At 36.9% G+C, this 134,953-nt stretch overlaps 7 protein-coding genes across 9 annotated transcripts; 6 read left to right on the top strand and 1 right to left on the bottom strand.

Annotated features, from left to right (window-relative positions):
• Positions 1-7,661: 7,661 nt before the first annotated feature.
• On the top strand, positions 7,662-10,598 carry fhl5 (four and a half LIM domains 5). Its single transcript, XM_041061446.1, has 6 exons — positions 7,662-7,768; positions 7,954-8,134; positions 8,409-8,583; positions 9,488-9,657; positions 9,828-10,014; positions 10,192-10,598. The coding sequence occupies exons 2-6, from the start codon at positions 7,973-7,975 to the stop codon at positions 10,341-10,343; spliced, it is 846 nt and encodes a 281-aa protein (XP_040917380.1). The 5' UTR covers positions 7,662-7,768; positions 7,954-7,972; the 3' UTR covers positions 10,344-10,598.
• A 1,285-nt stretch (positions 10,599-11,883) lies between these two features.
• On the top strand, positions 11,884-17,266 carry si:ch211-266g18.9 (transforming growth factor-beta receptor-associated protein 1). The gene is made up of 11 exons (XM_041061285.1): positions 11,884-12,775; positions 12,970-13,164; positions 13,357-13,511; positions 14,243-14,325; positions 14,479-14,826; positions 15,153-15,210; positions 15,294-15,437; positions 15,618-15,752; positions 15,838-15,982; positions 16,065-16,486; positions 16,595-17,266. Exons 1-11 carry the CDS (start codon positions 12,079-12,081, stop codon positions 16,733-16,735), a joined length of 2,523 nt encoding a protein of 840 aa, XP_040917219.1. The 5' UTR covers positions 11,884-12,078; the 3' UTR covers positions 16,736-17,266.
• Positions 17,267-35,505: 18,239 nt separating this feature from the next.
• Positions 35,506-40,750, top strand: col10a1a (collagen, type X, alpha 1a). The gene is made up of 3 exons (XM_041061154.1): positions 35,506-35,599; positions 35,958-36,102; positions 38,247-40,750. The coding sequence occupies exons 2-3, from the start codon at positions 35,973-35,975 to the stop codon at positions 40,079-40,081; spliced, it is 1,965 nt and encodes a 654-aa protein (XP_040917088.1). The 5' UTR covers positions 35,506-35,599; positions 35,958-35,972; the 3' UTR covers positions 40,082-40,750.
• A 2,677-nt stretch (positions 40,751-43,427) lies between these two features.
• marcksb (myristoylated alanine-rich protein kinase C substrate b) lies at positions 43,428-46,145 on the bottom strand. Its single transcript, XM_041060842.1, has 2 exons — positions 45,795-46,145; positions 43,428-44,755 (listed from the first exon to the last, which is right to left on the bottom strand). The coding sequence occupies exons 1-2, from the start codon at positions 45,888-45,890 to the stop codon at positions 44,153-44,155; spliced, it is 699 nt and encodes a 232-aa protein (XP_040916776.1). The 5' UTR covers positions 45,891-46,145; the 3' UTR covers positions 43,428-44,152.
• Positions 46,146-49,285: 3,140 nt separating this feature from the next.
• Positions 49,286-68,690, top strand: fyna (FYN proto-oncogene, Src family tyrosine kinase a). 2 transcript variants are annotated; one of them, XM_041060501.1, is made up of 12 exons: positions 49,286-49,426; positions 56,683-56,939; positions 60,893-60,989; positions 61,476-61,574; positions 61,815-61,918; positions 62,325-62,474; positions 62,605-62,769; positions 63,810-63,989; positions 64,388-64,464; positions 65,031-65,184; positions 66,348-66,479; positions 67,065-68,690. In XM_041060501.1, the coding sequence occupies exons 2-12, from the start codon at positions 56,693-56,695 to the stop codon at positions 67,271-67,273; spliced, it is 1,614 nt and encodes a 537-aa protein (XP_040916435.1). In that variant the 5' UTR covers positions 49,286-49,426; positions 56,683-56,692; the 3' UTR covers positions 67,274-68,690. The 2 variants fall into 2 exon arrangements, with proteins under 2 accessions (XP_040916435.1, XP_040916436.1); XM_041060502.1 differs by lacking the exons at positions 49,286-49,426; positions 56,683-56,939 and adding an exon at positions 58,646-58,903.
• A 603-nt stretch (positions 68,691-69,293) lies between these two features.
• LOC121197329 (E3 ubiquitin ligase TRAF3IP2-like) lies at positions 69,294-73,388 on the top strand. Of its 2 annotated transcripts, XM_041060892.1 has the most exons (10): positions 69,294-69,374; positions 69,626-70,047; positions 70,135-70,268; positions 70,931-71,078; positions 71,327-71,523; positions 72,172-72,260; positions 72,374-72,442; positions 72,708-72,812; positions 72,900-72,974; positions 73,079-73,388. In XM_041060892.1, the coding sequence occupies exons 2-10, from the start codon at positions 69,659-69,661 to the stop codon at positions 73,247-73,249; spliced, it is 1,377 nt and encodes a 458-aa protein (XP_040916826.1). In that variant the 5' UTR covers positions 69,294-69,374; positions 69,626-69,658; the 3' UTR covers positions 73,250-73,388. The 2 variants fall into 2 exon arrangements, with proteins under 2 accessions (XP_040916826.1, XP_040916827.1); XM_041060893.1 differs by lacking the exons at positions 69,294-69,374; positions 69,626-70,047; positions 70,931-71,078 and having other exon boundaries at positions 70,157-70,268.
• Positions 73,389-74,486: 1,098 nt separating this feature from the next.
• Positions 74,487-134,497, top strand: si:ch211-266g18.10 (titin). Its single transcript, XM_041061283.1, has 46 exons — positions 74,487-74,928; positions 76,769-76,972; positions 77,062-77,145; positions 77,234-77,338; positions 77,430-77,585; positions 77,791-77,934; positions 78,085-78,228; positions 78,588-78,731; positions 78,867-78,986; positions 79,145-79,264; positions 79,362-79,406; positions 79,541-79,588; positions 79,668-79,694; positions 84,712-84,771; positions 84,924-85,064; positions 85,384-86,333; positions 86,373-86,766; positions 87,481-88,506; positions 88,710-88,805; positions 89,132-89,224; positions 89,534-89,572; positions 89,837-89,902; positions 90,080-90,127; positions 90,394-90,438; positions 90,729-90,767; positions 90,898-90,943; positions 91,016-91,086; positions 91,190-91,237; positions 91,345-91,389; positions 91,479-91,520; positions 91,606-91,674; positions 91,842-91,889; positions 92,125-92,175; positions 128,671-128,703; positions 128,795-128,842; positions 128,939-129,001; positions 129,210-129,254; positions 129,409-129,459; positions 130,168-130,215; positions 130,460-130,501; positions 131,025-131,072; positions 131,326-131,370; positions 131,509-131,550; positions 131,654-131,698; positions 131,780-131,815; positions 131,952-134,497. The coding sequence occupies exons 1-46, from the start codon at positions 74,919-74,921 to the stop codon at positions 132,035-132,037; spliced, it is 5,400 nt and encodes a 1,799-aa protein (XP_040917217.1). The 5' UTR covers positions 74,487-74,918; the 3' UTR covers positions 132,038-134,497.
• Positions 134,498-134,953: the final 456 nt, after the last annotated feature.

Genomic DNA, 134,953 nt, shown 5'->3' with positions numbered 1-134,953 from the left:
AGCCATTGTTCTGCAGTCTGAAACTCCCACACAACTTATTATGTTGCATTCTGATTTGATCTTCAAAAGTCTGTAATTTTGGACTGAATACAGTGACAGGAAATAGCACATGAAAAGAACACATAACTGACTCCTTTCTTAAAGCTATTTTTCTGTGTGTACTGTACTCTTATCCCACAATTTGACCTTAAATATTAACACTGATATTTCAGGCATTTTCAGCAGATGTTACCATGTGGTTAAACTGAGTGTGAATTAGACCAGATCAGACCAGGTGAGGTCTGCCCACACATTTGGGATCTGTCTTTGAATCATCACACCACAGGGTTGTTTGGGTAGTAGGCGGTTGCATGCAAAAGATATTCTTTTGGGAAATTTTTTTGTTTTGTTTACAGTCCTGTTTACAGCACTACACCACTCAAGATCACACTACACAAAGACAGCTTTTCATCTGTAGATACCACACCGCTTATAAATGTAGTCAAAACAGCTATTCCACTGAATAATGCATCTCAACAGCACTCAGCAGCTATTGACATGATGGTTAAGTTTCTACAGAAGTACTGTGCAAAACCATGTCAACATTTTATGCAAGATAAGCCAGTGGCTTCTTGGTCAAAATACTCAAACATGTGTCAGGTTATTATCATTTTGATATTACTTCGCTGTCAAAGGGACCATTGATGTAAATTATGATGAATTCAATTATTTTTCTTATGGAGTATGGTTCTAAATGCCATAACACAACCTGTATATAGATCTTGTTGTAAAGTGAATCATCATCTGGATCAAACAAGCCCACTAACATAGATCATTCCTATATGTGAACCCGAGAGAGAGCCTGCAGTGTTTGCATTTATGGGTAAAAGAAACAGTGTGTTGTATATATTTTTAATGTTGAAATCTCTTTATAACATGAAAGTGGTGTCAGGCAGTGAATGTGATTTCGCTGTACCTTTGTAAGTGATGCTTGTACTTCAAGAGACTGTGAACTGAAACGAAAGGGAGAGAGACACTTGAAAAGGATAAGCAGCGTCAGAGACACTGGTTTTAGTGTTGTAAGGTAGACAATTTCGTCAAGGGAGGCAATTTTACACTGAAGAATTTTTTTTTTTTTTTTTTTTATTAGGCGTTAATCCTGTTGGCATGACCCAATTGAGAAAGTCGTGCCAAAATGCAGCAGAGACATAGCACTTTTATTCGTGTGGAGTTGTGTGACTCACTGTACTGGTGGCTGTCTTAGATGGAGCTATTGTGAGTTCAGAAAATGTCATCCAAGACCTTGGCCTGTCCCACAGATTAACTATGAAACTGCCACCCATGGTTTCATATTGTACAGTCCAATCTCATGTATGAAAACAAAGGTTTCTTGTCCAATGTGGTTGGTGACTTTAAGGAACTTAATTGTTTTTCTGTGTGTCGTCTGTCTCTTTCAACCTCTCTTTCTTTCTCTCTCTTTTTTTGCACAAAAACAAACATGAGCAGCTGTGGCTTCTCTGTCCCCCTGTCTGAGTCTGTGAGTGTGTCACAGCACCAGAGAGTTAATCAGGATGTCTCTGGATACTGTCTGACCTGGCACTGATATTGCTGGAGTCTTTAAAAACACTGTATACTGAGTGGGATGAAATCTTCCCATGTGGTTGAGCCTGAAGATTTCTCCAGAAAAGCTCATTTTCTGCCAGTTCACTGAAATGATCAGTGAGTCAATCAGTACAAGTTTGTTTTTTTTTTGCCAAATCAATGTATTTTGCCAAATGTTGTGTTTTAACTGTAGATGTCTGATAGTGTCAAAGAAAATAAAGATATGGATAAATGAGTAAACACAAATGGAGCATGCATCTCTATTTTTGGTGAAGAGACAGCTGGTGATGTATTTGAAGGTAGTAGTTTGAAAAAATCTTACCCTGAAACTGTTTCTTCCCAAAAAAAAACAAAAACAAAAACAACCCCCCCTCCAAAAAAACGATTCTGTTGTTGGTCACTTTTAAAGTAATAATTTGACATTTTGGAAAATACACTTATTTGCTTTCTTGCCAAGAGTTAGATGAGAAGACTAATACCACTGTCATGCTGGCAGAGGCCAGTTAACTTAATTTAGCATAATGACTGAAAGCATGGGGGAAACAATGGCCTATATCTAATTTGTTTAAACTGTACAAAAACCAAAGTGCAGAAATGTTAATTCACTGTTTTACAGGGAACTCAACAAATGAGATATAATGGGTTAAACAAATGAGATATAATGTGTTAATTTGTAGGCTTTTGAGGTGCTGGTAAGTGTATTTTGTTATCTTTGGACAGAGGCGGGCTAGCTGCCTCCCCCTGTTTCCAGTCTTCATTTTAACCAAGCTGCTGGCTGTAGCTACATATTTACTGTACAAACATGGAAGTTGTATTCATATTTTCATGTAACTCCTGGCAAGAAAGAGCTGATAAGCATATTTTCCAGATTGTCAGTAAAGTATTCCTTTATGTTGAAACATTTCACTCATTTTACATGGATCGTGTCTGTATATATAAAAGTTTGTTGGTCTTAACACAGTTTTCAGAATGCCATCTAATAGAGTGTTTTTGCATCTATATCAAAACCAATTTCCACACTTGATGCCCACACTGGTCTACAGTGCCATGTAATGCAGACGGAGGTATAAATAGCAATCCAAAAGCCTTGATAAGTGATTGATGAGAGCGAGGAGAGCATGTTGTGGTGGTTACGCCTCGATCCCCTGTCTGTTGTTAGTTACCCCATATCCTCACTGGCACTCTGGTATTTTCAGTCGTCTCCTCCACCACGCAGAGATGACACATCTTTGTCAACGGCCTCTGCTTAACGCCGCAGGTCAAAGTCTGTGATAAGTGTGTGTGTTGCCCAGATCAGCGGCACAAATAATCCATCGATGTCAGTTGGGGATTAATGTGAAAGTTCAGGTGGATGTAGGGGGGGTAGTCCTTCCAGTCTGCAGAGCTCAAGACAGTGTCACAGAGGAGGTCATTGTCCTTCGCACTGTCCTGGTCAAGTAAATTACAGAACATTATACTGTAGATTGCATCTGTTGTTCTGACAAGATGTTTGACATTTTGGGAAATGTGCTTGTCCACTTTCTTGCGAAGAGTTACATGAGAAGATCGTACCATTCTCATGCATGTGCAGTGAAGATATAGATAGATCCAGCAGCATTATTTATCTTAGCACATCTAAAAGACAGGGAACAGGGTAAGCTGTTATTCTGGCTGTTCAGCAATTAACTTGTTTAACACAATTTCTTTGTCAGGGACCACTAACATTTTGACTGGTGGTCTGACAGCATACTTGGGCAAATATTTTTTTTACACTTCAGTTTTTGTAAGGATTAAACAAAATAGGTCTTATCTGATAATTATCAGGCAGCTGTTTTCAGCAAAAGAAAGAAAGCTTGGATAAACCCACTGTGCATCACCTGCCCAGGAGATAAACATGGTGGAGCATTTAACAGCTAAACAGACAGATACAGGAACCCTAAAGAGTTGGTAGAGACCAAAGACAGAGCCAAAAGATAGTGAACATTGGACTTAGATTTGCCAGCTGGCCAGGAACACAACTCTAAATGAATGATAATGCTCTGCAGTTGCTGGACATGTAAATAAGCAACTGTTTGCTATCAAGTTTGTTACGTCGACTCAAAAGGTGATGATATGTCAGTGTTGTGTTCACAGCTTGTTTCTGCTGCCCCCAAGGGGCCAAAGTATCCGTTTCTGAATGTTTGGCATGAAGCGGATTCTTATATAAAAAATGTGACAACATTGCTAGTAAGAAACATTTTTACTATTTATCTTCTCTGTCATTTAAATCCCACACCATGTTATGATGATTCCTACACATATTGATGACTGCTGGGGCTTTTTGAATCATCTGAAAATCTGGAGCATTTTCAGTAAACTTAAGTCTGTTTATTTGTGCTGCAGAACTGGTGTAATGGAAAGTGTTTCTGAACAAGGCACTGAGGAGGAAGTTATTATTCCTGGACAGTGTTCTTGGGAGCTGGAGAAAAAAGGAAGTCTTCTTTTGGGGCTCTGAAGCTGTATGAGTTTTACAGAAGACTGTGATTTTTCCTGTCACAGGTAGGATAATGTTTGAATTTTTTTGCTTTTGAATGCGATCTATGTTTGGCTGGCGGTGAACAAGTGATCGTTATCTGACTGATCTGAGACATCTTACAAATTCTAGCTGTAATGTCTGTATTTAGGTCATACATTGAAGTATATTTTGCTGGCGCCAAAAGGTAATCAGCAGCTTAATCTACACAGTTGATCCAAATATCACAGAATCTGTGGGCTGGGAAGAGGCAAGGGATCGAAGAGAAGAACATTTTAATGGTTTGTACATTCCAAGGAGTAGACAACTTTCTCTCCTCTTTAGCAGTGGAGATCATATGTCTGGATCTGTGACAGACCTTGTCACCCACTCATACCATGACTCACTTTTGTGAGAACTGGGGGAGGGTGGGGGCAGAGTTAGTGGGGGCATTACCCGAACGCTCACAGGGCCTCCCTGAAGGGGTGTAAGGTTTTGCGAGATTGTGGACTTAGTAGATTGTATCTCCTCTCCCCCCAGCAACCCCCTGTGTGGCTATCCTGTTCAGTCGAAAACGCTGCGTTGAAAGCGAGCTTCTGCATGTCGCAGAAGAGAGCAGAGGCCTGCTCAAAGGGCCAGGTTTGTGTGAGTCCTCTCATTAACTACTAGAGCCGCCCCTCATCTCAGCCTAATGGATCCCACTTATGCTGTCATCACCATGCCAACCAGTTGTCAACTCTGGTGCGCCGAGGCTTTTGTGCTTCAGAGAAATGCAACTGTGTTGTGTTGATCTGTCTCAGTCTATAACGAGTCACCACCTCAAAGGAGCCACCAAAGTAAATGCTTCTCTTCTTCTCTGAGATCATTTGATTAAGAGGGCAAAAAAAAAACAGCCACTGACACCTTATTGTAAAGCCTGAATACATTAAGATAAGAGGACACCCGAGTCCAGGTCAAATAAAGGCCTATTTATTGTGGCTGGACAGGCCGCATACGAAATCTGTTGGCAGCTGCTCACTAGTTGACTTCAGAGGATTAAGCAGGCAAAAGGAATATGCAAGATCAGCAAGCTTTTGCTCTGCAGCGTTGGCGCTGTCTGGTGTAGAAGTTAATAATCCAAGAGACAAAGACCAGCACCTGTTATTTATCAGATACAAATCAGAGCAGCTATGATAAAATTACAAACACGCAAGCATGAATGCAGATTATGCTGACAATATAAACACAATATACTATAATCTCTGCTTTAATATTCAGCGAACAACGCAGCCTGTTGACATGCAATTTTTTTCATATCATGCCAGCACACTGGAAGGGATGAGAGTTTTTGTTTGCTGGTGAATATGGGTCACCTCCACCCTGGCTTGATGTCACATGATGACAGACATACTGTGCAGCAATGCAACAAAGATTAGAAGCTTTTAGGAGGCAATGACTATATTTGTCCTACAGTTGGTTCTGGGTTTATTTAAGGTCTGCATCGCTTTGTGATTTGCAGCCGCTGATCTGGACACCAGCAGGAAGCAAGGATACAAAACACTGGCAATTTAATCCAGAGCATCAGATAACTCTGTGTAATCCGGCGGATCCACCTACTTAGAAATAAAAAGAACCTGAAGCATGGCATGGCTTCAAATCAAAAACCTTTTCTACACCTGAGCTGCTGACACGATTTGGTTATTCTGTGTTGAAAGGCTTACATAACATGCATCTTGTAGGTCAAAAATAGCATAGCCTTCCATTATTCCTCAGAGGTTTGTAGATACCACCTACATACATGGCAGAACCATGTTCCATCATCATCTGCTGATCCAAAAACGGATTGCTATATTTATTACTAGAGTGTAATTCTAGATATGTTTTGTTTTTGTTTTTGTTTTTTTAACAATGAGGGGTACTGTAGCGAATGTAGAGAGAAGACAGAGGGGAAGAGTGTCATGACTAGCCCCTAAGGGGGCTGTTCTCTGAACTCTTTTGGTTATGTTTTGAACTCTATTTTGGACTCTCGGACTCTTAAGTTTTGTTCACTGTTCTTGTTTTGTTTTGAAATGTGTATCTTGTCTTGTTCTACTTCCTGTCTTTGTCTTGTTTCCCTCCTTTTGTGATTGTCTGCCCCGCCCTAATTGGTTTCACCTGTTGCCCATTGCCTTGTGTATTTAAGTCTCATTATTTCCCTGTGTCCTGGTTGGTTCGTCTGTGTCCATGCCTGAGTCTGTGTCCATGCTTGAGTGTGTATCTGAGTCTGTGTCTTCCCTGTGTTTGTTCCCATACCTGTGCCTTGCTTTTTTTCCCACCTCAAGGACTTACCTTGGTTTCCTTTGTTTGCACATAAGAACGTTTTGTATTTTCGTTTGGTTTTGTTTCTGAGTATTTTTCTCCTGCGTGGATGATTTTTGGTTGCTTGCGTTTTGTTCTCTGGTCCTGGACACATCCAGTGATTTTTGGTTCGTTAAAAGATTTTAAGTTACTCCTAGCCTGTCTTGGGGGTTATTGTTTTTGGGTCCTGGCCTGATTCCTAGTCTCAGCATAAGAGTTGCAGAGTTGAGAGAGCTGCATTCCTATTTGCCTCATCCCTGTCACTGACCTTCCTGTGTGTGCATACGAGGGATTAGGCCTGTGGGCTGGGCTGGTGGTCTTCCCAGGCTATTTTTATGAAGATGTCCGCCCCCCTGATCCTTTTGGAAAAATGATCTGAGCGCATGTTCCAAGAATCAAATGTAATTAGTCCACTGTCAGTCAAAGATGCAGAAGAATCTGGATTATTATCCAGGTGGAAAATGGGGATTTGTACTGAGACACATTTTTGACACTACAACTGCGCATTCACTTAGTGTGGCTGACTGAGCCGAAAATACACACAGACAAACATTAAGCACTTGAATTATATGTTGTATTGTGACTATATGTTCATGGCACTATAGCTAGGAGCTTCTATTCCGTAGCATCACACTAAGAGCGGGTTTTAAGTGAAGTTACTCAAGAGTATTGCCATCAGCAAGATGGTCACCACCAAGCTGTCATTTCTCCTCCTCCTTTATTTTGCCGTGGATGGATTGAACATCCACGGACCCGCAGCTTCCCCTTTCTGAAGTGCTGCCAAGGAGCTCTCAATAGCCACAGAGAGGTCCTGGCAATATAGTTCAGTACCTGGCAACCACAAAGCTGCTGGCACCTACCTCTCATAAGCCATCTGCAACTGCTTGTGTGTGTAGCAGGCACTGACAAAGGCCACAAGTGCGTCCAGACACGTCACAGCATCCAAATGGCCAACCATCTCTGCTGTGGCACCAATATCCAAACTGATATGTGAAAATGAAAAGATTTTGCATCTTGAAGCTTAAATCTAATCTTTTACTGATGTGTATTTATCTGAAGTTGATCACACGTCACATAGATTCTAGTCATAGTCATAAAATTGCATTTCTTTTTGCCTTTCCACATTTTAGAGATAAAGCAACAATGATTTCATCAGTTCAAAGGCTTAGTGATCTGTGCACCATCAGCTCCCTTAAAAGGTGCAGAATGATGCAGTGGAGCATGTCCATTCTCCCCAGAGATTACCGCTAATAAGAGGGCCAGTATTTATAGAAGATCCCCCCCAGTGGATACCCCTAATCCTGCCTTACTCCTTTTCATCCCTGACCTATCCCTGTGCCTGGACCGTTCTCCCTCTGCAGCCCCCAGCTTCAGCCTCATCCTCGCCCCATATCAGCTGAGGTAAAGACTTCTTTAATACAACACTGCTTTTTTTCAGATTCTTTTTAAAGAAGAGGAAAAAATTGCTTGGCCCCTTTACTTGGTTGATGAGAGGAGTAAGAGATTGCTTATTATAGGGCATTTTCCATCTCTCCTATTCTTCTTTATTGTCCAATTTTCCTGCTCCTGCTCTCTTTGACCTGCAGCTAAAAAAAGCAAACAACAATGTCCGCCAGCGAACGTTTTGACTGCCATTACTGCAAAGACTCCCTGCTGGGGAAGAAGTACATAATGAAAGAGGACACGCAGTACTGCACTAAGTGCTATGAGAACCTGTTCGCTAACTGCTGTGAGGGATGCTCTTTACCAATTGGCTGTAACTGCAAGGTAAGGAAGCACCAGTGTTGTCTTGAGAGCAATGGCTTTGATGTCAACCAATGTGTAAGATAAGAATCTATGTTGTGTTTATCCAAAGGTGAGAAACAGTTGATGTATATATGTATATATAATCACAGCTGATTAACGCTGACCATATAAAACACCAACTTGTTATTGCCACTGTTGTTATTCCCACGTGCCTCTAACCATGGATGTGCTAAATAAATATTTTACCTTGCATAAGATCCACAAGCGCATTAAATGATGTATTAATTACCTACAGGACCTGTCCTACAAGGATCGCCACTGGCACGAGCAGTGCTTCAAGTGTGCCAAGTGTAGCCGCTCTCTGGCGGAAAAGGCCTTTGCCGCCAAGGATGATTTGCTGCTCTGCACTGAATGCCATGCCCATGATTATTCCTCCAAGTGTACCACGTGCAAGAAAACCATTATGCCAGGTACATTATGATACACTGTCACATTTACTTTGACCACAACAAATGTAATTATAACCTTTTATAAAAATGCATCATTGAGATTGAAAGTTCATTCTTGACCTTGGAAGTGTTAGTTTGCAAAACTATCGCACCACACAGTCCATTTAGTAGCTGTCCTGGACCTTTCAGTCATTCATCCTGCTGCTGTTTCCGATTCAAGACTGAAATTTCAAACTTTCCAAAATGGACATTTACAATTGTAAAACTCCATAGCATCTTGGTAAATGGTATCTTGGTATGTGATATTCATATATGTCAATGTATGTATGATTGTGCGTCATATCACACAATCCTTCTCAGCAGATGCCGTTTGTCCAGTCATGGAGTATTAGATTTGCGCTTCTTGCCCGTGTCGGCCTTGAGATTTAATGAGTTGATTTTGAATGTCAACAAATCCATGACAAATGGGCAAACTCCATCTGCTGGGGATGATATGATAGAAAGCTCCAGAACAGCTACTAAACAGACCTTGTGGTTAGATTGTTTTGCCGGCTACAAACATGGATGAGAAGAGATGCTCAGAATAAATAGAAACTTGAACATCTGCAAGTCTGATCATGTGATACAATCGAAAGCCATTAAATGGACCTTGGTGAGAATGTTTCATGGTATCATAGTTTTGTCACATCTATTGTTATATGTGCTGAAATGTAAAAATGAAAAGCATAAAGCTCATATATTTGAATATAAATACAGAAAACACTACACAGCAATGCAGTTTCCTCCACTCCCAAAATTCTTTCCAAGATTATTAAGATTGCATTGTCCCCTCCCTACAGATAAAGCAGGGCTATTTTGGGCCACAGTGTGCTTCTGTCATGGAGGTACCATATGCTGACTAAGCTGCTCTCGTCCCCTGTGCCAGGTTCCCGCAAAATGGAATACAAGGGGAACAGCTGGCATGAGACCTGCTTCCTGTGCCACCGCTGCCAGCAGCCAATAGGAACCAAATCCTTCATCCCCAAAGACACTGGCTACTTCTGTGTGCCCTGCTTCGAGAAGCAGTTTGCCTACCAGTGCTGTGCTTGTAAGAAGGTAGGGTTACAGCTGAGTGTTTTATCTGTATTGACTGCTGCAGTCATTCCCCCTGACTCTGGCAATTTAATGTCACTCACACTGTGACTGTATAGTAAAAAGATGCATAGTGAGATGAATATTGTTGTGTGCCTCTTTGTGTTTGTATGTGTGTTGTTGGTTACCTTTAGGCCATCACAACAGGTGGAGTGACCTACCAAGACAAGCCCTGGCACCGCGAGTGCTTCATATGCATCAGTTGTAGAAAGCAGCTGTCGGGTCAGCGCTTCACCTCCAGGGAAGACTACCCCTACTGCCTCGAATGCTTCAGCAACCTGTATGCCAAGAAGTGTGTGGGCTGCACCAAGCCCATCACCAGTGAGTCACTGGCTGTGCTCATGTTTTCATTCACTTACACACTGCTGATGCAGAACTCCCGCTCATATTTAATGCCTTTATTTGCATCTGTGTGGGAACCGTCAGATAAACAAGGTGACGATCTGGTATTAACCTGCACATTGTGTAAATACATGAATCTGTGTTTGATGTGCGCAGGTTTGGCAGGGGCAAAGTACATCTCTTTTGAGGAGCGCCAGTGGCACAGCGAGTGTTTCACCTGCGTGCAGTGCTCCATGTCGCTGGTGGGGCGCGGCTTCCTCACCCAGCGCGACAACATCTTGTGCACTGACTGTGGCAGGGAGAAGTGACCTTTTCCTTGAAGGGTCAAACCTTAATCCAAATAACAACGGGGGTTTGTATTCTGAAGCAAATACTGTAGATTCATGAATATTTCTTCTTAGCATGTCTGATGCATTAACAGACTCTGAATGTCAAACGCTTATTTTGGTATAATAAAACACCATTAGTTCTCTCACACTGCCCACACACACACACACACACACACACACACACACACACACACACACACACACACACACACACACACACACACACACACACACTGCACACTCAAAAACTGTGATGTTTCCAGAAAGATGAAAAGATGTATCTGGGTGCCATATGTGCCAGTGTGGATGAATGTTGTCTTTGTTTCTTTTTTCCTCACACACTTTTACTTTTGTCAAGGATTAAATGGTGTTGCAAACATATTAACATATTACTGATGGTGATTGCTCAATTAATGGATTAGTCAACAGAAAACAGAAAATGTATTCTATTTTCGTAATTCATTAATGGCTAAAATATTTGTTGTTTCCAGCTCATCAGGAGACAGGATTTGAGACTTTTCTTTATCTTGAATAACAACAAACTAAATATCTTTGGGTTTTGGACCACTGATCAGATAAAAAGAGCAATATCTTATGAAGATTATTTGAAAGAAATCAGCAGATTGTTGATGAAAGTTGCAGCCCTAAAACATCTTTCCCTAAAATAAAGGTCTGACTTTCATTATCCATATATTTCTGCTCTATGATCAGTGTGCATTACATGTATTACTGCTTAGTGCCGATTACATTAACAGTGTTCTAGATGAAAAAAATCTTCACACTGAGGAAACAAAAAACATGCATGATTTATGCTTCTGTCATGTGAAATACTTTACATACTAAAGGTTGTTCCAATAAAGACCTGTCTATGTACATCAAACTGAGGCGGATACTGTTTTAACGCCTGCTCTTGTTTATCCTAAAGTCTTACTTGCTTCAATGATGCCATCCGGAGGAGGAGTGTGCATATGTCCCTTTAACTGAAATTCCTTAGGGAGGACAAAAGACACAAAGTTCAGAGTGACAAATATAACTGTGATGGTAGGTTTAAAATACAGATCTCTTTACGACCACATTGTCCCCTGTCAGTCACCCTTTAGACAATCATTGCTAAAAAACAAACCTCTGCTGTGTGTCTGTTGCCTCTTGACCTCATCACACCCAGCTCATGCACACTGTAAACAGACTGAGAGCGACCATATATGGTTTGATCAGCAGATCAGTCGCTCGTCTACTTGTCCATTATCCGCTGACCAAAGCCACCACTTTGGTCCTTGCACAGGCCAAGAATACAAGTGACCGTAACTGTGGGTACCTCAAAATATCTGTCTTCTTCGCCATACCTAATGTTTTGATACTTGTAAAAGTTGGTTTTCTTGGTGAGGCAGCTGGATGAGTTGTGTAAGTGTCCTCACATGGCAGGATGAGCGGCGTAAAATGCTGACACAGATTTCCTGTCAGGATACAGTCACATGGGGAGGTGAAACTACTTTACACTTCACAAAGTTGTAGAGGAATCAAAGAGGAAGGGGGAACAGCAGAGAGGTAGGGACATCTTATTTTATGTATTTCACTGAAGAAGAGCTATGTCTTTGATTTAGGCAGATACATACTGTAAAGGACTTTTCACTGAAAGACCTCTCTGCTTGCTGCTGAGCTATTTACTTGAGTAACTCTTGAGGCGAGTTGCACAACTAGAGTCCAACATTAATTAATGTCTGCGATGGCTTTTAAAGCTTTCACACAAAGACATGTCTATGAAAAGCAAGAAGCCCCAAAAGAAAAGGACAAATCCAGCATCCAGTGCCTTGAGTGCTATGATCGAAATGTGTACATAGGGACCAAACATGCAACAGTCCAGCACCTCATCTTACCAAGCAGCACAAATGGAGATCTGAGTCCTGACCAGAGCAAAACTAGAGAAGGTAGGGCACGAAAACTAGGCTCTAGCAACCCAGTAGCCCAACTGAGGGCAGTCCCACTTTTCAACCATCTGCTGGTCCTGTGGGACCGGAGCGTTACTGCCCTCAACATGTTCTCCTTAGAGCCTGTTCCTGCTCTGAAGAAAATCCAGCATGTGTCTTTGCTTGAGGTGTGTGACTCATTGCTCACAGCTCAGGCAGAATGTGTGGAGATGGTGACTTCCTCCAGTCGCAGGAAGGTGATCCGGATCCACGTGGTGGGAGTGGACAGGTGGGAGGTTGTAAAGGAAGTCCCCCTGCTCCAGGATCCTGTGGCCTTGGCAGTAGATGGCACCAGTCTGTGTGTAGCTACCTGCGACAGGTATCTCCTCTGTGATATAGAGACTGGGAGAAGCGAGGAGCTTTTCCCTCACAATCACAGCAGGCAACGTGTCATTGTTACCTCAGTGGGACAAGGGGAATTCCTCCTGAATGGACCTGAATCTTTGGGTGAGAACTGCCAAAATGTTTATGGTACATGTTGTTGTACAGGCTGTTAAGCACAGACATTTCCACGTGTCATTACATGCTTCCTTTTCACAGCAGCTATATAATTAATCATCTCATATCACTCCCCCATATATTCATCTCGCCAGGGGATATTTAGTTTGCCAAGGAATCATATCTCCATCCTCATCCCTCAGGCATGTTTGTGATGAAGACAGGGATATGCCAGCGCCCTCCCCTGCAGTGGCCTCTGGAGGTACTGGCAGCTGGAGTATGTTTCCCTTACATCCTAACCCTGCAGCCCCAAGTGTTGTCTGTCTACAGCATGTTAGATCAGCAATGCAAACAGACTGTGAGTCTCCACGGTGCGAAGGGTCTGCTCACCACGTCAGGTAAACCAGGCAATGTCAATTCATGACCTGACCCTGGCAGATTGTAGACCGAGCGCCTCCCAATTTGTGGTTTTGTTTCAAAAGATGTGGCCATGTCTGTCTCAGTTTGCACTGATTCATTCAATCATTCTTACACCTACTGTTCCTACACACTGAGTGTTTCCAAAAAAGCAAAAACAAATCTCCCCTCAGATGGTGTGCTAGTGTTCACAGAGAGAGACATTTTCAGCCTGCGTCTGGTGGCAATCGAAGAACAGATCCAGGCACTTGTAGGACATGAGAGGGTCGAGGAGGCATTATTGCTGCTGGATGGAGTTCAAAGCCATCGTCCACTTGACTCATACAAGGTGAAATGCAATTTGTAAAAATATAGTATGATGCAAACATGTTCCCGCTTTGAAATGTTTGTCTCTGACAAATATGTTCTCATTCTCAAAGGTTACAAAACTAGATTTTAGGGAATAATTACATAACAATTATAATTATTTGCTAATTTGGTTTAAAAGATGGAAAACAGAATTTAAAATTTGCAGAAAACAGAATTAACATGACTGGCGAAGAGTCTACAGCCATGCTTTAATACTCTCTGTCTACTGATTTATATACTACTGATGTGTGGATAACATGCATGCATTAGAATGTCAGCTGGCATTGCACTGTCGTGTCTGAGTTTCATATTTTATCCCTGTAGAACAGATTGTTCCAGGATGTTGAGGCGTAGACTGACTACATTGTTGTGAGCTGCTACTGTAGGTGTATTCCAGTTGAATGAATGCAACTGAGGGCAGCAGATGGCGTCTGAGATTTAGTGTAATCTCAGGTTACAGGTCAGAGGTGAGCATGTTAGAATTAACATGCTGATGAGTCATTTGTCTCTTTTTTTATTATTTGTCAGGATTTGTGCTTTTTGAATGTCCTGAAGTGTAAAATATTTCCCTCAAAATTTAAGGATAGACACACAGCCTTCTGCCTCAATGATTTCAGCTCACATACTGGCACACTGACTATGGGTCGGCATCATGAATGTCTGGTTTTAAGAGAGTTTTGTTTTATTTATTTATTTATCTATTACTGACAGGAGCTGCAGAAGGCCATCACTTGCCTGGCTGGATTTGCTCATTTTTACCAGGAGGGTTTTTCCGAGGCCAGAGATCTATTCATGTGAGTAAAACCCCCTGACACGATACTTCACTTTCAAAACGCTCAAAATAAATCACAGCAAACTGTGCCCTGATAGTACGTGGATTTATTTTTTTCTGCTGAAATGTACACTGAAGTCTAACACAAATCAATACTCATTACCCACTTGAACAGTAAAGGTGAGTTGGACCCCAGAGAAATCATCCTCCTCTACCCTAACATGCAGTCGTGTCTAAGCGAGGACTTTCAGTCCCAGCTTGATCAAGTGAACAAGGGCAGGGATCTCCAGGTGCTCTGGCAAGAGGACAGCAACACATTTCATCATTACCTTGCCTTCCTGGGAGATTTTCTCAGAGCAGTCAGGGGGACTGAGCAAGACTTGAAGTGCAGTACAGAGGTAGACTGCGCCCTCCTGAGGCTGTATGCAGAACTGGGAGACTCTGAAAATCTGCACCAGCTTGTGACATTTCCTAATGAGTGCAGGCTGGATCGTTGTGTCCCTGTTCTGGAGCAACACAACAGGTGAAATATATGTTCGTTTGTTACATAGATGACTTGCAGTCACACTTGAAAATCAAGATATTTTGCTGAGAGCACAAATTTAATAATGAATTGAGCATGAATTAGGCAACTGGAATTAGTTGCAGATACTTGAAGACAAATATCTACTTAGACAAAGGGTGAGGTGAAATGTCTTTAAGTATCTAGTACCAAGTCCAGCTGACCTTGATTCAACTCTTCACAAATATGATCATTATTTTTAAAGAACTGTCTCAAATAATTCAGTGTTTGTTATGTTTGTTGTGTTAGCTACAGTTTCTGATGAATCACTTGCTGTTTGCTTTCAGATTTTTTGCGCTAGGTTCCCTCTATCAAAGCCACGGGAAGACAATTGATGCAATTAAGGTATTATTCCCCAAATCTTCACACTTTTTTATACTAACCACATGTAGAAATGTTGTGTGTTTTAGCCTGTTTTATTCTTCCAGACTTGGGTGAAGATTGCAGATGGCTCCAACAAAGACCCCTCTTGCTCAGATGCATATGGGCACATCGTGTGGACTCTCAGTCAGCTGAAAAACCGAGATACTGTGTGGAAATTTGCAGACTGGACTCTGCAAAGAAGCCAAGAGGTGCCTTTGTCGTTTTTCATGCTCTCAACTTGACTGCAGAGGGCAGAGTTGGACAGTACAATTATGTGTTACAGATATAAACACACTGCAAAATGCCACCATATTAACTAAAGTGCCTTAATTATGGGGCAATTACTGTTGATTAAATCACCAACAACAGTTTTCGTTTATTTGAAAAAGATAGGTGTGCAGATTTTCACCAAGCGTCCACCAGATGATCGACTGGAGACCCAAGACGTCCTGGTTCTCTTGGAGAAGTACTCGCTGGCTTTGGTTTTGTATCTTGAGTTCTTAATCCATGATTTGAGCAGTGAGGTGGGTACAGCAGCAGCTACCTAATCTAATAGCCCGGCTCCATTATTAAATACACTCAGACATGATTGGTGTAATCTGCCCTAAGGAGGAGAGACATCACAGCCGTCTGGCTTTGGCATATGTTACCGAGACGCTGCGAGAGGAAGAGGAAGCAGATTTGAGACCAACCAGAGGGAAGTTGCAACAGCTGCTATGGGAATCCAAATTCTATGATGTCTCTACTCTCTATGGTGAGTGGGTGCCTCATAAGAACTTAAATTGTTATAGAATCATCCACAGCACAGTAAAGGTCTTGTTTTTTTCTTGCTGCAGAGAGGGTTAAGTCAACAACCCTGCACATCGAGAAAGCCATTCTCCTCGGTAGGACTGGGGAACACTCCCAGGCTCTGCAGGTGCTTGTTCACCAAGAGCAAGACCTCCAGGCTGCAGAGGCTTACTGCTGCAGGGCTGCCCAGGGCCAGGACACTCAGTTCATGCAGGCCCTGCTGCTCACCTTGCTCCAAATCTACCTGAGCTCTGAAGATCTCACCAGCACTGCAGTGGATCTGCTCAACAACAACCCTCAGGTCTTTGCAGTGGAGAAGGTCATCCAGGTCCTTCCTGACTCCTGGTCTGTTCAACTTGTCTCCCAGTTCTTAGTTGGATCCGTCAGGGAGGCCTTTCACCGGAGGCGGATGGCGAGAGTGCAGAAGGCGCTGGCCCAGGCTGAGCTCATGCAGCACAAGGTCATTTGGGTGAGTTTAATAACATATTTCACATTTTTTACTGCAGTGAACTTTGATTGTATTCTTCTCTCTTTTTTTTTCTAAACCCTGTATGTCCTTTGAATCTCTTCTCTGCAGATGCAGGCCTCAAAAACAAAGCTGAGACTGGACAAGGAGCAGAAGTGTAAGGTTTGTCAGCAACACTTTACAGAGCCACAGTTTGCCTGTAACCTGCATGGCGAGCTGATGCACACCAGCTGCACCAGCTTTTCAGCATAGTAAAGACACTAATAGGCCAGTCTGTTGCCTGTTCATGCACATAATGTCTCTGCACTCCTGAGAATCCCATTCATTTCTAGCTGGATAAGTGTCTGCTTCTCACCTGATAATTTATCTAGATTAGACTGTGTCATCTGCACAAACTCTCTACAAGGACTCAATTCATGGACCTTGGACTAGACACGTTCCCTAATTAGAAAAAAGAAAATACATTGTGTAAATAACTGGTTTCAAAATGCAAAAGAGCAAGAGGTGCACTTTTTCAGGGCGGCGTGTCTGAGCCTTTTCCTAGAGGCGCTGTAGACAGCAACAGCTATAAAGTGAATTGTGGAGGACATATATTCACTGATCAGACAGTAGTGTTTTACATAGAAACCACCTGTGGTCACCCTGATGACCAGAGGGAATTTGACCATCCTCCACTGCTGTATATATGCATCCCCACCATCATGGTTTCCACTGACTGTGTATATTTGTCTGCAGAGAGCTGGAAATAGAAAGTCAACATGCTGCACGTGAGAGACTTTTTTTTTTTTTAATTCAGGCTGTGCATTAATTTATATTTATGACCCAAAGAAAAAAAAAATCACAATTACAGGTTAAAAAATGAAAAGCAAACAGGTTGAGGAAGTGCAGAGTCTCGGGTCATTTCTGTTATAAACTAATTTTACAAGCAACCAAATGACATGCCTGTTCTTTGAATGGAATATGAAATCAGAGGCAGTTATTACCAGCACCATCCCTATATCATTAGGGATCATCACAGACATGCATTCCAAATAATATCACACAAACTCCAGTTTGTCCACATGTTCAGTATGGAAATCTTGTAAATAAACTTAAACACATATCATTAAGTCGGACAACACCAGACTCAAGATGCATTTGCCTATTTCTGTTAGAATTTAGTCATTAAGGCTAACCATAACTACAAGTATGTCTTTATCCTGATGCATTTTGGGACAGAAGTTAAGGAGACGCCTAAGGGGGCTGGAACAGTGACTTGGCTGGACTGCTTGTAAGTTTTTGGCCCAGGGTGAGTGACTAATTGCAATGTAGCTAAATAGTGAATTATGAGCATGTTGGAAGGGATTATGTCTTTATGATGCCCATGCCAAGATTTCTTCCATTTTTCCCTCCTAATGAGCTTTTTGTGGGAGTTTCTGATTGTTCACACTGAGGGTCGAAGGCGGTTTAGAGTTCTGTTCATTTAATGTTTCAAAGTGTGGGTGTTATGAAGCCTTTGGAGAGTGTAACTAAGATTAAGGGCGACAAGAAGGCTACACTTGATATTTCTCACTTTGAGTGTATAAATTTAGCCTCTGAGTCATGTAAATAAACCGAATCATATCCAAAAAAACCTCAAGAAAACCATATTCCTAGCTTTTTTTTCTTTTGATGTGGTTGCAGGAAAATTGCTGTGTCCACTCCTCCATATCAGCTCCTTGTAATTTTGATCATCCAGGCATTTAATTTCTATTGAGTCATTGTAAGCACTCCTGGATAAACAGCTGAAAGGTATCAGTGCAAAGGAAAACATAAAGCATCAACTCCTTTTTTTACTTGTATTGAGATGTGAAGGGAGCCTCTCAGGGTTTATATGGGCTGACTGTGAGGGCTGCTTCTCCATGACTGGCTGAGCTTCAGGCCGTGCCTGATGACCAGTGACCACTGGGTGGACCTGGGGGCTGAGATTATGTCCACTCCTTCCCTCTCTTGGACATTCTCAGGGAACATTAATGTTGTTTTGAACACTTGAGGTTATGCTGCGCCTCAAAAATGTTTTTCTCATCTTTGATGTTGACCAACAGCCGTTAGTAACCAAAAAGGTAAAAATAAGCAGACACAAGCACAAATATACCTTATTCCACCTAAACGAAGACAGAAAAACCTTTGGTGCATTTAAATGATTTTTGTTTTTTTCACTTTACTTTTTGCTTCTATGCATGTAATAAGTTGAAAACAGCAGCTCCTGTTTATGTAACACCCTTTGCAATCTGGAGCTCAGTGCCTGAGTAGGCTCGGACTTTGGCTCACTACAGGGTGCCCTGAGGGGCTCTCGGGTACTGGCCAGATGGCCATTTTACGCATGAGGGGAATGGATTGGATGCAAAAATCAACAGTTATGGAGGAAAGTGTGGTGGGTATCCAGACATTGGTCTCCCATTATAAATATCCATGCTGCCACAGAGTCAGTACCAGGAGAGGAAAACAAGAACATTTTCTTCTTGTGCTTTTCTAAATTTAAAGAAAAAATGTCTGCTGTCTGGGCTGTAATTGTTTACATGTTAACATAGTTGGAGTGTGAAGGAAGTAGCTGTGAGCTGCACAGGGCCTTTTTGCTGATACAGTATGATATTTTTTGGGGTCCCATTTGAACAGCTCAAAAACATATTTAGCAGTCCTGTGGTTCCTGATTTAATGAGAAGTGCTTGTAATTGTGATTTGAGGTATGATACAGAAAATGATGCATTACTTCTGTTCAAGGTCTCAGGGACCAAAGCTGTAAATATTGTTTAATACAACTGATTTTTGTATGTTCCATATCTGTGAGTTTTATAATAGTTTGTTTATAAGAAGTCTGGACCTTTGTGTTGGGCAAATTGACCTTAAATAAGATAACTGGGAATGCACATTTCTTTGCATTTGCATTTCTTTCTTTTTGGTAAACAAATTCACTATATATTTCTACACAGATATCCCATATAACAAAAAAAGAAATATTTCTTTATTTAGTGTAATAATTGTGCTTTCATTATTGTATTTTTGTCAAATGTCAGTTCATGGCAAAGGAGAGGGGTACCACCTGAGTTGTAAGAGAACCAGAAGAAGATAAAGAGAGGCTTTAAGAATTAAAATATCATAAAGTCATATGAAAATATATTTTCCACTCTTTGGCAACAACTCTAAAAAAGACCATGGAGGAAATACTGCCTCAGGATTACGCAAAAGGCAGCAGGTACCTCACTAAATAAAGCCTATGGGAAAAATGAATACACAATGCTTCTCTGTGCATCGTGCATCATATTTATAGTCAAAACCACAAATTACTGTATCATGTCCCTTATGACGCATTTTTCAGTCTTTTAGTGGTTGGCGAAAGACAAGGAGAATCTTAATTTGCATCCCTTTTGGTAGCAATAATGGTAAGGTAGCAGAAAACCTAAACGATTGAACTTTAATTCCCACTTTCCCCACCAATACTAATTCTGTAGATATAACAGAACAAGTATGGGAATAAATGGCCAAAGAGGATGATCAAAACGTGTCTTTTTTTAACTCCTAAGGCAACGCTCTCATTTTCATGACTTGCTACCTTGGGGTTTGGCAGAATGCCACTGTGAGAAATGTGTAGGGTGGCCCACTGGAGACACGGAGGGTAGAGACAGTGACCACAGACACCCACCCTGCCCTGCTCCACGGAAGCATGGGTTATATACATCATACTGTACAGCACAGAGAGTCAAACCATGTCTACAGGGCTAATATTGTTCACTGTTCATGTCTTTCAGTGCTCAGAACAGTTTCTTTGACTGGATATTTTAAGGGAGATTTAATATGTTTTAATCTTGTGCATAACTGGCACTCTCAGAATGAATACCATTACTGCAGAAATAAATTTATTTGCCTCCAGATAATTATTTTCCCTGAAAAGTAAATTATATTATTGCAAATATGAAGTAAAGTGCTTAGGGGGTGATATCCTCCTGAGACCCAGCAATTCATTTTTGTCCTCTGTGGGGGACACGAGTCTGAGACCCCTAGGTCAAAGTATAATTTATAGAATCTATCTCAATCATACTGTCCTTTTAAGTGGACATGCTGGGCTTTCTTGTGATGCCTCAGTTGTGGAGTTGTGGCCAACACAGCAAATGCACTGTCTTTTCAAAGTGGCAGGAATTCCAACGTCTACATTTTATGGCAACGAGAAAGATAAGTCATTGATTTTTTGCAGATATCATGTTTCTGTTGCTAAAAAACATTTTTTTCTATAACATCAAAGTTTTGACTTCAATTTAGTGAGATTTTTTTAAAGGCACAATAATTTTAACCCATTCAAAACACATTTTTGGTTTAATGTCCTTTGTAGTGGACATCAGGACTCACTAACCCCAAATTTTAATACATTAGGGAGCAGAGGGCTAAGTGAGGCAGAATTGCTAAGAATTGTGGAGGGAGATTGTGTAGAAAGGGAAATGAAAGCAGTTTTATTTCACTGTTCACACTGTTGATCAAACACACACACAGAGGCACAGTTCACAATCACTTAAAAGCTTGATTTGGCAAACTACTTACCCTGTTGATTTACATATATCTGCTAAAAATTGATTAAAATTATATGTCTCCTTTTTTTTCACTTAAGTTTCAGAATTCATCAGAATTGGAAGCCCTCTGACTACTTCCAAACAGTACATCGATGAGAGGTTATCTGAGTATTCAGACATTCTTGGGCGTTCTGCTAAGTTTAAATTCTTGGCTTTGGCACCATGTTTAACTACCTCAGTTAGTTAGACTGAATAGTTTAAATTAATTTTGTTACATAAACAAAAAACATGTTCTCTCCTTTGGGATTACATTGTAGCCCTGATTTGCTAGCTGGCATCTTTCATCTTTGCACACAGACCAACTGACAAGTTGCGATAGTAAAGGTCTGACCGAAATGTGCTGATTTCCTCCTTCATTTAAAATGATATCCATAAAAATAGTTCAAGATTCAAGTGGTCAAATATGTATTGTTCATGTAACTGTTTTTACCTACTTTAATGTTCATGAAATGAACATAATTTTTAAAGGAAATCCATACAAAAAGGATTTCATTAGATGCAGAGTGCACAGGCCTTGGCTGGGGGCGTGGCTGGAAAACCCTGAGTGAAAGGGATGTTCATTGTAAATGGTAGCGGTGCAGAGTGCACAGGCCTTGGCTGGGGGGTGTGGCTACAAAACCAGACCTCTGTCAGGGTTTTGCTTTTATACACACTTCCTCATCAGGTGGCCATTAGGCCAGGCCCCAAAACCCGCCAACCCACCTTTTTTTTAAAGAAATGAAACAGAAGGTTCAGGGGGTGGAGGCAGGTTAAAATAAATAAATAAAAAAGTAAAACATAATGTTCAGCCTGCCTTCCCACCCCAAATAATTTTCATACAGACCCTCAGGAGACTCTCAAACCTTCCGTTTTTCAATAAACATGCCAGAAATCTTACAGAAATATCAAATACAGAAACTTCACTTCTTTCTGAAGTCCAGAGTCAGCCATAAATAGATGTATTCCTAAACAACTTAAGTGGCACTAGCGTAACGATCTGTACTGTATGCAGCTAATGACTCAATTTTGGATGAAGGATGAGGGCTCATTTTTGGAAAGTGTAAGGTTTTTTGGCAGCCTCATGTGTTTACAGTCCTCTTTTCTAAGAGTGGATTTCAGGTGGAGCGTTAAGTGTTCGACCCAAGGGGTCTAGTTGTGGTTGTCCACCTGCTTTTTTTTTTTTTTTAAACTTGAGGCTTGTGCCACTTTTCCAGGTCTGGCAGCTTTCATCTCTCAACCATTTGGGTTTCTGGAAACACAAACAGACCTGCTGAGAAAACTACAAGTTGGGCGGAACTGCTATCTGGCAGTCTACTCACTTCATTGTTACACACCCTTTAGTGAAAATAAACTTCATTATCTATATGGTGATCAGTTTTTAGTGGCACAGTGTCCAAGCAAATAAATTAGATCAAATCACTTTTCTTTTAGGAAATAATTTCATATAACTAAACACATAATCAACAAATCCTATTAACAAGTAGACATAATTTAGATTTCTTCTCTTGTTCATCTTAATTCAGACCAACCTGTTGTTGATTTTCAAAGAGGTCTGTTGAGCAAGATGCAGGTGATGAATATAGTCCCACAAAATGAGCTTCATGGTCTGTCCCGTGTGAAACCAACATAATTAAAGCTCTGACAACAGAAGGGACGTGTGCTCTGCATCCTGATTTCTGAGCTCTATCTGTGAGACTGCGCCTCATGTGGTGTTTGACATCACTGATTAAAGAGCATGTGCCGCATTAAGTTACTGTTACTGTACCCTGGGAAAGTTGAGAACATTGGACCACGCATAATTAGACATTTAGCGCCAATCCTCCCCACAGATGAACACACCCTTCACCACAACAGATAGGCCAAGGAGTTAAAAATACCCCCTGATATCCACCACTGGAGTCTAAAACGCCCTCCCTCTGCTATCTAGGTCTGAACTCACTGTAACCCGCACAATAAATGCCCCGGAGGAGAATGAAATCCAATACTAACCCCAAAAGGCCCCATTCAATCCTCGAGCTAAAGCAACTGCAGCAGAAATCTCAAGTAATCTGTATTTTAGAACAGAAAAAGTCCCATGAACTATCATAAACTTATATATAGCAATCAAAGTTCCAATCAGAGCTCAGACAAATTAGAGGTATATTGTGTTTTAGCATAGAATTACAATTCTATTTCTACAGATCGAATATCTGTGGAAGCATTGAATGCAGGATGTTTCAAGGCTTTCATTAAGTCTCTCATGAACCCTAGCTACCACAGGGCTCAGAAGAATGGAACGATTCTCAGCTGACGTGAATCTGCACAGCATCTCTGCATTTTGTGGTTTCATGCACCAACACATACCCATACTTGAGAGTATTTCAGGAGAGCCTGAGCATCACTTTGTGTCTAAAAAAAATGCTAAATAAAATGCCCAAGGAGTACAGGATGTTCTCTAGCCAAAATGTACAAATGAAAAATTTACGTTTGTTTTAAATCAATTTGTGTGACATTTTCCTCCACTTCTACTCGTTTTATCCGTTAGCGCGGTCCCAGTCATGGAAAGCAATTACTGTAAGTGCATTTACTTAAGTACTACACTTAAAGAGCAAGCATGTGAGTTTTAGACATCTTAGTCTTTACAGATCTTTGGGAGTACTACGGCATATGTGAAAAAGCTGTATAAAAGCTTTGGTAGCTCCAGAGAAAGAAATACAAAGTCTGGTAAAAATTTCATTAAAATTTTACCTAAAAAAACCCAATACCATGACCTTATAAAAACTGTTGAACTGCACACTAAAGATTAAACCAGTGATTCTTTGTCTTTCTCGTCTATGACAACTTACAAAAGAAGAAAAGGCGTAAGGATTAGGTAGGGACCTTCTCCCTCACCTTATGTTTCTGTGGTGTTTCCCGTTCCTAGTGTGTGTTGTTTGTCTTTGTTTGTATGTTCTGTTTGTGTGTATCTTATCTTGTTCTAAACAGTGTGGGGACATCATGTTTTCCCGCCAACTCACCTTCACACCTGCTGTGAATCCTGTCAGAACTCAGCCTTCTTCCTGCGACGATTCATGATCGGTATTTCTCTCTACTCTTCAACAGTTCAACAGTTGCTGAGAATATTGCTCTGCCAGTAGTTCTTGTAACTTCTTGCTTTGTTTTCCCATACTCTGTTCATCTCCCTTACCCTGGAACCTGCTTTCCCCTCCAGCTCACTGAACTAACTCATTTGCACACTATGGCAATAAAGTCTTGGACTTTGATTTGAGTATCTGTGTTCTTAATTCTGCATTTGTTGGGATTAGCCAAGGCCTCTTTCCCTTCTCATTGTGTTTCTGCACTGTTCCCCTTCCGGTTGTGTGTTGTTTGTCTTGTTATATCTGTTCTCCCTGTTTGTTTGTGTGTGTGTGTGTGTGTTGGTTTGGACAGTGTGGGGACGTTACCTTTCCCGCCACTTCACCTGCACACCTGTTGGAAATCTACTCATCACCCCACCCACTTCCTTCTGCATTTAAAGACTGGTGCTTCAGTTCACTCTTGTTGCCCGTTTGTCTGTCATCCACCATCAGTGGGGGTTTTTGGCACGGGGCAGCATCACATGGGGGCACAACCACGTGAAAAAAAAAATCATCTGTGCCGCTAAGCGGTTTTCTATTATCTATCATATTACTGTGTGGGGAATTGGTAAATTGGCGCTCCCTGCAGCTGCAGGCGCCCTTGCTTGCTGAGAAGGTGCCACCTAGGGAGTAATTCAATGTAGAACCGCCACTGTCCACCATTGTAGAAAAGTTGGCTGACCTAGGTCTAGTAGAAAGTTTACCTTAGTGCGAATCTCAGTCTATGTGTACAGCATCCACCTGCTGGTGTCAACATCGCAGCCTCTGGTTTCCTGGCAAAGTACAACCCACGCTTGTCTCTCTCCACATGGTTACAACAGTATCTAGGTCCAGTTTAGTTAACAACTTGCTGCCTCATAACAAAAGGGTGTACTTGAGGCCTGTGGTAAAGCTTCAGATTTCAAGAATTGTTACAAGATAGAGGTTTCCTCTCTAAATTTATCAGATGGTTTCATTTAACAGTTCAACAGTTAAAGCTCAAAAATTGAGAAGATCTGAAAAGTCCAATAAATGAATATAAACTATTTTGTTGCAAAATGAGAACTTTTTCATACTCTAAGTACATTTAACAGATTCTAAGTACATTTAACAGATAATGCCTCTCAAGTGAGGATTTGAATGCAGGACATTTTGACAATGTTGTACTCGTATCATGTTAAAAGATCTGAATACTTCTTCCATCGCTGCTTGGTTCAGTCTGTGCTATCTATGATGGATGAATTGCTGACTGATGTTTAGTCAGCTTTCAGCACATGCTCAAACCCTGTGGGTCCAGATACAACAATAAATCAAAGAGCAGTCATCATTGTGGTGACAGCACAGTGAATCACAGCTTCCTAAATAAAGCTCTCTAGCTTTCCATTGTCTAAACACCAAAACCAACTCAGAGCTCTATAACATAACATTGTGTATGCTTAACATGTTGCTTAATGAAGCAACAAAACCATGGCAACAGCCACTATTATATGTATGAGTAAGCCAGATTTAGCTTGTTCTTAAAGCCTCTGAAAACCTGGGGGAAGTACATTTGTTCCAATCCTGAGGCAAAAAAAGTGCTTTAGATATTGTCATATCTTTTTGAATCTTTCTCTTTGTGCACAGTGAAACTTTAGAGAATGTTACAGCAATAAAATACAACACTGGATTGGTATAAATATCTTTGTCTGTGTTCTATCATATAAAATTCCCTATTACAGCGGATGACTTTGTCTAAATCATTTTGCTGCATAGTTTTGCACAGTGTGCAAGATTTGTTGGAGGGTAAAGTATAAATCACTAACTTGGGTTTGGAGGGGTGTTCATGAATTCAAAAAGACATGGTCCACATTCAAATCAAAAGCTACAGGTGCATGACAGATATAATGATTAATTATCCGTGATGGTTGTGTCTGAAAAATTACCTTCCAGCTGTCTGTTCTGAGAATGTGTTTGACAAACTGTGTGTGTCTGTGCACCTCAGTGTGGTTGCACATACCAGCCCTCAGGTGATTACTGACATTTAGACTTTATTGCTGCATTTCATCACAGAGCAGAAATCTTAAATCATCTGGAGGAGCTCACCTCAGCTCTCCTGCTCTCTGTACAGACTGGAGAAGCACCCTGATTTCGACAAGCTGAAGCTTATGATAAGCTCTCGGTTTTGCAGTTGATGTCAAACTAGGACAGACTGACAGACTGGAGAGACTGGGCAGCTTTTAACTCCCCAAAAAAAGCTCCCCAGCTTATAATGTCAGGTTTTGGCACATTTCCGACCTTTAATTTGGAAAGGGTGTTTCACAGTCACGAAACCTTAGAGAGATAATAGTGGGTAAAAGTATAGCTTACAGTAGCTGCATGTGTACAGGCGTGGAATATAATTAGTTTAATTTCAATGAAGCAAACCACTTGTCTGTGAGGTATAGGTGGGATCAAACTCTGCAATCAACCGAGGGGCTTCACATTGTGTGTATAAAGTGAAAGTGAAGACCTTTGAAATAAGAGTCCAAACATGAAACTAATCTCATTTAGGTTTTAAATCTCTTATTTCAGATCTGTTAGGAGAACACCAAATGTATGCAATTTACGCAGGCTTAACAACAGAGCAACAGGAGGAGGAGAACGATTGTCTGTCATTAAAAATGCAATGGAATACCTGACTTCAAACATTTTGCATCTGTGTGAAAACCCACATAAACCATGACCTTAAGTTTGGGACACTAAGATGAAAGCAACACATACTGTAGACAACACCTCTCTCCACATGGTTTGTCTCATTTTATTAAGAACAAAAACTTATGCCATCAAAATAATTTGAAAGATGCTATGATCAGGTTAAAAAAAACAAAAAAACAAAATCACATAATGGCTTTCAGAAAATAAGGGAATGAGTGCATCTTTATATTGTAAAACAAATCATTAGTTGAAATAGAAACAGATGGCTTTGAACAAAACATTTTTTTTAAATGGCTGCCACAACCAAAGCGGTCACAGCCTCCTGGAAATGGCTGGTTTGGCTCACTGAATGAGATGAACAGCAGCTCAGTCTGTAAGCGAGGCCTTTTTTCCATCTTTGATTAAACGTCTGTCCCTTTACTAGAGAAAGCTGCTGCCATTTAAATGCTACAACAGGAGTTTCCAGACATGGTCTCAGTCCACCTGTCTGTCTGGCATAGGACGGGATTCAAGCAGCAGCTACAACCACAGTTTTATTCAACCACGAACTGTTGCAAACTGACCAGAATGTGACTAGACCAATGTAAACACTGTAGCAGAAAAGGTGCACCAGTATTAGGACTGTAATTCTCTCTTCCTTTACCGCAGGACCTCAAACTTCCACATTTGGAGATTTTGTTTAAAATACAGAACTGTAAATAGCTGAGAAAAATACCAATTGGAACCTCTTCAAAGTCTCATACAGTATGTGTGCCATTCAGCAGAATTAGGAGTTCACCTTGTGCCATCCAGACTTGACTGTCCAGCTCTAGCTCCAGAGGGGAAGACATATACTTACGGGCTTTAGATGAGCCTTAAAGGCAAAGCCCATAACCTTTGAAAAATGATATTTACAGTAGCTGCATTATCCAAGAAAAAAAAAAGAGATTTGGTACAGAAATTATAGAAAAGATTAACAGAAGCTCTTTGTCGGGAAAGAAGGTCAGAGACCCAAAATAGTCATCAGGCCTGTCCTAGAAAGATCCTCCAGCAAGCTGTCATTGTAGTTAAACCTATACATGCTGCAATTGAGGGAGAGATCTCTGGGAAGTGACATTATAATTATTATGTTAGAGGGAAGGGAAAGTTTTACATGTGGATCAGGCTGGTTAACAGGTCTACAGCCGTGGTCACTTAAGACAGCTGCAGTGTGCCGAAATTACAGAGCACAATGACACTCTTTCTGTGTTTAAGACCACTTGGCTCGGCTCTGGACGAGACGAGCCCTCACAGTAAAACAGGCTCTCCACAGAAAAACTGTTGGCTCATCAAAATAACAAACTCTTTGTTCTGCTTTGCAACATTGGCCCAACAGACCACCTGGAAGCATTTATTATTTCTGTCATTATTTGTTGATCAGCTCTAAGAGAAATGTGAACCCTGAATTTTGCACACAGGAAAAAAAAGGCCCCAACTGGTATATTTATGAAGTTGTGTGAAAAAAAAAAAATTATCTAGACCCCCCAAGAAGCTGCTCTGATTTTCATTTATAAAATTACATTTCCATAGCTTTAATCTATGTAATGCAGCTCACTAACATACATCATTTAACAAAATCCCGCCAGGATTCAGGCCATTAGACGCCTCAGACCTAACCTTTCCACAAAAAGCCTTTTATTAACAAGTGCATGTAAAAAGCTAGACAAATACAAGTGTGCACATTTCTTCTACATCATCCTGAACACCGGCATTACCTATTCAAAAAGGGAAGGGGGTTAACGGCTCATTTCATATAAATGCAGGTCTAATAGCTCCTTTGAAGATGTATTCAACCATGACTTTTCTTTGTGAGGGAAAAAAAAAGTTTTAATCACTTGTAATTTCAAAGCATCTTGCAGAACTACAAACATAAAACTGTCTGTTACATTTCAGACTAAATGTCCACCAAACACGACACAGTCAAATTTAGCCTGTGAGCTTTTTTACACTTTGACTTCAGATTTGTTTTGTCTGAACGTCAGGGACAGTCTCGGATGACCTGTGGTTAGACGTGTTTAATGCTGTATGGTTTCCTTTATGGTGGGTGTTCAAAAGATACAGTGAAGTCAAGAAATACCCTGGATTTGACAGACAGCTTTCCATTTCCACAATCACATGCCATGTGAGGCTCTGGACAAACTCACAGCCCGAATGTTTTTGGATTTGGGATCCACCTTTGGCGCGTCTCTTCAAAATATCCTGCAAATATGAAGTCTGGTCCCCAAAACCCCTTAAACAAACAGAATGAGGAGCCAGCTGCCAGGATGCAAACCATATGGAATGAAACTTCAGTTTGTGTGTTCTTGTCCTGATTTATTCTGGGATGTTTCCGTGTCTGTGGATTACCAATAACAAACTCCAAAACATCTGTACCGTGCCACTTGTTTGAATGATTGTGGGCTTTTTTTTCTTAATACTCTCAGATTGCTGGCCAATAGAATGCTTTGGTGTTTGTTTTGTGGCAAGACTTCTGTTGACTTCATGGTCACATTTGAGTTCAATTGACAAACCAACTGCATATTTGCCATTCTTACAATACTTTCATTTCGTAGAGATTAGTTAGCGACTTGTCATTTATTTTATTGATGTTTCAGTTACACTTACACCAAAGTGGCTTTGATTTTTCTCTAGGTTCAAACATAAAAACTAGACCTGAAAGCAGGTATACTAGGGTTCAAACACTCAATGCAACTTGGTGCCAAAGGTGCACTGACTCAGGGCCAACTGGTGGGATGAGGCCATCACTGAATAGGGTTTAAATAGATGGCTTAATATGTGTCTGTTTGTATGCTTGGGCAGGTTGAGTCACCCTCTTGCAGTGCACACTGCAAAGATCTGCTGCAGACAAGGGTCATGGACTCACACACTAGGACACATGTATGCACACATGAGCACAGATGGCGCAATACTCATTCCTGCCAGTGGTTTGACATTATTCCACTTACGAGCCAAAAACACAAACCTACACACAAGTAAATAGAGATGTAAACAATGGAGGTTCCAAACTTTTAGGAAAAATTAACAAACATTTTATGAGGAAGGAAAGGCATTCAACACAGACTCTAAGGATCTACACTGCATTTTGGTTCCTTGTTCACTGATTTGTTATTCGCTGTAGCAAGAAACTCCTGAACTTCACAGGAGGTCAATGAACCTGTAAATATTTTTCAATTCATTTTCTGGACACAAGATGTCTTCTGCTTCACTGAAAAGTGAAGCCTTATAGTGTCAAACTCTGCACATTCATCATTCTTTGCACTGTCAAACATCCAAGTGAAATAACAGTAATAAAAACACATTTGAGCTATTAATATGTTATTTCTAGAGAGCGGACAGGATGATTCTGTTTGTGTATATTATATAATGTGGAATGATTCCCATTTAGTCACAGTTGAGCTACTGTTTCTGGCTCTGGTCGGAGTATCAGCCCACACAGTGTCCATCAGCCAGCAAAACAAACCTCTAAACCACACTGGATCGAGCCTTGACCCCGGCATTGTTTTGAACACACTGTATGTTAAACTCCAGTTAACTTCCTGCGGTCGTGTCTTTATATACGAACAGCACAAGCAGAGATATGTGAATTGTGTGGGTACTAACTAACAGTTTAGCTCCAACACTTATTTTGAGACAGACATTGGCTGGAACCAAATATAGTGTACAGAAACAACACTTGTCTTGTCTCTCCACAAGCCATTATGGTGCAGCGCTAACGATCTGCTCCAGCAAGTGAAGTGACATTGTGTTGTTTAAACATTGTTTTTTGGTTGTCACTCTGCATTTCAGGCACAGAGAGTGTCATTTCTCCCCCACATGCACACATTCCAACTGCAGTATGCGCTCAAGTCAAATGTAATTATGAACTGACAAGTCAAATATAAATCCACCTCAGCTCTGATGCAGTTTACTTTGCAGTAAGAGGGCTGAGTGTTTTCATCCTCCTCTTTTTCACAAAGACTTCTTCACACACACTGACAGGTTGGGTTTTTTTTGGCATTTGTTATGAAATGGCTGACACAGCCTGATACAGACAGTGAAACCTCAAAGTTTTGCAGGTTTCATGTAGCAGATTAGTCATTATCCTTAAATACAGAACTCCACCACCTACACTTAAGCGCCAAAAATCCCATTAAAGTGGTTTTATTTAACTTTGATATCACTAAATGATCCCACAATAAGTAGATACTTCGAGCAGTCTGTCTGCTGTTTGACTGGGAATTTTTGTGAAGAAAGCAAGATGATCCAGATAGTAGTGGAAAGTTAAGATATAATGACTACCAAGCAATGATTGTTTTCTTGCTATATGACAAAATAAGAAAAAAAACATTTATATGTTATTCTGAATTCTGACCTTTTTACCTTTGTACATTGTGTGCACAAGTGCTGTTCTGCAGCACCTCGTAAACTGTCTGGCTGAGCACTTCTTGTTAAATTAGTTTCTGGCTGCTGCAACTCTGAAACTACGATTTCCTCGGCTAAACAAAGACCTAGAAAGCCGCCTAAAACCAGCAGCTGAGTCAGACCTTTCCAGAAATAAACTTAGAGCAAATTGAACTATGAAAGCAGAAACAATCAAATCAGATAAAGTGGCACTAGACTGGTTGACTGGCAGTAAGCAAGTTCTCGCTTCCAGGAGTGTGTCTGACACCGGCTTCATCCAGCAGACTGGTGATAACATCACAAGCAGCACATGAGCTCAAAGTTCCAACTATTTCCAACTTATCAACTTAATTACACAGTAAATTTCATGTGTTTACACAATACAACACCCTAAAGTAAAAATTTGAACATTTTACTGGTGTCTGGCTGTTTTTTGTTTGTTTGTTTTTTGAAGCTCAGGAGAGCTTGCATGTCAACACACGGCTCCGCATTCATATAGCTACAAAAATTCACACCTGAGAGTTGTTGAAGGACATCCAGCTGTTACTTTCTCATCCATCCCCCCACTTTCCTGCCTTTCTGGGGTTTCAAAGTGGTGACCTCCCAAACATCAGCCCTCGTCTCCCTAAGGCTACCATCACCACCACTACCATTTTTCAGTTACTTTTACACTTCCGGCTCCATTTGGGTCCATGTTTGCTTTCAGGACCCTGTAATTTCCCCACAATCACTCACAAGGGCCCCAGTTAAGTCTGCCATTCATAAAGTTTAAAGTAGCTCTTAGTGGTCCTTGGAGTTTATTGAAACATTAAATTTGTATCCCAGCCGTGATGGTGTATCTTTAGCCGTTGCTTAACTCACGTGCTTGGTTGGGTCCCCTTAAATCAACCGCCAATTATGTTCTCCTCTTGGGTGTGGGTTGAGCCTCAGTCAGCATGGAAAAGAAACCAGAAACATCAATTCCTGGACAGTGGAGTGAACAAAAACAGACAAAATTCGAAAACCTTTCTTCAAACACTGTTATCATTGTAGAGTACAAGCACAAACATCACTAACATTGCCAGTAAAACTGTCCAGCAGTACTCTCTGGGGAATTCAGTGAAATCTACAGTCTGTTGTTAGATACGGATGAAGGCCTGAACAAGGAACAGGACCTCAGAATGTCAGCTTATGTCCTCTGCAGGAAGGTCAGATGAAGAAATTTTGCCCCGTCACAGATTCCCATGCTTGTTTTTGTCTTACCTATCAGTGTTATTCTATGGAAGATGACAAAAGTTTGCGCCAAAATGTTCTTCATCTATTGCTAACAAGCATAAAACAAAATCTGAAATCGACACGAATCACTGTCCTGAAACAAGAGGCTGAGCAGCTTTCACGTGCTCTCAGTGACTTTGGGTGTGTCACACTCATAATTAGCCATTTTCTTACTTTTCTAAATACAGTAAAACCATTTTATGTCATGTATCAAGAGCATAAAGTGACATGAAACTGAAAGCATGTGTGTATTTTACAGCAAGGGGTTCTCGACAATATAAGAGCAAAGCGACGTCACCACCGTCAGTTTGAAGGCTGTTAACCTAATTCCTAATGGTTATTACAATGAGGCCTGCCGACCACATCAAGCATCTGCGGTACTGTAATGAGCAGAGCAGAGGGAGCCCTGCCGTGCACATTCACAGCCTTCAATTCTGCCACTATAAGCACAAGGACACAAAGTCCTTCTCAAATGAGTGCAGTGGCGTGTTTAGAAAATAAAAAATATGCTGCAAGGTTATAAACAACAACCAAATTACACTGTTAATTCAAGTCTTCCTCAAGCCAAAGTACACTCTGGTTCCAAGGCTCAGCATGAATGTTTCATCCTCTTTACAGACTCACATGCGGATGCAGGTTGTTGTTAGTTTTTTTATGCATAAAAAGATGAATCATTGTTCTCAGAACATTGGACTAAAAATGGAGGACCTCTTTTGCAGTGGTTTCTCCATGTTTGAAAAACATAAATAAACTGAAATTATCTGAACCTATAAACATATAAAATTCTAACTCCACCCTCTCTTGCTCTGTCATTTCATCTAAATCGGACTAAAGCTGGAATGGCTGGGCCTCCTCTTGGGGCACAAGCATAAAGACATTTTAAAATAATACAGTATAACTAAAAAATATATAAAGTGGTGGCACCAAGAACAATGTGGTGTGGTGTTCACCAGTAATTCAATCAAAACATGAATCTTCAGCTGCTGAACGTTTGGATAAACATGATTTTGCTCAGCTGATAAAGGGAGGGCAAACATATGCAATCGAAATGAAAAATATGACCTGCATATATGATTTTGGCTCTAATGTGATCCCTCTCCTGCTTGAGTCACATGTGTCACGTGCACACGTAATGTGACAGTTCTCCATCATCGCACCGCCTCAGGTAGTCAGTCTATACCTTTGCTGTAAGTCGTCACTCATGTCTTGCTTATGAGCAAAATTCCAAACATTTGGAAATGAAGATCACAAATTACATTATGTTTTATTTGACAGGAAGAGCAAACTTAAACAATGCTTGCCAAACATGATTAAGTGCTGTAAGCCAGAGAAGGTAGCACTTTGGAAAATTGCAGATAATTTGGTCTAATTTAAAAAAAAAAAAAAAAAAAAAAAAAAGGTTCAAACAAGCTCCATGCTGTAGAATCTTTAATTATACCCCCGGTGTAAGATGCCTGTCACAGTCACGTGTGGTATAGACGCCTCATATAGAAACTTCAACCTCAATCATACAACTTGTCACCATCATTTCTGCAAATATACATGTTGTCAGCAGTATGCGCAGTATACACATCATAAGAACACAGGGAGAACATGTACCATAAACGGTCCCATGCTGAGAAAGCTTTTGGGATGGAATATAGAATACCCTACACATCGTTTATGGCTGCTTGTGTGTTTGAGAACATGTGATTATTTGGGTGTATGCATTTCCTATGTGGCCGTCCTGAAATTGACAAATTACAGTTGGAGGATCTCAAAGTAAGCAAGGCAAGGTGGAGGGTGAGGGTGAGGGAGGATAATACTGGAGGATAGAGCTGATTGAGGAAATACAACATCAAGACAGAAACCAGCTGTAATTGTAGGAATAGGTCTGAACCCTCTGATGATGCATATACACTGAGGGGGCCAAAAATAACAAGTGACCACAGGGGCATGGCCCCTTCTCCACTTCAGCAGCATCTCTCTCCATGGAGCAGTGCTGTACAACAGTAAAACCTGCCCTCTGGTGTCCAACAATGAATAGTGCACATAAAGGCTGTCGCACACTGGACTGCATTCACAGGGCTTTGCAGAAACAAGCCCAAATGTCTTTTCCAGTGGCTCCTTATATAGTTTTATTAGCTGTTTTGAGGGCGAAACACTTACAAAAATACACAAACTTAAAAAAAAGTATTCATCCTGAAATAGAGACTAAAATCAAGGCCACTTTGTCCTCTATCAGCCACAATGACAAGCTGACCAAATAACACCCAGGAAATGTACACAACTAAATATGTGAAAAACTAAATATGTCAATCCCTTAAAAGATTGCATTACTTTAGGGATAAATATAATTATTTGCTTTTAATCTAAGACAACTAAGACATCTAAAATCTCCCATACCTTTTCATCCACAGTACTGTGGACAAGCTTTCCCCATTTCCCTTGTTTACCTTATCATGGCAGGCATGAAGGTGCCCAGACGGTCAAGAAAGGTAAGGGTGAGTCTGCACCAGCCTGGCTGGACATGATGTAAATTTGGAGTCTGGTGCTGTACATCTTCAATGCAAGCTTTGTGAAGCAGCACAGGTACCACTACAAATCTGGAGTTGTTTTTTTTTTTTTTTTTTATAGATTTGTTTTAACTATTTTCTGACATTTCCATATTTATTCAGGGGGTCTTATAAACATCCATGAATATAAACATGTCCTGAGCACAAAAAGTTTAAATGTTACAGAAAAACTGTGAATATAAGCGTAACAAGGCTATAAATGAAAAGGTGCCATGGGTTTATTCCTCTTGTTTGTGTATTTATTCATTTATTTATTTTTTTGCTTCGAACATGATCATTTTCTAGTTCAGAAGAAGACTGAAATAAGTGATAATCATGTGTCTGGATATTCAAGACATGGAGGCACCCTGATGTGTCATGCCCGCTTTGGGCAGATCTGTCTGCTAATTACAGCCTAGCACTGAGGAGGGAGGTACTTGCGTGGTGGGGGCTCCTTTTTTTTTCTTCTTTTTTTTTAATGATGCGAGGGGTAGATATGGTATAAATACCCACATCATTGTACTGGAAGGCAGCATATCCTCAGTTGTGCTCCTACCCTAAGGATATACAGCAGCACCAGGAGCTCACTGGTGCTGAGGAGATTGTTTTTCCCCCCTTTGGATGCCGGTATGTGTGTTTTCTCTTCCTCTCTAAACAGCTCTATCTCTGGAGGACTGTAGTCAACATCTTGGCTTTGTCTAGGCCAACAGTGGTTCCTGTGGCAGGCTAGGGAAGAAAGGCAGATTTTGGCTCACTTAGAGCTACCTGGGTGATATTCAGAGAGTCCTTAGGGATCCAGGATGCTCTGACTGAATCAAAAACTAAGTTATTCTATCTTTCTGTTACTGTGAAAATGTATAACTTGTACACTTAGCTGAGAAGGTTTCAAGCTTTGGAAAGTAACTCAAAAATGAGAGAAAACTAAACACTGATAAATTGAACCTTGAGCTCGGTTGTGCTGACTGCCTCTTTGTTTCCCCTGCAGGTTTGACCTTGCAAGATGGACATACGAGTAGCCAGCATCCTCCTCCTCATGGTGACCTTGACAGCGGCCCATGGGGAGCGGTATGTGGTAAAGAAGGTGATGAAGGCCGCCCCTCAGTACCAGCCCTACTCTGTGAAGAGCCACGGTATGAAAACGCAACCACCTGCCCTCTATACAGTCCATTTTTGACAACACTCACATTTCTACTTTTTAAGTTAAATTCGTCTTTACAAACAAAACTTCTAAAACTCAGACCTTCTCTCCCTAAAACCTTATTTTTTCTTGAGCAACATTTCGTGACAATCTTGCCTTACCATTGAAACTTCAGCGAGGGAATATGCATCTTTGTTGTGGCCAATATGGGCAGCATAAGTAGCCAGACAGATGCTAGCCACAGACAGCTGCACTTTACTTTGAAAACCCAACTCCACCTTGCTCTGAAACCATCTCATGCTTTGATTGGCTGCAATAGTGTGCATGCTTATCCAATCACACAGTCCATTTCGATCTGGGGTTTGAATAAAAGCACTTATTTACTCAGTGCAGAGCTTTGCAGTTTTCTTCTGCTGGAAGTCCTAGGATTTGAAAAACACATCTAATATCAGGATTTCTTTAACTACTGTTGTACTTCTGACTGAGGTTTTTATTTGTCCTCTTATTCAGCAGAGGCAATCACAGCAGCAACATTTTTAATGAAATGGTTTTTAGACATTTTTCATTTTGTTATCATGTGGGTTAACACAGTGGACACTGTTTACATACTTTTTGCAAATGTCTTTTTAAAAGACAGAATATTCAGTATTTGTTTCTTACTGTTCGTAAAGTGCTGCTGGTTTAGACAACTGAAACAGAATATTTTAAGGAGTATAATATTATCAGACTACTCTTGTATTCTATGCATTGTTTTTACTAAATCTGGCATTTATATTTTTTCCCATTTCAGTCACTTTAGTCGTAAATCTTGCCGGTTTGCTTGCTTTCAGAAACCAATGCTCGACAGTTTTCTTCTAATATAAATTCACTTTTTTTAAAAGCTTCTGTATGCAAAACAAGAAAAATATGCATATTTAATACATTCAGTCCTGCAAAAATTGATTTATTACTTTTAAAAAATGTTAATTACAGTGTGGTCTTGAGTGTGGGCTGAAATGGATTATAAAAAAAAGAAATGTTGCTTTTGTGTGAAACAACATACTGCTATTTTTATTTAGGAAAGTAGCTGTTAGTGAATTATTTTTAGTTTGACACTGACAATTACAGTCCAGTCACCCAGCAGCGTGGTTTGTTTGGGTGTGCCTGCTCAACACAGAAGTAGAAACATCTGTTTGGCTTTATCCAAACTCGGCTCCAGTTAGCCAAGGAGTGAGCCTTTTACACTCAAACACATGTGACCACATTAAGGCAACAAATTTTTTTAAAAAAAAAGAAAAAGACTTATTTAGACTTACTGTTTCACGACACAAGCTCTCTTAAAGGTCTTTGATGGAAAAACATTTTAATTTTATTCATAGGTTTCCTATATAGTAATTAAATAAATGCCAGGAATAATATTAATAATAATATTTAATGTAAATTTATTTCTTTAAAAATGCAGAGGCAAATTTATACATTTCTTATGAAGGATTTACATGTTCAAGATTAGAAGACTTTTCATAAAAATTGCTCCTTTGAATCAGCTGCATGTAGTCATACCTCAAAAGCACAAAATTGGTTCACCCACCTCTAACCAGGAGTCAAATATCTTTGAATTACGACCAGTCAGTAAATTATTTTGTATTGGAACCGACATTTTTGACTTTATGTCACAACATACCAGAGCACTAAATGAGATTATTGTTCATTAGAGCATCTCTTATCTTTGATTATTGAACAACCAGTAAGATACAGCCAGAACTCGCTGCTACTCACATGAACTCAGGCCTGAGAGCCTTGTGCTTTTTGTCACTTGAATTGAATATAGTTAGAGGTACAAGAGATACTAGAGCCAGTATTCTGAGATATCAGTGTGAAAATTATGCTCAGGCTGTATGTTCACATTTCCATCATAATGTAATAACAAACTAACCAACAGGTTTTGAAAAGTACAGTACAGCTGATCCTAGTTGTAACTCTTAGTTGTTTTAATTTCAGCACAGCATCACACACATTACAGTGAAACTTATAATGGCAATGATATGCAACACAACTTTGTGTCAATTTTTACCTGTTATTTTTGTGGGGTTTTGTTGTTGTTGTTTGTTTGTTTGTGTTTGGTAGGACTGATGATGCTCAATCTTTAACTCTTCACAGTGGTGTCAGTGGCAGGTGAGCCTGGTCCTCCAGGTGAGCCAGGCCCTGAGGGACCTGCTGGCCCTCCTGGCCCCGCTGGTGAAAGTGCTGAAGGTGAGCCTGGACCCCAAGGACCTCCTGGACCTCCTGGAGCTCCTGGCCGCTCCATTGCTGGCAAGCCTGGCTCCCCAGGTGGACCTGGCAAACCTGGCAGCCCTGGAGAAGATGGTGAGAAAGGAGACACTGGAGCCCCTGGCCCTCAGGGACCTAGGGGTGCCCCAGGATCTCCTGGAAGCCCTGGACCTGCTGGCCTCTCTGCAACTGGCAAGCCTGGACCCTCAGGTCTTCCTGGAGCAATGGGACCAAGAGGAGAGCCTGGTCTGAAAGGACACCCAGGTGTACCTGGACTGCCAGGTCCTAAGGGTGATAGAGGGGTGGGAGGTCCTGGACCTCAGGGTGAGACAGGACCTGAAGGACCTACGGGCCCACCAGGAGAACCAGGTACACCTGGAGTTGGAAAACCAGGAAAATCAGGTGCACCCGGAGAGCCAGGAAAGTCAGGTAGCCCAGGCAGGGATGGTGCCCCTGGTCCAATGGGACCACAGGGACCTAAGGGACACACTGGTGCCCCAGGTGTAGGTGTTCCAGGTAAACCAGGTGAGAATGGTGCCCCAGGCCTGCCTGGCCCAGTCGGCCCTAAAGGCCACCAGGGACCTGCTGGGGCCACTGGTGCCCCTGGAGTCCCTGGATATGGAAAGCCAGGTGCAAATGGAGAGAAGGGAGAGAGAGGAGCTACAGGTGCCACAGGTGCCCCAGGTGCTAAGGGTGAGCAAGGTCCAACAGGATATACTGGTGCTACTGGTGCAACTGGCTCCACTGGTCCTGCTGGACCTCAGGGTGCAAGAGGTTTCCCAGGTGAACCTGGTGCTGGTGGTCCTAAAGGTGACACAGGTCCAACTGGAGCTCAGGGACCTAAGGGAAACAAGGGAGATCAGGGTCCTCAGGGTTTCCCAGGTAAGCAAGGTTACCCAGGCGCAGCTGGTCCTCCTGGATCCAGAGGAGCCACTGGACCCACAGGTGACAAAGGTGATGTAGGTGCCCCAGGTACCCCAGGTGCCCCAGGTATTCCAGGCCCTGCTGGACCCAAAGGTCTTCCTGGCCGTGCAGGTGAACCCGGTTCCTCTGGTGCTGATGGTGCTCCAGGTCCAAGAGGACCCTCTGGGGCTCAAGGTCCTGCTGGTGCTCCTGGCCTTAAGGGACACCCAGGTCTCCCTGGTGCTCCTGGCCCTGCTGGTTTGGCTGCTAAGGGTATTCCCGGACCTCAGGGACCCCCTGGGGCACCTGGTGAGCCTGGTGCTGATGGAGAGACTGGCCCAGCTGGCCCTCCTGGTCCCCCAGGTCCTCCTGGTGAGGTTGTGTTTGAGAAGGGCAAGGGAATTGGTGAGGTTATGGTCAAGTCCCCCATGTCGGCTTTCACTGCATCTCTGGCCACCCCCTACCCTGCTGCCGGCAGCCCCATTAAGTTTGACCAGATAGTGTACAATGCTGAGAATCACTATGATCCTGAGACCGGCATTTTCACTTGCCAGATTCCCGGAGTTTACTATTTTGCCTACAGCATCCATGTTAATGGAGCTCATGCCCTGGTTGCTCTATACAAGAACGGCCAGCCTGTTATGTTCACTTATGATGAGTACAACAAGGGCTTCCTGGACCAGATGTCCGGCAGCGCTGTCCTCTTGCTCGACGAGCAGGACACAGTCTACGTCCAGATCCCCGATGATGAGGCCAATGGTGTCTTTGCTGCCGAGAATGTCCACTGCTCTTTCTCTGGGTTCCTCATTGCTTCAACGTGATACGTTGATACAGTAGTTCCCAAAAGCCAACCAACTAAATTTGCAATCTATTTCTCAAACTAAAGTAAACTCCCTGTTCATTTTTCCTCAGCCAAACAGACAGGCAGTTCACCCTTCTTTGAGGAATAGTAGCATCTCGACTTGAAAACTACAAGAAATAGGTGCTTAGAAGAAGGAAAACTAATTTATGAAAACAGGTGATCAGGGATGGGGGAAGCAATCCACAAAGTTATCAGTGAGCTTTTGTAATGGAGACAGCATGTGAAATTGAGGTGTTATAACTGTGTTGTGTCCTGACTTTTTCTTTTCCACTCTGTTCCTTTTATACTGACTTCAACTGGTGACTCTTAATTTAGTGTTGTCTGTTTTTTTTTTTTTCTGTTTGTTTTTTTGTTTGTTTGTTTTTGTACAACCTTGTTTTTGTTTGGGTGACCAATAATCTTATTAAAAGTACACAAATACTTTCTGTGCAACATGTTGTAACTGTTGTCCTTGTATGTGACTTGAATATTGTGAAATGGTAATGGTCAAATTGACCGTTATAATGAAATAAGTCACCAGAATACTGTCATACAAACACCAACTGTTTACCAGCAACATTGTTATATCCCTGAACATGCATTATGTCATGTAAAGCATAATGACCAAAATAAAAGATGTCTTAACAAATGTTTTGTGTCAGGAGCACTTTTTAAATGAAAACCAAATGACATTTGAACATTAACAATTAATTTGTTTTGCTATAGACCAATTACAATTACAGGGATACAAAAATGTAATTACTCCATTCTGCAAAAACACTTTGTTGCTGCAAAAATATAAAAGGTAAATAAATAAGATAATCATAGATTACAAAGGGATGCTGGCACATTACCCTCAGACACACATGGATAGACCATAGTATTCCCCTTTAGTAAGCTGATAAGAATAATATCATATAATAATATAACACTTTGATGTTATACTATTTAACACATTGTTATGAGTCCATGTCAGTGGTAGAAGAATTCAGTTTCTTTTTACTGAAGTAAAAAAAAAAAAAAAAAAGGCGGGGGGGGGGGGGTTGGGGGCGTAATCCTTGCTGATTTTGGGTGAGAGGCCTTATATCATTATAAATCATTATGTTATTGCATTTTAAAGCATTTTATTGCTCTGCATGCATTTTTTCTATGACATCAAGGCATCATGTTTTAGAAGTTCTGCAAAATAACTAGTGACAAATACTTGTCATGGAGTAATAAGTACATTCTCCCAGAAATGTTGTGGAGCAAAAGTATAGAGTAGCACACTGTGGTACCTGTTAGAGGGCCCTGGGGCAAAACAATTGCTGTTGGAAATGCACATTTAATTAAAGTACCGGAGTAAATGTATTTAGACATTTTACAGCACTAGTCCCTGTATAGAAGCTCAGATGGACAAGGATCATAAAATATGAATCTTTTCCCCACATGAGGGCTACTGGTCGTCTGCTTGGCAGCCAAAGTTTACAAAAGCTACTCCACCATGCAAGTCTGAATATGGGCGTCCTGAAAATAGTTGTAGCGTGTGGGATGAGGGACAGGGATGGTCTTCTGGTGGGGCAGTAGCTGTTTGATCTTCCCTGGGAGAGAGAGAGATGGTGGTTAGGTGAGGGGCCCAAGGGACAGAACAGAGAGGAAGCTGGTTTAAGGAAACCATTGGGGATTGCCATCTGAGGGGACTGCCATTTGGGCAAGGTCTGTGGTTTGTGCATGAGGTGGGACAGACAGGAACACAGACGGAGAGCTGCTTCTGGTCAACTCCACAAGCCACACTCCAAAATTATGTGCTGCACTTTTAGGAATATTTCACCTTGACAAATTTTAGTTTTTCAGAAGAACCACTTGTCTTTATTTATTTCTATGCATCTGTGATCTTGTCTATCCATCTATCCAAAAAGAAGTAAACAATGGAACTGAGAAAGGAACTGGCATGAAGACACCCTGAGGAGGACTGAATTAGTGTGTGGAATGATGGGATACGTCATGACTGTGAGCTGCATTTGAGCCACACTGGGGGCCAGAATGGGAAGCAAATCCCTCAACAACCTGACCAAGATGGATGTGCAGACCATGAAGCAGAAATAGAAATATTATGTGTAAAACACACCCTTCTTGCGGTGGCCAAAGCTGCAGTACACAGGGTTAAACTGGGTACAAAGGAAATAGATGGGTTGAAATGAGCAGGGGCACGGCTGTGGGCAGCTAAAAACACCCAAGTCTGCTGCAATCTCTGCTACTCTTAAAAAGATGCTGGTGTTTTTATGGATTTTGGGGTTTTGTAGAAGGAATCCCAACATGTTGGTGGTGAGCACAGGCCTTAGTTAGGTGGGTGCTGCAGCTGTTCGCTGTAGATACTAAAACTCTAGACAGCATAAAAAATGTTTGTTTCAAACACTGTCATTTATGGTGCAAAACCAGCAGCTCTGTGATTGAATCAGACACAACTAACCCTGATTCCCATCACATAATTATGCTGTGGTTGCTCACCAAGTCATTTCCTAAAAATACTGTAGGAAGGCAAGTACATCTCACTTTGTTTCACTGCAAATTAGGCTGGTTTAGAGAAAAAATGTGCTACCCATAATCATGTACATTTTAGGATGTGCTAAAGGCCTGAAATAGGTAATTCACGTTATTTTGCTACCGCTGCTCAAATCTGATCGTTTAAGATGTAATTGAAGGGTTTTTTTTTTGTGAAAATGTAATCACTCTTGCACTGCATACGCCTTTTTCCTTTGTTCTTTCTCCTTTGCATTTTCACCATTTAGCTAATGCAGTCTAAATAATTACACAGCCTGCTAAAGGCTTTCACACCAAGTTTCTACTAATTATATTTATAGTGTGGGAGATCATAGCATCTTCATTTTAAAAGTTTTGAGGCAACTCATTAAAGGTTTTCAACACTGCTCCTTTACACATCCAATTTTCTTTTCCTCTACTGCACCACATGAGGGTGCTGTAATGCAAAGAATCCTTTGGTGTGTGTATTCGTCTAGTGGCTGATCTTAGCCACAAAACAACAGCTTGAAGCCTCACACCTACCCAAGCTACAGAAATTAATGTGAGGAATGTTTGCTATTTGCTAAACACTATAAATAAATGAGCTCAGAGTGCTAATTCACACTTCATTCCTTTTATTCTTCAGTGCTCACAGAAAACAAACTGAGCACCTAAATACCACATTCAATACTGAATAAGGTGAAGCTTCATTCCATACAAAAAGATACACAAAGATTGCACCCCTAACCCTGTCACTTGTGTGCTTCCTGGAGTAGATTTTCAGTGGTGTTGTAGTCATCACAGCTTGATTCAAAATTTGCTTAAAACATCTCCCAATTTTATTCAATCTTACAAATGGTGAAAAACAAGAAAACTTCATTTACAATGGGTAATCTGTTAAAAACTTCAGTCATTTAGGTACATCTCAGTCATAAAACCAGTAATATCAAAGTCTATACAACGTGCATTACTACAGAGTTTTGAAATGGTGGAATCTAATGGAAAGTGATGAGCATCTATTGTTTTGACAGTTAACTAAATCTAGTTCATTCAAGGAATGGTTGTGTCCACAGGAGCATTGAGCTTAAAGAGTTGTAAACAACTGTGCACTGCAAAGACAACATTTAAGACTTGGTTTAGGACCTTCCCTTTAAATATCACAATGTGTCAAATCTTGCAGACACAGCTTTAGCTGCTACATCCAATTGCCCAGCACCAAATACTTCGATTAAATATGTCAAATTCAGCAACGTGTCAACACAGTCATGGTTTCATGTAGAAAAACATTCACACTCACATTCGCACTTTCACACTCACCCACGTCACAAATGCAAGCACCAATGAGCAGTGAGGAAGCAGCACACTCGCCAGCACACCTCCTGTCCACCACTGCCACGGACATTGCAGTCATTATGGATGAGATGGTTGCAGAATAGTAAACAAACACCAACAAAAAAAATAAACAAAAAAAATCCCTGGTTTTAGACAAGTCCTCGCATTCCTTCAGACGGGCTCCATCGTCTCCTTCATTCCGGTGTCTTGTTCAGCAGGATTACTCAGCAGCGGCGGCCGTGGCCTCTGGACTGGCTGCCGTTTCTGGTTCAGTGGGTGAAGCTTCAGCCGGTTTCTCCTCCTCTCCTCCTCCTGCTGCTGCTGCTGCTGCTTCCTCTGCCTTCACTTCTTCCTCAGCCTTTGGCTCCTCAGCTGTAGGCTCCTTGGTTGCCTCCTTGGCTTCCTCCTCAGCTGGCTTGGTCTCTTCAGTAGCTCCCTCCTCTGCTGCCGCCTTCTCTCCTTCAGCTGGTTCTGCTGCAGCAGCTGCCGCTGCTCCTTCCTCTGCTGCCTCCTCAGATTCCTTCTTGGTCTTCTTGAAAGAGAAGCCGCTGAGCTTGAAGGAGGGTTTCTTGAAGGAGAAGCGCTTTTTCTTCTGCTTTCCATCCTCACTGGTGGATGGAGTGCCTTCCTCCGGCTTGGCAGACGCTTCTCCGTTTGTGGCTGCAGGCTCCTTCTCTCCATTGGCCTCAGCACCCTCTACTTTCTCTCCTTCTTCTTTTGGCGCCTCCTCAGTAGGAGTGCTGCCGTTGGCCTGAACATCAGCCTTGTTGGCCTCTTCTGCAGCTGGAGAGGCATCCCCATTGGTCTTGGCATGGCCATTCTCCTGGGAGGAAACAAAACAAATTTCATTCCCAAACAAGCACATTACCATGCCATTTAAGTAAAAAGGAGTTACACTCTGTTCGTTGCTTGTAACCTTGCATTTGAGGCCCAACACCAGCCTGTATATATATGGACGTGTGAATGCAAGAATACCACCTGCAAAATCTGGCGTGGACATATTAAATCAAATTCACCATCTAGTGGTAACCAATAGGAAAATAGCCCTAAAACTGCAGCAACATCTGTTACCAGGAGAGTGACGACAGATCTGTGGCTCTCAGCAGTAGGCTATTCGGTTAGACCGCAGTACCGCCGGGAACCAGCAGGTGGCGTTCAATGTGGAGACGGTGGAAACAACATAGGAATTTTGGGATTTTTTCCCCCTTCTTTTCATGCCCCATGTAGTCAACCAATGTGTTTTATTTAAAGTCGAAAATACTTCTCTCATTCCATTCTCTGCGCTTTTTATAACCGATTGCCTTTGTGGGTTGCGTGTGTACAAAAACGTGGCTTCTTTCTTGAACCTGGCAACAAAGGCGTGGTATCGTTTTTTTTAAAATGGCCATGCCACAGCGAGAGCGGCCACAAACCCCCGCTGCACACATTTCAAGCAAGTGAATTAAAAAAAAAAAAAAAACAGCCGCAATGGTTAGAGAGCTGAAGCCCCAGAGCGGCTGTGAAGGGTTTATCATAAATTTAAAATGCTATTTCAGTCATCCCGTCATAAACATTCAGCAGATTACATATGCAGCTGAATCTCCTAAATGTTGAAAAGATATTTTTTTTAAAAAATAGAATTAAAAGTATTTCAATTGTGTAATAAAGGAGTTTGAAATAATGTAGCGTTGCAGAAGAGATAATATAGTAACAAAGCACTCGCCGGTGAAAATGGATACATGTGGCCACTTTCCCTGAACGCCGGTGAGCATGGGGATGCGCTACAGGGAACATGGAGCACGCCATTGACGCAACACATTGCTAAATTGGGAGAAATTTTCCGCGTGAGCAATTAAGATTTTAATAATTCAAACACAATTTACCTGTCCGTTTGTCTTGGCTGCAACGGCCGCACCTTCTGCTGGCTTTTCCACCGCAGCCTCCTCTTTTCCAGCGGTTTTGGAGATTTGTGCTCCCATGCTTTCGGTCCAACAAAGGAACCCAACCGATCAAATGAATGAACAAAGACCGCAAGCTTCCTCCCAAAATTTCAAGTCAAACGCCGACACCTCCTTCTGCAAGCGAAGCCGAGGAATCAGCCCGAAACCGAAGTGACCGCAAAGGGACGTGTGAGAACTTGCAAAAAAAAATGTGGCGAAGATGCAGAAGAAACGCGAATTCTTTCAATTTTTTCTCGAGCAGAGTTTGTAAATGGAGAAATTGGCCCCGCCGCAAATGAGATGCGGAGTACAACGCCCAAGTCCACTGATGAATGGGCACTGGGGCTATGACGACAAAGCCACCCCGTCTCCACCAATCACAAGTCCGAAATCCAACGGCTCGGGGGGGTCATGGAGTGGGGGGCCATGGACAATGGGAGAGACACAACAACATGGCCAACAACTTGTTTTATATCGGCGTTACAATGCAAAAAAGTTGATCTTTTAAAAACTAAAATCAACACCTGAGATTTAATAGAGCTTTAAAACGTCCTGTAGATTTAATTGGATCAACTGATTCTACTGAGGTAAACAACATGTTTAGAGATATGCTACAAAAATGGCCTGCATTTGTTTTTACAGACGTTCAGTTTATATAGTTTTAGTATTTACTTTGTACTGGCAAAATATTTTGGCCACTCTTTCATTTTTAAATACAGTAAGTGCCATCTACAAGTCCAATAAAACTGTCCTTTTTTTGTAATTGTATGTATCCACAACAATATACAATAATATAGCCTACAACATTAATACATTGTAGTACCAAAACAAAAGCATGTTTTGGGCAGCTGAGCTGACAAAGCAGAGCTCAGCTGGTCTCATCATCATGCACCCTCCTGACATATGCCCTGCTCAGTAAACAGACGTCCCCCTTAACTATAAGCCCCTGTGCCCACAACTTCCCTCGTCCCTCTTCTTGCATAATAGCGTCTTGTCAGCTCGTTGCAGCTGGAGCATCCCAGTGACCCAGATATAACGAGAGTTTATGGTCCTCTGCTGCTGCTGCCTTCTCCAGCAGCCTGCAGTGCTCTGACTCCACCACCAGCCACAAGTCTCCTCTCTCTGCCATCACTTCATGACCCACATCTCCATGGTTACTGGTCCAAAATGGCCCCGAGGACGAGGCCGCACGTCGAGGGCTTGGAGATCATGACTCCTGGTTATGGAGAAGTAGGGTGAGAGTGGGTCTAACGCTAAGAGGCGCAGACAGCAGTTTGAGGATTAGGGTGACTTCTTTCACCCACCCTCTCTTCATCAGGCTAACTAGGCCACGCACATTGTTGTGATATTCTGATTACATGCAAAGCTGTAATTATTATGTTGAGCTTCCATGAATAAGTAAACTGGAGGACAAAGCCAGAGCCAGCAGGGCATCAAGTGTTTTTAAAAAGCACCCAGACATTTAGACGTAAAGATTTCACCTGTCAGGAATTACTATGCTATGTGTGCCAGTATCCTAGGTGGAGAGTGTGTGTGTGTGTGTGTGTGTGTGTGTGTGTGCGCGCGCATGTATGAGAAAGGATTGTGAACTAATGCTTTAACTTATAAAAAATCATTACAATATGCTAAATATTTTAAGTAAACCTCTCACTGTAAATTATGTAAAATTGAACCCTTCCATGATTCCATCCAGAAAAAATGCAATTGATGTTTTTAAAACTTTCTTTATTATTGTTTTTTCAACTGACCTGATGTTCATTTATGGTAAATGTCCATCTCTACCAAATGGTAAAGATGTCAGTTTAGAGTAAAGCTACACTTTTGATGACCTGTACATATTGTATTTTTAATTATACATACCTTTTTATGGACAAGAGCAAATAAAATAAGAAATAAGAGATTTTACATATCAAATAAACATGAAACATGAGAGTTTGCAGCTTTTTTCTCTCTGACATTAATGTAAAATTAATAGAACTGATCGTTGTTGCCGTCCTGTTCTGACATGCTACAAGTCACGGATTGGCTGTATTAGGTATCAGAGGGGGTTGCCCATTAATAGTAGGGTTGGTAGTTGGATTCCTGACTCCCCCTCTCCACATGTCTAAGTGTTCTTGAGCAAGTCACTGAACTCCAAATCTCCTCCAGCATCTGTGTATGTGAAATATATAAATCTTTTTACACAAAAGCATCTGCCAAATGAATGTTACGTATAAACGAAATGATTCTTATCATACTGCATCTGGCTGACAGTGAATTTCAGTCTTTGAGTAGCTTCTTGTGGGCTGATCAGTATTAACACCTGCAAAACTGGAGGAATGTTAAGTCAGGTCAGCATCATGTTTCATAAATACATTCATGAGTAGGTCTTGTGAAGTATCAAAAAGAAACATATTCTAATCTGGGTGAGGGGTTTTTGTCCTTGCACCCAAAATTCTCTTCAGGAGGTTAAATTTTGCTGATGTTTTCTTCTTTCAGTTGCTTTGTAAGCTTCCAGTCAGAGTAGTTAACACCTGAATATTAACTGAAACGTGGAAAAACTAATTTCAGCCTAGAGTGGGACTTCACTTATTCATGTCTCACAGAAGGCAAAGTGTGTATAGAGATTTTAATTCTAACTAAAAAGCCTCAGCGGGAGATTTCACTTAGCAGGGAAATCACCTGCTGCTGATTTGAGCTTGAACCAAAATGTACACACTCTCACCTGAATGAGAAATTGTTGAATACAGCTGAACAAAACAAAGACTGGAGCCAAAGATTTGTGAACATTTTATTAAGGCTTTAATTGAAATTTTAGGCCTAGTTAATGGTGCTGTGCATGTAGGAGGGTGCTGTGCATGTAGGAGGGGACTAAAAGCAACCGTGTTTATCATTCACGTTTTTAAAAAAAAGTGCAACGACAAGGCAAAGTGAGCTCTAATCGACTTGAACAAAAACAGACGCTTTGCCCACCTTGCCCTGTTTTTCAGTCGCTCCAAAGACCAGAAGGTGTCCTACTACACATTGTAATTTCTGGTTGGCGGTAAATGGTGTCAATCATACCTCTTGGTCGATGTGGATCCGCATCAGACGTACGCAATAACATCTGCGTCAAGACAGGCACGGATAAACCGGAAAAGAAAACGGTTTTGCGGGTAAATAAAAGTCATTATCTTTGAAAATATGCACCAGAGCGTGTGTATTATAGTCGTACTAATGTAGTTTTAGTGGCATTGCTATCTTAAATGAAGGTTAAGGTACGTTAAATTAACTTTGGTGCAATATACATGCTCGTCATCTTTGTTTTTATTTACCCCGATGCGCCAAAAATCAGCGTTGAGAAACAGGCGTTCTATTGTGAAAGGATCAAGCGGAAGTGTTGGTTGTTGTTAGTGCGAGCTTGCCACCAGGCGCCATCGTCATCATCTGTACGCACGGCGGCGACAGGAGTTCTTGAATCGGCAGGGACGGGTCTCCCACCGCTGTTCCGTCTCAATGCGAGGAGAAAAACATTGACAGAAAGTAGAAACACACCAGCGAATTTCCCCACGAAGGTCTCTCTGGAAACTCCGATGGATTAATCTGATTTTTCTGCGGTAAGTCCCCCCGTTTTGTTACCCCGCTGTGTTGAATTTCAATTGGTGCACCCGCCTTGTCCCCTATATTGCGCTGTGGACTGCGAGATGAATTCATCTCGGGAGAGCCGAGGAGATAAATAACACAGTGTAGGTCGCTGCATTTAAGCCCGTATTCTCTCTACATATTATGCACATGTAGCTTCGTCTGTTTGACGGATAACTTCGGCCTCAGATGGGAAGGGAAGCACGGAGAGAGTGGCAATGGTCTCGTAATTGTGGATGATGTTTTGCAGTGCTGTGATTCTGGAGAGGGGGCTCTTGTGTTGCAGCAGCAGGGATGGACGCGCTGCAGAACAGAGCTGACCACTGAGGCCATGCACACACATAGTAAACGCCACGACGGCCTGCAGACAGCCTGCTATTGATTTACCCCTCCAAAAGAATTGTCATATGCTTCGAGCTAATTCCATTGCCACGCTGTTAAATATCAAATTAAAGCTGTCCTAATCGGGTTATCTGATGTGTCTGGAGGTGCAGCCATCCATCTTGTTGGCAAACACAGGGGACGATATGTGTTTGTGTGTGTAGCTGGGAGCTAACCTTCAGTTCTATACATGTGCAATAAGTTACGCAGTAGTTGTGTGTTGGTTTGCAGATATGCACACAGCAGCCTGCAGCTCTGACTACTCAGCCTGCTCCATGGACGACTACACAATTATTGTGCGTGATATGGATCAAATTTGAATGAAAGGACATGCATAGTATGGTTCATGGACCCTGTATGTTTCCCGTCTGGCTCTGTGTCCATACAGTCGCACTTATTTATCAGACGTACAGGCACATAACCTACTACTAGTGAATTCAGGGTCTGAGGTTCCCATGAAACATGTCAGGGTGTAATGTTTAGCTCAGTAAGGGTTTCATTTATTGCTTAAGACAAAAATGTGTTGATTTGCATGATATGTAGTAGGTCTTTGCTTTGTTTGTGTCAGTCAACAAATGTCACACAGAAAGCTAGGGCTGTAATTTTAATTTACAGTTCCAGCGATTGGTTGATCAAATGACTAGTCAACTGACAGAAAATGAATTGGCAGAAACTTATTGTTAATTGTTTAAAGTCATTTTTGAATCAAAAATGCCAAACTCCTTGAATGTGATGATTTTCCTTGTCTTAGTGGTATTGTAGACTCAATATCTTTGGTTTTTGGACTGTTTGTCAAACAATAAGACATTTGAGGACATCACCTTGGGATCTGGGGAACTGTGATGGGCTTGTTTCGTTATTTTCTGCTGTTTTATAGACTGAACGATTAATAACAAAAGGAATCATTAAGTCGCAGCCCTATTTTCATAATGGATTACTCAGCCAATTATTTTTACTAATTGACTAAACCTTTGGTCCATATCATCCCAGAGTCCAAGTTGACACATTAAGATGTTTTGTAGAAACCACACATATTCAGTTTATGATACAAACCGGAGAAAAGCAGCAAATGATGATGATGATTTTTGGCATTTTTTCTTAAAAATGACTTCAACAATTCTTAAAATAGTTGACATTTGGTCATCTGTCAAAAGACTAATCCATACAACACTTGTATGCCATGTGGCTTGTGCCTCAGTTTTCACTTTCCATCAGCCCAAGCGTTATTCACTTCCAGCAGAAACCTTCCAACCTGCATTGCTGTGGGCCCACGACATCATTATTTCCAGTGGATTCTCACATTGACCGTTGCCCTCCACTGGCACAAGATTTGGAAAGAATCATTTAAACCCCCCCAGTGGGGAGAGACAGGCACACACAGCGAGAATCTGCTCCTGTTTCTATAGGAAAAAAAAAACAAAGAAAAAAAAAGAAGAAGTTAGTTCAGGTTTCTCTAATTTGCCCTTTTGTCCCATTTGGAAATTGTCCATGTACGAGGCACAAATCTCGCTGACTGAATGGATGTTTACAATGGGCTCAGTGATTTTAACAACATGACTCAACATACTCAACTGTGAACATTGTGACACCAAAGCACAGTAAGGCTTAAACCCACACATACGTACTGTATGAAGCTCAGCTGTGGGTTTTATAACGAGCTGTGTTCATTCAGTACGTGAAGAATGCTTTGAAAGCCTTAACACTGCATTTCATTGTGCAGATAATCTTGTAGCCGAGTGAAATGTGGCCTTTGTCTTGTTGTTGATACACTGAATGAACTCAGTTGTCCAACACAAGCAAATATTGTAACAATTCAGAGAATGGCAGCCGTAAGGAGGAGATTGTCAGAGCTTTACCAAATCTAGTAAACACGGCAGTGAGCTTTATTTGCACTGAAATGGCGCACAATTGAAAACAATCCTCGCTGGGTCATTTCTTTGATAACGTACAACAAGTCTCATTTTGTAGTTGAATAAGGTCATTGCAAGTGTGACTTCAGTGGGATGGCTGTGGGTGGTTTGACCTTGTATTGTGGCATGTCAATGATCTGAGTGTAAAGGGACCCCACACTTCAAATTAAACAGGCCTGCCTTGTCTGGAATTGCAAAATGATTGTATTCTGCAGTGATTTGTAAATGCATTCAGGTTAGATAATGAAGAATTTTCTTGACGTAATAACCAGTTGAGCACAGTCTCACAGTTTATTAGTCAAATTTCAGTGGCTCAAAGCTGCCATTTTCAGTTTTTTAACTTCACCAATAAAGAGCAGAAGTAATATCATGTTAGGTGGTTACCGGTTAGATACTGTGTCCCCATTAGAGCAGATACAATTAGCCTATTAATAGTTTTTATAATAGTAGTCAGTTGATGGAAAATTAAACAGCAACTCGTTTCATTCTCTGGTTTCGGCTATTTGAGTGTGAGGATTTTCTGTTTTTCTTTGTCATTTCTAAAAGTAAACTAAATATTTTTGGATTTTGGACTGATGTTCAGATAAAACAAGACATTTAAAGAAACCACCCTGCCCTCTAGCAGACGATGAATTGACCAGTCTTGGAAAATACAGCAAGTGGCAGATTAATAAATAAGGAAAATTAACATTAGTTTCAGCCCTTGGTTTTTACTGTAGTATAATAAGAAAGATCAACTTTATTAACGATTTAAGAAGAACGATTTAAAGGAATGCATCAGAATAAATGGATTACTGTTGATCAATGAACTGATTATTATTATTATCAGGTTGCTTCAGCTCTACAATGAATTAAAACCAATGCTTTAAAATGATTTCACATACATCCAGATAACTTTTTTAAAAATCTGTAACACAACATTAGGCGGCACATATGTCTGTTTCTCAGGCCTAGCGGACTGTCTCCTGTTTAATCCATCAGTTACACTGTGTGACCCTGACATGTCTGTCCTTTTAATTTAGTATATTGATCTCGCAGCTTCGCTATAAATGGCTGAGTATCTCATTATGGCTCCCAGCTCTGTGTGTGTGCACGCGTGTGTGTGTTCGTATAGAGGATTAACACTTATGCCCATACAGCGTCAATATAAAGGCCTTCATTTCAGTAAATTAATTTCAAGTTGAAACTAATGTAGTAGCATGAACCCTGTCCTGTTACTTTTTGTTCAGATAGTATTGGCTCATCCGCCTCTCTTCATTCTTCACTTCCTGATGTGAATGAATCCTGCAGCAGCTTTGACAAATAGTATTCAACAGATTTGACCAGACATCAAAGTCAAATCTCAGACTCGCATCTTGAACCAATCAAAACGACGAGTTTTAATGTGACAGCTCTGCCCGTCTATGTTTGTGTGTGAAAGTCAAGTCCACCCACTCTTTTCCCCTCGTCTCCGCCTTGTGATATTAACTGTTACAACACATCATGTAGCTACGATCCCGTCCCCATTGGACCTTCCTTATCACGCCAGCGTGGTCCTCTCATCAGAGGCAAGCTGCTCATTTGGGTCTGAAAATAGCGTGATGAGCGTTTCTCACAGGCTGAGGTGGTCATGCGATACCCATGCGGAAAGGAACAAGCCCTGTGGCTGCGATGCCATCATGTGCTTTTGTTTGTGGGGAAAGTTGTGCCACAGGTTAGGAGGGACAAAGCAGGACAGCATGTGTCTCTGCGTACGTGTCTGAAATGATGAAATGCAGGGAGAACACCCACCTCAAATCATGATGTTGCAGGGCCTTGTCTTGACATTTTGACATGATCTATAGTGTTGAATCATGCATGTAATTGAATAACAGAGAATAATTGACCCCTGGATATAAAAGCCAGTGATGAATACTTGTGAAGCACATTATATTTTATATATTACATTATATTGAAAATGTGATAAAGCCGCCTGTTGCTGTCAAATGCACTTGCATTGAATTCAAAACACTTTTTGATCTACAAAGATGGCGGATTTTTATTGCACCTGTGCAGCAACATCGGTCCCAACACAACCTGCGCACAGACGTGATTCATATGCAAATATTTACTAAGCAAACACTGTGCCAAAAAAAAACAATACCACAAAAGGTATATATGTATATAAACAATACAAGATGGCCTAGATTCTGTGCAGCAGATACATAAAGATGTGTCAAAGCTATGGCAGTCCCTGGCCTTTTTCCTTACAGACCACGAAGATTTTTATAATCCCCACAGGCAGCAGGACGACATGAGATCTCCCCTCATTTACTCAGATTCCTTCAGGAGCTCAGCTGGAGCTATTTCAATCACTGCAGTTAAAGAGAAAATCCACAATCTATACCTGACGTGTCAGTTTAGTTCATATTTCCAAGCGTGTGTTATTCTCCACCACAATTGTCAAAGATTTTAATATGTCACTAACACAGTTTTCATGAAGCAAGAGGTTGGGCTGGACTCAGTGTCTTTGGACTGTTTGTTTTTTTGGTTTTTTTTTTAAGCTTGTGTAGCATAGCTGCTATAAAGGAGGGTGCTCTAAATCCCAGAAGATGAGAGATGTACATATAAATATTAAGAAAGATTATTTAATATCTGAAGGATTACCAGAGGAGCAGCAGTCCTCCTCCTCCTCCTCCTCCTTGTGTTTCAGTCTGTGGTCTCAGCTTTGGTTGGGGCTTACACTGTAGTGCTACTGCTGGGCTTGTTTCTTCTCGGTATTTTATGGGGTTTTATTGGCAGTAATGAATCACAGTGTTCTCCTTCTTACTGCAGTGGCTCCTTTCTTCTAGTTAGCTTGGTGTGGAGCAAATACTGTATAGGGCCGGAGAAACTGAAAAGGCTGTGCACAGGAGGTGAATTCTGTACTTGGTGTGTGTGTATTCCATCATTTAGATTCATTAAACCCTCCAATGCACCTGTGGGTTTCAGGTAACACATTCACGACTTTTACTTGTACTCTGCATTGCAAAGTTGGATTATTTTAGTCTGTTGAAGGCAGAGAAATATCTCAAAGACAACAGAGATAAGATAATGGCAACATAAAGCAGATGTTTACATTTGAAATCAGTGCAGTTGCTATAAATGATACTCAGATAGTCTGCTTTGTGTTTTCTTTTTCCACTACTTTGCTTATGGTACTTTTAAAGATGGTAAATTCCAAATCCAGCATCAAGTCCACAAACGAAGCCATTGTAAAGAATCATGAAATTTCCTGCTTTATTTTTTGTCATTTCTTTAGCCACAATTGACATTAGCAAAGGAGCAGACTGGTGTCACAACATTAATATTGGCCAGAGCAACTGTGCAGATCTCCTATAAACCAAAATTGTGGTGTTTTTAAATTAGTTAGATACAAGATCTTTGTCTTTGACCTAATGCCATACTTAACTTTGTCTATACTGTGTTGCTGTACTCGCCGGGAGCAACAAGTGACACATCTGTTTACACTTTTTTTTTTCCTGATGTTGGCCTTTTCTTGCTTGTAAATGTAAAACAGGCCTGAAGGAATTCAGTCATATACTGTGTAGCTTTCCTTGTAACCATTAAGCTACAGCGTCCTTCAAAACATGCCTCTGACTCCAGCTCATTTTGGGCTGCAAACTAGTTTCTTGCGAAAGGATTTCAAAAACATGGCATGATCATTTTCAGATATTTCCACGGTTTGCTTCAGAGTTACCTTGAAGCTACCATTTTTGCTCTAAAAATGACTTAAAGATGAATTGATGATCAAAATATTTAATGTTGTATGGATTTACTAATTGTTGCAGCTTCATCTTTAGGTGTGTGATGTTGCTGGTTATTTTTATATATTACAAATTGGTTATATCCTTAACCTAATGTTTTTGTCCATCTCATTTGCAAACACATTTCTCATAAGATGGTCATTCTTCTTGTTGCATTAATTACTCTTGACAGAAAAGAGGCACCACCTGTGAGTCAACCAACTGTGCTGTTATTGTGGATCTAACTAAGTCTTTAGCTGGGGTCAAGAGCGGTGCTATCCGTGCGATAGTTTCTTCCTCTCTTCCTCCGTCTGCTGCAGCACTGGCGTTTGCCCCGAGCACCATTCCTCTCCATACACAGCGGCTGTAAACAAGTGTGTTTCCAATTAGCCGTTTCCGAAGTCAGCTGGCCGCTAATGCTGATGAAAGACGATGGTGCTGTCAACGGTCTCTTCCCAGCCGTGTTGTGCCGGCTTCATGAGGTTCCAGGGCTTAAATGGGGGGGAGCACGGTGAGCCGAAATGCGCATTAGTTTAACTGGGTTTTTAACGATGGTAAGGCTCTTCTTAATTGGCAAAGCAGACTGCCTCACTCATTACAGAAACTGGTTTAGCTTTGCTTTAGTGAGGCCAAATTCTCCATCAGTGCCCTCTCATGAGACTCAGTGTAAAGCCAAAGAGCAGTGTGCTGTTAAGGGTTTCTCTGTGCATTTTAACTCTGTGCTGTGAATCTATAGCTGGGTGTGTGGCCCCTTGGAAGGAAAAATAAAAATAAAGTGCATGCCAGCTTGTAAATGCAATTGCTGGGTGTAAAATGTGGTCATGCAGTGAGATGGAAAAGTAAACCATGATAAGTAGTGCTGTTAAATTCGTTTGTGGCAAGTTAAGCTGGATATTCTCAGCACAAAGTATCTCACGTCAACATCAGTATGTACACATATTTACGTAAGTGATCACATTAGCCATACTCTACAGCTCTGTGACATTATGTTCTTCTCTTTAATTAGTAATGGAGTTGAAAGTATCGTGTTTAATTTCAGCCTAATTGAAAGATTTTTCAGAAGGCTCTCCTGCTCTCAGAGGAAGCTTTGAAATAATGGAATATTAAATCATAATTTCCCCAATGGAGAAGGCTTTTGAGCTATTACTTTACCTACATACTAATTCCATCCCTGTGTCTTTCTCTCTCCACCCACAGAGAGTAGAGAATGGGCTGTGTCCAATGTAAGGATAAAGAAGCAGCAAAACTCACTGATGACAGGGAGACCAGCCTCTCGCACAACTCGGGATACCGCTATGGATCCGACCCCACGCCACAGCACTACCCCAGCTTCGGGGTCACCACCATCCCCAACTACAACAACTTCCACAGCGCCGCCACACAGGGGGTGACCGTGTTCGGAGGAGTCCACACATCCTCGCAGTCTGGGACGCTTCGGTCCCGGGGAGGTACAGGTGAGCTCGAAGAAGTTCTTTTAGATAAGTCTGTGGAGCATATAAGATGTGCAGGTACACGGCAGCTGTTTAGTAGCCAGTAAGGTTTGGCTTATCCAGGATTTCGATTAGTGTTGATTAGTGTGCTTTAGAGGTGTTGTTAGATGGGTTTTGTTACCTCCATACAGAGCCAGTCTAGCTGTTTCCAGTCTTTACGCTAAGCTAAGCTAACAGACTGCTGGCTGTAGCTTCAGATTCACCAGACAGACATGAGAGCAGAATCTGTCCTCTTATCTAACCCTTGGCAAGAAAGCAAATAAGCGTATTTCCTAAAATGTCAAACCGCTCCTTTAAGACAAGGTGACATTGTAACTGTGAAATATGTTGCCGTCATCAACTGGGGGTCAAATTACAAACAGAGCAATTAAAAGAGAAATAAAGCCTCAGTCACACTTGTAAAAGTCTCTGAAGATGCTCACTGGCTGGCTCTTATCCAGGACCCCGCTTCTGTTTCTGAGATACTGGATCATCTTGAATTAACTCCATAAAATCTGGAATTGTCATTTTATTTGTCCAGTTTTGTGTGTTTTGCGTTTTCCAAAGTGAATATGCGATTGCTCTCTTGTGTGTGCGGACATTGTGGCGCTCTGATAAATTCATGTTTCTGCAGGGGATGAATGTCCACCGGCTGCAAGTTAATGGAAAACAGAGTGACCTAAATTATAGCCAGTGCTCTGCGAGGTCCATCTGATGAGCTGAAAGATCAGACATTGTGCTGAATAGAGCAAGAAAGTGATTCAGAGTTGGAGAAATGAAGCTTTACAGCCTCCCACTCAAGATTTTAAAGATGCATATGATGTGTGTTGTATAAATTAACAACATCTCTTGCTTTGATGTCAACTTTGTTGGGCCTTTTTTTCTGAAGGTAGATCCCAGCACAGATAAACACTCTGCATCTGTGCAGTCAGCACCACCAGAGTGTTTGAATAAGAAATTACTCCAGGAGGACACCACAAAGCTGCTTTCATGTCTAAGATTGTAACAAGAGGACTTAAGTAAAAAAAAAAAAAAAGCTCAAATAAAAGTCAGCTATGACAGAAGTAGAACAGAATCCTCATCTGACCCCCTCTGTGAAGACTTCAGCGTGTCTGCCGACGAGACAGCGTGCAGTTTTGGTCATCGCAAAATGCGTTTCTGAGGTCATTGCATCGACAGGGAAATGTGGTGCAGGGCCTTCTTGCAGCATTGTAACACAGGCTGTCCAGGCACGATTCAGATGAAATCAGAAAATGAAATCATTTTACAGTTTCAGGCTTATTAAGAGATACAGGGACCCCTGGGCTGTGCCAAATCACATCAGATAAATTTGGCTGGCCCTTAATCTGGACCTTGGCAGCGTTAACTGTTCGCTCACCGTTCCTCAAGGATGCTTTGTCTGATAGAGACAAGTCAGATTTCTGGTTTATGTGTATGCAAAACAATGATAGTTACTAGGGCTGCAACAACTAATCGATTAGGTCGATTAAAATCGATTATTAAAATAGTTGGCAACTAATTTAATAATCGATTAGCTGGGTCTACGTTATCATACATATAAGTGCAGCTGCTACCCCCTAATGTGGGGGCAGTAAGACAACCAAAGCCGCGGTGGCAGTAAAGCACCAGTAAGCTGGATGCCGACCGCCGTAGAAGAAGAAGGCGGGGCAGGAGGGGCGAACCAATGCCGCGCCTTGTGTAGCTCACCTGGAAGAAGCGTTCGAAAAATGGCGGAGGCGGTCACAGCGGAGGAGGCTAACGTTAGCAGAGAGACAAATGTACGACTCACAGTCGTCAAAAGTATGGGAGCACTTTACATTAACGCCTTGAAAGAACAGCGTTAGGCGCAAAATGTGCGCAGCTGATTTCGCCTGGCACGGCAGCACAACATCACTGTATGAGCACCTGAAGAGGAAGCATGTTGGAGCCATGGGTGAAGGAGACTCACGGTAAGTTCGTAGTGAGTTAATTTATCACGTATCCATCAACAAAACTAGAGAAAACAGACAGAGGTTTGTTTTAAATTGTCCTGAAAAACGGACACAAACTTGCCGGAAACTGTAGATATGTTTGACGATAATAGCTGAGATCAAGTTTGAGAGACACAGGTGGATAACACGACGTTGTGAAGTTTTTGGATTATTTTATGCAATTATTAAGAGACAGTTTAACGCGAATCCTTAATTTCTTCATAACAGAAACTTGAGCAATATCTGGTCAAGCATATATTAATTGCATTTCCCTTTTATTCTCTGCACATGGCAGCATTACCCAATGTCCATTTGTTTCATTTCATTTAGCCTTGTCTGCATTTTAGATCAGCAGTTATTAACTTAAAAAGATATTGTTTGTTTTACTTACCTTGCTTCTGTGCATACTCATACTACACGTTCTCTCTCACCTCAGAAAAAAAAAACAGCCCAGCATTGGTGAGTTTTGAGGAAGATCTGCATCCTGAATATGCTGCTTACAGACATGAAGCCACTATCAATGGTGGAGGTGGTGAAGGATTCAGATGATAAACACCTGGTTACACTTTTCCCTCAAGGACCTATTTCACCAGACTGATGGAGAAGAAATAAACCATAAAGAACTATTCCTCCGTAGTTCTATAGGAAAAGCCTGTTTAAAGACTGTTTGAGTTTCATGCATTTTATTTATTAAATTGTTGTTCAGCTCATTTAAAGGTGGAGACAGTTTTTTTTTTCATAACATGTAAAGAAATGCTCTCTGCACTGTATAAAAACAGATGGTCTTTGTTTTTCACTACAGTTATTTAAACTGTCCACCATCTTTGTTTTTCTTTATATTGATTCAGCTGCTACAAACTTTTTATTTTTATTTATTTTTTTGTACTCAGTGTAGCATACATTTAATTTTTTATGTGAGTTGGAAACAACTTTTGAACAAAGACTGGTTAATTAAATAAAATGCTGGAAATCAAATTTTGCTTTTTTCCCTTTTTACCCGATTAATAATCGATTAATCGAAAACATAATCAACAGATTAATCGATTATCAAAATAATTGTTAGTTGCAGCCCTAATTGTTACTTTCTTGGATTTTAAACCTGCAATAATTGATTTTCCTTTTTGTCTGGCCACTTGGGGGCAGCTTGTTGTGCTGATGTTACATAGTTCATATGGCAAACGTATTAACCAGACATCTATTTACACGTGCAATTTCCCCATTGTGGGACTATTAAAGGTTTATCTTATCTATCTTATCAGCAGACACGGAGCAATATTAGCACTCATTATACTGCTTTTATCCATCAGTATTTACTCCTCTTGGAGCTCAGGCCATAAAACCAAAACAATGAGATGAAAGACACTAAAATGTCAATAAAAATATAGATTGCAGCTTTAAAAGCAAACAAATAACATCACACAACGGGGGAAAAAAGCCCCAAAACATCATTACCACCATCTAAATAATGTAAAACAATTATTCACAATGTTACAAATGCAAGTTATGAAATATTATGTATTTTATACTCTAAAATGTTATACACAATTACAAATTATGAAACCGGCTAAAGGACTTCAAGAGACCAAAAGGAGTTTCCTATGTGAGGACCTCCGTAATCTTTTAAAAATGTCCTTGGTAATGAAATGTTTAGGAAATATGAAGATTAGATCATGTCTGGTTGAGTGAATCTGTAATTTAGTTTGAAAATAAGGCATTAAATGACCGAGAAGATTTCTGTCTAAACTGGATCTTGTACATAAATTGTGAGAATCTGAATTTTCTAGAGGGCAGTAATTAAGAAAAAAGGCAGTAATTCTGATTGCCATTACACAACAAGCAGCCCATGTGTTAGACAGATGAACAAACCCAACAGTAAAACCACAATGAAAATCCCAACATAATATTTCATCCCCATAATTCATCTGTGCCAGCTTTAACCACCACATGTAACGTTTGGTTTTCCTGCAGGGGTGACTCTCTTTGTGGCTCTTTATGACTACGAAGCCAGGACCGAGGATGACCTCAGCTTCAGAAAGGGGGAGAGGTTCCAGATCCTCAACAGCACGTAAGCGTGAAAACATCTGCATGACACTATTAAGGGTGGTGGTCGTGTTGTCCTCCTCTGTTTCTCATCTGAACACTGTATGTGGAATGAAATGTTTCACAGGCACAGACAGAGAAAGCGGGTATGTGTGTTACAGACTTGACCTGGCTCATGGAGGTTGTTACATTTAAAGTCTGACATATTTTCTCATGTTTTAATGATCGTAGTCTGACAGTTTGCATCGTGGAAGTAAAATGTCTTGTTAGAATTGTGATTTAGAAATAGTGACAGGATTCCTCTGCTTTTACATGATACAACTGTAATTTTTTTAGTTTGTTTTATGCACTCTCTACTGATAGTCATACATACAGCCAATAAATCTGTGCATCCTCTACATTTGCATGTTTATTAGTGCCTATCTGCATAATGTGTACATCCTGATCTCTCACTGTTTATTCCATTCTGCCTCCATCCTCCATCTCTCTCTCTCTGTCCTCCTCTCCTCAGTGAGGGAGACTGGTGGGAGGCTCGTTCTCTCACTACAGGTGGAACTGGTTACATTCCCAGCAATTACGTAGCTCCGGTGGACTCGATCCAAGCTGAGGAGTGAGTAAAGAGTAAAACTTTTTATACAAGCACACACTCACACACAGTCTCAGTCTCGGAGACACAGCAGCTTCACCGGAAGAAATCATATCATAAATATTTGAGAACTCATGTAGCTGCCTTTTGTTAAATGTGGCATAGTGGCATGTACAGAAATAATAATGGTCAGAGTTTTGGAAAAAATGTTCCAGTTAAATACTATACTCCACAGACTGATACCTTATTTTCTTTTCCCTGCAGCTGGTATTTTGGTAAATTAGGTCGAAAGGATGCAGAGAGGCAACTGCTCTCCAACGGCAATGCCAGAGGCACTTTCCTCATCCGTGAGAGTGAAACAACCAAAGGTACTCTGACGTAGCTACATCTAACATGTGGAATGCTTTTAAACTTTAAGTTACAGAGAGATGTGTGAATAAATAAAGATTTAGGACCACTTTATTTTAATATGCAAATTAGAAGCAGTTTATTTATAGAAGAATTTAAAATGAAATCATCAAACATCACAACTTAAAATTCAGTTTAATATCATGTCATTAACTATGCAGTTGCTCCATATTCATTGCCCTAAATCTTTTGCACATTGTTCTATATATACACTCATAAAAAAAAAAAAAAAAAACTATGACACACATCACATGTTCAGTAATCCCTAATGAAAACCAGCTCGGTCAAATGTTCTCAGATATTTTTCTCTATTTTACTTGAATCTGTCAGTTTTGTTTTTTATCGTTTGCGTTGTCTCTGTGCCAGGGGCTTACTCCCTCTCCATCCAGGATTGGGATGACATCAAGGGAGACCATGTCAAACACTATAAGATTCGCAAGCTGGACAGTGGAGGCTACTACATCACCACCAGGGCCCAGTTTGAAACGCTGCAGCAGCTAGTACAGCACTACTCGGGTAAGACTTTGCTACAGTTATGGAGGGCGTACAGGAACTTCTTGACATGTCACATCTACTGTATGTATGTATGTATGTATGTCTTAATACTTCTTCGATATAATTTGAAATTAAAACATGCTCGATCCAGCCAGGGCTGCAGGGCTGTGCTGCCGCCTGATCGTGCCGTGTCACAAAGGCATGCCTCGTTTGACTGACCTGTCCGTCAAAACCAAAGACGTGTGGGAGATCCCGCGAGAGTCGCTGCAGCTCATCAAACGTCTCGGAAATGGCCAGTTTGGAGAAGTCTGGATGGGTGTGTAGCTTTTTGGCATCCTCTTTTGGCACACATGAAGAATTGGACAGCTGCGAGCAGGGTTGCAAAACATACTGTATGTGTTGGATCATTCAAACTAACACCCAGCTAATGTTACCCACAGGGAGACGTGTTTGCTTTCAGTGATTTCATCTTAGAATTTTGACAATTTTGCTGGACAAACCTCTGCATGATCTCAGTGTCTATTTGGACTGGATGGTTTTTGACCTTCCCATGATTTCCCATGGTTGGATTCAGATTTGAATGGACCATTTAGACCAGTTAAAACTTGCTATATATAGTAATTGTTATGTCTAAATAAGTTTCTGTGACATGGCTCATCTAAACTCAGTTCAGACACATGCTGTTGTTTTAGTTCATTTGAGTTCAACTTGTCCCACATCGGGCAGCAAACCATGTGTATCAGATTTGCAGAGATCTGAACATTTGTTGTTGGTACCACAAACATGGATCAAGCCAAGTCCTAAAATAAATTGTTAGCTTTTTTTTTTAAACTAAGTTTTCATCTGCAACCTCGCTTTTTCCATCTAGCTCAAAGCTGAAGTCCTGAAAACTTCAAGCATTATTTTACACAACATGAGAAGTGTAGTATTCTGTAAATGGAGAGATGTCCGTTTGTTTGGGTTTTTTTTTCCATCAGTGTGTAAAATTTTGTCAGAATAGTTTAAAAAAAATGTTTTTTTTCTCTTCTGTTTTTTTCTGTAATACTAAAACTACTGTAGTTTTATGATAGTTTCTCTATTGCACAAGACTGTGCCCTACTAGGTTTCATACTTTAGCAGCCACCAGTATGTTGCCGGTTATCTGCTCTACCCCTTTCTTTAAACTAACACAGGCAATAACACTCTCAAGGTAACTGATAACTTCAGCAGATTTCAGCAACACATTTTACTTTCATGTCCTTCCATACCTCCCACACTTTATTTTGTTAGACCAGGCATCAAAGATGACCTCCGAAAGGACCTCTAACCTCCAGAAAACCAAACTTGAATAGCCTCTTCTTTTTTTTGGCTTGTCAGGCACGTGGAACGGCACCACCAAGGTGGCAGTGAAGACTCTGAAGCCCGGCACCATGTCGCCTGAGTCCTTCCTGGAGGAGGCTCAGATCATGAAGAAGCTCCGACATGACAAACTGGTGCAGCTCTATGCCGTAGTGTCCGAAGAACCCATCTACATCGTCACTGAGTACATGAGCAAAGGTAGAAGCTGTTTTAAAGTCACACTTAAAAAGACAGTATGAATATTACATACATGCATTTGTGCACACACCTACACAGTGTGTACATAATTTATACAACTGCATGAATAGTACAGTATGTGTCCTACATTGTAGCATGGTGCTCAGTCCTATGTCCACATTACTCAAAAACAGATCTTCAGTTACCACAGCAATAACTAACAAACAAAAATCTGAGCCAAGTGTAGCATGTGTGGCAGGAATCCCAGAATTGATGTCACATTAACTACAACATGTTGCTTCAGTTTTGATCCAAATCTGAGTTGAGATCTAGCAACTGAAGACAACATGAAACAGCAGGTCTATCTATCTTGTTCTCTTTATATCTAATCTAATTTATTTTATTTCATTTTTTTTTAGGCAGTTTGCTCGATTTCCTTAAAGACGGAGAAGGACGAAGCCTCAAGCTGCCAAATCTAGTGGACATGGCAGCTCAGGTACACTGCTGACAATAATCAGAACTCTAGATGCTTTATCCCGTGAACTACAACTCTGAAAGAGATTTCTTTCTAAGAGCGTAATCCACTTTAATCAGATCCAGCTGTTAAGAGCAAGTTTACAGTTTCATTAGGCAGCTTCTCACTTTGGCAGACCAAAATGGCATTTTAAAAGTTTGAAGTTAAGTAAGATCACATTGTTGTTTACTATTCTGGCTGGCCTTTGCAATTGCTTTACACCAAGACAACAGATGATCTGAAATTGGTGATTTAGCATTGTGGTTGGAGCACTCAGTTTGCTGCAGGTTGTATTTCATTCCAAAGCTGTCATCACATCACTTCCTGTTCGTGGAAAAGTAATTGCACCTGACACTGGAGTTTATTTTGAAAATCTGGCAAATGTATGGGTTTTCATTGAAGAGATGTTCCTCTCCATTGCAGCCCCACTTTAGGTTAGGCTGATGAAAAAAGGCTTTAAATCTACGTAGAAATCTTGCTCAGCACAGATTTAATCACCACAAAACGGTTCAGCGATATTCACTGGAAAAAAAACACTCATTTCCCAGGTGGCAGCAGGCATGGCGTATATTGAGAGGATGAACTACATTCACAGAGACCTGCGCTCTGCCAACATCCTAGTCGGAGACAGTCTGGTGTGTAAGATCGCTGACTTTGGTCTGGCCCGGCTCATCGAGGACAATGAATACACAGCAAGACAAGGTAGACCTGTTGGATTGGGTTATACAAGCTTTTTTAAAATCCATCACTAGGATTTTGTGTAAAATACTATTATTAGCAACTACTTTATAGTTTCAAATAATCGATCTACTTGCACCGCCTCGTTTAGCTTCTGAACACTAATGCGTAAATCGTAGCATAAATGTATATTGAATTTTTGCAGTGTAATTTGTGTCATCACAAACTGTACCATAACTTCCAAATATAAGAGTTTCAAACAACCAAACTATAGATAAACTCATATATGTACTTTGTTTTATTTATATATGCATACATGAAGGAATATGTGTTTCAGGTTTAGGAGTATTCATACGTGTTAGACCAGAGATAGTGACATGCAACTCATGATGGAAATCTAGGTACTTTATAAACCTGAGACTGTCCAAGACTAATGCAGTTTCTTTCGCCAAACGTGAGACTTATGTATGGATTTTATCTCGTCTGACTTTTATATTTCTGTAGTATTCTCAGTCCCTAACCGCAGCATCTTCTAAAAATCTCATCGTCAGAGGAAAAAGTTGGCGGGCTGGCAGATAACTTATTCCATTTAGGCAATTCCAAGACACATACTACACACACACACACACACTAATTTTCAGAAAAAATCACAGTAAATGAGCAGGAATATATCCTGGTGACACCAGTGGAAAATAGAAGTACATGTGGTTTAAGACAGAGCCCATGTTATACACAAAAATCAATCTGTCACCGTGTATCTTGTTGGAAGGAAGTGGCTCTACCCTGAATCACTCAAACGTTGTTCTCTCGAGTCTGTGTTGGCAGACGTGAGCTACACCAGGAGGACTTCCAGACTCCGTTAGTCACTCTGTCAACATGTTCAGTCACTCATTTGTTAGCGATCTAAATGTTTACTTGTTCGACCTGGGTCAAATGCAAACCGAGACGGAGAGAGATAATGGAATTTTTCCTTATTTTCCCTGGTGGGATGTTATCAAGTCCTCACGTCTCTGCACTAATGAAACCACAGATGAAGGGAAAAAAAATCCTGAGAGAGAAGACTGACCTACTTACTCCTTAGGTTTTAGTAAAGGTTGTTGGTTCATTTCTCTCTGTATTTCTGCTGAAAGTGAGTGACAGCAGTGACATAACAAAAATTTAAAGTGACACCTCTGAATTTCTTTTAGGTGCAAAGTTTCCCATAAAATGGACTGCTCCTGAGGCTGCTCTCTATGGGAAATTCACCATCAAGTCAGATGTGTGGTCGTTTGGCATCCTGCTGACAGAGCTGGTGACCAAGGGCAGAGTGCCCTATCCAGGTGAGGGTGTTCAGCTCGGTGGGTTATGCAATCACTTCTCAATTCCAGTTGATTGCTCATGTTTGATTAATGCAGTATGTGTGAGAGTGTTTGAGGCTGCTGAGACACTAGCCATGGCTCTGTATGCTAAAAAAAGAGCAGCATGTTGCATAATGTACATTATATTGTGCATTATGCAGAGAAATGTTCCCAGCTGACTGCATGAACATGTGAAATGTGTGTATTTTAAAGGCCCATCGGCATTGCAAATGAGTTTAGGCTATAAATGCTGTGTGTATGTGGCATCGGTTCAGGTAAACATTAAATAAATAGATAAATATCAACTCTGACTGAAACACAGTTAATGGCCAAGTAGGAAGAAGTTGCACATAGGTTTTCTTTGAATGTCTTATATGTATACATGTCAGCTGATATATATTGTGGTCAGATTCATTTCTGTTCCTCATTTAAAAAAAAAACAGAAAAAGCAATGTAATAGAAATAGAAATATCGGGCATTTAGAGTGATACAGTGATGTTAGGCAGTTATTGGAAAGCTAAGTTTTTAAAAACGTTTGTCTACATTTCTCCATGTTCCTCTCTCCAGGAATGAACAACCGGGAGGTGCTGGAGCAAGTGGAGCGAGGCTACCGGATGCCATGCCCACAGGACTGTCCCACGTCCCTGCACGAGCTGATGGTGCAGTGCTGGAAGAAAGACCCAGAGGAGAGGCCCACCTTTGAGTACCTGCAGGCCTTTTTGGAGGACTACTTCACTGCCACTGAGCCCCAGTATCAGCCAGGGGATAATCTCTGAGCGCCGCCACCCTCATCCCATGTCATTTCATTGGCTTTCCACCAGAGGGAGCCAGATACTCTCCAAATATTCTCCGTCATCCTGTGGCTCTACAAAAGCTCATCGACTGACTTCTTGACTTTTAAGCTTCACACACACCCACACACACACACATACACACACAGGGACAGGCGGCTGCTCTGTCAGCATACTGACTATCAATTTCAGTGGATGTTTTTGAGGTGGGAGGGGGCGTTTGAGATGACTGAAGAGTTAAAAATGACTGCCATGGATGAACCAGATGAGTTGTGTACCTTGTATGTAGTGTAAATATAAATCTGCTTGTTTACTTATCTCCTTTTTGTTTCATTTTATATTACTTTTGATATTTTGGAAATGTGTGGATTTTTTTTTTAATCCAAGGTTAAAGTTATTTCAGATTTAAAGCTTGTAGAGAAACGTGTGAGGCTCACAGTTGGTAACAAATCGTGACATAATAATTGTAGGAATGGTAGTAGTTAGACATCATGGACCGAGATATCTCAGAAATTTTTCTGGGAGTCCACTGACCTTTTTTACAAGGTTAATATGACGATACTGCTCTCCTCTTCTCAAGGAACTTAGATGTACTATAACACCTGTTCTTGCCTTTTCATGTTTAGTAATATTCTTATAATGTAAGGGAATGCCTTCATGCTTTCTACACACTAACTTCTTGCATCATGGACTCTTCCACCCAAACTTGTATGACATCTGCACTGATATTAAGTGCATTCATCGCATTTCAGCTTCAGCCAATGATTTTTAGATCGGCTTAAAATAACTTTTAGTTCAGCTAATCTATGGGGGCTGACTTCCTCTCTGAGTGCAACCATTGTTTGGCTGACTGCTTATTATACTGACGATATTTTAAAATGTATGTTGCATTATTGTATGGCAGCAGGCTGTGTAAGAATTCTGCATTGTCTTTTCGCTTCAGCGGCCAAACAAACAAACTGCCACTTACATGACAAGAATGAAGGATACGTGCCCGTGTTTGTCCCTCCATAATGTGTTCCTCGAAATAACATGTTGTTTACGAGACCAAACATGTTCATTTCGCTGTATTATTTTGCTCAGCATTTCGGCCAGTCTTAAATGTCTTTATGATCTCATGGTTATGTCATTATCCAGGGAAGTGTGCAGCTCTGAACGGCATTTTATCATCATCAAGTATCTATCAACTTCTCTCCCTGGGTAAGAAGGAGCATTCCAGAACAATACACCATTCCTCTGTGTATTTATGTTGCTTTTCATGAGTGGAAAAGTGAGCAAAAACTAGATTTTGTATCACTTTATTTACCCTAATTCAGTAGATATACAGAAAATGTTTTTGGTCTCCGCATTATTTATTGTCTCTGTCTGTTACTTGTACACAACTGGTTTTGAAATAAACAATCTTGCCATCATCATCATGTGACTTAGAAAGAGTTATCAGCCCTTGTCAGTAACATACGGCACCACAGGGTTCATTTTCCATCACCAGAGGAAAACTGACCTAAATACATGCAGCTTAAGTGACTGTGAAAGTGATTGAGTCTTTCTGGTTTTCCTTCAGTCTGAACCTGACACAAAGACAACATGACTGAACTCAGAACATATGCAAATCATTTTGTAGGTGTCCACCCTGCAGTTGGAGGCCAGTCAGCTTTGTGCATGGGATACAGCAGTGTAGCAAGCTCTGAGTTCTTCTTTAATTAGCTTTTTTGAGGTTTTTTTTTTTTTTGTTTTGTTTTTACTTTTTTTTAATCTTCTGTTCCAACTAAAACTGTGGTCTGTTTAAATAGATGTTTGTGTTAATATAGCCTCTTTATAGCCTTTTACATGAGAATATAGTGCTTCTTTGATATATTGTGCCCTCCCCCTATAGCTAAAGAATATTACATCCTAAATCCTTATAAATTCCAGTGAATTCCAAGACAAAGACTGAGCTTGACTTTCCTGGCTAGTCTGGCTGAGCAACACAAACACAGTCTTGGCTCTGATTGGATGCAGCTGAAGCGTTTGAAGAATTTGCATATAGCAGGCTGTAACACACAAGCCTCTGCACCCACAGGAGTGTAAAGAATTCAGCCAAGAACAGGTAGGTCATTGTTACTTTCTCATCTTACTTGTATTTGTAAGAATATGTTTCATGTGTTAATTCTGTATATTAACCACTCCATATGAAATCATTTCTTCAGAATAATTCTTATATGTTGTACAGGAAAAATATCTTAGTTCAATGCTAGTTTTATCTTTCTACTTGCTTCCCTATAAATGCATCTTTTCTCCTAGTTTGTAGATATAACTACAAAAATAAAGTTTTTTCCTCCTTCTGTCTGTCACTTGCAGGTCTACAGGGTGAGCTGAAATAAGCTGTTTAAGATGAAGAAATCTGAACCAGAATTGAAAGTGTTTTCCACCACTGAAAAGTCTAAAAATTTTCTTCCACTTTTGAGCCCTGAAGTCACTGTGAACCAAATTGTTCATGCCAACCCACATCGTGAAAAAGTCATACCAAACCGTTGCATAGATGCTGATTATTTCTCCCAAAGCCAATGCAGATGTGGACAAGTGTACCAAAAGTTAAGCAGGCAGCCAGAAGAAAGAGGAGCAAATTTTGCCAGGATGAATTTTTATCATCAACTTCCTGATGGCCATCGCCCACATCCTGCAGAGACCAGGCAGAGTGACATGAGATCTGAGTGCAGCTGCTGGGAGTGTGGACCAAACCAGTGTGGGACAACGGACCCCGCAAACAGAGACACAACTGGGTAAGGAGCTGTCTTTCTATTATATTGGAAATAAATTCATATAGAATAACTTTGATGAAGTAATTCATGTATTTCTTTGGCTCTTAGAGGAGAGTATGAATACAATCCTCAGCTTCAGAGTGATGAAGAAGAGCTCGAGCCTCCGTTGCCTCTGATATCTGATGATGAGTGGCAACACTACAGTCCCTTTCTACCTCCTCACCCCTATCTGCACAACTACAGTAAAGAAAAAATGTTTCTTTTTTGCTTGTTTCTATTTAATAAGTAAAACGTATTAATAGTATTAAATTTTGTTTTGAAAAGTGTTATAAAATTATATCTTTATTTACTCACTTGCTAAATTTATTTTATTTTTTTAGTAGGACAGCTGTGTAACCAAAAACATCCACTGCTAGAAAACAGTGAGGACAAAGAGCAGTAATGAGACAGACTAAAAACATTATTCATACAGAGTTTGAGTGAAAAGAATACAACATTTTGCAGAAAACAGTAAAGGACAAAGAGTAATTTTTAAATGTGTAAGAAGACAGTTCACAACACAAGTTTTGTTGCATATATTTAATATATAAGTGCAACAAAATGTATAGATGACAGCAACAGGACAAAAGAGACTGTGGGCCAATATTACTGACCTCCCAAAACAGGTTTTCAGGATTTTGTGTAGTTAGTGTGTAGCTGTTAACTAAAAGTGTCTGTCTTACATCTGTTTGATGTGAATAGTAAACACCATTAGAGGTTGTTGCATTTCATGCTGAAACTTGCATGAGGTTTATGTTTTTGCTTGAGGTTTTGTTCTTAAACCAGTGTCTTCAATTTTCAGTTCTGCTTAAACCACCAACTTGACACGTGCTGTCACACAGAAATGTTTAAACTGTATCTACAGGTCTTCATCATACTATGGATGTCAGGTATTATCCCTCTGCAGTACAAGGACAGTACAACCTCAACCCGGTCAATAGATACCCACCTCGACTATATCACCACTCTCCTCCCTGTCAGCATAGAAGGCTCTGGGATGAGCCGCAACACTGGTAAAAACAAAACCACTTTTAAATGGAGGTACAGAAACAAAAATGTCTTTGACAGCTAGGTGCACTCCCTGACTTTGTAACTCTATCCAGTAGTTTACACAAATCCCCTCCAAGGTCACCGTTAATGTTTTTGAAAAATGCAGTGAGCCAGGTGTTGCAGCAGTTTCTACTTTGAATATTACACAGACCTATCACATGTCAGCACAAATCAACTGAAGACCCTTTTTTTTTCTTTCTTGCTGCTTCAGGCTCCGACATCATGATAACTGTTTGAATAACAGCGTGGCTCAGGGAAGCGTCTCAGTAAACGTGCCTCAGTTCTCTGTCCCCCCTATGGAGGGTGTGTCACAGGTCAGTGTGATGAACCTGAGCTCAGCGGGAGCAGAAGAATCTGCCTCACATCCACATGAGAAAAGAAGAACCATCAGTCTACCTGATGAGTGCCGTGAGTCACTTTATTCCCTCATTCAAAGCAACTCCACCCATGCTTTAGGAGCTTGGCCTTTTTGGGGAGAATAATTAATATCTGGGCAAAATAATTCTTGTGAGCACAATGTACAATTCTGTGTAGTGCACTTAGATGTAATTAGAAAACAAGACAGCAATTTAGCCTTGTTATAAGTTATGACAGGGAGAGGGAAGTGCTATTGATTTTATGTTGTCTTTATAAACCTGCCCGGCCTGTTTAGGGGCTTAGTAAAATAAATAAAAGGTTCTTATGTTGTTATGTTGTTACTTATGTTGTTTAGGAGCTGAGAAAGATTTTCCTACGAATTTGTTTTACAATGTGTTTCACTTGTCACTGGAACTTTTCATTATAAACTGACAGTTTCAGTTACCGGTGTTGATTGCAGGTGCAGTCCAATAAAACTACAACACAAGAAACACCCTCAATACATATCAGTAAAGTGTCAACAGAAATGGAATATTTTCACTCAATTTACTCAGTTCACTTTAACCAAGATAGTATTTATTCCAGGGTTCTTGTATTGCAATGTATTACGGTGTACAGGTGTTTCTACTGCAATTCTAATGCCAAATGCCAAAAGGAATAAGAGATTAATTTTGATTCTATGATCTCTTTCTTCCTCAGGAAACATTTTTATAACTTATTCTTCGGACGTGTGCTCAGAGATGGTCCCCTTTGTAGACTTCCTAACAAAGCAAGGTTTTCGACCAGCTGTAAGCTACCACACCTCACTCAGAATTTGGATTTCAAAAAAACAGCACACATACAAAAAAATCTGAATCTTGTAGACTTACTTTCTCTTAAAGCACTGACTTCAATTTCACAGATTGACATATTAGACAACCCTGTTAGACGCGCAGACATCAACAAGTGGCAGGACAGTTGCCTAAAAGATGTGAGTGAACACCTCCAGTAAAACCGGATTTGAGCAGTATTTATTTACATTTCTATATCGCTGTTGTTATACTCTTACCTAAAAGCTTTGGAAACAGTATGCCTGGACGATCTTCAGAAAACAAAATCAGACTACATGTGAATTTGTACCTCAGTTGTTAAATTAATATTTCGTATTGCATGTTTTGTTTCTGTCTTAACTTAATTTTTCAAATTCTTGCATTACAGTTGTCTTTTCAGGCTTTGAATGTGTCCTTTTTTAACAGTCATCAAACCTGATTATCATCGCCATCAGTCCAAAGTATAAGGCGGACATTGAAGGATCTGTAGCAGACAGCCATGGTCTACACACCAAATACATACATTCCATGGTGAGACAGTATTTGCTCTTTATTTAAAATGAGACATAATTCTGTGAACAAATTGTTCTACTGAAATCTAAAATCTAATTTTGCCAGATGCAGAATGAGTTCATCCAGCAAGGCAGCTTGAATTTCAGATTCATACCAGTTCTCTTCCTCAATGCATCCCAGGTCAGAGAACTAAACCTTTTTACACTCACAAGTTTTTGCCATACCTACCTTCCTTTCTTAAATTAATATATAATATACAACACATATACATGCACTCTTTACAGAAGCATGTCCCAAGTTGGCTTCAGAACACTCATGTTTACCGCTGGCCACACGACACTGAGGATTTGTTACTGCGACTGCTTAGAGAGGAGAGGTATGTTCCTCCTCCTGTGCCCATGGAGCTCACGCTCATCATCAGGCCAGTGGCCCCGAGTGCTTCAGCTACACTGTAAAATACACACCTGTGTTTATGTATGTGGGTGTATTTGACATTTTCTCTTTGGAGTACAAGACAAACAAAAAGCTTGTGTAGTTGTGATGTATCTATTGTACAGCTGTTTTTCAGATGTTTCAATAAAGAGTTTTTCTCTGTGTAGGCTACTTGTACACCGCATATTAAGATTTTTAACCATGTTAGGGTGTGGCTCTAGCCGTGGGGATGGCAAGCACAGTCTGTCTGTAAGTCAGTGCTTTGATCCAGAATGGATGATCTCAGCAACTGCTGGATAAATTGCTGTGAACCTTTGTACAGACATTCAGTGTTTTAACTGACATGTCTCAACAGCTGTTGAGTGAATTGACATGAAATTATGTGCAGGCATTCATGTTTCCTTCAGGATGAATTGTAAAAACATCAGTCATCGCCACACTTTTCATCTATTGCTGTCATCAAGTCACAAATTTAACTAAAATAACTAATGACGTGTGTGGTAAAATTAACAAATGTTAACATGCTAATATTAGTTTTTGGCTCAAAGCAGTTCAGTGCCTGACAGAGTTGATAACGTTGCTGTACTCTTTATCTTGCTTTTTATATTTTGGGAAAATATTCCACATATTTGCGTTTCACTTATTTATCTTGTGGTAAACTGTTTCTGGAGCATCTTATATAAATGCTCCAATACTAATGTGGCAGTTAAAGTTGCTGCAGGGTACAAAAGGGAGCTGAGGCTGTTTTAATGCACATACTGGACCTTTCTTTCAGGTTTACTGTTAAACAAATGTATAATTTTGGAATTTTTTTTGGAAGTTTTTGAAGCTGCCATATGGAACCAAATATGGGAACCTCATAAGAAAGTGGTGGGTAATGTCAAACTGTGAATAAAATAAAAAACTTTGCAATTTGCACCCACATAAGCACCAGGGGGAGGAAGAGGCCACTAATGGTGTAAACATAATGTGTGTTGCTGGGCAGTGAACAATTTTCACCTGTGTTGTTGCCCATTCCTCATCTTGGACACCTGTTTTGTTCCAGTTTGTTGGGCAGGTTACAGTGTCCCACCAGTAGGGGTGCCCAGTTCAGCCAACTGATCCTACTCATAGCCCTTCAACCGCCAAAAAAGGTCTGCCAGAGCGGCTGGTGTGCAGAGCTCAAGCTAAGAATAACCTGGACCTTCTTTCTGGCGGATAAAGTTACCTTGAAGCCTTCCTGTGCCCTGCTCTGACTTATACCCATGTGAGGCACCAATAACACGGGGTGGGATATTCTGTCTGCTCCCCCTACCCTACCCAGCCCTGTGCTTAGCTTGGCTCTTTCCTCCCCTGTGTTGCTTTCCTTTGGCCCACCATCCCCAGACCCCCCTTTACAATGCTGCCTCACCGGCAGCTCCAAATTCCCCAGCACCCGTAAACTTAAAATTTATATTTGGTTTTCCATTTTTCCACTTTTTTTAATTTTTTTAATCTTGGAGAAGTTCAAGTTGTGGATTCCATGGATCAGAAAACAAGGCTGTGATCACCAAAAGGAAATGGAATAATTTGCTAACAGGAATTCTTTTATTTTTACTGACAAGTGGATGCCGATTGAATTCATACTGAAGCTGTGATTTTCCAGTCAGCCCTGCATGAGGAGGCTTTGCCCCCAACTCAAAGCATTATACCTGAAATAGTCTCCATATCACCATGGCTGAAGGTAGGACTGTTGTCACCTGTATTATAAAAGTATAATGTATTATATATGTATTATTTTTGTTTGTTATAGCATAGAAAGTCTCAGTAATATGTGTAATAAATAAATGGCAGCGTTTTGATAGGGTGAGTCCTCTTAGGAAAATGTGTTGAATGTTGGTTGCTATAAATACAGGATATCATGTTACCAGGGTATTAGAATTGCTCTCTTGTGACAGACATAACTGCTGGGTTTTCAGTTGTGGTGGAAGAAGTATTCAGGTTGGTTACTTCAGTAAAAATACCAATACAACAATCAACAAGTCCTGCATTCAAATCCTACTTATGTAAAAATAGAGAAGTAGTAATGGCAAAATATACTTAATCATTATTTATAACGTTATTAGATTGTTGATGCAGTGGTGTGGTTGGTTTTAACTACTTTATACAGAGTGAGGTTGTTTAGTTTCTTTGGTATTTGTGAAATAAAGATAGACCATGTGAGAGGTTTAGAGGGAAAACTGCTTGCAATTCTGTCTAATCCGTTTTCTTTTGAGGTGTCACAATGCCTGGTTTAATCTCAAGTGAGTCATAACTATATCAGAGAGATACGAACAATAATTCCCAATAAAATGTAGTGAAGTAGAAGCTTAAAGTAACATAAAGTAACATATAGACTAAAGTACAAGTACCTAAAATTTTACTTAAGTACTTGACACACTAGACACTTTTTAAAGACACAATTTAAAGTCTCCTGTTTTGTCATGTCCTGATCAAACAAGTGATACTTTACAACCAAATCTTTTGTGTCATAAAGCTTCAGGTTCTGAATAAACAGTGTCTGTGTTAACACAGAAGATTTATTTTCATAATTGATAACAAACTTTATGGTGAAACAGTGACACCTCCTGTCCATAGTCAATAGTTCACTTGAGTGAAATGGTTTTTTTTTGTTTGTTTTTTTAGTATTTATATATGAGGAAGTGAATCACCAGTAAGGCAGGCTCTGAGTTCATTCACAGTTAGAAGGTGTCTCTAACACCTCCTGGCACCAGGTCCAAGTTGGGACGTACATCAGTGCAGCTACTTTCACACCATGGTAGTTAATGATGGCGAGACTGTCATTAAATGTCATCACAAGCATTTTCCACTGTACTAAACAGGTGTGGGTCATGTGCAAATCTGTTTATATAATCTATGTGATGAAACTGGAACAGCTGAGTTCTGCTTTTTCTGATCTGTAATCTGACAAGATAAATTTATGTTGATCAGGATACAGTTTCACACAAGTTTCATCTAATTCACATCATTCCTTAACATTAGAAAATGAGCATACATGGATTTGGAATGCACAGGAATAGGATGTCCTTCAATAAATGTCTTAGACAGTTAGACACTGTGTCTTCACCCTGTTAGGTGTGAATCCTTTGATAAAATGTGAGATATGCTTCACCTGTCAGGGTTTAGCTGCAGTGTGAAGATGATGAGATGAGAGATGTGGCTATGGAGGATCATTAATTTTGCATGTGTAGAATTGAAAGGAACAATGAGGAAAAAAGAGAAAAAAATAAAGACAACACTTTTCCATTACACTTAGTCAAGAATGCTCTGTGACTTGGTGGTCAGTATTGACCTAGATGCCACTGTACTATGTTGTTTTGCACTTTTGTACTTTGTTGTTCTGTTTTTAGTTTGTTTACAGTCCAAGAAAAAATAAAAACTTGCTCCAATGTCACAACATCAACATATTTAACAACAATTTAAAAAAATAAAAATAAAAGGTCAACAGTTGTTTGACCGAGTTCCCAAGTTCTTGGTGATGAAAGTTCCACATAAAAGAGTGACTTTGTTTTTATCACACACAGGAAGCAAATCTGCCTCCCCCTCCTCAGGCAGTGGGTCCAATGAAGCAGCAGCACCACAAACAAGCTCTCTCAAGTCCAAAGGTCTGGGCCTCCTCAGGAAGCTGAAAGTGTCTGTGGAACTGTTGTTTGCACTGGCTGCTCTGCTGTCCTGGGTGGTCGTGGGAGTGGTGATGTTTGACTTTGTGGAGTACAAGGCAGTCCCTGGTAAGTCAAAATTACTGAAAAATGTCTCTTTTTTTCAGTCTCAGTCATCAGATGTTCAGCTTTAACAGTATTTGTGTGTGTTTTCTCAGATGTTCAGCAAATTATTACGGACCCTGTGCAAGCTGTGAATGACGCTGTTGATGAAGTATCGAGTCTGCTCAATAAATTTCAAGGTACAGAAGAGAAAGGGCTTGCATGGCATACTTCTTTATGTTTAAAAGGAAATATTGTAATGCATAACTCCCTTTTCTGGGCCTCCAGAATGCACACCTGATTTAAGTGACCCCATGTCTGCCGCCACTTACGCAGCTGAGGAAATAGCTGAAGCAAAAGATGGATTTGTTCGATATTTTTCAGATGAGGAGGGTATGACAACTCAGTCAAAAATTGTGCACACTTTCAGGAAAAGAACATTTTTATATAAACATGGTGTAATAATCTCCCCCCAAAACCACAGGAAACTTCTATCTCAGCTACGTCGACCCTGTGGTCATTGGCAGACGAGCTTTCCATTCAACGAATGACTTCACGTGTGGAGTGGTGGGCTCTGTCAGGGACACTGTGTGTGCTATTGTGGATACTGTATTGGATACTATATTAGATATAAATAAAGGTACATATTTCATATTTTAATACTTTTAAACTGAAGACTTAGTTTGTCATCCCTGTTTCACACACGAGTAAATAACATAAAGATTGTGCCAATTACCTGAGAATGTCTTGAAAAAATAAAACTTCAGTAATTCTTGGCTTTAAACTGCCTAGTTGAAGCATTAATAAATTAAAATTTCCTTAACACATGTCTTTGTTTTGCTCAGGAAAAATTGACCTTAGCCACATTGACCCTGTGGTCATAGGCAGAGGTGCCTTCAGTGTTACTAATGAGTTCATGAGTGGAGTGGGGGGCTACATCCAGGATGTGCTCTCTGCCATTTTGGACACTATTCTGGATGTAGTGAAAGGTATTCACTCTCCTCGCTTAACACCTTAACACCTCTTAATATCTTAAAACTACTATCTAACATATTAGTAATAAATAATACATAATACAGTATTGATTTTACACATCTGTCCTTAGTATTTATTTGTTTTTTGTTTGTTTTTCCCCCCAGGAACCACTGACATTAGCTTCATGGATCCTGTAATAATTGGCAGAAATGCCTTCAGTGTCATTAATGACTCCGCGAGTGGAGTGGTGGGCTACATCCAGGATGTATTCTGTGCCATCTTAGACAGTATACTGGATATCACGAAAGGTAACTGCTCCATATTTTAATCTTTGTATTGTTTATGTCATATTACCATGTCTGCATTGTTTAATTGTTTAATTTGTTGCCTACACACACATACTAAATAAGTGTTAACTTGTGTTAATCAAGGGTGCATAACAATGAAAACTTGTCTAAACTCGTTGCCAAAATACAAATTTAGATGGTAAATGTCAGCTTACTGCAGTCTTAGGTGTTTCTGTAGTGAAAATGATTAATTACTGACTAAATGTTTTTCCCTTTGGTCTTTAAATGTCTTTCTAATATCTGTATAACCAAAAATAATGTATTTGTTGAACCCAGTAACTCACTCGAGCACTGGCCTGAATGTGTGTTGTTCTTCTCAGGAACCACTGACATTAGCTTCATTGACCCTGTGGTTATTGGCAGAGATATCTTCAATGTTACTAATAATTTTGTGAGTGGAGTAGCAGGATATGTCCAGGATGTGCTTTGTGCCGTCTTGGATGTAATACTGGATGCATTAAAAGGTACAGCATCTGCCATGGTTTTTAACCTTTACCTAATCTGTGTGTGCCATTAAAATGTGTATGCTAGAGTAGCCTGATAAATAGAGTTTCCACAAACTTCATGATCCTAATTGCTTTGACTTCTCTGTTGATCAGGTATCCAGCATGCTTTGGGATTCAGTCCCATGTCGGTTCTGAAGAGAACAGCAGAAATCACCACAGAACAGATAAACATGCTTGTGAGCTACATCTCCACAACGCTGATCGGTGAAGAAGGTCTGTTGTAACATATGATTATATATGCTTTACATACCATCTACATCTCATATGGCGACCAACTTTTCCAGAATTAAGGGATACAGAGACATAAATGCGTTAAGTAACAGAAATATTCTGAGGAGCAGCTTTTACTGTGTGGTGTGTTGATTTTTCAGGGATAATGCCAGAAGTGTCCATTGACCCCATGAAAGTTGTTGAAGATGCTGTGTTGGAGTTCACAGACAAGAAAGATTTGTTCTTGGCGTACATGTCAGGCATGCTTGTTGGCGATCAAGGTATGATCACATTAGCTGTATGCAGAAATAGCTCATATGCTTCAGCACACTAATGAAATATACTGACACCTCTCATATTTTTCTTCTCTTGTTGTAGGTGAACCTGTTGCCACACCAGTTGTAAATGTAGTAACTGAAAAAGGTTTCACTTTTCATTACAGTTTTCATTAGAAGCATATCATTGTCATATTACTGTTATTCATTATTCTTATAAATACTCATTTACCATTAACAGTTACTTTATAATTAGTCATGCCTTTGTTTCTCTTTGTTTAGATGAAAGTGTAATTTCCCCATCAGATTTAAATTTGGTGAGAAAAAAAGGTAAGTACTGACATTATTGTTCTTCTGTTCTTTGCTATCACATTTTTATTTTTTATAACCATATATTTTTGTAATGAAGGTGAATTTCTGCCACCTTTGGAAAAAGGTAAGAAAATGGCATCATATATTGCTGAGATGCACATATTTTTGGACAGGTTCAGTGTGTGCTGCCAGCAAATAGCGTGCATAGACTTGTTGAGTGCCCCACCCTATTATAATGTGACCTTCCATGCATGTTCGCATTGATTTTTGTTTTTCTTACCCATTTACATGACCTGTATTCAAGTCTGCCTTACAGCATGTCATGTTCAGAGTAATGGAGCAACCCTGGAACTTTGTGTCAGCCTTATTTGAATAAAATCCATTTGCACATTTTTGTATTATGGCATGAACAAACATGCATCATGACCAGTGTACATTTTTATTGTTACAAATGTCTATATGCAACCAAGTTGTTATGGATTTGATGACTGCATCTCTCCCTCCCCCTCTGTTTATCACACTGACCATTTGTTGGACATGACAGTTCATGGAACTCTGCATTCATTTGTTTTGCCATTAAGGTGTTTTTGTTCCAGTCATCATCTTTTGTGTCCTTTGTTTCAAAAAAAGAGTGGAATTTATGTGTAATATTGCACATGTACGTTTGTCTTTAATATGTGTCCTTTGGAATTTCATTCCTCTGTCGCCATTTTCTGCACTGTCCAAGCATTTTCTGTAAACTGACCAACTTTACGTACGTATTTGGATTGTTTGAACTGGATGATGTGTTATTTTTTGATGACTATCAATGATTTTACCTTTGCATGGAATCAAACAAGTTTACACCATGTGTCATTTTGGATGGTAATGTTTTGGGAGGTGCTAATGGGAGGGAAAAAAAACTGTCAAAATCTCATCAAAGAATATATTCCTGCAATACTCTACATTTTCTCATAGTCAAAAAATTCTATGGAAAGACTCAAACCAACAGTGAAATTATCCTATCAATAAATATTGTCTGTAGCCAAAGCCTGATGGATTTTGTTGTCCAGAAACTATTAAAACACACCAATGAGGTGAGGTGTTTCTTCACCATGATGAACGTGGGAACTGTATTTTATGTTGAGTCAATCCCACACGTACCACACTGCTGCCATCTTATATTCACTAGAGCACCAAATATGTATTTCCCCAAACTTAGACCCTCAAATCATTTTTCAATTTTAGGGTTGAAGTCAGGACAGAGGGTGTTGTATCCTATATAGATTGTAAAGCTCCCTTACTCAATTGTGATTTGTGATATTGGGCTGTAAATTAAGTTGACTTGACTGTTAATATGCAGCTAAAATAAACAACAAATGCACAGTCCACTCCTGTTTAATGATGTTTGGTAAAGACCTAGGGTGCCCAGCATTTTCAGGAAATTGTTTAGCCTTACTCTCAGAATACTGACAGAGTGAGTAACACATTATTGGTTTTGGTCTTTTTGTGGAATTTGTTGACAGTAACAAAATATAGTATACCTTCAGGTATACCCATTAAGCGAATCTCTAACTGCAGCACCTTGTGTACACTATATGACCTTATGAATGGTCATTGTCATTGTTTTCATTTCACCCCATCAAATTCATTCTGTACATTTAAAACAAGTTTCCACATGAAATGCCAAAGATATGAATGGCAGATCAGACAGATGACAAGGGTTGATGCTACAGTTACAGAGATCATGCACGCTGCCAAAGATGAAGCTGCTCCTGCTGCAGAGTTAAGTGAAGACTCTGGGATTGAGGAGGAGGAGGAGGCTGAAGTTCCCACTGAAGCTGTCAGTGGAACAGATGTTCAAAAGGCAGAGGAAGATGATGGTATTCACATGGTTTTTCTTTAACAGTCACATTAATTGGTCAGATATATGATCGATAACAGGCATAGGCACTAAATTTGTTACTATCACATCACTAGCCAAACATGTCGACCTTGAAGAAACAGAACTTGAGTCACCACTGGAAGATGAGGTAGTCCTTGATGAGGACAGCAAGGAGGAAGAGAAAAAGGAAGAGGCAGAAGGTGTAGATACTCAGGAAGAGGAGGAGGAAGCAGAGGAGGAAGGTCTTGAGGAGGAGGAATTAAAAACAGAAGAAGAAGAAGGCGACGGAGACTTTAAGACAGAGGTGGTTGACGCAGAAGAGGAGGAGAAGGAGGCCAAAACTGAAGATCTGGTAGAAGATGAGGAGGAGGAAGGGGAGGAGGAGGAGGCCAAAACTGAAGATTTGGAAGAAGATGAGGAGCAGGAAGAGAAGGAGGAGGAGGCCAAAACTGAAGATTTGGAAGAAGATGAGGAGGAGGAGGAAGAGGAGGAGGAGGAGGCCAAAACTGAAGATTTGGTAGAAGATGAGGAGGAAGAAGAGGAGGGGGAGGAAGCCAAAAATGAGGATTTGGTGGGAGATGAGGAGGAGGAAGAGGAGGAGGAGGAGGTGGTAGCCAAAACTGAAGATTTGGTAGAAGATGAGGAGGAAGAAGAGGAGGAGGGGGAAGAGGAGGCCAAAACTGAAGATTTGGTAGAAGATGAGGAGGAGGAGGAGGAGGAAGGGGGGGAGGAGGCCAAAACTGAAGATTTGGAAGAAGATGAGGAGGAGGAAGAAGAGGAGGAGGAGGAGGAGGAGGCCAAAACTGAAGATTTGGAAGAAGATGAGGAAGAGGAAGAAGAGGAGGAGGAGGCCAAAACTGAAGATTTGGAAGAAGATGAGGAGGAGGAAGAGGAGGAGGAGGTGGTGGTGGCCAAAACTGAAGATTTGGTAGAAGATGAGGAGGAAGAAGAGGAGAAGGAGGAGGAGGAGACCAAAACTGAAGATTTGGGAGAAGATGAGGAGGAGGAAGAGAAGGAGGAGGAGGAGACCAAAACTGAAGATTTGGAAGAAGATGAGGAGGAGGAGGAGGAGACCAAAACTGAAGATTTGGAAGAAGATGAGGAGGAAGCCAAAACTGAAGATTTGGTAGAAGATGAGGAGGAAGAGGAAGAGGAGGAGGAGACCAAAACTGAAGATTTGGAAGAAGATGAGGAGGAAGAGGAGGAGGAAGCCAAAACTGAAGATTTGGTAGAAGATGAGGAGGAAGAAGAAGAGGAGGAGGAGGAGACCAAAACTGAAGATTTGGAAGAAGATGAGGAGGAAGAGGAGGAGGAAGCCAAAACTGAAGATTTGGTAGAAGATGAGGAGGAGGAGGAAGGAGGGGAGGAGGAGGCCAAAACTGAAGATTTGGTAGAAGATGAGGAGGAGGAGGAGGAGGAGGAGGAAGGAGGGGAGGAGGAGGCCAGAACTGAAGATTTGATAGAAGAGGAGGAAGAAGAGGCCAAAACTGAAGATTTGGTAGAAGATGAGGAGGAGGAGGAAGGAGGGGAGGAGGAGGCCAAAACTGAAGATTTGGTAGAAGATGAGGAGGAGGCCAGAACTGAAGATTTGGTAGAAGAGGAGGAAGAAGAGGCCAAAACTGAAGATTTGGTAGAAGATGAAGAGGAGGAGGAGGAAGAAGAGGAGGAGGAAGAGAAGGAGGAGGCCAAAACTGAAGATTTGGTAGAGGATGTGGAGGAGGAAGAAGAGGAGGAGGAGGAGACCAAAACTGAAGATTTGGTAGAAGAGGAGGAGGAAGAGGAGGAGGATACAGAAATGGAAGTTTTGATAGAAGAGCAGGAGGAAGAGGAGATAAAAACTGACGAGATTTTGGTTGAAGATGGGAGGAGGAAAGAGGAGGAAAAGGAAGAGGAGGCCAAAATAGAAGATGAGACTGAAAAAGAGGAAATTGAAGACAAAGACCTTCATGTGGATGAAATAGGAGACACAGAAGACATTGAAATATCTGACACTGATGTCAAAGATCAGTTTGACATAACTGATCGGGACGATCAAGATCTAGAAAAAGAAGATGACGAAGCTCTAGAAGAGGTGGGCGAAAAACATGATGAAATAGAAGCTGAGACTGAGGTGGATCATGAGGATGAAGACAAAGAGCCATCAGTCCAACAACTTGATCTTAAATTCCTGTCAGCTGAAAAGCATGATAACGCCAATGTTGTACCTGAATCTGATGATGAAGAAGAAGACAAAATGATAACTTTACCACTTGGATATGACCAAGAAGAATACTCTGACAGCATTGATGATCGCGATGAAAATAACAACAACAGTGAGAGCAGGAAAACAGAACCTAAACAAAAGAGGAGAGTTCATATTCCCTTTGACGGGCTCAGAAGAGTCAGGTCCAGGGCTGCTCATGCAGAAGAAGTGCACCTCCACAAACATGACAAAGGTACAAAACTCTTACCATTATCATCACGTTTTTAAAAAAATCATTTTTCTCATTATCAGATAATGAAAATCATTCTGAATGATGAGTGTGTTAACAGGGAAATGTACATTCATGTGGAATGAAGGTGTGAAATACTGAATGCTTTTCCATGAGTTGGTTGTGACATGACTAAAGGTATTAGGGCCTAACAGATCATTTGTTTGGTTACTGATGAAGCATGTTTAATATGTTCATTTTGATGCTTTTATTGTTAATTTTGTATCTGTGAATTTGTTTTGTGACTGTGTTAATCATCAAGCCGTTTATCAACTCATTTGAATTAAGTATGAATATCAGTGTGGAAAGAGGATCTGAGGACTAATACAGTACAACACCTGTGACGTTCAGCTCCTTAAAAATTTTCTTTTTGATGAGTCAGTAAAGACAAATCTATTTCCAAAGGTGCTAATTGTGTACTTAAGCGGTCCTGCTGCAAACCAAACAGTCACTTCTTTCAGCAGTGAGCAGCTAGATGGAGCTAACAGGCTGAGAAAAACACAGATTTAAAAAAAAAAAAAATTATCACTGATAATAGTTATAACTACATATTACACACTTTACACTTTTTACACTTTTTTTAAAACACTTTTTGTACACTACCATGGTTTAGCTGTAAAATTTAAGCCTGATCCCCCAGCTTGTGGTGTGTTTGACCATAGTTTTTTTTAGTGTTGTAGTGCTTCTAGTGCTTTGCAAGCATGATGATTATTAGTCATGATAATGATACTGAAGGTGTGATTACTGGTCAAAATGTTGCTGCTCTATAATTTTTTTTTCACATATTTGTGTATGATATAATTTAGTTCTCAAAGAGGCAAAGGAAAGAGATGTAATAAAAGAAGTTAAAGAGGCCATTATTAAAGGTAATATTCTTGAAATACACTTTGCTCACTCCCAAAATTTTTACATATCCCGATGTTCTTTTTAAATTAAATAAATCAGAGAAAACAAGAATATCCTCTATGTATAGAGGCACCTGGTAGTTTTGCTTATGAAGATTTATTACTACCCATAGACCTCAAAACTGAGGAGGAGAGAAAAGAGAGGGAAGCCAAACTTGAGAAAACCATAGAGAAAAAACTAAAAGAAGAAAAGCTAAAGGAGAAGACCAAACCTGAGGCAAAACCCATCAAGAAGAAACCAGAGAGACCCAAAGGTAATCACTCTTGATAACGAAATTGCAAAATACCCTTCAAAAGTGTCTGCAAATTGAGTTGTTAGCTTTTGTTGAGTATATGAACAAACTATGAAATATTCCCTCAAAAGAATGCTTTTTACTGTACTGTATATGCAGTACATGCCACTAATACTGGTCATCATGAAAAACAAAACACTACAAAATGTTTTAGAACTGGCAACCCTTGCACCTGTATACATAGGCCATAGGATACTTTGTCTAGCTTTAAGACTGCCCCACTTTCATGTCTGTTACAGAAATCTTACATGAAAACTGAATTTTTCCTAATTGCTTTTAGAAGATGCAGTTAAGAAGCTTCCCAAAGAAGAGAAGGTGAAGAAACCTTCCAAAGAAAAGGAAGAGGTGAAGAAACCACCTAAAGAAGAGAAAGAAGTCAAGAAACAGCCCAAAGAAGAGAAGGAAGTTAAGAAACCTCCCAAAGACAAGAAAGAATTTAAGAAACCTTCCAAAGAAAAGAAAGAAGTTAAGAAACCACCTAAAGAGGAGAAAGAAGTCAAGAAACCACCCAAAGAAGAGAAAGAAATAAAGAAACCTCTCAGAGAAGAGAAGGAAGTCAAGAAACCTCTCAAAGAAAAGAGAGAAGTCAAGAAACCAGCCAAAGAAGAGAAAGAGGTTAAGAAACCACCTAAAGCGAAAGAGTTGAAGAAGCCTCTTAAAGAAGAGAAAGAGGTCAAGAAACCACCTAAAGAAAAAGAGGTGAAGAAGCCTCCTAAAGAAGAGAAAGAGGTCAAGAAACCACCTAAAGAAGAGAAAGAGGTCAAGAAACCACCTAAAGAGAAAGAGGTGAAGAAGCCTCCTAAAGAAGAGAAAGAGGTCAAGAAACCACCCAAAGAAAAGAAAGAGGTTGAGAAACCACCTAAAGAGAAAGAGGTGAAGGAGCCTCCCAAAGAAGAGAAAGAAGTCAAGAAACAACCTAAAGAAGAAAAAGAAGTAAAGAAACCCCCCAAAGAAAAGAAAGAAGTCAAGAAACCCCCCAAAGAAGAGAAAGAAGTCAAGAAACCACTTAAAGAAGAGAAAGAGGTTAAGAAACCACTTAAAGAGAAAGAGGTAAAGAAGCCTCCTAAAGAAGAGAGAGTGGTCAAGAAACCACCTACAGAAAAGAAAGAAGTTAAGAAACCACCTAAAGAAGAGAAAGAGGTGAAGAAGCCTCCCAAAAAAGAGAAAGAAGTCAAGAAACCACTTAAAGAAGAGAAAGAGGTGAAGAAGCCTCCCAAAAAAGAGAAAGAAGTCAAGAAACCACCTAAAGAAGAGAAAGAGGTGAAGAAGCCTCCTAAAGAAGAAAAAGATGTCAGGAAACCACCTAAAGAAGAAAAAGAAGTAAAGAAACCTCCCAAAGAAGAGAAAGAAGTCAAGAAACGACCTAAAGAAGAGAAAGAGATAAAGAAGCCTCCCAAAGAAGAGAGAGAATTCAAGAAACCACCCAAAGAAGAGAAAGAGGTGAAGAAGCCTACCAAAAACGAAAAAGAAGTCAAGAAACCACCTAAAGAGGAGAAGGAGGCAAAGAAGCCTCCCAAAGAAGAGGTCAAGAAACCACCTAAAGAAGAAAGAGAAGTAAAGAAGCCTCCCAAAGAAGAGAAAGAAGTCAAGAAACCACCTAAAGAAGAGAAAGAGGTTAAGAAGCCTCCTAAAGAAGAAAAAGAATTCAAGAAACCACCCAAAGAAGAGAAAGAGGTGAAGAAACCTTCCAAAGAAGAGAAAGAGGCAAAGAAGCCTCCCAAAGAAGAGAAAGAAGTCAAGAAACCACCCAAAGAAGAGAAAGAAGTCAAGAAACCACCCAAAGAAGAAAAAGAAGTCAAGAAACCACCCAAAGAAGAGAAAGAGTTGAAGAAGCCTCCCAAAGAGGAGAAAGAAGTCAAGAAACCACCCAAAGAAGAAAAAGAAGTCAAGAAACCACCCAAAGAAGAGAAAGAGGTTAAGAAGCCTCCCAAAGAAGAGAAAGAAGTCAAGAAACCACTGAAAGAAGAGACAGAGGTGAAGAAGCCTATCAAAGAAGAGAAAGAAGTCAAGAAACCACTGAAAGAAGAGACAGAGGCGAAGAAGCCTACCAAAGAAGAGAAAGAAGCCAAGAAATCACTGAAAGAAGAGACAGAGGCTAAGAAGCCTCCAAAAGAAGAGAAAGAGGTAAAGAAGACTCCTAAAGAAGTAAAAGAAGTCAAGAAACCACCCAAAGAAGAAAAAGAGGTAAAGAAACCTCCCAAAGAAGAGAAAGAAGTCAAGAAACCACACAAAGATGAGAAAGAGGTCAAGAAACCACATAAAGAAGATGAAGAAGAAAAGAAACATCCAAAAGAAGACAAAGAAGCTAAGAAACCACCTAAAGTAGAGAAAGAAGTCCAGAAACCTCCCAAACATGAGAAAGAAGAAAAGAAAAAATTAGAGAAGAAACCACTGAAAGAAGTGGTAGACTTGAAGCAATCTAAGGAAGAGAAAGAACCAAAAAAGCCTCATGAAGAGAAAGAGAAGCAGCTTAAACCTAAAGAACTGGGGGAAGAAAAGAAGCCTTCTAAAGACAGACAAGAATTTAAAAAACTCTCTAAGGAGGAGAAGGAAATTAAGCCTACAAAAGAAAAAGAGGGAAAGGAGATTAGGGAGCCCTCTAAAGAAAAGAAAGAAGTAAAGCCTTCCAAGAAACAAGAAAAGACAATGCTTTCAGTAGAAGACAAAGAGGTGAAGAAACCTTCTAAAGAGGAAAAAGAAGTAAAGGCTCTCTCTAAAGAAGAGAGAGAAATGAAGAAACGTCCTCTTAAAGGTAAAGAAGTTAAGCATATAAAGAGGGAAAAAGAACTGAGGAAGCCTCCTAAAGAAGAGAGAGAACTATCTCAGGAAGAGAAAAAACAAGCAAAGCCTAAAGAGGTACAAGAGGTTGAAATTCATCTCAAAGAAGGAAAAGAAGAAATACTGCCTCCAAAAGATGGAGAACCAAAGAAGGTTTTGACAAAAGAGGAAGAAGAACGAAAGCTTCCTAAAGAAGCCAAAGAGGTTAAAAAACCTCCCAAAGAAGAGAAAATAGTAACAAAGCCTGCAAAAGAAGAACAAGAAAAGATCCCCATAGAGAAGAAACAACCAACTAAACTTTCTCAAGAGGTGAAAGAGGACAGAAAGCAAGTGAGGCTTTCCAAAGAAAAGGTAATACCTAAGAAGCCCTCTAAAGAAAAACAAGAACCAGAGAAACCTTCTAAAGATGAAAAAGAACCTGCAAAACTGTCTAGAAAGGAAGACAAAGAACCAAAGAAGCCTACCAAAGAAGAGACAGAACAAAAGAACCTCTTGAAGAAACAAGAACAGGAGAAACCTGCCAAAGAAAAGAAGGAGGTCAAGAAGATTTCCAAAGAAGAAAAGGAACCAAAGAAGCCTCCTAAAGAAGACAAAGAACTTGTCAAGAAGAGAGAAACAAAGACAGGTAAATATTGTGCAGGCCAGCAGTTTAGTGTTTTTAGATATTTATACTTTTGATGTGGTTATTCATAGCTGACCCCAAAGAGAAGCCCCATCTAAAGAAGGCTAAATAAATTGATAGGCTTTATTTACTAAATGAAGGATTTAGTTCTTTCTTTTGTATAATTTAGGTAAAATGTATAAATCAGCTTTGCCTTTCTATTTCAGATGCTAGACCCAAAAAGGCTGTAAGGAGAATTAAGATAGTCAAGAAAGAGGTTGCATCTGTCCTGAAGAAGGAACATCTGAATGCTACAAAAGCAGGTGAGACAATATGTAAAAGCATGGGTGATGTTTTACCTGTATGTTCAGTGTCTGATGAAGAGTTAGAGAACGAAAGAGACTCTCTAAAATAGACAGCTACTTTCATTTGTTCATGACTTCTTGCTGTCATGCAGATACAGACTAGCCTCACCTCAAAAAAATTATGTTTTGGTCGTTTGTTCAAATTGCTTTAAAGGGCTTCAAGTAACATTCAGTGGTTAAAAAGAAAGACATTTGTACACCACTGCAAAAAGTCCTCAGGATTTTTTGGGACTGATGGATGGGATACTGTAAATGTAGCATAATTTTCATGCTCTCCATTTCAGCTGATGAACCCAAGCCCATAAAGGTGGTGAAAGCTGCTAAAAAGCACATAGTTTCTATCTTGAAAAAGGAACATGTGAATGTTACAAAAACAGGTGAGTAACAGGCCACTTATTGTTCAACCATACCATGAAATTCAGACAGTTATTATCAGTCTGGCATGCTTTTTTGGACTGGGAATTGATCATGTATTTAAGAGGCTCAGAACATACAATTTCATACTTTTTATCATGCTGTAAGTGACAGATTAAATCCTACCACCCTAAAATCAGTTGTTTTAGAGAGCCAGACAATGAACTTGCAATCATTTCATGTTGCTAATGCCTTCGTTGTTGCTGTTAAAATTATAGAAGATGCATTGATGTAATTGATTATATTTTCACATTTTCCCCAATAACCTGAAGTTCCTAAGGTGAAAGCCAAACCAGAACCTGCAAAGAAAGGTATAAGTGTTATTTTCACCTTTGAAAATTAAGTGAATTCTGTTTAGATGCTCTACAATCTCACATTCCCACTGCCTTCATTTGGCCAATGTATGAATTATATTTAACCATATTCTAGGTAGATATCATTCACAATTTTTAATTTGCTGACACTTTTATGTTTGGAACACAAAAAGTGATACACTCTATAATGTGTCACATGTGATTAGTGAAATACTGAATACTTTAAACTTAAAGGTTTTTGATGTCATAATTTTTCACCAGTGGCAGCTCCCAAGGAGCCCAAGAAGGAACTAAAGCAAAAAATCAAACCTAAACCTGTAAAACCAGGTAATGCAAAGACTCACTGAAGTCTAAGCCATTTGGTTAGAGAGAACTGCATATTCCTCTCTAACTCAGAGAGGAACATACAGAAAGACATCCTGACTGAAACACTGGAAATCTTTCAGCTGTGTAAACATAAAGACTACACGTTTTCAATTTCTGTGTTTTCATTGTTACTCACAGATATTGATGCAGTGGAGGAAAAGAAAAAAACAACCCCTGCAAAGAAAGGTAGGATTGATTTTGATTCGAGTATAACATGAAAATCATTTATTTTTGCTGTAGAAGCTGAAGTTTCTGAATCAAAGCTCAAACCCACGCCTGTTAAGAAAGGTAGAGACATTTTACGTTAACATCAATAATTTGTTGCGTGACTTATAATATTTTTTTGGACCAACTATAACATAGACTTATTAATGTACATTTCTAACTGATTACTCAGTCATGACTGAATTCTGTGTTCATGTTAGTCAATGCTTTGTTTTTTTGGTTTTTAGATGCTGAAATCACCAAAGAAAACAAACAAGCTCCTTCAAAGAAGGGTACATTTTCAGTATTTTCAACATACAGTATTTAAACATTATTTGCAGTTTACACAAAGAACAATCCTCAACACCTTTCAAAAAACAACTTGATTTCCTTTTTGTATATTCTATTACGCTTCTTATATTGTATATCATGTGTTAATTTAAGACAATTTTTGCTTTTCAATATAAGATTTAAAAGGAATATGACCATGTTACAGGTTTTTAATATAAATTCATTAGCTGATTGAAACTGATCAAAATGCAAAGCTGGCTCTAACTTTGTACCTTGTTTTATGACAAAAAAGTTCCAAAGGAAAAGGCCAAAGCAGCTCCTGTCAAGAAAGGTAACGTTCGCATTTTTAGTTTGATAGCTAGAACTTCCTAGTGATATTTTGGTCATCAAACAGTAGAATTATTATTTGCCGTAATGAGAATAAAACTAGCTTATTGTAACATTGTGCTTTTGACACACAGAGGTTACTGCTCCAAAAGAAAAGGCCAAACCAGTCCTCTTGAAAAAATACATGAAAATACTACTAATATGTTGAACTGCAATTACATGTTTTGGTCTTTTTGGGGTTTTTTTTTTGACAGAACAAGAGGGTGCTCCCAGGAATGCCTCTCTGGTAAAAGAGAGAGTCAAAATAGTGCCCATGAAGAAAGGTGACTTTCTTTCACTTCATGTGCTTTATTGGTTTCGGATTCTTCCGCACTGAAGTGAAGATCCTAAGCATAAAGCTGTTTTTTGTTCTCTCTTTGTTTTCAGAAGTCAAGTTACTAAAAGAGAGAGACAAGGGAGTCTCTGCAAAGACAGGTACAGCACATTACATATTTCAGATCAGAATGTACACATCAGTGTGATTTGGTTTTGCATACAGAACATTATGTTCTGTATGCAAAACCAAATGTTTTGTTTTGCAGCTGAAGTTTCAAAGCAGAAGCCCAAACCAGTTCTATCAAAAAGAGGTAAGGCTGAGAGATCCTTGTGTTTAGCTTCACAGTTTCAATGTCATGTTTGGATTTTTGGAATGAGAAACCTAAAATCTCTTTGATAGAACCTGCTCCTTACAAGAGAAAACCAGCCCCAGCGCTCAAAGGTAAGATGAAACCTATCAGCTTTTACATTCATGAATAAATAAATAATCAACTGATTTTCATGCTGGTCTGTTTTATTTCTTACAGAGGCAGAAGCACCACACAAAAATGTGTCACTTACAAAGGAGAAGGTGAAAGTGGCGCCACTGAAGAAAGGTACATAAATTTGTTAACTTTAATGACTAAGGTGTGTACTGCTCAACATCCGTTTATTTGAATATGAAGTATTGATATGAGTATCAAAACTGTTATTTTTACTTTTTTATCAGCTTTGTCTTTTTCACAAATTCAAACCTTTCTGCTTTATTATTTTCACTGTCTAGTGCCTGTAACTCCAAAAGAGAAAGTCAAACCAGCACTGACAAAAAAAGGTAGTTACTATTTATTAGTATTTATTAGTATTTTTTCTGTATGTTTATTTATTGTATGTTTAATTGTATGCATTTCTATGTATGCATTTTTGCTCTCACCTCTTTTCAGTAGGCTAGTTTGCAGATATTCCATTTATGCAGTGCATCATAGTATAAACTACATCAACTGTAATTGATGTTCTTTACACAAAGGTTACCATATGCTGACATTTGCTGTTGTTATTATTTGCTTTAGAAACTGAAGTTCTCAAGGAGAAGAAAGCCAAGCCAGTGACTCCCAAAAAAGGTATTTTGAGTCTTTTGATTTCTTGCACAGTTTTTGTCTCATTTTTAATCACATTATGGAAACTACAGTTGTTTCTTGGTGGGTTCTTTTTCTAACTTTGCTCGGTGTTTCACTATGGGAAACGCCTTGGCATGACCAACTACAGAAGCTCCATTGACATCATGTCTGTCTGTGGCAGAGCTGCCCCCTCCGAAATCATTTTGGCTTTTTTCCCTTGAGAACTACTTTGCTCCCTCAACGCGTTCCAGGATTTTGGCTAGCTGCTTAACAGTTCTCAGGCATCCCGTCAAGGAGTATGTTGCCGAGCGCAGTTTCCCCTTTAGTCCGGATCACGCAGAGTAAGTACTTTCAATAAAAAAAGGAAAGAGAACATTGCTGTGGCCCGCCGTTCCCAGTAGGGGGAGCTCAAACTCCTCCAGCTGGGAGCAGCTCTCTCAGTCGTGGACGGATGACATCACTCCCATGCGACGTGTTGTGGAGCGGTGGCGCGCATGCGCAGTTCCCCCTTGGGTGTTGTCAACACTCGCCATGGGTTACAGACTACAGTTTGCAGTGAAACCACCCAAATTTAGCGGCGTGTTAACTTCTGTAGCAAATAGAGCGTCAGCTTGGGTCTTGGAAGAGGGGATTGTGGCATTATTAAACAAACACGCAATCAGACCAGTCCCAAGCGAGGAAACTCATCAGGGTTTTTACTCCCATTACTTGCTCATTCCAAAGAAGGGAGGCTCATCCCTGCGGCCCATTTTAGACCTCTGTGTGTTAAACAAGCATTTACGCAAATACACATTCAGAATGCTAACACCCAAAGTGCTCTGCCGTTCGATCTATCCAAACGACTTTTTTAAAGTTTTTTTGGCAGATTTTGACGCCTTAATATATTATGACGTTTTTTATGACATTTTGAGGTCAAAAAATTTTTTGACTTTTTTTGTCCGATTTTGACTCCTTACTATACTATGACATTTTTTATGACAAAAAAGTCAAAAAAATTTTTTTGACTTTTTTTACCCAATTTTGATGCCTTACTATACTATGATGTTTTTTATGACATTTTGAGGTCAAAAAATTTTTAGACGTTTTTGTGCTATTTTGACACCTTACTATACTATAACGTTTTTTATGACAAAAAAGTCAAAAAAAATTTTTTGACTTTTTTTGGCCGAGTTTGACGCCTTACTATACTATGACGTTTTTATGACATTTTGAGGTCAAAAAAATTTTTGACTTTTTTTGTCCGATTTTGACGCCTTACTATACTATGACGGTTTTTATGACATTTTGAGGTCAAAAAATTTTTTGACTTTTTTTGTCTGAAAAAAATGCCATACTATACTATGACGTTTTTTATGACATTTTGAGGTGAAAAAAAATTTTGACTTTTTTTGTCCGAAAAAAATGCCATACTATACTATGACGTTTTTTATGACATTTTGAGGTCAAAAAGAATTTTGACTTTTTTTGTCCGATTTTGACGCCTTACTATACTATGACGTTTTTTATGACATTTTGAGGTGAAAAAATTTTTTTGACTTTTTTTGTCCGAAAAAAACGCCATACTATACTATGACGTTTTTTATGACATTTTGAGGTCAAAAAATTTTTTGACTTTTTTTGTCTGAAAAAAATGCCATACTATACTATGACTTTTTTATGACATTTTGAGGTGAAAAAATTTTTTGACTTTTTTTGTCCGATTTTGACGCCATACTATACTATGACGTTTTTTATGACATTTTGAGGTCAAAAAATTTTTTGACTTTTTTTGTCCGATTTTGACGCCTTACTATACTATGACGTTTTTTATGACATTTTGAGGTCAAAAAAATTTTTGACTTTTTTTGTCCGATTTTGACGCCATACTATACTATGACGTTTTTTATGACATTTGGAGGTCAAAAAAATGTTTTGACTTTTTTTGTCCGATTTTGACGCCTTACTATACTATGACGTTTTTTATGAAATTTGGAGGTGAAAAAATTTTTTGACTTTTTTTGTCCGATTTTGACGCCTTACTATACTATGACGTTTTTTATGACATTTTGAGGTAAAAAAATTTTTTGACTTTTTTTGTCCGATTTTGACGCCTTACTATACTATGACGTTTTTTATGACATTTTGAGGTCAAAAAAATTTTTGACTTTTTTTGTCCGATTTTGACGCCATACTATACTATGACGTTTTTTATGACATTTGGAGGTCAAAAAAATGTTTTGACTTTTTTTGTCCGATTTTGACGCCTTACTATACTATGACGTTTTTTATGAAATTTGGAGGTGAAAAAAATTTTTGACTTTTTTTGTCCGATTTTGACGCCTTACTATACTATGACGTTTTTTATGACATTTTGAGGTAAAAAAATTTTTTGACTTTTTTTGTCCGAAAAAAACGCCATACTATACTATGACGTTTTTTATGACATTTTGAGGTCAAAAAAAATTTTGACTTTTTTTGTCCGAAAAAAACGCCATACTATACTATGACGTTTTTTATGACATTTTGAGGTGAAAAAAATTTTTGACTTTTTTTGTCTGAAAAAAACGCCATACTATACTATGACGTTTTTTATGACATTTTGAGGTCAAAAAATTTTTTGACTTTTTTTGTCCGAAAAAAACGCCATACTATACTATGACGTTTTTTATGACATTTTGAGGTCAAAAAAAATTTTGACTTTTTTTGTCCGAAAAAAACGCCATACTATACTATGACGTTTTTTATGACATTTTGAGGTCAAAAAAAATTTTGACTTTTTTTGTCCGATTTTGACGCCTTACTATACTATGACGTTTTTTATGACATTTTGAGGTGAAAAAATTTTTTGACTTTTTTTGTCCGATTTTGACGCCTTACTATACTATGACGTTTTTTTATGACATTTTGAGGTCAAAAAAAATTTTGACTTTTTTTGTCCGATTTTGACGCCAAACTATACTATGACATTTTTTATGACATTTTGAGGTCAAAAAAATTTTTGACTTTTTTTATCCGAAAAAAACGCCATACTATACTATGACGTTTTTTATGACATTTTGAGGTCAAAAAATTTTTTGACTTTTTTTGTCCGAAAAAAACGCCATACTATACTATGACGTTTTTTATGACATTTTGAGGTCAAAAAATTTTTTGACTTTTTTTGTCCGAAAAAAACGCCATACTATACTATGACGTTTTTTATGACATTTTGAGGTGAAAAAATTTTTTGACTTTTTTTGTCCGAAAAAAACGCCATACTATACTATGACGTTTTTTATGACATTTTGAGGTCAAAAAATGTTTTGACTTTTTTTGTCCGATTTTGACGCCTTACTATACTATGACGTTTTTTATGACATTTTGAGGTGAAAAAATTTTTTGACTTTTTTTGTCCGATTTTGACGCCTTACTATACTATGACGTTTTTTATGACATTTTGAGGTCAAAAAATGTTTTGACTTTTTTTGTCCGATTTTGACGCCAAACTATACTATGACGTTTTTTATGACATTTTGAGGTGAAAAAAATTTTTGACTTTTTTTATCCGAAAAAAACGCCATACTATACTATGACGTTTTTTATGACATTTTGAGGTCAAAAAATTTTTTGACTTTTTTTGTCCGAAAAAAACGCCATACTATACTATGACGTTTTTTATGACATTTTGAGGTCAAAAAATTTTTTGACTTTTTTTGTCCGAAAAAAACGCCATACTATACTATGACGTTTTTTATGACATTTGGAGGTGAAAAAAATTTTTGACTTTTTTTGTCCGATTTTGACGCCTTACTATACTATGACGTTTTTTATGAAATTTGGAGGTGAAAAAAATTTTTGACTTTTTTTGTCCGATTTTGACGCCTTACTATACTATGACGTTTTTTATGACATTTTGAGGTGAAAAAAATTTTTGACTTTTTTTGTCTGAAAAAAACGCCATACTATACTATGACGTTTTTTATGACATTTTGAGGTGAAAAAATTTTTTGACTTTTTTTGTCCGATTTTGACGCCATACTATACTATGACGTTTTTTATGACATTTTGAGGTCAAAAAAAATTGTGACTTTTTTTGTCCGATTTTGACGCCTTACTATACTATGACGTTTTTTATGACATTTGGAGGTCAAAAAAAATTTTGACTTTTTTTGTCCGATTTTGACGCCTTACTATACTATGACGTTTTTTATGACATTTTGAGGTCAAAAAAAATTTTGACTTTTTTTGTCCGATTTTGACGCCTTACTATACTATGACGTTTTTTATGACATTTTGAGGTGAAAAAAATTTTTGACTTTTTTTGTCCGAAAAAAACGCCATACTATACTATGACGTTTTTTATGACATTTTGAGGTGAAAAAAATTTTTGACTTTTTTTGTCCGAAAAAAACGCCATACTATACTATGACGTTTTTTATGACATTTTGAGGTGAAAAAAAATTTTGACTTTTTTTGTCTGAAAAAAACGCCATACTATACTATGACGTTTTTTATGACATTTTGAGGTGAAAAAATTTTTTGACTTTTTTTGTCCGATTTTGACGCCATACTATACTATGACGTTTTTTATGACATTTTGAGGTCAAAAAAAATTGTGACTTTTTTTGTCCGAAAAAAACGCCATACTATACTATGACGTTTTTTATGACATTTTGAGGTCAAAAAAATTTTTGACTTTTTTTGTCCGAAAAAAAACGCCATACTATACTATGACGTTTATTGACATTTTGAGGTCAAAAAAATTTTTGACTTTTTTTGTCCGATTTTGACACCATACTACACTATGACGTTTTTTATGACATTTTGAGGTGAAAAAAAATTATACTTTTTTGTCCGATTTTTACGCCTTACTATACTATGACGTTTTTTATGACATTTTGAGGTAAAAAAATTTTTTGACTTTTTTTGTCCGATTTTGACGCCTTAGTATACTATGACGTTTTTTATGACATTTTGAGGTCAAAAAAAATTTTGACTTTTTTTGTCCGAAAAAAACGCCATACTATACTATGACGTTTTTTATGACATTTTGAGGTGAAAAAATTTTTTGACTTTTTTTGTCCGATTTTTACGCCTTACTATACTATGACGTTTTTTATGACATTTGGAGGTCAAAAAAATTTTTGACTTTTTTTGTCCGATTTTGACGCCTTACTATACTATGACGTTTTTTATGAAATTTGGAGGTGAAAAAAATTTTTGACTTTTTTTGTCCGATTTTGACGCCTTACTATACTATGACGTTTTTTATGACATTTTGAGGTAAAAATTTTTTTTGACTTTTTTTGTCCGAAAAAAACGCCATACTATACTATGACGTTTTTTATGACATTTTGAGGTCAAAAAATTTTTTGACTTTTTTTGTCCGATTTTGACACCATACTATACTATGACGTTTTTTATGACATTTTGAGGTCGAAAAATTTTTTGACTTTTTTTGTCCGAAAAAAACGCCATACTATACTATGACTTTTTTATGACATTTTGAGGTCGAAAATTTTTTTGACTTTTTTTGTCCGATTTTGACACCATACTATACTATGACGTTTTTTATGACATTTTGAGGTGAAAAATTTTTTTGAATTTTTTTGTCCGATTTTGACGCCATACTATGACGTTTTTTATGACATTTTGAGGTGAAAAAATTTTTTGACTTTTTTTGTCCGAAAAAAACGCCTTACTATACTATGACGTTTTTTATGACATTTACAGGTCAAAAAATTTTTTGACTTTTTTTGTCCGAAAAAAACGCCATACTATACTATGACGTTTTTTTATGACATTTTGAGGTCAAAAAAATTTTTGACTTTTTTTGTCCGATTTTGACGCCTTACTATACTATGACTTTTTTATGACATTTTGAGGTGAAAAAAATTTTTGACTTTTTTTGTCCGATTTTGACGCCTTACTATACTATGATGTTTTTTATGACATTTTGAGGTCAAAAAATTTTTTGACTTTTTTTGTCCGATTTTGACGCCATACTATACTATGACGTTTTTTATGACATTTTGAGGTGAAAAAAAATTTTGACTTTTTTTGTCCGAAAAAAACGCCATACTATACTATGACGTTTTTTATGACATTTTGAGGTCAAAAAAAATTGTGACTTTTTTTGTCCGAAAAAAACGCCATACTATACTATGACGTTTTTTATGACATTTTGAGGTCAAAAAAAATTGTGACTTTTTTTGTCCGAAAAAAACGCCATACTATACTATGACGTTTTTTATGACATTTTGAGGTCAAAAAAATTTTTGACTTTTTTTGTCCGATTTTGACACCATACTATACTATGACATTTTTTATGACATTTTGAGGTGAAAAAAAATTATACTTTTTTGTCCGATTTTTACGCCTTACTATACTATGACGTTTTTTATGACATTTTGAGGTCAAAAAAATTTTTGACTTTTTTTGTCCGATTTTGACGCCATACTATGACGTTTTTTATGACATTTTGAGGTGAAAAATTTTTTTGACTTTTTTTGTCCGAAAAAAACGCCTTACTATACTATGACGTTTTTTATGACATTTTGAGGTCAAAAAAATTTTTGACTTTTTTTGTCCGATTTTGACGCCATACTATACTATGACGTTTTTTATGACATTTTGAGGTCAAAAAATGTTTTGACTTTTTTTGTCCGAAAAAAACGCCATACTATACTATGACGTTTTTTATGACATTTTGAGGTGAAAAAAAATTTTGACTTTTTTTGTCTGAAAAAAACGCCATACTATACTATGACGTTTTTTATGACATTTTGAGGTGAAAAAAAATTTTGACTTTTTTTGTCTGAAAAAAACGCCATACTATACTATGACGTTTTTTATGACATTTTGAGGTGAAAAAAAATTTTGACTTTTTTTGTCTGAAAAAAACGCCATACTATACTATGACGTTTTTTATGACATTTTGAGGTGAAAAAAAATTTTGACTTTTTTTGTCTGAAAAAAACGCCATACTATACTATGACGTTTTTTATGACATTTTGAGGTGAAAAAAATTTTTGACTTTTTTTGTCTGAAAAAAACGCCATACTATACTATGACGTTTTTTATGACATTTTGAGGTCAAAAAAAATTTTGACTTTTTTTGTCCGAAAAAAACGCCATACTATACTATGACGTTTTTTATGACATTTTGAGGTGAAAAAATTTTTTGACTTTTTTTGTCCGATTTTGACGCCTTACTATACTATGACGTTTTTTATGACCTTTTGAGGTGAAAAAAAATTTTGACTTTTTTTGTCTGAAAAAAACGCCATACTATACTATGACGTTTTTTATGACATTTGGAGGTCAAAAAAATTTTTGACTTTTTTTGTCCGATTTTGACGCCTTACTATACTATGACGTTTTTTATGACATTTTGAGGTAAAATTTTTTTTTGACTTTTTTTGTCCGAAAAAAACGCCATACTATACTATGACGTTTTTATGACATTTTGAGGTCAAAAAAAATTTTTGACTTTTTTTGTCTGAAAAAAACGCCATACTATACTATGACGTTTTTTATGACATTTTGAGGTCAAAAAATTTTTTGACTTTTTTTGTCCGATTTTGACACCATACTATACTATGACGTTTTTTATGACATTTTGAGGTCAAAGAAAATTATACTTTTTTGTCCGATTTTTACGCCTTACTATACTATGACGTTTTTTATGACATTTTGAGGTGAAAAAATGTTTTGACTTTTTTTGTCCGATTTTGACGCCATACTATACTATGACGTTTTTTATGACATTTTGAGGTCAAAAAAATTTTTGACTTTTTTTATCCGAAAAAAACGCCATACTATACTATGACGTTTTTTATGACATTTTGAGGTCAAAGAATGTTTTGACTTTTTTTGTCCGAAAAAAACGCCATACTATACTATGACGTTTTTTATGACATTTTGAGGTCAAAAAAAATTTTGACTTTTTTTGTCTGAAAAAAACGCCATACTATACTATGACGTTTTTTATGACATTTTGAGGTCGAAAAATTTTTTGACTTTTTTTGTCCGAAAAAAACGCCATACTATACTATGACGTTTTTTTATGACATTTGGAGGTCAAAAATTTTTTTGACTTTTTTTGTCCGATTTTGACGCCTTACTATACTATGACGTTTTTTATGACATTTTGAGGTCAAAAAATGTTTTGACTTTTTTTGTCCGATTTTGACGCCATACTATACTATGACGTTTTTTATGACATTTTGAGGTCAAAAAATTTTTTGACTTTTTTTGTCCGATTTTGACACCATACTATACTATGACGTTTTTTATGACATTTTGAGGTGAAAAAAAATTATACTTTTTTGTCCGATTTTTACGCCTTACTATACTATGACGTTTTTTATGACATTTTGAGGTGAAAAAATGTTTTGACTTTTTTTGTCCGAAAAAAACGCCATACTATACTATGACGTTTTTTATGACATTTTGAGGTCAAAAAAATTTTTGACTTTTTTTATCCGAAAAAAACGCCATACTATACTATGACGTTTTTTATGACATTTTGAGGTCAAAAAATGTTTTGACTTTTTTTGTCCGAAAAAAACGCCATACTATACTATGACGTTTTTTATGACATTTTGAGGTGAAAAAAAATTTTGACTTTTTTTGTCTGAAAAAAACGCCATACTATACTATGACGTTTTTTATGACATTTTGAGGTGAAAAAAAATTTTGACTTTTTTTGTCTGAAAAAAACGCCATACTATACTATGACGTTTTTTATGACATTTTGAGGTGAAAAAAAATTTTGACTTTTTTTGTCTGAAAAAAACGCCATACTATACTATGACGTTTTTTATGACATTTTGAGGTGAAAAAAAATTTTGACTTTTTTTGTCTGAAAAAAACGCCATACTATACTATGACGTTTTTTATGACATTTGGAGGTCAAAAAAATTTTTGACTTTTTTTGTCCGATTTTGACGCCTTACTATACTATGACGTTTTTTATGACATTTTGAGGTAAAAATTTTTTTTGACTTTTTTTGTCCGAAAAAAACGCCATACTATACTATGACGTTTTTTATGACATTTTGAGGTCAAAAAATTTTTTGACTTTTTTTGTCCGAAAAAAACGCCATACTATACTATGACGTTTTTATGACATTTTGAGGTCAAAAAAAATTTTTGACTTTTTTTGTCTGAAAAAAACGCCATACTATACTATGACGTTTTTTATGACATTTTGAGGTCAAAAAATTTTTTGACTTTTTTTGTCCGATTTTGACACCATACTATACTATGACGTTTTTTATGACATTTTGAGGTCAAAGAAAATTATACTTTTTTGTCCGATTTTTACGCCTTACTATACTATGACGTTTTTTATGACATTTTGAGGTGAAAAAATGTTTTGACTTTTTTTGTCCGATTTTGACGCCATACTATACTATGACGTTTTTTATGACATTTTGAGGTCAAAAAAATTTTTGACTTTTTTTATCCGAAAAAAACGCCATACTATACTATGACGTTTTTTATGACATTTTGAGGTCAAAGAATGTTTTGACTTTTTTTGTCCGAAAAAAACGCCATACTATACTATGACGTTTTTTATGACATTTTGAGGTGAAAAAAAATTTTGACTTTTTTTGTCTGAAAAAAACGCCATACTATACTATGACGTTTTTTATGACATTTTGAGGTCAAAAAATTTTTTGACTTTTTTTGTCCGAAAAAAACGCCATACTATACTATGACGTTTTTTTATGACATTTGGAGGTCAAAAATTTTTTTGACTTTTTTTGTCCGATTTTGACGCCTTACTATACTATGACGTTTTTTATGACATTTTGAGGTCAAAAAATGTTTTGACTTTTTTTGTCCGATTTTGACGCCATACTATACTATGACGTTTTTTATGACATTTTGAGGTCAAAAAATTTTTTGACTTTTTTTGTCCGATTTTGACACCATACTATACTATGACGTTTTTTATGACATTTTGAGGTGAAAAAAAATTATACTTTTTTGTCCGATTTTTACGCCTTACTATACTATGACGTTTTTTATGACATTTTGAGGTCAAAAAATGTTTTGACTTTTTTTGTCCGATTTTGACGCCATACTATACTATGACGTTTTTTATGACATTTTGAGGTGAAAAAAATTTTTGACTTTTTTTATCCGAAAAAAACGCCATACTATACTATGACGTTTTTTATGACATTTTGAGGTCAAAAAATGTTTTGACTTTTTTTGTCCGAAAAAAACGCCATACTATACTATGACGTTTTTTATGACATTTTGAGGTGAAAAAAAATTTTGACTTTTTTTGTCTGAAAAAAACACCATACTATACTATGACGTTTTTTATGACATTTTGAGGTGAAAAAAAATTTTGACTTTTTTTGTCTGAAAAAAACGCCATACTATACTATGACGTTTTTTATGACATTTTGAGGTGAAAAAAAATTTTGACTTTTTTTGTCCGAAAAAAACGCCATACTATACTATGACGTTTTTTATGACATTTTGAGGTCAAAAAAAATTTTGACTTTTTTTGTCCGAAAAAAACGCCATACTATACTATGACGTTTTTTATGACATTTTGAGGTGAAAAAATTTTTTGACTTTTTTTGTCCGATTTTGACACCTTACTATACTATGACGTTTTTTATGACATTTTGAGGTGAAAAAAAATTTTGACTTTTTTTGTCTGAAAAAAACGCCATACTATACTATGACGTTTTTTATGACATTTGGAGGTCAAAAAAATTTTTGACTTTTTTTGTCTGAAAAAAACGCCATACTATACTATGACGTTTTTTATGACATTTTGAGGTCAAAAAAAATTTTGACTTTTTTTGTCCGAAAAAAACGCCATACTATACTATGACGTTTTTTATGACATTTTGAGGTGAAAAAATTTTTTGACTTTTTTTGTCCGATTTTGACGCCTTACTATACTATGACGTTTTTTATGACATTTTGAGGTGAAAAAAAATTTTGACTTTTTTTGTCTGAAAAAAACGCCATACTATACTATGACGTTTTTTATGTCATTTGGAGGTCAAAAAAATTTTTGACTTTTTTTGTCCGATTTTGACGCCTTACTATACTATGACGTTTTTTATGACATTTTGAGGTAAAAATTTTTTTTGACTTTTTTTGTCCGAAAAAAACGCCATACTATACTATGACGTTTTTTATGACATTTTGAGGTGAAAAAAATTTTTGACTTTTTTTGTCTGAAAAAAACGCCATACTATACTATGACGTTTTTTATGACATTTTGAGGTGAAAAAATTTTTTGACTTTTTTTGTCCGAAAAAAACGCCATACTATACTATGACGTTTTTTATGACATTTTGAGGTGAAAAAAAATTTTGACTTTTTTTGTCTGAAAAAAACGCCATACTATACTATGACGTTTTTTATGACATTTTGAGGTCGAAAAATTTTTTGACTTTTTTTGTCCGATTTTGACGCCATACTATACTATGACGTTTTTTATGACATTTTGAGGTGAAAAAAAATTTGGACTTTTTTTGTCCGAAAAAAACGCCATACTATACTATGACGTTTTTTATGACATTTTGAGGTCAAAAAAAATTGTGACTTTTTTTGTCCGAAAAAAACGCCATACTATACTATGACGTTTTTTATGACATTTTGAGGTCAAAAAAAATTTTGACTTTTTTTGTCCGAAAAAAACGCCATACTATACTATGACGTTTTTTATGACATTTTGAGGTCAAAAAATTTTTTGACTTTTTTTGTCCGATTTTGACACCATACTATACTATGACGTTTTTTATGACATTTTGAGGTGAAAAAAAATTATACTTTTTTGTCCGATTTTTACGCCTTACTATACTATGACGTTTTTTATGACATTTTGAGGTCAAAAAATTTTTTGACTTTTTTTGTCCGATTTTGACGCCTTAGTATACTATGACGTTTTTTATGACATTTTGAGGTCAAAAAAAATTTTGACTTTTTTTGTCCGAAAAAAACGCCATACTATACTATGACGTTTTTTATGACATTTTGAGGTGAAAAACTTTTTTGACTTTTTTTGTCCGATTTTGACGCCTTACTATACTATGACGTTTTTTATGACATTTTGAGGTCGAAAAATTTTTTGACTTTTTTTGTCCGAAAAAAACGCCATACTATACTATGACTTTTTTATGACATTTTGAGGTCGAAAATTTTTTTGACTTTTTTTGTCCGATTTTGACACCATACTATACTATGACGTTTTTTATGACATTTTGAGGTGAAAAATTTTTTTGACTTTTTTTGTCCGATTTTGACGCCATACTATGACGTTTTTTATGACATTTTGAGGTGAAAAAATTTTTTGACTTTTTTTGTCCGAAAAAAACGCCTTACTATACTATGACGTTTTTTATGACATTTACAGGTCAAAACATTTTTTGACTTTTTTTGTCCGAAAAAAACGCCATACTATACTATGACGTTTTTTTATGACATTTTGAGGTCAAAAAAATTTTTGACTTTTTTTGTCCGATTTTGACGCCTTACTATACTATGACTTTTTTATGACATTTTGAGGTGAAAAAAATTTTTGACTTTTTTTGTCCGATTTTGACGCCTTACTATACTATGATGTTTTTTATGACATTTTGAGGTCAAAAAATTTTTGACTTTTTTTGTCCGATTTTGACGCCATACTATACTATGACGTTTTTTATGACATTTTGAGGTGAAAAAAAATTTGGACTTTTTTTGTCCGAAAAAAACGCCATACTATACTATGACGTTTTTTATGACATTTTGAGGTCAAAAAAAATTGTTATTTTTTTTCGTCAGAAAAAAACGCCATACTATACTATGACGTTTTTTATGACATTTTGAGGTCAAAAAAAATTGTGACTTTTTTTGTCCGAAAAAAACGCCATACTATACTATGACGTTTTTTATGACATTTTGAGGTCAAAAAAATTTTTGACTTTTTTTGTCCGATTTTGACACCATACTATACTATGACATTTTTTATGACATTTTGAGGTGAAAAAAAATTATACTTTTTTGTCCGATTTTTACGCCTTACTATACTATGACGTTTTTTATGACATTTTGAGGTCAAAAAAATTTTTGACTTTTTTTGTCCGATTTTGACGCCATACTATGACGTTTTTTATGACATTTTGAGGTGAAAAAATTTTTTGACTTTTTTTGTCCGAAAAAAACGCCTTACTATACTATGACGTTTTTTATGACATTTTGAGGTCAAAAAAATTTTTGACTTTTTTTGTCAGATTTTGACGCCATACTATACTATGACGTTTTTTATGACATTTTGAGGTCAAAAAATGTTTTGACTTTTTTTGTCCGAAAAAAACGCCATACTATACTATGACGTTTTTTATGACATTTTGAGGTGAAAAAAAATTTTGACTTTTTTTGTCTGAAAAAAACGCCATACTATACTATGACGTTTTTTATGACATTTTGAGGTGAAAAAAAATTTTGACTTTTTTTGTCTGAAAAAAACGCCATACTATACTATGACGTTTTTTATGACATTTTGAGGTGAAAAAAAATTTTGACTTTTTTTGTCTGAAAAAAACGCCATACTATACTATGACGTTTTTTATGACATTTTGAGGTGAAAAAATTTTTTGACTTTTTTTGTCCGATTTTGACGCCTTACTATACTATGACGTTTTTTATGACATTTTGAGGTGAAAAAAAATTTTGACTTTTTTTGTCTGAAAAAAACGCCATACTATACTATGACGTTTTTTATGACATTTGGAGGTCAAAAAAATTTTTGACTTTTTTTGTCCGATTTTGACGCCTTACTATACTATGACGTTTTTTATGACATTTTGAGGTAAAAATTTTTTTTGACTTTTTTTGTCCGAAAAAAACGCCATACTATACTATGACGTTTTTTATGACATTTTCAGGTCAAAAAATTTTTTGACTTTTTTTGTCCGAAAAAAACGCCATACTATACTATGACGTTTTTATGACATTTTGAGGTCAAAAAAAATTTTTGACTTTTTTTGTCTGAAAAAAACGCCATACTATACTATGACGTTTTTTATGACATTTTGAGGTCAAAAAATTTTTTGACTTTTTTTGTCCGATTTTGACACCATACTATACTATGACGTTTTTTATGACATTTTGAGGTCAAAGAAAATTATACTTTTTTGTCCGATTTTTACGCCTTACTATACTATGACGTTTTTTATGACATTTTGAGGTGAAAAAATGTTTTGACTTTTTTTGTCCGATTTTGACGCCATACTATACTATGACGTTTTTTATGACATTTTGAGGTCAAAAAAATTTTTGACTTTTTTTATCCGAAAAAAACGCCATACTATACTATGACGTTTTTTATGACATTTTGAGGTCAAAAAATGTTTTGACTTTTTTTGTCCGAAAAAAACGCCATACTATACTATGACGTTTTTTATGACATTTTGAGGTGAAAAAAATTTTTGACTTTTTTTGTCTGAAAAAAACGCCATACTATACTATGACGTTTTTTATGACATTTTGAGGTCAAAAAATGTTTTGACTTTTTTTGTCCGATTTTGACGCCATACTATACTATGACGTTTTTTATGACATTTTGAGGTCAAAAAAATTTTTGACTTTTTTTATCCGAAAAAAACGCCATACTATACTATGACGTTTTTTATGACATTTTGAGGTCAAAAAATGTTTTGACTTTTTTTGTCCGAAAAAAACGCCATACTATACTATGACGTTTTTTATGACATTTTGAGGTGAAAAAAATTTTTGACTTTTTTTGTCTGAAAAAAACGCCATACTATACTATGACGTTTTTTATGACATTTTGAGGTCAAAAAATTTTTTGACTGTTTTTGTCCGAAAAAAACGCCATACTATACTATGACGTTTTTTATGACATTTTGAGGTGAAAAAATTTTTTGACTTTTTTTGTCCGAAAAAAACGCCATACTATACTATGACGTTTTTTATGACATTTTGAGGTCAAAAAAATTTTTGACTTTTTTTGTCTGAAAAAAACGCCATACTATACTATGACGTTTTTTATGACATTTTGAGGTCAAAAAATTTTTTGACTTTTTTTGTCCGAAAAAAACGCCATACTATACTATGACGTTTTTTATGACATTTTGAGGTGAAAAAAAATTTAGACTTTTTTTGTCTGAAAAAAACGCCATACTATACTATGACGTTTTTTATGACATTTTGAGGTCGAAAAATTTTTTGACTTTTTTTGTCCGATTTTGACGCCATACTATACTATGACGTTTTTTATGACATTTTGAGGTCAAAAAATTTTTTGACTTTTTTTGTCCGAAAAAAACACCATACTATACTATGACGTTTTTTATGACATTTTGAGGTCTAAAAAAATTTGAATTTTTTTTGTCCGATTTTGACGCCTTACTATACTATGACTTTTTTATGACATTTTGAGGTGAAAAAATTTTTTGACTTTTTTTGTCCGATTTTGACGCCTTACTATACTATAATGTTTTTTATGACATTTTGAGGTCAAAAAATTTTTTGACTTTTTTTGTCCGATTTTGACGCCATACTATACTATGACGTTTTTTATGACATTTTGAGGTGAAAAAAAATTTGGACTTTTTTTGTCCGAAAAAAACGCCATACTATACTATGACGTTTTTTATGACATTTTGAGGTCAAAAAAAATTGTGACTTTTTTTGTCCGAAAAAAACGCCATACTATACTATGACGTTTTTTATGACATTTTGAGGTGAAAATTTTTTTTGACTTTTTTTGTCCGATTTTGACGCCATACTATGACGTTTTTTATGACATTTTGAGGTGAAAAAATTTTTTGACTTTTTTTGTCCGAAAAAAACGCCTTACTATACTATGACGTTTTTTATGACATTTACAGGTCAAAACATTTTTTGACTTTTTTTGTCCGAAAAAAACGCCATACTATACTATGACGTTTTTTTATGACATTTTGAGGTCAAAAAAATTTTTGACTTTTTTTGTCCGATTTTGACGCCTTACTATACTATGACTTTTTTATGACATTTTGAGGTGAAAAAAATTTTTGACTTTTTTTGTCCGATTTTGACGCCTTACTATACTATGATGTTTTTTATGACATTTTGAGGTCAAAAAATTTTTTGACTTTTTTTGTCCGATTTTGACGCCATACTATACTATGACGTTTTATATGACATTTTGAGGTGAAAAAAAATTTGGACTTTTTTTGTCCGAAAAAAACGCCATACTATACTATGACGTTTTTTATGACATTTTGAGGTCAAAAAAAATTGTGACTTTTTTTGTCCGAAAAAAACGCCATACTATACTATGACGTTTTTTATGACATTTTGAGGTCAAAAAAAATTGTGACTTTTTTTGTCCGAAAAAAACGCCATACTATACTATGACGTTTTTTATGACATTTTGAGGTCAAAAAAATTTTTGACTTTTTTTGTCCGATTTTGACACCATACTATACTATGACATTTTTTATGACATTTTGAGGTGAAAAAAAATTATACTTTTTTGTCCGATTTTTACGCCTTACTATACTATGACGTTTTTTATGACATTTGGAGGTCAAAAAAATTTTTGACTTTTTTTGTCCGATTTTGACGCCATACTATGACGTTTTTTATGACATTTTGAGGTCAAAAAATTTTTTGACTTTTTTTGTCCGAAAAAAACGCCTTACTATACTATGACGTTTTTTATGACATTTTGAGGTCAAAAAAATTTTTGACTTTTTTTGTCAGATTTTGACGCCATACTATACTATGACGTTTTTTATGACATTTTGAGGTCAAAAAATGTTTTGACTTTTTTTGTCCGAAAAAAACGCCATACTATACTATGACGTTTTTTATGACATTTTGAGGTGAAAAAAAATTTTGACTTTTTTTGTCTGAAAAAAACGCCATACTACACTATGACGTTTTTTATGACATTTTGAGGTCAAAAAAATTTTTGACTTTTTTTGTCCGATTTTGACGCCTTACTATACTATGATGTTTTTTATGACATTTTGAGGTCAAAAAATTTTTTGACTTTTTTTGTCCGATTTTGACGCCATACTATACTATGACGTTTTTTATGACATTTTGAGGTGAAAAAAAATTTGGACTTTTTTTGTCCGAAAAAAACGCCATACTATACTATGACGTTTTTTATGACATTTTGAGGTCAAAAAAAATTGTGACTTTTTTTGTCCGAAAAAAACGCCATACTATACTATGACGTTTTTTATGACATTTTGAGGTCAAAAAAAATTGTGACTTTTTTTGTCCGAAAAAAACGCCATACTATACTATGACGTTTTTTATGACATTTTGAGGTCAAAAAAATTTTTGACTTTTTTTGTCCGATTTTGACACCATACTATACTATGACATTTTTTATGACATTTTGAGGTGAAAAAAAATTATACTTTTTTGTCCGATTTTTACGCCTTACTATACTATGACGTTTTTTATGACATTTTGAGGTCAAAAAAATTTTTGACTTTTTTTGTCCGATTTTGACGCCATACTATGACGTTTTTTATGACATTTTGAGGTGAAAAAATTTTTTGACTTTTTTTGTCCGAAAAAAACGCCTTACTATACTATGACGTTTTTTATGACATTTTGAGGTGAAAAAAAATTTTGACTTTTTTTGTCTGAAAAAAACGCCATACTATACTATGACGTTTTTTATGACATTTTGAGGTCAAAAAATGTTTTGACTTTTTTTGTCCGATTTTGACGCCATACTATACTATGACGTTTTTTATGACATTTTGAGGTCAAAAAAATTTTTGACTTTTTTTATCCGAAAAAAACGCCATACTATACTATGACGTTTTTTATGACATTTTGAGGTCAAAAAATGTTTTGACTTTTTTTGTCCGAAAAAAACGCCATACTATACTATGACGTTTTTTATGACATTTTGAGGTGAAAAAAATTTTTGACTTTTTTTGTCTGAAAAAAACGCCATACTATACTATGACGTTTTTTATGACATTTTGAGGTCAAAAAATTTTTTGACTGTTTTTGTCCGAAAAAAACGCCATACTATACTATGACGTTTTTTATGACATTTTGAGGTCAAAAAATTTTTTGACTTTTTTTGTCCGAAAAAAACGCCATACTATACTATGACGTTTTTTATGACATTTTGAGGTCAAAAAAATTTTTGACTTTTTTTGTCTGAAAAAAACGCCATACTATACTATGACGTTTTTTATGACATTTTGAGGTCAAAAAATTTTTTGACTTTTTTTGTCCGAAAAAAACGCCATACTATACTATGACGTTTTTTATGACATTTTGAGGTGAAAAAAAATTTAGACTTTTTTTGTCTGAAAAAAACGCCATACTATACTATGACGTTTTTTATGACATTTTGAGGTCGAAAAATTTTTTGACTTTTTTTGTCCGATTTTGACGCCATACTATACTATGACGTTTTTTATGACATTTTGAGGTCAAAAAATTTTTTGACTTTTTTTGTCCGAAAAAAACACCATACTATACTATGACGTTTTTTATGACATTTTGAGGTCTAAAAAAATTTGAATTTTTTTTGTCCGATTTTGACGCCTTACTATACTATGACTTTTTTATGACATTTTGAGGTGAAAAAATTTTTTGACTTTTTTTGTCCGATTTTGACGCCTTACTATACTATAATGTTTTTTATGACATTTTGAGGTCAAAAAATTTTTTGACTTTTTTTGTCCGATTTTGACGCCATACTATACTATGACGTTTTTTATGACATTTTGAGGTGAAAAAAAATTTGGACTTTTTTTGTCCGAAAAAAACGCCATACTATACTATGACGTTTTTTATGACATTTTGAGGTCAAAAAAAATTGTGACTTTTTTTGTCCGAAAAAAACGCCATACTATACTATGACGTTTTTTATGACATTTTGAGGTCAAAAAAATTTTTTTGACTTTTTTTGTCCGATTTTGACGCCATACTATGACGTTTTTTATGACATTTTGAGGTGAAAAAATTTTTTGACTTTTTTTGTCCGAAAAAAACGCCTTACTATACTATGACGTTTTTTATGACATTTACAGGTCAAAACATTTTTTGACTTTTTTTGTCCGAAAAAAACGCCATACTATACTATGACGTTTTTTTATGACATTTTGAGGTCAAAAAAATTTTTGACTTTTTTTGTCCGATTTTGACGCCTTACTATACTATGACTTTTTTATGACATTTTGAGGTGAAAAAAATTTTTGACTTTTTTTGTCCGATTTTGACGCCTTACTATACTATGATGTTTTTTATGACATTTTGAGGTCAAAAAATTTTTTGACTTTTTTTGTCCGATTTTGACGCCATACTATACTATGACGTTTTTTATGACATTTTGAGGTGAAAAAAAATTTTGACTTTTTTTGTCTGAAAAAAACGCCATACTATACTATGACGTTTTTTATGACATTTTGAGGTCAAAAAAAATTGTGACTTTTTTTGTCCGAAAAAAACGCCATACTATACTATGACGTTTTTTATGACATTTTGAGGTGAAAAAAAATTTTGACTTTTTTTGTCTGAAAAAAACGCCATACTATACTATGACGTTTTTTATGACATTTGGAGGTCAAAAAAATTTTTGACTTTTTTTGTCCGATTTTGACGCCTTACTATACTATGACGTTTTTTATGACATTTTGAGGTAAAAATTTTTTTTGACTTTTTTTGTCCGAAAAAAACGCCATACTATACTATGACGTTTTTTATGACATTTTCAGGTCAAAAAATTTTTTGACTTTTTTTGTCCGAAAAAAACGCCATACTATACTATGACGTTTTTATGACATTTTGAGGTCAAAAAAATTTTTTGACTTTTTTTGTCTGAAAAAAACGCCATACTATACTATGACGTTTTTTATGACATTTTGAGGTCAAAAAATTTTTTGACTTTTTTTGTCCGATTTTGACACCATACTATACTATGACGTTTTTTATGACATTTTGAGGTCAAAGAAAATTATACTTTTTTGTCCGATTTTTACGCCTTACTATACTATGACGTTTTTTATGACATTTTGAGGTGAAAAAATGTTTTGACTTTTTTTGTCCGAAAAAAACGCCATACTGACATTTTTTATGACATTTTTTATGACGTTTTTTATGACATTTTGAGGTCAAAAAAATTTTTGACTTTTTTTATCCGAAAAAAAACGCCATACTATACTATGACGTTTTTTATGACATTTTGAGGTCAAAAAATGTTTTGACTTTTTTTGTCCGAAAAAAACGCCATACTATACTATGACGTTTTTTATGACATTTTGAGGTGAAAAAAAATTTTGACTTTTTTTGTCTGAAAAAAACGCCATACTATACTATGACGTTTTTTATGACATTTTGAGGTCAAAAAATGTTTTGACTTTTTTTGTCCGATTTTGACGCCATACTATACTATGACGTTTTTTATGACATTTTGAGGTCAAAAAAATTTTTGACTTTTTTTATCCGAAAAAAACGCCATACTATACTATGACGTTTTTTATGACATTTTGAGGTCAAAAAATGTTTTGACTTTTTTTGTCCGAAAAAAACGCCATACTATACTATGACGTTTTTTATGACATTTTGAGGTGAAAAAAATTTTTGACTTTTTTTGTCTGAAAAAAACGCCATACTATACTATGACGTTTTTTATGACATTTTGAGGTCAAAAAATTTTTTGACTGTTTTTGTCCGAAAAAAACGCCATACTATACTATGACGTTTTTTATGACATTTTGAGGTGAAAAATTTTTTGACTTTTTTTGTCCGAAAAAAACGCCATACTATACTATGACGTTTTTTATGACATTTTGAGGTCAAAAAAATTTTTGACTTTTTTTGTCTGAAAAAAACGCCATACTATCCTATGACGTTTTTTATGACATTTTGAGGTCAAAAAATGTTTTGACTTTTTTTGTCCGAAAAAAACGCCATACTATACTATGACGTTTTTTATGACATTTTGAGGTGAAAAAAAATTTTGACTTTTTTTGTCTGAAAAAAACGCCATACTACACTATGACGTTTTTTATGACATTTTGAGGTCAAAAAAATTTTTGACTTTTTTTGTCCGATTTTGACGCCTTACTATACTATGATGTTTTTTATGACATTTTGAGGTCAAAAAATTTTTTGACTTTTTTTGTCCGATTTTGACGCCATACTATACTATGACGTTTTTTATGACATTTTGAGGTGAAAAAAAATTTGGACTTTTTTTGTCCGAAAAAAACGCCATACTATACTATGACGTTTTTTATGACATTTTGAGGTCAAAAAATTTTTTGACTTTTTTTGTCCGAAAAAAACGCCTTACTATACTATGACGTTTTTTATGACATTTTGAGGTCAAAAAAATTTTTGACTTTTTTTGTCAGATTTTGACGCCATACTATACTATGACGTTTTTTATGACATTTTGAGGTCAAAAAATGTTTTGACTTTTTTTGTCCGAAAAAAACGCCATACTATACTATGACGTTTTTTATGACATTTTGAGGTGAAAAAAAATTTTGACTTTTTTTGTCTGAAAAAAACGCCATACTACACTATGACGTTTTTTATGACATTTTGAGGTCAAAAAAATTTTTGACTTTTTTTGTCCGATTTTGACGCCTTACTATACTATGATGTTTTTTATGACATTTTGAGGTCAAAAAATTTTTTGACTTTTTTTGTCCGATTTTGACGCCATACTATACTATGACGTTTTTTATGACATTTTGAGGTGAAAAAAAATTTGGACTTTTTTTGTCCGAAAAAAACGCCATACTATACTATGACGTTTTTTATGACATTTTGAGGTCAAAAAAAATTGTGACTTTTTTTGTCCGAAAAAAACGCCATACTATACTATGACGTTTTTTATGACATTTTGAGGTCAAAAAAAATTGTGACTTTTTTTGTCCGAAAAAAACGCCATACTATACTATGACGTTTTTTATGACATTTTGAGGTCAAAAAAATTTTTGACTTTTTTTGTCCGATTTTGACACCATACTATACTATGACATTTTTTATGACATTTTGAGGTGAAAAAAAATTATACTTTTTTGTCCGATTTTTACGCCTTACTATACTATGACGTTTTTTATGACATTTTGAGGTCAAAAAAATTTTTGACTTTTTTTGTCCGATTTTGACGCCATACTATGACGTTTTTTATGACATTTTGAGGTGAAAAAATTTTTTGACTTTTTTTGTCCGAAAAAAACGCCTTACTATACTATGACGTTTTTTATGACATTTTGAGGTGAAAAAAAATTTTGACTTTTTTTGTCTGAAAAAAACGCCATACTATACTATGACGTTTTTTATGACATTTTGAGGTCAAAAAATGTTTTGACTTTTTTTGTCCGATTTTGACGCCATACTATACTATGACGTTTTTTATGACATTTTGAGGTCAAAAAAATTTTTGACTTTTTTTATCCGAAAAAAACGCCATACTATACTATGACGTTTTTTATGACATTTTGAGGTCAAAAAATGTTTTGACTTTTTTTGTCCGAAAAAAACGCCATACTATACTATGACGTTTTTTATGACATTTTGAGGTGAAAAAAATTTTTGACTTTTTTTGTCTGAAAAAAACGCCATACTATACTATGACGTTTTTTATGACATTTTGAGGTCAAAAAATTTTTTGACTGTTTTTGTCCGAAAAAAACGCCATACTATACTATGACGTTTTTTATGACATTTTGAGGTCAAAAAATTTTTTGACTTTTTTTGTCCGAAAAAAACGCCATACTATACTATGACGTTTTTTATGACATTTTGAGGTCAAAAAAATTTTTGACTTTTTTTGTCTGAAAAAAACGCCATACTATACTATGACGTTTTTTATGACATTTTGAGGTCAAAAAATTTTTTGACTTTTTTTGTCCGAAAAAAACGCCATACTATACTATGACGTTTTTTATGACATTTTGAGGTGAAAAAAAATTTAGACTTTTTTTGTCTGAAAAAAACGCCATACTATACTATGACGTTTTTTATGACATTTTGAGGTCGAAAAATTTTTTGACTTTTTTTGTCCGATTTTGACGCCATACTATACTATGACGTTTTTTATGACATTTTGAGGTCAAAAAATTTTTTGACTTTTTTTGTCCGAAAAAAACACCATACTATACTATGACGTTTTTTATGACATTTTGAGGTCTAAAAAAATTTGAATTTTTTTTGTCCGATTTTGACGCCTTACTATACTATGACTTTTTTATGACATTTTGAGGTGAAAAAATTTTTTGACTTTTTTTGTCCGATTTTGACGCCTTACTATACTATAATGTTTTTTATGACATTTTGAGGTCAAAAAATTTTTTGACTTTTTTTGTCCGATTTTGACGCCATACTATACTATGACGTTTTTTATGACATTTTGAGGTGAAAAAAAATTTGGACTTTTTTTGTCCGAAAAAAACGCCATACTATACTATGACGTTTTTTATGACATTTTGAGGTCAAAAAAAATTGTGACTTTTTTTGTCCGAAAAAAACGCCATACTATACTATGACGTTTTTTATGACATTTTGAGGTCAAAAAAATTTTTTTGACTTTTTTTGTCCGATTTTGACGCCATACTATGACGTTTTTTATGACATTTTGAGGTGAAAAAATTTTTTGACTTTTTTTGTCCGAAAAAAACGCCTTACTATACTATGACGTTTTTTATGACATTTACAGGTCAAAACATTTTTTGACTTTTTTTGTCCGAAAAAAACGCCATACTATACTATGACGTTTTTTTATGACATTTTGAGGTCAAAAAAATTTTTGACTTTTTTTGTCCGATTTTGACGCCTTACTATACTATGACTTTTTTATGACATTTTGAGGTGAAAAAAATTTTTGACTTTTTTTGTCCGATTTTGACGCCTTACTATACTATGATGTTTTTTATGACATTTTGAGGTCAAAAAATTTTTTGACTTTTTTTGTCCGATTTTGACGCCATACTATACTATGACGTTTTTTATGACATTTTGAGGTGAAAAAAAATTTTGACTTTTTTTGTCTGAAAAAAACGCCATACTATACTATGACGTTTTTTATGACATTTTGAGGTCAAAAAAAATTGTGACTTTTTTTGTCCGAAAAAAACGCCATACTATACTATGACGTTTTTTATGACATTTTGAGGTGAAAAAAAATTTTGACTTTTTTTGTCTGAAAAAAACGCCATACTATACTATGACGTTTTTTATGACATTTGGAGGTCAAAAAAATTTTTGACTTTTTTTGTCCGATTTTGACGCCTTACTATACTATGACGTTTTTTATGACATTTTGAGGTAAAAATTTTTTTTGACTTTTTTTGTCCGAAAAAAACGCCATACTATACTATGACGTTTTTTATGACATTTTCAGGTCAAAAAATTTTTTGACTTTTTTTGTCCGAAAAAAACGCCATACTATACTATGACGTTTTTATGACATTTTGAGGTCAAAAAAAATTTTTGACTTTTTTTGTCTGAAAAAAACGCCATACTATACTATGACGTTTTTTATGACATTTTGAGGTCAAAAAATTTTTTGACTTTTTTTGTCCGATTTTGACACCATACTATACTATGACGTTTTTTATGACATTTTGAGGTCAAAGAAAATTATACTTTTTTGTCCGATTTTTACGCCTTACTATACTATGACGTTTTTTATGACATTTTGAGGTGAAAAAATGTTTTGACTTTTTTTGTCCGAAAAAAACGCCATACTGACATTTTTTATGACATTTTTTATGACGTTTTTTATGACATTTTGAGGTCAAAAAAATTTTTGACTTTTTTTATCCGAAAAAAACGCCATACTATACTATGACGTTTTTTATGACATTTTGAGGTCAAAAAATGTTTTGACTTTTTTTGTCCGAAAAAAACGCCATACTATACTATGACGTTTTTTATGACATTTTGAGGTGAAAAAAAATTTTGACTTTTTTTGTCTGAAAAAAACGCCATACTATACTATGACGTTTTTTATGACATTTTGAGGTCAAAAAATGTTTTGACTTTTTTTGTCCGATTTTGACGCCATACTATACTATGACGTTTTTTATGACATTTTGAGGTCAAAAAAATTTTTGACTTTTTTTATCCGAAAAAAACGCCATACTATACTATGACGTTTTTTATGACATTTTGAGGTCAAAAAATGTTTTGACTTTTTTTGTCCGAAAAAAACGCCATACTATACTATGACGTTTTTTATGACATTTTGAGGTGAAAAAAATTTTTGACTTTTTTTGTCTGAAAAAAACGCCATACTATACTATGACGTTTTTTATGACATTTTGAGGTCAAAAAATTTTTTGACTGTTTTTGTCCGAAAAAAACGCCATACTATACTATGACGTTTTTTATGACATTTTGAGGTGAAAAATTTTTTGACTTTTTTTGTCCGAAAAAAACGCCATACTATACTATGACGTTTTTTATGACATTTTGAGGTCAAAAAAATTTTTGACTTTTTTTGTCTGAAAAAAACGCCATACTATCCTATGACGTTTTTTATGACATTTTGAGGTCAAAAAATGTTTTGACTTTTTTTGTCCGAAAAAAACGCCATACTATACTATGACGTTTTTTATGACATTTTGAGGTGAAAAAAAATTTTGACTTTTTTTGTCTGAAAAAAACGCCATACTACACTATGACGTTTTTTATGACATTTTGAGGTCAAAAAAATTTTTGACTTTTTTTGTCCGATTTTGACGCCTTACTATACTATGATGTTTTTTATGACATTTTGAGGTCAAAAAATTTTTTGACTTTTTTTGTCCGATTTTGACGCCATACTATACTATGACGTTTTTTATGACATTTTGAGGTGAAAAAAAATTTGGACTTTTTTTGTCCGAAAAAAACGCCATACTATACTATGACGTTTTTTATGACATTTTGAGGTCAAAAAAAATTGTGACTTTTTTTGTCCGAAAAAAACCCCATACTATACTATGACGTTTTTTATGACATTTTGAGGTCAAAAAAAATTGTGACTTTTTTTGTCCGAAAAAAACGCCATACTATACTATGACGTTTTTTATGACATTTTGAGGTCAAAAAAATTTTTGACTTTTTTTGTCCGATTTTGACACCATACTATACTATGACATTTTTTATGACATTTTGAGGTGAAAAAAAATTATACTTTTTTGTCCGATTTTTACGCCTTACTATACTATGACGTTTTTTATGACATTTTGAGGTCAAAAAAATTTTTGACTTTTTTTGTCCGATTTTGACGCCATACTATGACGTTTTTTATGACATTTTGAGGTGAAAAAATTTTTTGACTTTTTTTGTCCGAAAAAAACGCCATACTATACTATGACGTTTTTTATGACATTTTGAGGTCAAAAAAAATTGTGACTTTTTTTGTCCGAAAAAAACGCCATACTATACTATGACGTTTTTTATGACATTTTGAGGTCAAAAAAATTTTTGACTTTTTTTGTCCGATTTTGACACCATACTATACTATGACATTTTTTATGACATTTTGAGGTGAAAAAAAATTATACTTTTTTGTCCGATTTTTACGCCTTACTATACTATGACGTTTTTTATGACATTTTGAGGTCAAAAAAATTTTTGACTTTTTTTGTCCGATTTTGACGCCATACTATGACGTTTTTTATGACATTTTGAGGTCAAAAAATTTTTTGACTTTTTTTGTCCGAAAAAAACGCCTTACTATACTATGACGTTTTTTATGACATTTTGAGGTCAAAAAAATTTTTGACTTTTTTTGTCAGATTTTGACGCCATACTATACTATGACGTTTTTTATGACATTTTGAGGTCAAAAAATGTTTTGACTTTTTTTGTCCGAAAAAAACGCCATACTATACTATGACGTTTTTTATGACATTTTGAGGTCAAAAAAATTTTTGACTTTTTTTGTCCGATTTTGACGCCTTACTATACTATGATGTTTTTTATGACATTTTGAGGTCAAAAATTTTTTTGACTTTTTTTGTCCGATTTTGACGCCATACTATACTATGACGTTTTTTATGACATTTTGAGGTGAAAAAAAATTTGGACTTTTTTTGTCCGAAAAAAACGCCATACTATACTATGACGTTTTTTATGACATTTTGAGGTCAAAAAAAATTGTGACTTTTTTTGTCCGAAAAAAACGCCATACTATACTATGACGTTTTTTATGACATTTTGAGGTCAAAAAAAATTGTGACTTTTTTTGTCCGAAAAAAACGCCATACTATACTATGACGTTTTTTATGACATTTTGAGGTGAAAAAAAATTTGGACTTTTTTTGTCCGAAAAAAACGCCATACTATACTATGACGTTTTTTATGACATTTTGAGGTCAAAAAAATTTTTGACTTTTTTTGTCCGATTTTGACACCATACTATACTATGACATTTTTTATGACATTTTGAGGTGAAAAAAAATTATACTTTTTTGTCCGATTTTTACGCCTTACTATACTATGACGTTTTTTATGACATTTTGAGGTCAAAAAAATTTTTGACTTTTTTTGTCCGATTTTGACGCCATACTATGACGTTTTTTATGACATTTTGAGGTGAAAAAATTTTTTGACTTTTTTTGTCCGAAAAAAACGCCTTACTATACTATGACGTTTTTTATGACATTTTGAGGTGAAAAAAAATTTTGACTTTTTTTGTCTGAAAAAAACGCCATACTATACTATGACGTTTTTTATGACATTTTGAGGTCAAAAAATGTTTTGACTTTTTTTGTCCGATTTTGACGCCATACTATACTATGACGTTTTTTATGACATTTTGAGGTCAAAAAAATTTTTGACTTTTTTTATCCGAAAAAAACGCCATACTATACTATGACGTTTTTTATGACATTTTGAGGTCAAAAAATGTTTTGACTTTTTTTGTCCGAAAAAAACGCCATACTATACTATGACGTTTTTTATGACATTTTGAGGTGAAAAAAATTTTTGACTTTTTTTGTCTGAAAAAAACGCCATACTATACTATGACGTTTTTTATGACATTTTGAGGTCAAAAAATTTTTTGACTGTTTTTGTCCGAAAAAAACGCCATACTATACTATGACGTTTTTTATGACATTTTGAGGTCAAAAAATTTTTTGACTTTTTTTGTCCGAAAAAAACGCCATACTATACTATGACGTTTTTTATGACATTTTGAGGTCAAAAAAATTTTTGACTTTTTTTGTCTGAAAAAAACGCCATACTATACTATGACGTTTTTTATGACATTTTGAGGTCAAAAAATTTTTTGACTTTTTTTGTCCGAAAAAAACGCCATACTATACTATGACGTTTTTTATGACATTTTGAGGTGAAAAAAAATTTAGACTTTTTTTGTCTGAAAAAAACGCCATACTATACTATGACGTTTTTTATGACATTTTGAGGTCGAAAAATTTTTTGACTTTTTTTGTCCGATTTTGACGCCATACTATACTATGACGTTTTTTATGACATTTTGAGGTCAAAAAATTTTTTGACTTTTTTTGTCCGAAAAAAACACCATACTATACTATGACGTTTTTTATGACATTTTGAGGTCTAAAAAAATTTGAATTTTTTTTGTCCGATTTTGACGCCTTACTATACTATGACTTTTTTATGACATTTTGAGGTGAAAAAATTTTTTGACTTTTTTTGTCCGATTTTGACGCCTTACTATACTATAATGTTTTTTATGACATTTTGAGGTCAAAAAATTTTTTGACTTTTTTTGTCCGATTTTGACGCCATACTATACTATGACGTTTTTTATGACATTTTGAGGTGAAAAAAAATTTGGACTTTTTTTGTCCGAAAAAAACGCCATACTATACTATGACGTTTTTTATGACATTTTGAGGTCAAAAAAAATTGTGACTTTTTTTGTCCGAAAAAAACGCCATACTATACTATGACGTTTTTTATGACATTTTGAGGTGAAAAATTTTTTTGACTTTTTTTGTCCGATTTTGACGCCATACTATGACGTTTTTTATGACATTTTGAGGTGAAAAATTTTTTTGACTTTTTTTGTCCGAAAAAAACGCCTTACTATACTATGACGTTTTTTATGACATTTACAGGTCAAAACATTTTTTGACTTTTTTTGTCCGAAAAAAACGCCATACTATACTATGACGTTTTTTTATGACATTTTGAGGTCAAAAAAATTTTTGACTTTTTTTGTCCGATTTTGACGCCTTACTATACTATGATTTTGTTATGACATTTTGAGGTGAAAAAAATTTTTGACTTTTTTTGTCCGATTTTGACGCCTTACTATACTATGATGTTTTTTATGACATTTTGAGGTCAAAAAATTTTTTGACTTTTTTTGTCCGATTTTGACGCCATACTATACTATGACGTTTTTTATGACATTTTGAGGTGAAAAAAAATTTGGACTTTTTTTGTCCGAAAAAAACGCCATACTATACTATGACGTTTTTTATGACATTTTGAGGTCAAAAAAAATTGTGACTTTTTTTGTCCGAAAAAAACGCCATACTATACTATGACGTTTTTTATGACATTTTGAGGTCAAAAAAAATTGTGACTTTTTTTGTCCGAAAAAAACGCCATACTATACTATGACGTTTTTTATGACATTTTGAGGTCAAAAAAATTTTTGACTTTTTTTGTCCGATTTTGACACCATACTATACTATGACATTTTTTATGACATTTTGAGGTGAAAAAAAATTATACTTTTTTGTCCGATTTTTACGCCTTACTATACTATGACGTTTTTTATGACATTTTGAGGTCAAAAAAATTTTTGACTTTTTTTGTCCGATTTTGACGCCATACTATGACGTTTTTTATGACATTTTGAGGTCAAAAAATTTTTTGACTTTTTTTGTCCGAAAAAAACGCCTTACTATACTATGACGTTTTTTATGACATTTTGAGGTCAAAAAAATTTTTGACTTTTTTTGTCAGATTTTGACGCCATACTATACTATGACGTTTTTTATGACATTTTGAGGTCAAAAAATGTTTTGACTTTTTTTGTCCGAAAAAAACGCCATACTATACTATGACGTTTTTTATGACATTTGGAGGTGAAAAAAAATTTTGACTTTTTTTGTCTGAAAAAAACGCCATACTATACTATGACGTTTTTTATGACATTTTGAGGTCAAAAAAATTTTTGACTTTTTTTGTCCGATTTTGACGCCTTACTATACTATGATGTTTTTTATGACATTTTGAGGTCAAAAAATTTTTTGACTTTTTTTGTCCGATTTTGACGCCATACTATACTATGACGTTTTTTATGACATTTTGAGGTGAAAAAAAATTTGGACTTTTTTTGTCCGAAAAAAACGCCATACTATACTATGACGTTTTTTATGACATTTTGAGGTCAAAAAAAATTGTGACTTTTTTTGTCCGAAAAAAACGCCATACTATACTATGACGTTTTTTATGACATTTTGAGGTCAAAAAAAATTGTGACTTTTTTTGTCCGAAAAAAACGCCATACTATACTATGACGTTTTTTATGACATTTTGAGGTCAAAAAAAATTGTGACTTTTTTTGTCCGAAAAAAACGCCATACTATACTATGACGTTTTTTATGACATTTTGAGGTCAAAAAAATTTTTGACTTTTTTTGTCCGATTTTGACACCATACTATACTATGACATTTTTTATGACATTTTGAGGTGAAAAAAAATTATACTTTTTTGTCCGATTTTTACGCCTTACGTGACGAGGTCAAAAAAATTTTTGACTTTTTTTGTCCGATTTTGACGCCTTAGTATACTATGACGTTTTTTATGACATTTTGAGGTCAAAAAAAATTTTGACTTTTTTTGTCCGAAAAAAACGCCATACTATACTATGACGTTTTTTATGACATTTTGAGGTGAAAAACTTTTTTGACTTTTTTTGTCCGATTTTGACGCCTTACTATACTATGACGTTTTTTATGACATTTTGAGGTCGAAAAATTTTTTGACTTTTTTTGTCCGAAAAAAACGCCATACTATACTATGACTTTTTTATGACATTTTGAGGTCGAAAATTTTTTTGACTTTTTTTGTCCGATTTTGACACCATACTATACTATGACGTTTTTTATGACATTTTGAGGTGAAAAATTTTTTTGACTTTTTTTGTCCGATTTTGACGCCATACTATGACGTTTTTTATGACATTTTGAGGTGAAAAAATTTTTTGACTTTTTTTGTCCGAAAAAAACGCCTTACTATACTATGACGTTTTTTATGACATTTACAGGTCAAAACATTTTTTGACTTTTTTTGTCCGAAAAAAACGCCATACTATACTATGACGTTTTTTTATGACATTTTGAGGTCAAAAAAATTTTTGACTTTTTTTGTCCGAAAAAAACGCCATACTATACTATGACGTTTTTTATGACATTTTGAGGTGAAACAAAATTTTGACTTTTTTTGTCTGAAAAAAACGCCATACTATACTATGACGTTTTTTATGACATTTTGAGGTCAAAAAATTTTTTGACTTTTTTTGTCCGAAAAAAACGCCATACTATACTATGACGTTTTTTATGACATTTTGAGGTCAAAAAAAATTTGATTTTTTTTTGTCCGATTTTGACGCCTTACTATACTATGACTTTTTTATGACATTTTGAGGTGAAAAAAATTTTTGACTTTTTTTGTCCGATTTTGACGCCTTACTATACTATGATGTTTTTTATGACATTTTGAGGTCAAAAATTTTTTTGACTTTTTTTGTCCGATTTTGACGCCATACTATACTATGACGTTTTTTATGACATTTTGAGGTGAAAAAAATTTTTGACTTTTTTTGTCCGAAAAAAACGCCATACTATACTATGACGTTTTTATGACATTTTGAGGTCAAAAAAAATTGTGACTTTTTTTGTCCGAAAAAAACGCCATACTATACTATGACGTTTTTTATGACATTTTGAGGTCAAAAAAAATTTTGACTTTTTTTGTCCGAAAAAAACGCCATACTATACTATGACGTTTTTTATGACATTTTGAGGTCAAAAAAATTTTTGACTTTTTTTGTCCGATTTTGACGCCATACTATGACGTTTTTTATGACATTTTGAGGTGAAAAAATTTTTTGACTTTTTTTGTCCGAAAAAAACGCCTTACTATACTATGACGTTTTTTATGACATTTTGAGGTCAAAAAAATTTTTGACTTTTTTTGTCCGATTTTGACGCCATACTATACTATGACGTTTTTTATGACATTTTGAGGTCAAAAAATGTTTTGACTTTTTTTGTCCGAAAAAAACGCCATACTATACTATGACGTTTTTTATGACATTTTGAGGTGAAAAAAAATTTTGACTTTTTTTGTCTGAAAAAAACGCCATACTATACTATGACGTTTTTTATGACATTTTGAGGTCAAAAAAATTTTTGACTTTTTTTGTCTGAAAAAAACGCCATACTATACTATGACGTTTTTTATGACATTTTGAGGTCAAAAAATTTTTTGACTTTTTTTGTCCAAAAAAAACGCCATACTATACTATGACGTTTTTTATGACATTTTGAGGTGAAAAATTTTTTTGACTTTTTTTGTCTGAAAAAAACGCCATACTATACTATGACGTTTTTTATGACATTTGGAGGTCAAAAATTTTTTTGACTTTTTTTGTCCGATTTTGACGCCTTACTATACTATGACGTTTTTTATGACATTTTGAGGTCAAAAAAATTTTTGACTGTTTTTGTCCGAAAAAAAACGCCATACTATACTATGACGTTTTTTATGACATTTTGACGTAAAAAAAATTTTTGACTTTTTTTGTCCGATTTTGACGCCATACTATACTATGACGTTTTTTATGACATTTTGAGGTCAAAAAAAATTTTGACTTTTTTTGTCCGATTTTGACGCCATACTATACTATGACGTTTTTTATGACATTTTGAGGTGAAAATTTTTTTGACTTTTTTTGTCCGATTTTGACGCCATACTATACTATGACGTTTTTATGACATTTTGAGGTGAAAAAAAATTTAGACTTTTTTTGTCCGATTTTGACGCCTTACTATACTATGACGTTTTTCATGACATTTTGAGGTGAAAAAAATTTTTGACTTTTTTTGTCCGAAAAAAACGCCATACTATACTATGACGTTTTTATGACATTTTGAGGTGAAAAAAAATTTAGACTTTTTTTGTCCGATTTTGACGCCTTACTATACTATGACGTTTTTCATGACATTTTGAGGTCAAAAAAATTTTTGACTTTTTTTGTCCGAAAAAAACGCCATACTATACTATGATGTTTTTTATGACATTTTGAGGTGAAAAAATTTTTTGACTTTGAGGCGACAAAAAATTATACTTTTTTTGTCCGATTTTTACGCCTTACTATACTATGACGTTTTTTATGACATTTTGAGGTCAAAAACTGTTTTGACTTTTTTTGTCCGATTTTGACGCCATACTATACTATGACGTTTTTTATGACATTTTGAGGTGAAAAAATTTTTTGACTTTTTTGTCCGAAAAAAACGCCTTACTATACTATGACGTTTTTTATGACATTTTGAGGTCCAAAAAATTTTTGACTTTTTTTGTCCGAAAAAAACGCCATACTATACTATGACGTTTTTTATGACATTTTGAGGTCAAAAAATTTTTGACTTTTTTTGTCCGAAAAAAACGCCATACTATACTATGACGTTTTTTATGACATTTTGAGGTGAAAAAAAATTTTGACTTTTTTTGTCTGAAAAAAACGCCATACTATACTATGACGTTTTTTATGACATTTTGAGGTCAAAAATTTTTTTGACTTTTTTTGTCCGATTTTGACACCTTACTATACTATGACGTTTTTTATGACATTTTGAGGTCAAAAAATTTTTTGACTTTTTTTGTCCGATTTTGACGCCTTACTATACTATGACGTTTTTTATGACATTTTGAGGTGAAAAATTTTTTTGACTTTTTTTGTCCGAAAAAAACACCATACTATACTATGACCTTTTTTATGACATTTTGAGGTCAAAAAAATTTTGACTTTTTTTGTCCGATTTTGACGCCTTACTATACTATGACTTTTTTTATGACATTTTGAGGTGAAAAAATTTTTTGACTTTTTTTGTCCGATTTTGACGCCTTACTATACTATGACGTTTTTTATGACATTTTGAGGTCAAAAAATTTTTTGACTTTTTTTGTCCGATTTTGACGCCATACTATACTATGACGTTTTTATGACATTTTCAGGTCAAAAATTTTTTTGACTTTTTTTGGCCGATTTTGACGCCTTACTTTACCATGACGTTTTTTATGACATTTTTAGGTCAAAAATTTTTTTGACTTTTTTTGTCCGATTTTGACGCCTTACTATACTATGACGTTTTTTATGACAAAAAAGTAAAAAAAAAAAAATTTGAGTTTTTTTGACCGATTTTGACGCCTTACTATACTATGACGTTTTTTATGACATTTTGAGGTCAAAAACTGTTTTGACTTTTTTTGTCCGATTTTGACGCCATACTATACTATGACGTTTTTTATGACATTTTGAGGTGAAAAAATTTTTTGACTTTTTTGTCCGAAAAAAACGCCTTACTATACTATGACGTTTTTTATGACATTTTGAGGTCCAAAAAATTTTTGACTTTTTTTGTCCGAAAAAAACGCCATACTATACTATGACGTTTTTTATGACATTTTGAGGTCAAAAAATTTTTGACTTTTTTTGTCCGAAAAAAACGCCATACTATACTATGACGTTTTTTATGACATTTTGAGGTGAAAAAAAATTTTGACTTTTTTTGTCTGAAAAAAACGCCATACTATACTATGACGTTTTTTATGACATTTTGAGGTCAAAAATTTTTTTGACTTTTTTTGTCCGAAAAAAACACCATACTATACTATGACGTTTTTATGACATTTTGAGGTCAAAAAATTTTTTGACTTTTTTTGGCCGATTTTGACGCCTTACTTTACTATGACGTTTTTTATGACATTTTTAGGTCAAAAATTTTTTTGACTTTTTTTGTCCGATTTTGACACCTTACTATACTATGACGTTTTTTATGACATTTTGAGGTCAAAAAATTTTTTGACTTTTTTTGTCCGATTTTGACGCCTTACTATACTATGACGTTTTTTATGACATTTTGAGGTGAAAAAATTTTTTGACTTTTTTTGTCCGAAAAAAACACCATACTATACTATGACCTTTTTTATGACATTTTGAGGTCAAAAAAATTTTGACTTTTTTTGTCCGATTTTGACGCCTTACTATACTATGACTTTTTTTATGACATTTTGAGGTGAAAAAATTTTTTGACTTTTTTTGTCCGATTTTGACGCCTTACTATACTATGACGTTTTTTATGACATTTTGAGGTCAAAAAATTTTTTGACTTTTTTTGTCCGATTTTGACGCCATACTATACTATGACGTTTTTATGACATTTTCAGGTCAAAAATTTTTTTGACTTTTTTTGGCCGATTTTGACGCCTTACTTTACCATGACGTTTTTTATGACATTTTTAGGTCAAAAATTTTTTTGACTTTTTTTGTCCGATTTTGACGCCTTACTATACTATGACGTTTTTTATGACAAAAAAGTAAAAAAAAAAAAATTTGAGTTTTTTTGACCGATTTTGACGCCTTACTATACTATGACGTTTTTTACGACAAAAAAGTGAAAAAAAAAAATTTGAGTTTTTTTTCCGATTTTGACGCCTTTCTATACTATGACCTGTTTTATTACAAAAAAATGAAAAAAAATTTTTTGACTTTTTTTTGCCGATTTTGATGCCTTACTATGCTATGACGTTTTTTATGACATTTTGAGGTCTGAAAAAAAAAAGACTTTTTTTGGCTGATTTTGACGCCTTACGGCCGTATGACGTTTTTTATGACATTTTGAGATCTGAAAAAAAAAACTTTTTTTGGCCGATTTTGACGCCTTACTATACAGTGACTTTTTTATGACATTTTGAGGTCAAAAAATATTTTGACTTTTTTTGGCCAAAAAAAACGCCATACTATATTATGACGTTTTTTATGACATTTTGAGGTAAAAAAAAATTGTGACTTTTTTTGGCTCATTTTGACGCCTTACTATACTATGACGTTTTTTATGACTTTTTGAGGTCAAAAAAATTTTTGACTTTTTTTGGCCGATTTTGACGCCTTACTATACTGTGACGTTTTTTATGACATTTTGAGGTCAAAAAATTTTTTGACTTTTTTTGGCCAATTTTAACATCTTAAAGCTGTATGACGTTTTTTTATGACATTTTGAGGTCAAAAAAATTTTTGACTTTTTTTGGCCGATTTTAACACCTTAAAGCTGTATGACGTTTTTTATCACATTTTGCGGTCTGAAAAAAAAATGACATTTTCCTCCTTTCCAATTAATATCCTCTAAAATCCAAACAAGAAGTCCACATCTAAATAACACATCTCAATCACAAAATGTGATTTAACTTCAGCAAGTTGCTCAGTTACTTGTTACACCCATCACTTTTCAATAGCATCATCGTCATCACGCAATTTATTTTTCCTTCTTTCTTTTTAGAACCTGAGGCTAAGCCAGCTCTTGCCAAGAAAGGTAATGCTGATACCATACACCATTATTTGGCAAAAATCTAATCCTGCTTAACTTAACAACAGAATGATTTTTCATCTTGTCTTATACTTAGAACCAGAAGTCACAAAGGAGAAGCCTAAACCAGTTCATGAAAAGAAAGGTAATTCTTATATCTAATCACCAAAAAGTCAAAGATTTGCAGAATTGCATTTACTTCAGTATTGTGATGCTGTTATTGTTGTTGCATTTGAATTAGCTCTTTCTAAAACAGAGGCTGGAGCAAGAAAGGAAAAAGTCAAATCCCTCCTAAAGAAGAAAGGTAGCCTGCTACTGCCATCTGCCTGCAGATGATTTTCTGTGGTTGTACCTAAGATTATTCTGATCATCTAATTATATACAATTAGATGATAGCTATGTATTACAGTAGTAATACAGTAGTATGACTAAAGCAACCATAACCAAATAATAATAAAATAAGTAATAAAGCTACTGACTATCATCAAATGCTCATGTTCTTATTTACTCAGAGCCCAAAGCACCAAAGGAGAAAGTCAAACCAGCTGTTAAAAAAGGTACCAAAAAAAAACAACATTTACTTCTCACATTGTCATATTTGATGACAAATACAAGTAGTTATTAGTATCGGTGGTGCATTAGCTCTTAATGTGTTATAATTCTACACCAAGCGAAGTTATAAAGACTTTTATAAAATGTACTTTCTTCCTGATGGTGCAGCCATGTTGAAGAAAAAGGTCAAACCGGTCCGTGTGAAGAAAGGTACATTAGTGGTGCCTCAGTAGAAGCAGTAATCCATATAACCAGTGTGGGATTGTGATTACAGTGATCTAGTCTTAAAATGTAGGTCACTGTATTTTGCTCTGACTGGATTGATGAGCAGGGAAACAAGCATTTTGCCTATGAGATCAACAATAAATTATTGTAGAGAATGTCATGCACCTTAAAAGGAGAATCATTTCTCTGCAGCAGCTCCATAGGCAAACAGATGTTTCTACACAGTGATTCTCAGGAATACTGTATGCTTGTTTGGACAGGTATGGTTGGTAGATCTGCAAGCATCACATATACAGAAAATTAAAAACATGTAGAGAATGTGAAAGAGACATTGCACAGAGCCAGAAATGCCAAAAGTGGCCAAACCAATACTGGACAAATCAAAAATATGAAATGTCTTCTGGCTCTTTGTACACTCATCAGATGCATCAATTAATCTTTTAGTATTATTGAATAAAACCACTTTTTTTCTGTGCAGGAAAAAAAAACAAGGCACAAATCAGTAGTGTTTCTCTGCTCAACAGAGATTAACTTTCTAATACTGATAACAGCTTTCCAGTTGTACATGCTTCATACTCAAGCTGCTGTAGGCTTTAATAAATTACTTTTTGCAGTGGTAATGCTGTGGTTTATGCCACAGTGTTTGTCTTATGTCCTAATTTCCCAAGAATGACCTCAGTTTTCCTTTTGCAGAGCTGGAGATTCCTAAGGAAAAGGAAAAACCTGCTGCAGTAAAGAAAGGTACAGTGCTTTGCAGTTATTAATTTTACATCACTATTATTTGTTTAAAGTTTATCAAACTAAAGAGGAAGTTGGTACATTTTTAATTTCTGTGTGTAAGCAGTAAATCTGGTGAGGATATTGTGGCTATTTCACTAAGATTTTCTGATCAATAGAAAATGATGCAACCCTTTCACCAGAAATATTTTCAAAACTAAAAGAGCTGTATGTTTTATTACATTACATTTTCTCCCTGATGGCACAGCCATGTTGAAGGAAAAGATCAAACCAGTCCGTGTGAAGAAAGGTACATTAGTTGTGCTTCAGTAGAGGCAGCATTTCACATAAGTAGTGGTAATATGATTTCTGGTAATATGTAATCTGATTACAATATTCACTTATCACAAAATGAAACTATAAATGCTAAATCTGCCGTTGCTGATGATGATGAAGCCTGAAAATATTTTCCATGCTGAATGTGAAATAGTCTACCAGTGTTTTATAGACAACATCTAAAATTAAGAATTCCAGACAAAATCTAAGATTACTGACAGTTTTACAGTCAACAAGAATTAAGTTAAACTTTATAGATATATAGTATATTCATCTATTGTCTATAAATCTTAGTTTTGTAGGCAACAAATTCAGTTTCTCTGTATTTTCCATTGTCTTGTTGAACATGCATGTGCATTTTTTACAGCACAGCGACTGTGCACGTTGTACGTGAAACTAAAACACACTAATTTACTGTCTTATATAAGCCAGAGAGAAAATCCCTTTTTACCATCCATTTCTTGCCTACTTGTGTTTGTTTCCTATTTGTGAAACAGAGCCAGAGGTTTCAAAACTAAAGGTCAAACCCACTGCAACAAAGAAAGGTACAATCAGCTCTGAGTAAAGTCTACAATATTCTGTTCATGAAAAAATGCTTTTGCAGAAAACTTTGCTGATACATTAATGCGAAAGTAGCATTTTACTGTTCTATTTGGTTGAGGTGGAGTCAGCTATTTTACATTTGGTGATTTATTCCATGACAGCGCCTCATATTCAACAAATAATTCAGTGAAGAAAAAAAAGAAAACTACAATATTTCCCTCTGAGTTGTGTGAGTTATTTATTTATTTATTTTAGAAAAAACAGCTGAGAAGAAGGCAGCCAAAGAGGAGAAAGCTGAAGGTACACTGTGTGACACTGAGAGAAATAAAAAGTATCTGTGTGAAACTTATGAAAATACTATCACCAGTCTGTGATCAAACACTGCAAGGAAATAGTTTGAATATTGGATAGTTATTAATCTCTGGTTTCTATTCACAGTGGACAGAGTTCTTAAAGAGATACAGGCACCTGCAAAGAAAGGTATCTTGTCTGTCAAGTAAAGGAATTGTTTGAGAGTTTGAAATGCATCAGTGGAGCCTGATTTCCGTTATTCACACACAAAAAAATCTTTTTTTTTTTGTAGAAAAATCTGTTGAGAAGAAAGCTGCCAAAGAGGAGAAAGTTAAAGGTGCTTTATAGATGTTCTGCAATTTAAGATCATATAAGTCTGCGTTGTTCTATGGTTAACATCATGTTCTCTTTTTAACAGCAGAGCCTCCTGTATCAGACAGCTTTCTTATGGAGGGTAAGTACAAACTCCCTTCTCATACCCAAAATATCACAGTGTCAAAGTGTCAAATCACAAGTTCAGTCTTCTCTCTGGATGCTAAAGAAAGGCAAGGAACATACTGTGCTGACCTGTCCTGTGACTCATTCCACAGACGAGTTGCCCTACTTCCAGTGTTTCTTTGTGGACGAGGACGAGGCCCAGTTTCCATTCTACGCCTTCTCACCACTGCAGATCTGAAGCTTCAGTCTGACGCCAGTCTGAGGTTTACAATGTAGTCGATTTCCTGACAATGACATGGTCACATCACACCCTGTGCTGCTGAAACGCGGCTGCTGTTCACTGTTGATCTTCAGGAGAAAAGCCTGGACAGCAGAGGATGATGGATCATTATTTTGTTTCCAGATTTGGTTGAGCTCTCATAACCAAATACATGCAGCCAGTGTCATTCCTTTCCATTTATTTCTGATTGTTATTTTTATTTATCTTTTTTTTTGTGTTCAATTCTTTTGAAAGGTGGATATTTTAGGAATATTTTACACGGAACAATTTAGTGTATTAACTTCTGTGGATCATTCATTTAGATCCTCAAAGCAACAGTACTTTTAATATATTTACTGCTCACCTCATTTTCTTGTAATAAGTCTGTAAGAAAAGAACAACAATCTGTACTACTGCACAGTGGTGCAAGTTTTTAAGTAGTAGCATAGTACTGAATATGAAATGTACTGTGCTGTAAACAGGGTACAAAAATGGCCACAATCACTAATCCAAGGCTGACAGGGGTTCAGTTCCTCTAAGCCCAAGTTTACTTGAAAAGTGGTTTGTACAGTAATTGTACATTAATTTTTATGCTCAGTTGTGTGTAGTTTTAGATTTTTTTTCTTCATTGCACAGTATATGGCAAAATTTTTGATACCCTGCTTTTTAAAGCCCTTTAATCAACAATGGGACATTTATAGTGCTTATGCATAATTCCATAAATCTTGATATTAGTTCATTACAAGGGTTGTTTTTTTTTTTTTTGTTTTGTTTTTTTCACATATTTTCCTCTTTTAATTCCCTGCTGGGCACATAAAAGGAATCAAAGCATTAATGAAAGGAAATTAATCCTCTTTGAATTTTTCTAGAGAGCACCAAGTTTTTTTTTCTTTTGTTTTGTACTTGTTCAGAGTGTCAAAAGGAATGACTATGCACTGTATAAGAGAGCTCCCAATCTAACTGACGAAACACTACCTGACATGTTGACATTTAAAGTCTTATTAAACTGTACCATCTACACATCAGCACCAGCTCCTCATTTTGACATTGGTGCTAATAAGAAGCTTTGCATTGTCTGAACTCTCAGAGTGAGGTTTGAGTTCATTTTTACATTTTAATCGTTTCTACCATCAAGTATCAGATTCATTCTGTAATTACCTTGATAGACCAAAAGCGCACTGTGAATGACTTTTGTCATTGGCTGTTCGTCCATGTGCACAATGTAGAAACTTGACTAACACAAGTATTTCATGCTGCTGGCATACATAACATAATATTGATTCATATCTTATTATGACATATTAACTGTGCAGCATAATATAAACAGAATTTATATTATATGACTATCCTGTACTTTGGATGCAGGGCAACAAGATGTTAGATTAATTTTAAATACTGATAATGGTCAAATCATATATTTGAAATCTAGATAGAAAGGCAGTAGTAATGTTGGTATTAATGTTAAGGTAAGTCAGCTGTTAAAACACTGACATCTTTGATTATATCTGCTCCTCATAATGATCACACTCGAAGTTGTTACAGAGGGTGTCACATGTTCGGGCAGATGATCACAGATGTGAACTGTTACTATAATTCAGCTTGTACCAGCTGTTGTTTACATATGGCTCTACATTTTGCTCCATATGCTGCATAGAAGACAGTTATTACAGCTTGTGGCACTAATCTGAGTCCACATTAATGTAAATCCACTTAAATCTTTTACTAAAGTTACAGGAACACACTCTTTATAAGGCCACAGATGGTGCATAGTAACTGTGGTGTAACAGCTGGAGTTTTATGGCGATACTCCACTGTTGCTGTTGAAGATGTGAGTGTATTGTTCCCAAAATGACAGTACACTGTCCTTTGTCTTTGAATATTTCTATTTCTTTGAGTTATTGGATTTCCGTAAAGGAGATGTTGTTGCTCATATAAAAAAAGACATTTTGATTCATGACAACAACAGATTAATATTTTTTTCATTATAAATTGTAATGAAAGACTCACTTTTACCAAGTGAACATGTGCAATACATAAATATTTGATTTTATCAGTGATGCGAGCACTGTATGTTTGTCTAATAGTCCTTGAATGAAAAGTGCATGATGTGTGTGGTTTTATTTTATGCTCCCAAATGTTTGTTTTCCCAACCAAAACCTTATGAATCAGGGTATTTAATATCGATATTTGTCTCTCTGTAGTGTTGCTAACATCATATGATTACAGCTTAATAATTGTAATTACAGTAACCTCATTGTAAATAGTTAAATGAATGGAAAAATACATTATATTGAATGAAAATAATGTTTTATCCCTGAACCATTACTACTGCAACCGCTCTTTCTCTGCAGTTAAAATCACCTAATGTATTATTTGCCAGTTACACCCTCATTTTGCCTGTGAATAGTAGCAATTTGACATTAAAACATAGCAATGCAAGTGTGTCTTTTGTAAATCTTGTCTTTCCTTCAACAATGATGACCATGACAGCTTTAAATCTAATTTGTTAATTTAACTGTTCAGTTCACTGTTTTCTCTGAAGAACAGAATTATAGTATAATTAGCCTAAAATATCAATATGCAAATATTCAAATTTACAACAGAATGAAAAAAAATGTCAATGTCAATGTCAACAAAAACTGTTCTTTCTGTCAATTTCACAGTGATTTTACCTCAGACATGACCTCAGTGTCCTCAACAGTACAGTGTATGTGTTTAAATGGGAAATATTAGGAGTAAGACAACGGAGAGAAAGAGGATATACTATAGATGGTCAAGTCTTCACACTGTATTTCCCTAATGAGGCCAGAGAGGGGTTACTACAGGTCGGCTTACACCACTGACACAGATTCCTCACAAAGAGGAAACTCCTGCTGTTCTCCTGGGAAGTGCACT

This window comes from Toxotes jaculatrix, chromosome 17 (genome assembly GCF_017976425.1).
Source record: "Toxotes jaculatrix isolate fToxJac2 chromosome 17, fToxJac2.pri, whole genome shotgun sequence".
Classification (NCBI taxonomy): domain Eukaryota; kingdom Metazoa; phylum Chordata; class Actinopteri; family Toxotidae; genus Toxotes; species Toxotes jaculatrix.
This window is presented reverse-complemented; position numbering and strand designations above follow the sequence as displayed.

What these genes read in the sequence shown, in the direction of transcription:
- col10a1a (XM_041061154.1), top strand. Translation starts at nt 35,973, where the DNA reads ATGGACATACGAGTAGCCAGCATCCTCCTCCTCATGGTGACCTTGACA. An exon ending in CTACTCTGTGAAGAGCCACG is followed by an intron (nt 36,103 to 38,246) that starts GTATGAAAACGC and finishes AACTCTTCACAG; the next exon opens with TGGTGTCAGTGGCAGGTGAG.
- fyna (XM_041060501.1), top strand. Translation starts at nt 56,693, where the DNA reads ATGGGCTGTGTCCAATGTAAGGATAAAGAAGCAGCAAAACTCACTGAT. An exon ending in TGAGAGTGAAACAACCAAAG is followed by an intron (nt 61,919 to 62,324) that starts GTACTCTGACGT and finishes TCTCTGTGCCAG; the next exon opens with GGGCTTACTCCCTCTCCATC. An exon ending in TGAATACACAGCAAGACAAG is followed by an intron (nt 65,185 to 66,347) that starts GTAGACCTGTTG and finishes AATTTCTTTTAG; the next exon opens with GTGCAAAGTTTCCCATAAAA.
- marcksb (XM_041060842.1), bottom strand. Translation starts at nt 45,890, where the DNA reads ATGGGAGCACAAATCTCCAAAACCGCTGGAAAAGAGGAGGCTGCGGTG. An exon ending in CAGCCAAGACAAACGGACAG is followed by an intron (nt 44,756 to 45,794) that starts GTAAATTGTGTT and finishes GTTTCCTCCCAG; the next exon opens with GAGAATGGCCATGCCAAGAC.
- si:ch211-266g18.10 (XM_041061283.1), top strand. An exon ending in TATACTGGATATCACGAAAG is followed by an intron (nt 78,229 to 78,587) that starts GTAACTGCTCCA and finishes TGTTCTTCTCAG; the next exon opens with GAACCACTGACATTAGCTTC. An exon ending in AGTGGCGCCACTGAAGAAAG is followed by an intron (nt 91,675 to 91,841) that starts GTACATAAATTT and finishes TTCACTGTCTAG; the next exon opens with TGCCTGTAACTCCAAAAGAG.
- fhl5 (XM_041061446.1), top strand. Translation starts at nt 7,973, where the DNA reads ATGTCCGCCAGCGAACGTTTTGACTGCCATTACTGCAAAGACTCCCTG. An exon ending in CAATTGGCTGTAACTGCAAG is followed by an intron (nt 8,135 to 8,408) that starts GTAAGGAAGCAC and finishes AATTACCTACAG; the next exon opens with GACCTGTCCTACAAGGATCG. An exon ending in CTGCACCAAGCCCATCACCA is followed by an intron (nt 10,015 to 10,191) that starts GTGAGTCACTGG and finishes TGATGTGCGCAG; the next exon opens with GTTTGGCAGGGGCAAAGTAC.
- LOC121197329 (XM_041060892.1), top strand. Translation starts at nt 69,659, where the DNA reads ATGAAGAAATCTGAACCAGAATTGAAAGTGTTTTCCACCACTGAAAAG. An exon ending in TGGGATGAGCCGCAACACTG is followed by an intron (nt 71,079 to 71,326) that starts GTAAAAACAAAA and finishes TTGCTGCTTCAG; the next exon opens with GCTCCGACATCATGATAACT. An exon ending in AGCAAGGTTTTCGACCAGCT is followed by an intron (nt 72,261 to 72,373) that starts GTAAGCTACCAC and finishes TCAATTTCACAG; the next exon opens with ATTGACATATTAGACAACCC.
- si:ch211-266g18.9 (XM_041061285.1), top strand. Translation starts at nt 12,079, where the DNA reads ATGTCTGCGATGGCTTTTAAAGCTTTCACACAAAGACATGTCTATGAA. An exon ending in GAATGGACCTGAATCTTTGG is followed by an intron (nt 12,776 to 12,969) that starts GTGAGAACTGCC and finishes CTCATCCCTCAG; the next exon opens with GCATGTTTGTGATGAAGACA. An exon ending in TGCAGCACAAGGTCATTTGG is followed by an intron (nt 16,487 to 16,594) that starts GTGAGTTTAATA and finishes TCTTCTCTGCAG; the next exon opens with ATGCAGGCCTCAAAAACAAA.